We start from the raw sequence: 144,179 nt of genomic DNA on the forward strand, positions 1-144,179 counted from the left end.
AAACAAACTTAAGATGCATTTTTTTGTCGCACACACAAGGAAACAAAGAAATATAATAGAATCCATGTAAAAGAGCACGCACAACAAAGACAAACATCCAATGCACAGGCACCAGAGAAGTGCATCCAGTCACAAGATTCATTTATTAATTCTCTACAAATTACAGCAGATACAGCTTGTGACTAACTTTGCAGCATTTCCTATTAATAAGAGGATACTTTCTCTATCAAAATACAGTGAATAGAGAGTTACATAATCAAATGATGAGCCATAACCACTGAGGAAACTAACCAGCCATTTCCATTTTAACTGGGAATAATCATCAGCCTTTTTAGGCATCTGAGAGCAATGTAAATAACACTGTCCTTTCAATTTAATGGAAAAGTGCATTTGGGTTCTGGACAGGGGTTCTGTTTCACTAAACCTCTGATAACTGTGGGGGCCCATGGATTTCAGGACCACAAGAAACATACATAAGAACACCAATGCACCAAACTAATTCTGTATTATATTACATCTATACAAAATCTTCACCCATACTTTTGCTATTATTCTTTGATTAGTGTGATATGGACTTGCAGTTCCTTAACCCCACTTTAAATCTCTAATCAGCCCATTTTGACAGGTTTTCTTTTCACCATTAGCATTGATAGTAAATACTCACCCAGCTGCTGTCACTGTTCTGATTGTATATGCAAAAGAACAGTATTGTATTGAAACTTCCTCAACATTTAATATAGACAAAGGGTCCCATTACTTCTTGTCTCCAAGCAATCACTCAATTTGCTAATCCTCATAAAGTTCACTGAATTCAATAGGTCCATGCAAGTACAAGGCTTTGTGATATGAATGTACAGATGTCAAATACTTCATATGTTCCTCATTAGTGGTCTTGACAAAAGCCTCAGTAAGCAATAGATAAGTCTCAGAAATGTTTGGCAATGTTTGTTCCAATATATGGGGATTCAAATCCTGAAATAACCGCTAGAAAGTGACAAATAGATATTCTATTTAGGAGTGCAAGTTACATCAGTTTTGACTTTTAGTAACGCCTCTAGAATTATAAAATAATTTAAAAATGTACCTCGTAATTTAATTCATATTCTGTGCTCAGATTGAACAGAATGCAAAAAGCTTACTGCTTTGATGTTCTGGAATAGTTTGATATGATTACCTTGAAAAATAATCTTCTAGATCTAAATTAGTAATTTAATTACCTAATTTTATAATCCGTACAATGAACTGTTTTATACATAATTCTTTTGTGTCCAGTTACAAACTGATACTACATTAAGGGTAATATAGTTACTCTATTATATGGAGGACAATAAACAAATAATATTTAATCAGAAAATGTATCAGAAAAAAAAGTAACTTTTCCAGGTGGTAAATGGGTGTGGCACTTCAACATTGTTGAAATGCCATCCTTGTGTTTCAGATTTTCTTAGTTCCTCTTTGTTAAAGAATAATATTTGTTCAGTGTACTTGTCCTTAATGAAAAAAATAGGAGTGTATGTTTAACTGATTTATTGGCCAATAATGCAACAGAGCTCAAAGTCTACTTATTGTTGATTTATTACTGAAACAAGCTTAAGATTTAATGCCACAACAAACCTTTTTGTTCTAATAAAGCTCAGGGGCATGGTATTTCTATTCACTTGAAAGTGAGGATTTGCTGCTTACTGTTTCTGTTTCCTGGAGCAAACACCTCACAAATTGATGGATCTGTCCTCTGAGGTTTTCACAGAGGCATTACTGCTTTTTAAAATATTAATATGTGAGCCCATTTAGCAGAAAGTAGCTAGTCTGGAAGTCTCCTGCGGCTGCTATACAGGACACCAGAGACCTTCTGCTGCTCAGAGCAAAAGATTTGGTCTAAGTACGGTATTAAAGCCATGCTTTTGGATTTTACAAAATGACCTTTGCAATCACATTTCTGCAGAAACTGTTGAAGCATTTTTCATACTTTTTCCCCTTGTTTTGGAATGGGGTTTGTGCTCTCAGAATGAAGATGGTGCAGACTGCACAAGAGCCTCAGATCTCAGCTAAACACTGATTAGGTAGGACTGGATGTCACATCTTGTTATTGTGCTGTATAGCCGCAGGATCCCCTCTGTGATTCAGAATAGGATGTGCACTGATTTCATGGAGAGAGAAAAAGCTTCAACAGAAGTGCATCGCCGGCAGTAAATTTTAATCAAGGTCCAGATTATTATCAATATTTTTAATGCAAGTGCAGACAAGGTTTCAGATTCCAGTGGAGTTAAACTTTGTAATACAGTACATTTATTATACATGCAGAGACATCTGCTGAATACAGTAACAAATATTAAAGTCAGTAAGATAGTAAAAATAACATTGAAGAATTTAAGAGTACATATTGGTTGCAATGTGCAAATCACCTTCACAACGCCAACCTGAAGGCACCATTTATAGAAGCTTTATATGACTAATCAAAGTTTGAAATTCAGGTTGTTATTCAATGGCTTGTAAAAGCGCTTAGCAGACAAATATATTTATCTGTGTGCAAGTATATTTGAATGGCTGTTGAGAAAAAAAAGAACTGCATTTACAGTGGTGCTAGAAAGTTTGTGAACCCTGTAGGATTTTCTGTATTTCTGCATAAATAAGACCTAAAATGTCATCACACGTTTACATAAGTCCTAAAACTAGATGAAGAAACCACAGTTAAGTAAATAACACAGAAATATTATACGTTCATTCATTTATCAAGAAAAATGATCCAACGTTACATGAGTTTTTGGAAAAAGTATGTGAACCTCTGGGGTAATGCCTTGTACAAAAGCAATTTGAAATCAAGTGTTCTAATCTATGAAATGAGATTGGAGGTGTGGATTGTAGATATGCCCTGCTCTATAAAAAAGACACACAAAGTCAGGTAACTGACAGAGCCTGCTCTTCTCAAGAAAGATCTATTTATGTGCCCCATGCCTCAATCATTACAACTTTCAGAGGACTTTAGAAGAAGAATTGCAGAGATGCATGAAGTGGGAAAATGCAACAAAAGCATTTCTAAAGACCTAAATGTTCATCAGTCCACAGTAAGAGAAATTGTCTACAAATGGAGGAAACTCAGTACTGTTGCTATCTTCCCTAGGAATGGGGATTCTACAAAGATCACACAATGTGCAGTGCTGAAGGAGGTGAAAAAGAACCAAAGGATAACAGCAAAGGAGAAGGGAGTCGAGGATCAGAACGGGAGTGCGGCGGGAGCCATCTTGAATTTTTCTTATTCTCATCGGAGTTAAGAGAGGCAGTACTGAGCAGGCGTGTGACAGTGGGCAGTGAAGCGGGGAAGATTTAAGAAGGACACATCCTTATACAGCAGGGCAGTGTCGTTTGCGGGCAGTCGAATGAGCCGGGAGCAGAGTGTGGGCTTAAGGGCTTGGGCTCAATGGGCTTAGGCAGAAGCGGGCAAGGCAAGGTAGGGTTAGGTTTCAGTTTTTCCTGTTATTTGAGGAAAGGGGAAGTATGAGTGTGAGGGCAGCTTGTTGTTCTTGGTGTCAGATGTGGGAGATCCTGGAGTCTCCTAGCCTCTCAGAAGTCCACATCTGCACCAGGTGCACCGAGCTACAGCTCCTGAGGGACCGTGTTAGGGAACTGGAGATGCAGCTCGATGACCTTTGTCTGGTCAGAGAGAGTGAGGAGTTGATAGAGAGGGGTTACAGGCAGGTGGTCACACTGGGGCCACGGGAGGTAGACAGGTGGGTCATGGTTAGGAGATGGAAGGGGAAGTGTCAGGTACTAGAGAGTACCCCAGTGGCTGTACCCCTTGACAATAAGGGGGGGGGACAGCCTACCTGGGGGAAGCAACAGTGGCCGTGCCTCCGGCACAGAGTCCGGCTCTGTAGCTCAGAAGGGTAGGGAAAGGAAGAGGAAGGCAGTAGTAATAGGGGATGCGATAGTTAGGGGGTCAGATAGGCCATTCTGTGGATGCAATCAGGAGACCGGGATGGTAGTTTGCCTCCCTGGTGCCAGGGTTTGGGATGATCCTGATTGCATCCAAGATATCCTGAAGTGGGAGGGTGAGAAGCCAGAGGTCGTGGCACATTTAGGTACCAATGACATAGGTAGGAAAAGGGAAGAGGTCCTGAAAGGAGAGTATAGGGAGTTAGGAAGGCAGTTGAGAAGGAGGACCACAAAGGTAGTAATCACAGGATTACTGCCTGTGCCACACGACAGTGAGAGTAGGAATGAAATGAGATGGAGGGTAAATGCGAGGCTGAGGGATTGGAGCAGGGGGCAGGGATTCAAGTTTCTGAATCATTGGAACCTCTTTTGGGGCAGGTGTGACCTGTACAAAAAGGATGGGTTACACTTGAATCCTAGGGGGACCAATATCCTGGTGGGGAGATTTGCGAAGGCTACTGGGGAGACTTTAAACTAGAATGGTTGGGGGGTGGGAATCAATTTGAAGAGACTAGGGAAGAGGAGGTTAGTTCACAAATAGAGAAAGCTAGTAGACAGTGTGTGAGAGAGAATAGGCAGGTGACAGAGAAGGGGAGCGCTCAGACTGAAGATGTAGGGGAGAAGGAAGAAAAAGATAATAAAGTTGATCGCATCGTTAGGGATAAACAGGAAGGAAGAGGAGTAGAGTTTCTTAAATGCATCTACTTTAATGCTAGGAGCATTGTAAGAAAGGTGGATGAGCTTAGAGCATGGATTGATACCTGGAAATATGATGTTATAACTATTAGTGAAACATGGTTTCAGGAGGGGTGTGATTGGCAACTAAATACTCCTGGATTTCGTTGCTTCAGGTGTGATAGAATCAGAGGGGCAAGAGGAGGAGGTGTTGCATTGCTTGTCAGAGAAAATATTACAGTGGTGCTTTTGCAGGATAAATGAGAGGGCTCATCTAGGGAGACTATTTGGGTGGAATTGAGGAATGGGAAAGGTGAAGTAACACTTATAGGAGTGTATTATAGACCACCTAATGGGGAGCGAGAATCGGAGGAGCAAATTTGTAAGGAGATAGCAGATATTTGTAGTAAGCACAAGGTTGTGATTGTGGGAGATTTTAAGATTTTAATAGACTGGGAAGCCCATTCTATAAAAGGGCTGGATGGTTTGGAGTTTGTAAAATTTGTGCAGGATAGTTTTTTGCAACAATTCATAGAGGTACCGACTAGAGACGGGGCAGTGTTGGATCTCCTGTTAGGGAATGAGATAGGTCAGGTGATGGACGTATGTGTTGGGGAGCACTTCAAGTCCAGTGATCACAATACCATTAGTTTCAATATAATTATGGAGAAGGATAGGACTGGACCCAGGGTTGAGATATTTGATTGGAGAAAGGCTAACTTTGAAGAGATGCGAAAGGACTTAGAAGGAGTGGATTGGGACAATTTATTTTAAGGGAAGGATGTAATAGAGAAATGGAGGTCATTTAAAGGTGAAATTTTGAGGGTACAGAATCTTTATGTTCCTGTTAGGTTGAAAGGAAAGGTTAAAAGTTTGAGAGAGCCATGGTTTTCAAGGGAAATTGGAAACTTGGTATGGAAAAAGAGGGAGATCTACAATAAATATAGGCAGCATGGAGTAAATGAGATGCTCAAGGAATATAAAGAATGTAAAAAAAATCTTAAGAAAGAAATTAGAAAAGCTGAAAGAAGATACGAGTTTGCTTTGGCAAGTAAGGTGAAAATAAATCATAAGAGTTTCTACAGTTATATTAATAGCAAAAGGATAGTGAGGGATAAAATTAGTCCCTTAGAGAATCAGAGTGGACAGCTATGTGTGGAGCTGAAAGAGATGGGGGAGATTTTGAACAATTTCTTTTCTTCGGTAAACCTAGCAATTATAGGCCTGTCAATTTGATGTCAGTTGTGGGTAAATTAATGGAAAGTATTCTTAGAGATGGTATATATAATTATCTGGATAGACAGGGTCTGATTAGGAATAGTCAGCATGGATTTGTGCATGGAAGGTCATGTTTGACAAATCTTATTGAATTTTTTGAAGAGGTTACAAGGAAGGTTGACGAGAGTAAAGCAGTGGATCTTGTCTATATGGACTTCAGTAAGGCCTTTGACAAGGTTCTGCATGGAAGGTTAGTTAGGAAGGTTCAATTGTTAGGTATTAATATTGAAGTAGTAAAATGGATTCAACAGTGGCTGGATGGGAGATGCCAGAGAGTAGCAGTGGATAACTGTTTGTCAGGTTGGAGGCCGGCGACTAGTGGTGTGCCTCAGAGATCTGTATTGGGTCCAATGTTGTTTGTCATATACATTAATGATCTGGATGATGGGATGGTAAATTGGATTAGTAAGTATGCAGATGATACTAAAATAGGTGGCGTTGTGGATAATGTAGGTTTTCAAAGCTTGCAGAGAGATTTAGGCCAGTTAGGAGAGTGGGCTGAACATGGCAGATGGAGTTTAATGCTGATAACTGTGAGGTGCTACATTTTGGTAGGAATAATCAAAATAGGACATACATGGTAAATGGTAGGGCATTGATGAATGCAATAGAACAGAGTGATCTAGGAATAATGGTACATAGTACCCTGAAGGTGGAATCTCATGTGGATAGGGTGGTGAAGAAAGCTTTTGGTATGCTGGTGTTTATAAATCAGAGCATTGAGTATAGGAGTTGGGATGTAATGTTAAAATTGTACAAGGCACTGGTAAGGCCGAATTTGGAGTATTGTGTACAGTTCTGGTCACCGAATTATAGGAAAGATATCAACAAAATAGGGAGAGAACAGAAAAGATTTACTAGAATATTATCTGGGTTTCAGCACCTAAGTTACAGGGAAAGGTTGAACAAGTTAGGTCTGAGCGTAGAAGGTTGAGGGTGAACTTGATAGAGGTATTTAAAATAATGAGGGGGATAGATCAAGTTGACGTGGATAGGCTTTTTCCGTTGAGAGTAGGGCTGATTCACACAAAAGGACATGATTTGAGAGTTAGGGGGCAAAAGTTTAAGGGTAACACGAGGGGGAATTTCTTTACTCAGAGAGTGGTAGCTGTGTGGAATAAGCTTCCAGTAGAAGTGGTAGAGGCAGGTTCAGTATTGTCATTTAAAGTAAAATTGGATAGGTATTTGGATAGGAATGGAATGGAAGGTTATGGGCTGAGTGCGGGCCAGTGGGACTAGGTGAGTGTAAGTGTCGGCACGGACTAGAAGGGCCGAGATGTCCTGTTTACGTGCTGTAATTGTTATATGGTTATATGGACCTGCAGAAATCTCTAGAACTTGCGAAAGTCCCGGTTCATGTGTTCACTATAGAGAAAAAACACTGATCAAGAATGGTGTTCATGGAAGGACACCACGGAGGAAAACATTGCTCTCCAAAAAAAAATTGCTGTTCATCTCAGGTTTGCAAAAGACCACCTGTTCTACAATGCTTCGGTGACAATCTTCTGAAAACTCCATCCTTAAGTTTGAAGTTGATATCACAGTGGCAAGATGTATCTCAAATAACAGTGAGTCAGACTAAAGGATAGAGAAAGAGAGACTGGTGACATGGTGTCAGGACAACAATAATTCCTTTAATGTCAGGGAAGTGCTGATTATTGACTTCATCAAGAAGCGTATGCTCCTGGTTACATCAAATATGCTGAGGTCAAGAGGATTGAGAGTTTCAAATTCCTATGAGTGAATATTTATTTATTTATTTAGCTATACAGCACAGAGTAAGCCATTCCAGTCTTCCAAAGCACACTGCCCCAGCAACCCCAACAGACCCGATTAACCCTAACCTAATCAGGGGACAATTTACAATGACCAGTAAACTTACCCAGTACATCTTTGGACAGTGGGAGGAAACTGGAGGAACAGAGAAAACAAACACATTCCACAGGGAGGACGTACAGAGATTTCTTACAGAATGGCCCCGGTATTGAACTTTGAACCCTGGAATGCCCTGAACCATGATAGCATCACACTAACCCCTACACTACTGTGGTGCCCAACATTGCTAATTGTCCATCCTAGTCAAAGAATGAAGATGCCACAGCCCAGAAGGCTTACTCTTTGTGAGCCGGTTTTTATCAATGCACAATAGAAATGATCTTATCCAGATGCATCATATCTCGGTGTGGCAATTGCTCTGCTCACGGGCACCAGAAAGCGCAGAGAGTTTTGGACACAGCTCAAAGTAAATTTATTATCAATGTCACCATATACAATCCTGAGATTCATTTTCTTGCAGGGATACTCAATAAGAACAAAATAAAATAATAGTTAATAGAATCAATGAACCCCCCCCCCCCACCTCAACTGGGTGCTCAACCAATGTGCAAAAAGACTCAAACTGTGCAAATACAAAATTAAAATAATAATAATTAAGCAATAAATATTGAGGACATGAGATGAAGAGTCCTTGAAAGTAAGTCCAAAGTTTGTGCGAACATTTCAGTGATGGAGCAAGTGAACTTGAGTGAAGTTATCCCCTTTTGGTTCAAGAGTCTGATAGGTGAGGGACAGCAACTGTTCCTGAACCTGGTGGTTTGTGTCCTGAGGCTCTTGTACCTTTTCCCTGATGGCAGCAGTGAGAAGAGAGCATGACCTGGGTGTTGGGGTGCCTGATGACGGATCTAGCTTTCCTGCAACAATGCTCCATGTGGATGTATTCAATGGTGGGGAGGGCTTTGTCGATGATGGACAGGCCTGTATCCGCTACATTTTGTAGCAAATTATTTTCAGGGGGATTGGTGGTTCCATACCAGAACATGATATAGCCAGTCAATGTTCTCCACCACACATCTATAGAAGTTTGACATTGAGTACATTAGAATACTAGAACATTACAAAGTTCTGACAAGAACAACCTATTCGGCCCAACAAAGCTTGCCAAATTGCTATTCACAGTGTTTTGAAATAACTATCAAGTATAGATTTGAAAGACTACACAACTAGATAGTTTGTTCCATGTGTCCACAACTCACTTTGTAATGAAATGCTTTCTGATGTTCCAATCTCTGCCTGTGGCAGCGTGTCCTTGTTGATGGATTAATTTTGAAGTTACAGCTGGCATCCACTTTACTTATACCCTTAATGATTTTAAACACTTCTATCATGCCTCCTCTCATTCTACATCTACTTAAAAAGATTTCATTCTTTCAATCTTTCTTCATAACTCATACCCTGCAGATCTGGAATGAGTCTAGTTACCCTTCTCTGGACTCTCTCCAGTGCCTTTATATCCCTCACACAATATGGAGACCAAAATTATACAGTTTTCAAGGTGTGACTTCACAAGGGCTGAATGAAGAGCCAATGAGGTGGCATTTACCATGGTCTTGTCATGCCAGGAAACGAATCGGAGCAGATCCAAATACCACCAGGCTCAGAGATAGTTTCTATCCTGCTATAATAAAACTACTGAACAGTTTTCTACTACAATAAAGACTGACTCTTGACCACACAATCTACCTCATTATGATCCTGCATCATATTCTGCATACTGTTATTATTTTATCTTGTGGTATCTTAATACATTGTTATAAAGAATTGATCTGTATGAATGGGAAGCAAGAACAGGTTTTCACTATACTTCAGTACATATAATAATATTTAACAAATTTACATACTTACCAAATGTTGAAAATATTTATACAGTAATCAATTTATCTTCTCTATGGTGTAGGTTACAAGGAAAAGAAGGAGAAAATGGTTGAGATGGAAAGTAAATCAGTAGAACAGTCTTGATAGGCTGCATGGACTGATTCTGCTCCAATGTCTTATAATCTTGTAGAACCTGAGGTAAATATTCCACATTTTAACCAGAGGAGAATATGCTCTTAGGTTACTTCTTCTTTCATCTATCATCCTCCTCACCTGCTTAACCCCATGTTCCCAACAGCATGGCAACTGGAACTGCACAGAATATTCAAGATGAGACACCACGAATCACTTGTATATTTGTAATATCACATTAATATCACATCTCAACTCTTGTACTCAATGCCGCATTCAATGAAGTCAAGTGCGCCATACGCTTTCTCCACCTGTGTTGCCACTTTCAACAAACTGAGTAGTTTTTCGTATCTCTGTCTCTCTGATCTTTAACACTCCGAGGCTTTATTGCTTTTTATACAAATCATGCCATCATTTAACTTCCTCCAATGCATTAGTTTGCACATGTCTAAGTTAACTTCCCTCCCACTTTTGCAGATGATCAATATCTTTTTATAACCATTGGCAGTCTTCTTCACTGTCCATGACACCATCAACTTTAATGTTATCTGAAAACTTAATATTCATGACATCTGCATTCTCATCTAACTTTCTAATATATACAGTATTTCAAACAACAGTGGACTCATTACCGATTTCTCCAGTACATCACTAGTCACAAGCCTCCAATCTGGAAAAAACAGTTCCCTACCAGCACTGTCTGATATCTTCCACCAAATCAATTTTGTATCCAGTTGGTTAGCTCACCCAAGATCCCATATGATCTCATTTTCTAGATCAGCACACAACTCCAGACCTTGTCAAAAGCTTTACTTAAGTCTGTGTATGCAGTGTCTACTGCCCAGCCCTTGTTAATTTTCCTGGATACCTTTTCAAATCTTCAATCAAACTTGTGAAATACAACTACCCATGCACAAAGCCATGCTGAGTATGTCTTATCATATTTGCCTTTCCAAACACATCCTGGATCCTGTCTCTCACAATCTTCTCCAGTCACTTTCCCTTCACAGAGTTAGACTCAGCAATCTTGTCCTTGCATCCCTTCTTAAATAAAGTCACAATATTTGCCACCCTTCAGTCTTCCCGTACCTCAACCATGGCTAAGAAAAGTACAAAAATGCTTGAGCCAAAGCCACATCAATCCCTTCCCTTCCTTTTCACAATGTCCTTAGATCCATTTGGTCGGGCCCTGTATTAGCACTTTTGGGTGTTGCTTGTGTACATTGAGCTCCATTGCAATCAATGCATTTGAATGTCAGAAGGTGTGTAAAATCAATGGTTGCTGCTTTCAGGACATTTTAACCTGAGCAAAGCAAGGATTAAATCCTTTCTGAAGACACTGTTTTTATCAGTTACTTCTTCCCTTGTCTTCTTTAACTTATTTACTGTTGGATCTTACATCATTTTCAAACAAAACAAATATAGCTGGAGTTAGGTCAGATAATGCAATATGCTATTTCTAAATAAATAAATGTCATAATCAATCATTCAGTGTTGCTAAATTAACGTTTGCATGATGTTAATTGCTTTAAGGCTTCCCTGTTCGTTCCCTTAGAAGGGCATGTGCCAATTAACAAAAGAGAAGTGCTGATCTTTGTCTGGTGAGCACTAATCATTAAAGGATCATGGTTATAGGTTACTGGTGCTTTCAAACCCACTCATTGTCAATGAAAATACGGACAGGTATTTATAATACAGATAGGGGAAGCAAGCACAAAAGAAAGCCCAGTGGGAAAAGAGAGAATAACTTCAATCTGCTCATTCAAAGCATCAGATGAGCATAAAATGGAAACCGACGCAAATACTTACATATAACACTGGAATTTAAAGAAAGTGAGTATAAAATGAAAAGAAAATAGAAAGTAGAGTACAACGATTACAAGCAGCAACTCCAGGGGTGCAATTCCTGAATTACTCCTATAGGTACATTCCACCAGTTCGGCACAGGCAAATTAGAACATCATTGTAAGGCAAATGTAGGGGTTTGGCAACTGTAGAGCATCAGGTTACTACGGTACCAGAATCCTAGTGCAGGAAAAAGCTCAACAGGACAGATGGGATATCCAAACTGAGGCAGAATCAGTGTCATTGTAGAGAGAACAGCATCTATCTTCAATCATCCTCTTCAAGAACCACGGAATCTTGATTCTTGATTAATCTAAGCCCATTGATTTGAACACAAGTTGTGCTCCATCAGTACCCTTCCTGCTTCTTAGAATGATTCCACTTTCCAGCCGGATTAGCAATGGAGCTTATTGGCTGATATATCAGCTGTTAGACATCCTCATGAAAAGAAGCTCTGGTTAAAGCCAGCTTGCACCTCATTGAAAGAAGATGCCTTGTGGCTAAAGCAGATGAGGTCAGCCATGAAGAAAGTAAATGGGAAGTGCAAAGTGTTGACGCACAAAGAGCAGACTTAAAAATCACCAGCTACCAGGCTGGTGGCTGCTGTGCAGATGTTGCAAGGAAGAATTGGTGTGTATTTTCAATAGACATTCCAGACACACTTTTGGAAGGGAAAGGGAGTAGCAATTCACAATGTTGTTTCTAAGATTCAGTACCCTCTTGCCATCACATTTAACTATTTATGTTGACTTCATGCAAACTTTTATACATTACATGCTTTTTCCACTTGCCATTAATCAAGGCTGTAAAAAGCTGAAGGCTTACATACTAATCTATGTGGTACCCATTAATAATAGCCTCCCAGACTAGGGAAAAAATCTTCCAAGTTTCAGTTACCTTTCTTCTTAAGGAGTCCCTTAGGGTAGAAGATGAGACCTAGTGTCAGGACCAGAGGACCTACCAAGGACAAGCTCCAGAAGTGGAACCTGCAGATTTTCAGAGCCACTGTTTCTACCTCATTGGAAACTTCAATTAATTAAATTTCTGTTTTTAATGTTATTTAGTTTAATATTTAGCAATACCAATTACGTTAAGTGTTTTGTGAGTCATGATTGCTGAATTATGAAAAAATTGTAACTGTTTTCCAAAAGGGCTAGTTAGCTAAGTGCTTACATATCCTTATTTGAAAGAAAAGCTTGATTTGCATAAAAAGCATGTTTTCCATTTCTTGTGATGTGTGGACTACATTGCATCGTGGCTCAGTGCCCATAAAAACAGGGCAAGTCTGGCCTGATGGGTTTTTTTTCAGGGCCAGCCCTACCTTCAAATCCACAACTAGTTCTGCATCACTTAGGCACTGAGGTAAGTTATATTAAACACCAGCAATTCCTAAAGCTTGGTCATTGGCAAAACTCAACAGATACAAAAATAAAGACAGAAACAAAAGTACATCAAAGGCAATATTTCCAATGCCAGAATTGTGTACCATCTAATACCACACTTGGAATATAGGACATATTTAGAATATTGCATTCAGTTTTGGCCGTCTCATTAGAGGAAGAATGTGCAAGTTTTGGAGAGGATGCAAAGGAGATTTACCTGAATGCTACTTGAACTAGAGGACACGTCACATGAAGAAAGTTCGAGCAAAACAGGCTTTTCTCTTTGGAGCAAAGGAGGATGAGAGGGGACTTGATAGAAGTGTACATGATGCTAAGAGGCATGGTCAGAGTGGATAGCCAGAGACATTTTTCCAAAGTGGAAATAGTTATTACAAGGGAGCATAATTTTAAGGGGATTGGAGAAAAGTATGGGCGTATCTAAGAGTTATGTTTTTTTACACGGTGAATAATGGGTGCCAGGGATGGAAGTGAAGGCAAATACATTAGGACATTTAAAGTATTATTTGATATGAGGATGATAGAAAATAGGGTGCTATGCAGGAGGGAAGAGTTATATTTATCATAGAGTGTTCTAAAAGGTCAGCGCAACATTGTGGTCTGAAGGGCTGTAATGTTCTATGTTCTAAATCTTTTGAGGCTGGTGAGTTAAGGTTGCATGAGTGTGTGAGAAACAGGATGCTCTGTTTGATTTGCTAGTACTCTTCCCTTGTCACAGTATAGTATGCATGGTAGGAATAGGCACGCTGGAAAATAGTATATTCATGATTCAATTCATTGGGAAATGGACTAACCAAAGATCTTGTCTCCATGCTGGCTAATAACGCAGTTTAATCTATACAATTTATATATTGTATCCAGTCTTCGGAATAATTCCAATTTTATTTTAGATGAAAAGCTTCAGTTATCTAGTAAAATGTCCAACTAAAAAGAAGCCACGGTAAAAAGGTTGAGGGTAGTGATGGTCTTGATGCCACCTTATTGAGTCTTCTAGGAAATGTTAAAAGCCAACTCTGCGTCTTTCTCTACCCAAGCTATTGATGTCTCTGAAAACTTCCTGCATTTTTAATAGATTTCCAGTGATTACAGCACTTTTTGTTTTATTTATTATTTATTATTTTGCCAATATTGCAGGTTGGTTGCTGGCTTTCTTGTAGTAGAGCTAACTGGACTTTGCAGCAGGATTCAGAGCTTTGTAGGTATGACACAACATTGACATGATGGTAATGCAGACAGTCTGGCTCTAGTGAATGTTGATCTTATTGGTTTCATTCTTTTATCTTAGACTGCTTCATCTGTAAAATACCATATTTAATGTACATTAAAAGCAATCCAATAACTCATTTTATGTTAACCTGCCAAACAGTATGGGATCTTGCAGTTTTCCAATAAGTGCCTTGGCTTTCCCTCAGCTATATTCCAAGAGAGTTTGCATTGTTTCATATTCATTGTTTTTTTATTACTTTCCTGATCTGCTGCTTCTTGTAAATCATTCAACTAAACTTGAGCATTCCCGTGGTCCAGCAGACAATATTCAGCTGTTACTTTTCAATTCAAATAAAAATTCCCTTCCTTTACTTTTCCAAAACAATTGGAAAATGCAATAAAAGCCTACTGAATAGAATTAAGATTTTAGAAATCCTCCTTTAAAACTTCATTACCTCTTTTGTGTATGTTCACAGGAAAATTTTAAGTTCACTAAATGAATAAGCAAAATGCACAATGTAGCACCATGCTAAATATATAAAAACATGTAAAAAACTTCATGTTAATGTTACTTTGATTTATGAATTTTGGCTGAAAGATCATATGTCATGTGTGTTATTTTTTGTAACATCAAAACAGAAAACTATTTGAAAGAGAGCCAGGAATAACTGCGTACATTAGTTTTACACTTATGACATGGTGGTGTAATGATAGATGCCATTCATGTATTTCTTACATATTACCCATAACAGATTATGTAAACAAAAAAAGAATGCTTAATCAAACTATATATTTACAATATTACTGTAATTAAATATAGTACTCTCCTCCCTGCTTAGCTATAAACTCCAACTCAATATAGAATGCATCTCAACTTGTATAAATATATTCATAAACATATATGCAATTAGACAATAGACAATAGGTACAGGAGTAGGCCATTTGGCCCTTTGAGCCAGCACCACCATTCACTGTGATCATGGCTGATCATTCACAATCAGCACCCCTTTCCTGCCTTCTCCTCATATCCCTTGACTCCACTATCTTTAAGAGCTCTATCTAACTCTTTCTTAAAAGCATCCAGAGAATTGGCCTCCACTGCCTTCTGAGGCAGAACATTCCACAGATCCACAACTTTCTGCGTGAAAAAGCTTTTCTTCAACTCCATTCTAAATGGCCTACCTCTTATTCTTAAATTGTGGCCTCTGGTTCTGGACTCCCCCAACATCGGGAACATGTTTCCTGCTTCTAGCATGTCCAATCCCTTAATAATCTTATATGTTTCAATCAGATCCTGTCTCATCCTTCTAAATTCCAGTGTATACAAGCCCACATCCACATTAAACTGCATCTGCCATGCATCTGTCCACTCAGCCAACCCGTCCAAGTCACCCTGCATTCTCCTAACATCCTCCTCATATTTCACACTGCCACCCAGCTTTGAGTCATCTGCAAATTTGCTAATGTTACTTTTAATTCCTTCATCTAAATCATTAATGTATACTGTAAATAGCTGCGGTCCCAGCACCGAGCCTTGCGGTACCCCAATAGTCACTGCCTACCATTCAGAAAAGGACACGTTAATCCCTACTCTTTGTTTCCTGTCTGCCAACCAATTTTCTATCCATGTCAGTACCCTACCCCCAATACCATGTACTCTAATTTTGCCCACTTATCTCCTATGTAGGACATTAGTTTGTATAACATTGTGGTGATCACTGAGTTGTGGCTGAAAGAAGACCATGATTGGGAGGTTAACATCAAAGAATATACTTTGTATCAAAAGGACAGGCAGGAGGGCATAGGCGGTGTTGTGGCTCTTTTGGTAAGAGATGGGATTACATCTTTAGAAAGGGGTTACATAGGGTCAGAGAATTTTGAATCTTTTTGGGTGGAATTAAGAGAATGAAAGGATGAAAAGAAACATCATAGGAATCACATATAGGCATCCAAATAGTAATCAAGATGTGGGATTGAGAATGCAAAGAGAGCTGGAAAAGGATAATGACTTAATTGTAATGGGGGACTTCAATATGTAAGGGGATTGGGAAAATCAGGCTGGTGTCAGATTGCAAGAGAGGGAATTTGTTGAATGTCTACAAGATGGCACAAGATGGCTTGTGCTTGAGCCTACTTGGGAAAAATATATCTTAGATTGGGTGTTGTGTAATAACCCAAATCTTATTAGTGAATTTAATGCAAAGCAACCCTTAGGAGGCAGTGATCGTAATACGATTGGATTTATAATGCAACTTGGGAAGGAGGAGCATAAATCAGATGTATCAGTATCCCAATGGAATAAAGGGAATTACAGAGGCATGAGAGTGGAGTTTGCCCTGGTGGATTGGAAGAGGATACTAGCAGGGATGACGACAGAGCAGAGATGGCCTAAGTTTCTGGGAATAGTTCACAAGGCGCAGGATAGCTATGTCCCACAGAGAATGAAGTTCTCAAATGGCAGGGTAGACAACCGTGGCTGACAAAGGAAGTTAAGGATGGCACAAAAGCCAAGGAAAGGGTATATAGAGTAGAAAAAGTAAGCGTTACATTGAATAAGTTGGATGATTGAGAAGCTTTTAAAATTCAATAAAAAGTCACTAAAAAAGCTATAAGAAAGGAAAAGATTAAATGTGAGGGCAGAGGAGCCACAAATATAAATATAAAGGGCAAATATAAAGCAGGATTCCAAAAGTAGCTTTTAGTCATATCAAGTGTAAAAGGGAGGTGAGTGTTGATATTGGTGAACTAGTAATGGGGGCAAATAAATGGCAAATGAACTTACTAGGTACTTTGCATCTGTCTTCACTGTGGATAACATGAGCAAAGTGTCAAAGGATTGTGAGTGACAAGGAGCAGGAGTGAGTTACAAAGGAATTGTAACTATTACAAAGGAAACGTACGAGGCAAACTCAAAGATCTTAAGATGGAGAAGTCACCTGGACCAGATGGACTACGTCCTAGAGATCTGTCAAAGGTAGCTGAAGAAATAACAAATGCATCGGTTATGATCTTATGGTTTTATATATACTGTATATATATTTGCAGTATACTATATAATACAACTACTACAATTACTATATAGACATCCAGAGCATAGTAAATTTTAAATTGTCTCATTCAGGCTTAAAGATTTAAGTACTGTGGAAGATTTCTTACTCTTGTGTGAAAATGTCTTTCCTGATGGGAGTGAGGGGTGGTTACTCTGCTTGGCAAGTGAGACTTGTGGCTGTGAAACATGGTGATTATAGAAGTTGACTCTGTGGTGGTTTTGACAACTCCGACACCTTTCTTCTCTAACAAATTACTCCGCTGACCGATGTGTTGTCCCTAGATGATATAGATGCACTGTGCAGGAGAATGGTTCAGTTCTGTCCCTAATCTTTCCACATACCAATTTTTGATCATCACTGTTCCTCACCAGGATTCTTTGTCCAGGAATGAAACACTGACACTTCTTGTTCAAAGACCTCTCAATTTGTCCTGCATACTCCTTCAGAGATTGGATTTGAGGTGATCCAAGAGTGAGCATAAGGGATAAACAGGAACAGCATAGATGGTGAGTGATTGGTTGTGGACTGTAATGCATTGTGATACGCAAGGAGAAAATTGGTGAGCCTCTCATTCAGTGTTAGTGAAGTGTGTTCTGCTGACATTGCTCACAATGTGTTCTTTAGACTCTGGACAATCTTTTCCACCAGGGCATTTGTGCAGTGCAGATGTAAGGTGGTGCAAGGTGATTTGGTGCAGATATAAGGTACGATGCAGATCTAAAGTGTCTTATTCCATTCATTTTCACAAACGGCTGAAACTGTTATGCAACAACCTTTGATCCATTGTCTCTGACATGGTGTTCTGGAACACCAGCTGCTGAGAAGAGGCTTCACAACACATCAACAGTGTGTAAAGCTGCAGTGGAAGCTATTGGGAACACTGTCATTTTGTAGGTGCGTGTAGCATGTAGCACCTCCAACACTTTGGCTGTCAGCTTGGATGGTACAACAACTCCTAGTCCCCACATAAGGCAAACCCTGTCAAGAGCAGATTCACCGTGGAACTTCTGTTGCACATTCCAGCCATTTTGGGTGGACATGTAGATCTAAGACAGTGTGCAGTCTTTTCTGTGTTCCCTTTGGATCATCTCTGCCATAATAGGGAGATTTTTCAATTTGCATTAGAGGGACTAAGTCAAGTGGAGTGTCCTTTTTGGTAAATTTTTTAGTTATTTCCTTTTCCAAGGGTAAATGGGACAATCCATCAGCATGTCCATGATTAGTTATCCTCTTGAATTCAATCTTGAAATTGTGTCCTCCCGGAAACAGAGCCCATCTCTGCATTTGTGCTGTTGCTGGTAGTGGAACACTTTTCTATGGATGAAAATGGGCACTTGTGATTGATGATCAGTAATGAGGGCAAGCTCTCTCGCATACAAATATTGGCTGAAACATTTTACACCCCAAACCAGTGTCAAGGCCTCTCGGTCAATTTGTGTGCAATTTTTCTCTGCAGTGGCAAGGGAACATGATTCAAAGGCTATGGGACATTCACTTCCATCATTCATTACATGTGACATGACTGCATCTATCCCATAAGCTGAAGCATCACAGGTAATCTTCACTGGACAATGTGGATCATAATGTGTGAATACAGTGTCTGATATCATGATTTCCTTTACCTTTGTCCAATGCCATTCCTTCTCAATCTGTAGTAATGAGTTCAGCAGGTGGAGCTCAAGTAGCCAAGTTTATCAAGTACCTGTTATAGTAACTGACGAATCTTAAAAAGTTCCACAACTGTGACACATACTTTGACCTTGAGACTTCCATCACTGCTTGAATTTTATCATCACATTTATGCATTACCTCTGCATCAATGGTATGACTACTGTCGGTGATGCTTGGTTTAAAGTATTCACACATGTCATGTCTTGTTCTGAGCCCACGATCTTCTAATCTTCCTAACACTGCCTTGAGATTTTGGAGAATGCTCCTTGTTATCCTTACCAGTAACAATCCAGGTAACAGTGAGTGGCTAGGCAGCCTTCCAACACCTGTCTATAGCTTTCTGGCAGAGTGCAAGTGCAGATGCCACTCCAAAAATAATCCTATTGTAGCAATAAAGCCCTTCGTGGGTGTTCATGGTGAGAAATACATTGGACTCTTCTTCCATTTCCATCTGTAGGTAGGCTGCAGTTAAGTCTACTTCACTGAAGTGCTTCCCTACAGAAAGGTTTACGAGGATTTCCTCTAACCTGGGCAAAGGGTATTGATCTACTTTCAGTACTGAGTTGATGGTGATCTTAAAATCACCACAGATCTTGACAGACCCCTTCCTCGGTGTTGCCAATGAGTGTCCCTCAAACTTGGAAAGATTTCCTTCAAGCTTCATGTCATCTAGTCCACTGGTTACTTAATCACTATAAGGAACCGGATGGGCTTTTAAAAACTTAGCTGGGGCATTTTCACTTAACACTATTTTATCCTTGTAATGTCTGTGTTTTCCAGTGCCACCCTTGAACACTGCTGCAGCATCATCCAGTAAATTTTTAATTCACTTTCAGTTGACACTGTTGCAGGGGATGAATGTATCTCCAATAAAGTTGTGGTTGCCTCAGCCACTCCTGGCCTCACAATGCTGGCCCTTTTCTAACTGCATACTAGGCTAATGTTGCTTGTTTGTTGCTGTATTCCACTGTTACAAATGCCATTCCCACAGGAGTTATCATTTCTCCAGTCTTTCTTAGATAGATACCTGCAGGCTTCAGTCCAGTGTCTTTGAAATGCCGTTCAAACTCATTTTGTGGAATGACTGAAACAGCCGTGCCAACGTCCAGTTCTATTTTAATCAATTTGCCATTCACTTCTAGCGTAAGCCATATTGCTTGTCTCTTGATAGTTCCCATGTAGTAAATCTTAAGGCTACTCAGTCCTATTTCACTTTCATCATCGTCACATTTTTCATTAATGGCATGCAGATTCGTGCTCTTTCTGAAACTGCAATTTGAATTTTTATCTTATTCTCTACCTGAGTAGTCCTTTCATTTTTGTCTGCCCAACATGCTGTCTGTATAAGTCCTACTTTGTTGCATTTTCTGCAAGTTTTGCTTTTAAATCTGTGTTGGTCTGGTGTATGTGAACCCCTGCCACAATGGTAACACAATTTGTTCGGCCAGGCCAGTTTTTGTTTTGACATTTCAATTTTGTTCATGCTCACTTTCATTCCAGCTGCAACTCAGATGTACTTCTGGCTGCGATCTCCATTGATACAGCAATTTCAACTGCTCTTTGAAATGTAAGTTGGGCTTCAATTAGGAGCCCTTTATGAATGTTTCCTTGTAAGATTCCACAAACTAAGTTATCTCCCAGTGCATCACTGAGCCCATCACTGATCTGACAATGCTCAGACAATCTTTTCAATTCAGCCACGTAAGCTGAAATAGACTCCCCTTCCTTTTGATACTGCTTATGAAACCTAAAGTATTCTGAAATCAACAAAGGCTTTGGTTCTAAATAACCATATAACCATATAACAATCACAGCATGGAAACAGGCCATCTCGGCCCTCCTAGTCCGTGCCGAACTCTAAATCTCACCTAGTCCCACCTACCCGCACTCAGCCCATAACCCTCCACTCCTTTCCAGTCCATATACCTATCCAATTTTACCTTAAATGACACAACTGAACTGGCCTCTACTACTTCTACAGGAAGCTTATTCCACACAGCTATCACTCTCTGAGTAAAGAAATACCCCCTCGTGTTTCCCTTAAACTTCTGCCCCCTAACTCTCAAATCATGTCCTCTCATTTGAATCTACCCTACTTTCAATGGAAACAGCCTATTCACGTCAACTCTATCTATCCCTCTCAAAATTTTAAATACCTCGATCAAATCCCCCCTCAACCTTCTACGCTCCAATGAATAGAGACCTAACTTGTTCAACCTTTCTCTGGAACTTAAGTGCTGAAACCCAGGTAACATCCTAGTAAATCGTCTCTGCACTCTCTCTAATTTATTGATATCTTTCCTATAATTCGGTGACCAGAACTGCACACAATATTCTAAATTTGGCCTTACCAATGCCTTGTACAATTTTAACATTACATACCAACTTCTGTACTCAATGCTTTGATTTATAAAGACCAGCGTTCCAAAAGCCTTCTTCACCACCCTATCTAAATGAGACTCCACCTTCAGGGAACTATGCACTGTTATTCCTAGATCTCTCTGTTCCTCTGCATTCCTCAATGCCCTACCATTTACCCTGTATGTTCTATTTGGATTATTCCTGCCAAAATGTAGAACCTCACACTTCTCAGCATTAAGCTCCATCTGCCAACGTTCAGCCCATTCTTCTAACTGGCATAAATCTCCCTGTAAGCTTTGAAAACCCACCTCATTATCCACAACACCTCCTACCTTAGTATCATCGGCATACTTACTAATCCAATTTACCACCCCATCATCCAGATCATTTATGAATATTACAAACAACATTGGGCCCAAAACAGATCCCTGGGGCACCCCGCTAGTCACCGGCCTCCATCCTGATAAACAATTATCCCCCACTACTCTCTGGCATCTCCCATCTAGCCACTGTTGAATCCATTTTATTACTCCAGCATTAATACCTAACGACTGAACCTTCTTAACTAACCTTCCATGTGGAACTTTGTCAAAGGCTTTGCTGAAGTCCATATAGACTACATCCACTGCCTTACCCTCAACAACATTCCTCGTAACTTCTTCAAAAAATTCAATAAGGTTTGTCAAACATGACCTTCCACACACAAATCCATGCTGGCTACTCCTAATCAGATCCCGTCTATCCAGATAATTATTAATACTATCTCTAAGAATACTTTCCATTAACTTACCCAGCACTGATGTCAAACTGACAGGGCTATAATTGCTAGGTTTACTTCTAGAACCCTTTTTAAACAATGGAACCACATGAGCAATACGCCAATCCTCCGGCACAATCCCTGTTTCTAATGACATCTTAAAGATCTCCGTCAGAGCTCCTGCTATTTCTACACAAACTTCCCTCAAGGTCCTGGGCAATATCCTGTCAGGTTCTGGAGATTTATCCACTTTTAAATTTCTTAAAAACACCAGTACTTCCACCTCTTTAATTGTCATAGGTTCCATAACTTCCTTACTTGTTTCCCACACCTTACACAATTCAATATCCTTTTCCTTAGTGAATACCGAAGAGAAGAAATCGTTCAAAATCTCTCCCATCTCCCTCAGCTCCACACATAGCTGACCACTCTGATTCTCTAAGGGGCCAATTTTATCCCTCACTATCCTCTTGCTTTTAATATAACTATAGAATCCTTTCGGATTTACTTTCACCTTATTTGCCAAACCAACCTCATATCTTCTTTTAGCTTTTCTAATCTCTTTCTTAAGATTCCTTTTACATTCTTTATATTCCTCGAGCAATTCCTTTACTCCATGCTGCCTATATCTATTGTAGACATCCCTCTTTTTCTGAACCAAATTTCTAATATCCCTTGAAGACCATGGTTCTTTCAAACCTTTAACCTTTCCTTTCAACCTAACAGGAACATAAAGATTCTGTACCCTCATAATTTCACCCTTAAATGACCTCCATTTCTCTATTACATCCTTCCCATAAAACAACTTGACCCAATCCACTCTCTCTAAATCCCTTCGCATCTCCTCAAAGTTAGCCTTTCTCCAATCAAAAATCTCAACTCTAGGTCCTGTCCTGTCCTTCTCCATAATTATATTGAAGCTAATGCTATTGTGATCACTGGACCCAAAGTGCTCCCCAACACATACATCTGTCAGCTGACCTATCGCATTCCCTAACAGGAGATCCAAAACTGCCCCATCTCTAGTCGGTACTTCTATGTATTGTTGCAAAAAACTATCCTGCACACATTTCACAAACTCTAAACCATCCAGCCCTTTTACAGAATGAGCTTCCCAGTCTACGTGTGGAAAATTAAAATCTCCCACAATCACCACCTTGTGTTTACTACAAATATCTGCTATCTCCTTACACATTTGCTCTTCCAACTCACGCTCCCCATTAGGTGGCCTATAATACACTCCTATCAGTGTTACTACACCCTTCCCATTCCTCAATTCAACCCAAATAGCCTCCCTAGAGGAGCTCTCTAATCTATCCTTCCAAAGCACTGCCATAAGTTTTTCTCGGACAAGCAATGCAACACCTCCTCCTCTGGCCCCTCCTACTCTATCACACCTGAAGCAACTAAATCCAGGAATATTTAGTTGCCAATCACACCCTTCCTGCAACCATGTTTCACTAACAGCTACAACATCATAATTCCAGGTATCAATCCACGCTTTAAGCGTAAATATTCCTGCTTTATTTTCACAATATCAGCAAAGCACATTTCAGCTGGTTTGTTTGGAGCAGTGAAATTTCTAAGCAAACTGTATGGTCTTCCACCAATTACACTCAGCTAAACTGGCACTTATTTCTCATCAGCTTTTCTGTTTGCTTTAAAATACTGCTCAGTTCACTCAGTGTACATGAGCCAGTTATCCCTTATGCAATCGAACTTGTCAATTTTTCTGATGGAGCCATCCATTTCTGCTTTTTATTTATGATTATTATCACCCAGACTCTCTGTTTATGAAGCCTTGAATTTTGTCCATTTTCTTCCTTTATTTTAACCTGACCGTATTTCTCCCTCTTGCCAAGAACGTACTGCTCACTTTTTTTAAAAAACTCAAACGTCTCACTGCACTTCAACAGTTAGGTAATCATCTAGGGTTCATTCTAAAACTTCCTCATCACCACTGTTGTGCTTTGTAACTCCAAAAAAAAGCTAACTGAAAGAAAAAACACAGAGCCAGGGATTATTGCGTAATTTTAATTTTACTTTAGTGAGTAAAGTAAAATCACTCACATGATATGGCAGCATGATGGCATATGCCATTCATGTACTCCATACATATACCTAATAATGAATTATGCAAACAATTAAGAACGTTTAATCGAACAACATTTTTACGATATTACTTAATTATTACTGAACTATTAAATATGCAATAATGTCAAATGAACAAGGATGAAGATTAAAAACCTAGCTTTCCAGCAGTCACCTGTTTGTTTTATGTTCATAATCACAATCCAACAGGATGTGAACTCTACCCTGCAGTATATTATACTATTCCCAAAAATAAATCAGTTCTGAAAGAACATTTGCTACATGGGAAATAGAATAAACCTAAGGTCATAGCATAGCAAGATCATACCAGATACAGTATGTTTCCATTGCCATTAATTGAGAGATGTGAAGGTATAAGAATACAATAAGATTCTAAGGCTTCTTTGGATGAGAACCAGAATCTTAGCATTGCTTGCAGTATTGGAACAGCTGGGAATTGACCTCAGTTTAATTTTTCACCTGAAATATGGCACTTCCTGAACACAGCACTTTATCTGTTTTCTCAGACATGTCAATTTAGATTACAAATTGGGACATCTTACATGCACCCAAAACACTGGATGGAGAAATGGACTACTTATTCCCAGGTATAAAGAGAACACAGGGACAAGATTTACACTTTGCTTTATGCTTATGTCAACCATTACACACAAGCTGTTTTATTTGTTTATACTGCCAGGTTTAATAGAACTGATAAAAAAGCTGCAGCAATATTTCTTGCCTGACATACACTGCTGCTTGTATTGTTGTGTAATGCTGGTAATCTCTGTGAGAATCCTGAAATGTTACAGGAAAAATAATTTCATTTACACAGTATATTAACAGAATCCACAGATGGCAGTGGAGCTTGGGATGACATTTATTTCACCTCAGGTAAGGCATATATCAGATTATATGATAGTATGATGTTGTAATTTAGTGCAGGAAAGCACCCAGAGGGGGCAACAGGCACATTTTTCTTATTCGCTCCTTCATAAATAATGGTGTATTTTTCTGAACACCACATCCACCTTAAAAAGTTTGTATTAATTTGATATCTATTTTCAAGAAACCACAGCAAGCACTTATTACCAATAATGGCAAAAGTAAGCACTTGTGTAATAAAAAAAGACAGACCGGTTAGAAGGAGGGGCAAGGAGCCAGTTAGAAAATCAATGGAAAAATTACTGAAATAAGCAAGGGACATGGTGCAGGATATCAATATTTATTCTGGTACTGAAAGGATATTTGTATCGCATTATGTGAATAACAAATGAATTTTTGAACCAAATCTTGAAATGCAATCTTTGTACTTTTTAAAGAAATGTCAATAATGATTCTGCTGCAGCAAATTATTTATTGTTATATTAATGAGAACTTAAAACAAATATTGTTCTTAAAATACTGTATTTGGTAACCTCTGGAAGGTAGGCACTAAGATTCATATTTAAATTAACATTAGTAAGCATTATAAAATTTTCCTTAAATACAGTTGTGATAATCACAAAATCAAACTATAATATCATTGGTAAAATGTTGTAGATGCAAGAACCCTTATCAATAACTAGAATTTACAATGCAGAGGTGCAAAGGGACTTAGAAGTCCTTGTGCAAGATACCCTAAAGTTAACCGCCAGGTTGAGTCAGTTGTGAATAAGGTGAATGCAATGTTGGCATCTGTTTCTAGAGGTATAGAATATAAGAGCAGGGATGTGATGTTGAGGCTCTATAAGACACTCGCGAGACCACACCTGGAGTATTGTGTTCAGTTTTGTGCTCCTTATTTTAGAAAGAATATACTGATATTGGAGAGGGTTCAGATAAGGTTTACAAGAATGAAAGGGTTACCGCATGAGGAACGTTTGGCAGCTATTGGGCTGTATTCCTTGGAATTCAGGAGAATGAGGGAGGATCTCATAGAAACATTCAGAGTGTTAAAAGTCCTGAACAGATTAGATATGGCAGTCATTTCCCATGTTAGGCAATTCTAGGACAAGAGGTCTTCAAGATTGAAGGATGTCCACTTAGAACTGAAATGGTGAGAAATTACTTTATTCAGAGGGTGGTAAATTTGCGGAATTTTGTTGCCATGAGTAGTTGTGGAGGCTGAGTCACTGGGTGCATTTAAGACAGAGATAGATAGGTTCTTGATCAGCTAGGATATCAACGGGTATGGCGTGAAGGCAAGGGATTGGGGATGACTGGAAGAATTGGATCAGCCCATGATTGAAAGGAGGAGCAGACAGAATGGGCAGAATGCCCTACTTCTACTCCTATATCTTATGGTCTTAAATGTGCTGCTCTTTAAAGTTGGTTAAGCCTGCATATTATTTAAGCTCTTATGAAATGTTATGGATCTGCAAAGGTAATTATACTTTTATACTGTACTAAAATCCATAATATATTTCTACAAAATATAAAACCACATTAGCTTAACTATTTAAAACTATTAAATTATTTAACTATTTATAAAGGTTCCATGCTTTCCCCAATTCATCATCTAACCGCTTCTGAAATTGGTCAATGATTCTTTCTTATGCTGTTTATTTCAAGTACTGGCTAACATGTGAGAAGAAAAGGCCAGTAGACAAGAAAGTGAGATGCCATGTATTTATATTGTAGAACAGGTATTGGATTCATCAGCACTTACTCATGTAAATTCAGATGCTAATTGCACAAAGAAGTGACTTAGCACAAGGTTGATCATTTTCGTGTGCTGGTGAAATTGCAACAATTAGGGAACTAGTCCAGGCTCCTTCATGTCTAATTCTCTTCAAAATGTGACTAAATTGAAACACATCCAAAAATGTGCATGCACATACACACAACCCTAAGGCATAGGACATAAACCCAGGATATTCTGCAGAAGCTGAAAAAAATCTGAAGAAACGCACACAAAATGCTGGAGGAATTCAATAGAGTCCTGATGAAGGGTCTTGGCCTAAAGTGTCAGCTCTTATTCCTCTAGAAAAGATACTGCCTGACCTGCTGTGTTCCTCCAGTATTTTGTATAACATAGGAGCAGAATTTGGCCACTCAGCCCATTGAGTCTTCTCCACCATTCTGTCTTGGCTAATTTTTTTCTCAACCCCATTTTTTGTCTTCTCCCCATAACCATTAACTTTCTTGCCAATCAATAACTTGTTAATCTCCACCAGTGAGTACCTCACTGGCTAATATTCTTCACAGTAGTCAATGTGCCTGATAGATTGCGTTTTAGTGCATAAAAATGGTGAATACCATAAGAATGATATTTCCAACATGAGTTTGACCAATTTCCCAAATTTTTGAGGAGATCTAAGTGGGTGCTTCGCATATCAAAAAAAAAGAGTACAATCCAGTGTGTTGGAAAGTGCATTTCACAGCCTCAGCTACTCACAAGCACATTGCAAGAACTGAACTGGTTTGAATATAAAAGCCAAAGAGAAGGCATATAATAGAGCAAAAATTAGAGGGAAGTTAGAGGATTGGGAAGATTTTAAAAACCAACAGAAGGCAACAATAAAAGTCATTAAGAAGGAAAAGATGGAATGCAAAGGAAGCTAAATAATGATATTGAAGAGGATACCAAACATTTCTTCAGATACATAAAGTGTAAAAGAAAGGCGAGAGTGGATATTGAGCTGCTGGAAAATGACGCTGGAGAGGTAGTAATGCGGGGCAATGAAATGGTGGATGAACTGAATAAGTACTTTGCATCAGTCTCAACTGAGGAAGGCACTAGCCGTACAATGGAAGTTCCAGATGATAGAGGGCAAGAAGTCTGTGCATTTGCCAGAATTAGAGAGAAGGTTCTTGGGAAACTGAAAGTCTGAAGGTAGATAAGTCATCTGGACCAGATGGTGTACACTTGAGGTTTCTGAAAATGTAGCTGAAGAGATTGTGGAGGCATCAGTAATGATCTTTCAAGAATCACTAGGTTCTGGAATGCCTCCAGAAGACTGGAAAATTGCAAATGACATTCCACTCTTCAAGAAGGGAGAGAGGCAGAAGAAAGGAAACTATAGGCCAGTTAGTCTGACCTCAGTGGTTGGGAAGATGTTGGAGTCGGTTGTTAAGGATGTGGTTTTGGGGTACTTGGAGGCACATGATCAAATAGGCTGTAGTCAGCATGGTTTCCTCAAGGGAAAACTTCCCTGACAAATCTGCTGGAATTCATTGAAGAATTACCAATCAGGATAGACAAAGGAGAATTGGTGGATGTTGTGGACTTGGTTTTTCAGAAGGCATTTGAAAAGATGCCACACATGAAGCTGCTTAACTAGTTAAGAGCACATGGTCTTACAAAAAAGATATTAGTATGGATAAAGTAGTGACTGATTGGTAAGAGGTAAAGAGCGGGAATAAAGGGAGCCTTTTCTCTTTGGCTACTGGTAGCTAGTGGTGTTCCATGGTGCCCTGTGTTGGAACTGCTTCTTTTTACATTATATGTCAATGTCCTGGATATTGGAATTGATGGCTTTGTGGCAAAGTTTGCAGATGATATGAAGATAGGTGGAGGGACAGGCAGTTTTCAGGAAGTAGAGCGGCTGCAGAAGAACTTACACAGCTTAAGAAAATGGGAAAAGAGTTGGCAGATGGAATACAGTATCAGGAGGTGCATCTTGATAGAAGAAATAAAAAGTAGACTATTTCATAAATGGAGAGAAAATTTAAAAATCTGAGATGCTTAAGGGACTTGAGATCCTTGTGCTAGATTCCATAAAGGTTAAGTTGTAGGTTGAGTCAGTGGTGAGGAAGGCAAATGTGATTTTAGCATCCAATTCGAGAGGACTAGAATATAAAAGCAAGAATGTTATATTGTGACTTTAAAAAGCACTGGTGAGGCCTCACTTGTAGCATTGTGAGTAGGTTAGGGCTCCTTATTTTAGAAAGGATATGCAGAAACTGGAGAGGATTCAAAGGAGGTTCACAAAAATGGTTCCAGAATTGAATGGCTGGTCACATGAAGAGCATTTGATGGTTCTGAGCCTGTATTCACTGAAATTCAGAAGAATGAAGGTGACTTAGTTGAAACCTATCCAATGCTGAAAGGCTTCAATAGAGTAGATGTGGAGAGAATGTTTCCTATGCTGGCAGAGTCTAAGTCCAGAGGACACAGCCTCAGAATAGAAGGGCAACCTTTTGGAATGGAGATAAAGAGGAACTTCTTTAGCCAGAGGGTGGTGAAGCTTTGGAATTTGTTGCCATGGGTGGCTGTGGAGGCCAAGTCATTTGGTATTTTTACACGGATGTTGCTGGGCCTAGAGGACCTGAGTTATAAGGAAAGATTGAGTAGGTTAGGACTGTATTCTTTAGATTGTAGAAGATTGAGAGGATATTTGACAGAGGTATACAAAATTAAGAGGGTTATAGATAGGTGAACTGCAAGCAGGCTTTTTCCTTTGAGATTGGGTGGGACTACAACCAGAGGTCATGTCTTAAGGGTGAAAGATGAGAAGTTTAAGGGCAACACAAAGGGAAACTTCTTCAATCAGAGGATCGTGAGAGTATGGAATGAGCTGCCATAACAAGTGGTCCATGTGAGCTTGATTTCAATGTAAAAAAGAAGTTTAGACAGGTACATGGATAGTAGGGATATGGAGGGCTGTGGCTCCGGTGTAGGTCATTGGAAGTAGACAGTTTAAATTACTTTTGGTATAGACTAAATGGGCCAAAATCCTTGTTTCTGTGCTGTACTTCTCTATGACTCTATTTAAGGCAGACATTGATCGATTCTTGACCGGTCAGGGCATGAAGAGATGCAGGGAGAAGGCAGGAGATTGGGGGGGGGGGGTGGGGAGAGGGAAAATGGATCAGCTGTAATGAAATGATGAAGCAGACTTATTGGGACAAATAGCCTAATTCTGCTCCTATATTTTATGGTCTTTCAACCTAAAATGCTGGAAACATGTCAACAGGTCAGGGAACATGTGAAGGAAGAGAAACAAATTTTTAAGCGTAGTATCATCATGTAAAACACAGTCCAGGCATCTTTTAATGTACACAGTCAATATAATTGTTAATATGGTCATGTGATTGTGAGCACGTTTTGTCACAAACACAAGAGATTCTGCAGATGCTAGAAATCCAGACGCACACAAAATGCTGGAGGAATTCAGCATGTCAGGCAACATCAATGAAAAAGAATAAAGAGTCGGGACCTGATGAAGGGTCTCAGCCTGAAATATCAACTTTTTATCCCTCTCCATAGATGCTACCTGACCTGCTGAGTTCCTCCAGTGTTTTGAGTGTGTTACTCTGTATCACAGTTCATTTCCCATCAGTCACATTCCGGCCAGAGCAATAAAGTATATTTAGCTAAATCATTGCACATCTGCTTGATACTTGGAGCTGTCTGTTGCAAAGGGATATCGATTAGATTAGAGGGAACAGGAGATAAAGCCAGCATAGATCAGCCATGTAACATACTAAGTAGCAGGGCAGGCTTGAGTGCCCAGTGGCCTACCCTTCTTCTTGTGTGTTTGTGTTCTAACAAGACACCAGTGGCAACAAGGACCTACTGCAGCTTTACCTGCGTGACCTAGCCTGACATGGTGCACAATCACCAGTATTAAATAATCAATCAGGAGACAACCATGAACATATGGCAATATTTTGAAAATTCAATGCGTTTTAAATTCACTGCCAAATTGAATTAAACACTGGAAAACAACAAAAACAAATGAAAAATGACAAAACATTCAACCAGATGGCTGTGAAAGCAGCTATTGAAATCAAAGGTCTTGCTTAGAAAGGAGGAGTGTGCTAATTTTGGGGGGTGAAGGTTGAGAAGGGGGGGAGTTTCTTTAAGGCACCATCAACACCACCAGATACCAAATATTGCACATTGATGAGGCTCATGTCATTGGAGTCCTTGACGAAAGGGCAGCCTACTGAACTCCCATGCTGTAAGGAAAGCTTTTCTCTGATATGAAATTCCGATTTTGTCCAGTGGTGTTTATGAGAAGTTTTAGAATTGTGCATACAGATTCCTTGTTCTATCAATGCAATCCACATTGACAAAATAATAAAAGAATGCAGGTTTCGGCTGTTCTCCTGCTTCTTCTGTTTTTCTATGCATATCCACCCAAGACTAAATCTGCCACTTTTACCCTGCCTGTGCTTTACATCTACCAATATATTTGAATCAGTGCATTCATAAAAATAGCTTTTGAAAAGGTTAAGCATTATTATTAATGAGTCAAAATTTAGTTTAAAATAACTAATTTTCAAATACATGGGGGAAAAAAAATAAGAGTGCGGGATCACAGCTCTATAAATCAGAACAGACATGGTAGGCTAAGTGGATTATTTTTACCCTGTCTGAGGATTTGATGTTCCTCAATTTTAAGAAAGTTGTTAGCTACTGCCTGTTACATCACTGGCATTTAGAGCAGAAATTTTAAGAGAGTTTCTAGACAAAAATCATCAATTTGAAGAACTTCAGTTCCATTTTACAATGTGAAATAGAGCTGCAGTACTTCCTGAAGACAAAAGAATGGAAGACTCTGATCCTCTTATTTTTACATTTGTTGTAAATGTAGTAGCTACTTTCCCAGAATAAATGCAAAGTTCTAAAATCAACAGTTTGATAATGCAGTTATCTATTCATTTGTTTTTCAAAAGGAGGATAATCTCCCCTAAATTTAATGACCAATTGCTTGGAGTACAAAAGGGAACTGCATGCAAAAGTCAGTGTGCCCCAAATAGACTTCCATCTCAAACAATAGCCTTATCTCAAACAATAACAAGGTGGTCTACAGGGAAGAAGTCATTTCTCTGTCACAGTGGTGTCAAGGAAACAACCTCTCTTTCAATGTTGCAGGATCAAAGGAGCTGGTTGTGAATTACAGGAGGAATGGAGATGGGCTAACCCCTATTGACATCAATGGATCTGGGGTTGAGAGGGTAAACAGCTTCAAGTTCCTTGGCATCCACATCATCAAGGACCTCACGTGGTCTATACACACCAGCTATATGATGAAAAAGGCACAATAGCGCCTCTTTCAGCTCAGACTGTTGAGGAAGTTTGGTAAGGGCCCCCAAATCCTAAGAACTTTCTACAGGGCACAATTGAGAGCATCCTGATTGGCTGCATCACTGCCTGATATGGGAACTTTACCACCCTTAATTGAAGGACTCTGCAGAGAGTGGTGCAGACAGCCCAGCACACCTGTAGTTGTGAACTTCCCATGATTCAGGACATTTACAAGGACAGATATGTAAAAAGGGCCTGTAGGATCATTTCAGACTCAAGTCACCCCAACCACAATCTATTCCAGCTGCTACCATCTGGGAAGCAGTACCGCAGCATAAATGCCAGGACCAACAGGCCCTGGACAGCTTCTTCCATGAAGCTAACAGACTGATGACCTCACATTGATTTGACTGTGCTCTATATTACATTGACTGTTCTATTTATTATAAATTACTATGATTGCACATGGCACATTTAGATGGAGACGTAACATAAAGATTTTTACTCCTCATGTATGTGAAGTATGAAAGAAATCAAGTCAATTCAGTTCAGTTAAGAACATAAGACCATAAAGCATAGGAGCAGAATTAGGCCATTCAGCCCACTGAGTCTGCTCCACCCCATTCCATCATTCTCCCCCTTTGTTAAATGAATGACTAGAAAATTCTTTTCTATGCGTTTCTGATGAGTGAAAGTCTTACTAAGGTTTATAGTCCTCAAAAATAATAAATGCTTTGGAATCATTAGAGTTTCATGACCTGACATCATGAGCCCCTGTCTGACGATTAGTCTCAGCTGGAGCGTTGAGGGCACAATAATAAGTTTACCGTGACAAAGAAGCAAACCTGAATTCAGTGAAATATAACATGACACACATTCACATTTTTCCCATCAGACAGTGAGGACATGCCAGATACAGCTTCCTGCAGTTTATTTTGTTTCCCACCATACCTTTTTAAAGGAATGGGATAAAAGAAGTGATAAAACAGTGGTCTGTACTTCATCATTTTGGAGTTGTCTGACATCAGCTTTTGCTTTTCAAATTCGCAGTGAGTTTACACTTGATCATAACACATTGTTTAACACCTCTCCAAGGTAATAAATACATCATTCTTTAAATCACATGTTCCACTTAATTTTAAAAAATTTTGAGTGATATTATGTCACAATTTGAATGCTCAGACTTTCCTACATTTGAAAGTTTTGTGAATATCAGTAGAATTTGTAGATTCTGAAACAATTGTTGAAGCTTGAGCTAAATTGGTGTATTTTGTGCCTCTGGCTGCCAATCAAAATCACATTAGTAAAATTTTCTTTTGATCGAAAGACATATACAATTGAGACTACAGATTTTATACTTCTGAAATACCAGTACACATAGATTTATTTTATAAAAGAGAAAATGATGCAAATACTCAGCATGTAAAGCACCATCTGTGAAGAATCGAGTTGATGGCCTTCCATCAGATTCTGAAATGTATATTGTATTCAGATTTTAAGCATCTGCAGTATTCTATTTTTGCAGATTCACGTTTCTTCTAGATTCTGTACTTAACGATCTCTAACGCACTTAGATAGTGCCACAGGATTTTTCAATACTCAGCTGGGATGCACATTTAATGAAAGTTAATGCAAGAAACTGGTCCGAGAAGCCTAGAATCTGTGTATCAGTATTAGAGCACATCAGCAAAGTAGTGACTGTCCAATGTATGGGAGGAGTGAAGAACAATATACCAGGGTGGTTCTGAAGAACACGTATTCACTAATATAGGAAAACAGGTAAGAGGAGAAAATCTGCAGATGCTGGAAATCCAAGCCATACACATATAAAGTGCTGAAGGAACTCAGCAGACCAGGGAGCATATATGGAAAAGAGCAGTCAAATGGTAAAAGAGGGTGCAATTACAAGAAATTTGAGAAATTGATGTTCATGCCATCAGGTTGGAGGTTACTCAGACAGAATATAAGGAGTTGCTCCTCCAACCAGAGTGTGGCCTCATTGTGGCAATAGAGGAGGCCATGGACTGACATGTTGGAAAGGGAAAGGGAAGTAGAACTGAAGTGGGTGGCCACCGGGAGATCCTGCTTTTTCTGGCAGACAAAGGAAGCACTCTCCTAACCTACTTCAGGTTTCACTGATGTACAGGAAGCCACACTGGGAGCACTGGACGCAGTAAATGACTCGACCAGACTCGACCAGAGCACTGGACGCAGTAAATGACTCGACCAGACTCGACCAGACTCACCAGTGTCACCTCACCTGGAAGGCCTGTTTGGGGCTCTGAATGGTAGTGAGGGATAAGGTATAGGGGCAGTTATTGTGTTTGTTCCACTTGCAAGGAAAGGTACCAAGAGGGAGATCAGTGGGGAGGGATGAATGGACAAGGGAGTCACATGGGGAGCGATCCGTGTGGGAAGTGGGAAGTGGGGGGGGGGGGGACTGAAAAATGAGCTTGGAGGTGGGATCCTGTTGGAGATGGGTAGCCTCCAATCTGACGCACGAACATTGATATATAACTTCCGGTAATTGCCCCCCCCCCCTCACCATTCCCCCATTCCAGTTTCCCTCTCTCACCTCATTTCCTTACCTGCCCATCATCTCCCTCTGGTGCTCCTCCCCTTCCTTTCTTCCATGGTTTTCTACCCTCTCCTATCAGATTCCCTCTTTTCCAGTCCTCTATCTCTTTCACCTATTAGCTTCCCAGCTCTTTCTTCACCCCTCTCCCAGTTTCACCTATCATCTTCCACCTTGTACTTCCTTCTCCCCTCCCTCAGCTTCTTGCTCAAACTTCTCATTTTTTTTCCAGTCCTGGTGAAGGGTCTGAGCCTGAAACTTTGACTGATTACTGTTTTCCACAGATGCTGCCTGGCCTGCTGAGTTCCACCAGTATTTTGTGTGTGTTACTAGGAAACATTCCTTTTAGCTAGACAAGAGGTTCTTAGCTTTTATGCTATGGATCCCTTTGGCTGTCCAGTGAAGCCTATGGGCCCCTTCTAAGAATGATGTATTGAAATATAGAAAATAAAATACATTGGATTACAAAAGAGGCCTATTATATTGATGTACTTATGAGCATTTTAAAAATAAAACATTTGTGAAATATTAATACATATACTTCATTATGACCTTATTAAATAACCAAATTATACTTTTAAAATATAGGCAAGTTAAAATTAATTTTATTTTAAAAGACGTATCAGTGTGAAGGCTGTTGTTACTTGGTGTGAATAAGAACATTAAACTGTGGGGTGAACTTTGACATAGCAACATGCAAGCCATGTTGGACATCCAATTACAGAGCTGCCCTATTGTTGGCCAGCTACATCGCATGAAAACTGTGATCATGTTTGATCTAGCAGTGGGTCGAATAACTACTGAGATCTCAAAGTGGTGATGAGCATGCCATATATGATATTTTGAGATATTTGTAACAACTGTAATGTGTTTTGAGAATATGTGTGATTTATATTGATGATACTACTGTGGTTTATTCCCTACTTTCATCATTGAAGGAAATGCTATATTTCAGTTAGAGGTTTGTGAAAATAATGATGTACAGGAATTTTTTTTCCAACCAAGTTCATGGACCCCCTGGAATCTATCTTCAGATCCCTGAGAACCCTAGGTTAAGAACCCCAGATCTAGACAAACAAGACAAAACAAGACTTTTTTTATTGGCAATCTTCATTTTGTGTACTGACATATTTGCAGGGATCATCAATGTTAAACTCTGAAAGCCAATGTCATGTTTGTTGTAAAAATAATTTTAAACTAACAAAATCACGAGTTAGTGCATGTAAGGAGTCAAGATCAATGTGGCCTTTGAATGCAAGAGATTGCAAAAGCAACACCAAGGCTTAATCCATGTATTCTTTTAACCTGCTGACCAGTTGAGCTCTTCCAGCACTTTGGATGTGTTTCTCTTTTAACTGCCTGTAGTTTCATTTAATATTTAAAGAGCAAATCATGCTAAAATTAGGTAAGTAGAGTTGGTTTGAATGGCATTTTTCAGTGCAATTGTAAATTGAGGAGTTGGGGCACTCAAAATTGAGATCTAGCAACACCACCAGTCACATTTGGAACAAGATAAATGATGAGATAGTAAAACATTGATACAATAACAACACAACAGCTTGTATCTTTAACAAAGAAATTTGTTCCCAGGTACTCCTAAACTGTTGAACTGCAGCAGAATACAAACACAAATACATTGGGAGCTTAACTTGAAGAAATTGTCACATGTGGACATTTTCAGGAATCAGTACTGCATCAAAGATAAATACAGAAATTATAGGTTTAGAGGTATATGGGCTCACCACAGGCAAATAGGACTTGCTTAAATCATCTGCTTTGTCATCATAGACAAGTTGGGCCAATGGGCCTGTGCTCTAAATCTCCATAACTTATGTTGCCAGGACTTAAGGCCTGTTACAGGAAAGATTGAATAGTCTTGGACTGTAATCCCTGAAGCATGGGATTATTAGGGGCGATTTGATAGAGGAATATAAAATTATGCATGATATAGACAGCATAAATGCAAGCAGACTTTTTCCACTGAGGTTGGGTGAAACCAGAACTACAGGTTATAGGTTAAGGGTGAAAGATGAAATACTTAAAGGGAATATGAGGGAGAACAGAGGGTGGTGAGAGTGTGGAATGAGTTGCCAGGGAAGTGGTGAATAGGGGTTTGATTTCAATATTTAAGAGATGTTTGGATAAGAACATGGATGGACCAGATGGGCCGAAGGGCTTGTTTTAGTGCTGTAATGCTCTATGACTCTAACTGTAAAATGGACTTTCGTGGAGTAGGAGTTGATAGATTGGCATAGAATGAAGAATGACTGGTTAACAAGGAAATAGAAGAGACATACTGTAAGTGATTCTTTTTCAGTTTGGCATAGCTGAACTGGCATTCCACAGGAACTAGCACTTTTATAAAATACAGTTTGTAAATTACTTGAATGAAGTACTAAAAGCACAATTGCAAACGTTGCTGATGACACAAAGACATGTAGGAGAGTGAGCTGTGAGGAGAACTCAAGGGAGCTAGAAAGACTTATAGGCCAGAGGACAAAGATTTGTCAAATAGAGTATAATGGAGGAAAATGTGTAATTGTCCATTTTTGACTGGAAAAATTAGAAGAAACATTTTGAGCTTGCAAATCTCTGAAATGCCAAGGGGCCTAGGTGTCTTAATGTATAATTTGAATAAGGCTAATAGAAAATATAGACACTAAATAGTAAAGCTTTCAGAAAGTTATTAATTAATTTATTATGAATTATTAATTATCAGAAGAATATAATCACAAGTTAAACATCAGCTACATAGAGCATTGGTGGGGCTCTATCTAGAGTACAGTACCATTTCTGTATTTAATGATTGATGCAACATGCAAGACAGATACTTGGAATCGGGCAGTTTACTTAATCGGGAAAACTTGGACAGACTAGGATTGTATCTACTGAAGTTTGGAAGAGTAAGAAAAGACTTATAATATCATAATTGAACTCTGATTCTCAAAGACTGGGAAAGTGACTATGAATGCTTATTAAAGCAAAGATTGATGAACACATGAAAAGTATGGAAATTGGAGATAACCACAGAAAGATGGGAACAGAGAGTTGAGGTTACAGTCAGATCATCCACAATTTTATTAAATGACGAAGAATACTTGAGACTTCTAATTTGTAAGTCGGTGGACTCTGAGATAATGTTACGCTGCTTAGTGCCAGATGGGATACATGTAACTAAACATTGGATGATCTGAAATATGTGGGTGATGGAAGATGAGAGCCTGTCCAGATGAATATTAGAACTCTTGGGTGTGAAGATGACCAAGATATTAAGGACAAATTTGGTAAAGGTAGACCAAGGGAGGGACAGGAATGTAGGATGTTACAAACAAGGAGTGTATTAATACTGCACTCCTGTTCATGATGAACAGAATCTTCAGTTAAATGTTAAGCTAAATTCCAAAACAGTCTGTGATGTGGACAAGGAATGGAAATCTGTATCAGATGAAAGACTGTTGATAGATTTTCAAACACAGCTGTAGAACTGGATCAGTTAACAACAACTTCTACTGGCCTTTTGCACCCATCAGAATCAGAGTCAGGTTTATTATCACCAGCTTGAATTGTGAAGGTTGTTCACTTAACAGTAGAAAAACATAATATAGAAGAAAAAAGGTATAAATAAATTATAATATACATATATTGAATAGATTAAAAATCATGCAAAAACAGAAATAACATATATTTAAAAAGTGAGGTAATGTTCATGGGTTCAAAGTCCATTTAGGAATCGGATGGCAGAAGGGAAGAAGCTGTTCCTGAATCACTGAGTGTGTGCCTTCAGGCTTCTGTACCTTCAACCTGATGGTAACAGTGAGAAAAGGGCATGCCCTGGGTGATGCAGGTCATTAATAATGGACGCTGCCTTTCTGAGGCACCACTCCTTGAAGATATCCTGGGTACTTGGTAGGCTAGTTCCTAAGATGGAGTCAACTAAATTTACAACCCTCTGCAGCTTCTTTCAGTCATGTGCATCCCATCCCCTCCATACCAGACAGCGATGCAGCCTGTCAGAATTCTCTCCACTGTACATCTATAGAAGCTTTTGAGTTTTTGTAGATGGATTACATACTTCCTTGTCTGTCGTTTGTGTAGTACTAGATATGCAACTCATGATATAATGCACCCAATGCCTATTTACCCCTTACCAACATAAACTGGAACTTAAAGGTGCAACCAGCTAGCATCATAGTACACATAGGAGCACATTGTATTGTTTTATTGTATTTATCCTTCTGTAAATGGACACTTTGCTGTTTCTAGACAGTTGAAGAAATCAGTACAGGCTATTCAACTATCTTCCTAATATGCTAAATGTAAGCTGCTCAGATACTCCTTCAATATATCATCAGATGTGACTTCATTGCTAGCACTCCATTAGTGGAAGCATCATTTCTGTAGTATATGTAATATTACTTGTGAACAACAGTTATTACTTCAAGGACAGCATCATGCTGTGATTTACGCTTAAGCAGCAATACTGTATTAATTTTGGAGACAGTCTGCAAAGAGCCCTTGAGTAAACAGATCTCATTTTGTTTGAGTTATTTTTCCAGAAGTATATGTTTATTCATAATACAGCATATACAGAAGTACAATTGGTGTATGTCATTAACTTCATTTGCTCTTCTAAGGAATTTAATACATTCATATGTCAATATGTTTCCCTCTTATACAGTAAGTTGCTTCAGGGAAATCTTTGAGAGATTGTCACACAGGTTCCACGTGCTTATTGGCAGTGTAGTCAACATCCTATTCTGTGACCTGATGAACAACTCAACAAAGTAATAAAAAAGTTACAAGATCATTTCAACTTAGCATCATTAGAAATTATGAAAAAATATAAGTAACCAAAGGTTAGCAGAGAATTAATGGCTATATAGTTGCTCTGAATGATCTGTCACAGCTTTCTAACTTTGGTATGTTTCTGAATTGGATGCTGAGAACCTAGTTGTATGTAGACAAAGGAATTTTATAAGTTGATGTTACTTAATATAAGAGTTAATTTCAAAAGGCAATGCAAGATAACTATATTTATGGGATAACGTACAATGTGCTGCTTTGCCTCCTTCTTTCTTCTATGGAGAAATCCATTAGATTTCTCATTTTTTCCCTACTCCCTAACCTCCCCTTCAACTATCCTGTCTCCTTTCTGCTTTGCTCCATCCACCCACTTCACACACAGGGTCCCCCACCAACCCCAAACCCCATCTGGTTCCAACCTGTCCCTTCTCCTCTAGTTACTCCCATTCTCACTTCCTTTACCATCCAAATCTAATTTTGGGAGCACTTTGTGTTCTTGCTTATATCCCTCCAGCAGCTGACTCCCATCTTCATTCTCCACTTCGCCAACCTTGCTCCTTCTGCTGTATTTTCTTTCTGTCTCTCCTGGTCTGCATCTATTTCAAATTCACCTGCAGCTGTAGCTCTGCTGGCACCGCCTGCTTGTCATCTTACACCCCTCCTCAGTCCACCAGTCGCCTCACAATCTCTTCCACACTCCTTCTCCTCTCCATGCTGGCCATCCCATCTCCCCTTCTCAGTATTGATACAAAACATCAACAATTTCTTCCGCCCCCTCCCACCCCATCAATGCTGCTCAGACTGCTGAGTTCGTCAAGCAGATTGTGTGCTGCTCCAGATTCCAGTGTCAGCAGTCTTACAAGTCTCAACAGCATTTTGGAGAATAACTTCTGAAAATATGAAATGAATTTTGGCTGGAGAGAAAAAAAAGCACAGTATCCAGACTAATGGCAGGAACAATGGAGGGAGCTCTGACATCAAGGGCAGCTCGTGTAAGTATGAGTAGCATGACAGCCAGTCTGGCCAGTAACCCTGCCACTGTTGCTATGGAAATCATTCAGCATATGCATTAGTTAATGGTAGTGGAGTATTTCAATTTTAAGAAAAACAAGTGTAGAGCAAGCTAGTACATGCAAAGCTGAAGGGACATATTCAATGGCATTCAAACAGTGTCCCAAAGAAGGAAAGTAATTACAGACGAAGAATCGCACAAGTTCACACCATAAAATGGATCACACACACATCATTTTATGCGGTATGTATGCTAAAAATAACAGAGAGTGTTTCCTTCTGTATTTGGCTGCTGGGGCAGAGTCCTGCACATCACCAGTGCAGTGAATGCATATTGGTAAACAAACACAGAATTTAAATTCATTTAATAATTATCAAAATAATGAACAACTAGTTATGTCAATGACAACCATGGTGAGTATCAGCCCATATTTTTCCACTGTACTGTATTTAGAAATCCATGACTAATTAGGGTCAGAGAGCATAGTTTTGTGTGGGGCAACTCATGTCTTACTAACTTGATTTATATTTTTCGAGGACGTGATGAAATGAAGATGATCAATTAAGGTAGAGCTGTGGAAGTTGTGTGCATGGACTTTAGTAAAATGCTTGACAAGGTCACTCATTATAGATTCATACAGAAGATTATGATTCATAGGATCCATGGTGAATTGGCCATTTGGATCAGAATCAGCTTGTCCGTAGTAGATAGAGGGTAGTGGTTGATGGGTCTTAATATAGATGGAAGTTTATGATCAGCATAGTTTCACAGGGATCTCCGCTGTTTGTTACATACATATTTGTAGTTTTAATCTGTAAATTCATAGCCTTATAAACCCCTATAATATCAATTGAAACTTGGATCAAGAGCCAAGAAGTTATGATAGCTTTATAAAGCTCTATTTATGCTGCATCTGATGTATTGCATTCAATTCTAGTGAACACTTTATAGGAAGGATGTGGAGAATTTGGAGAGGGTGTATGAGAAGTTTACCAAGATGCTGCTTGGATTAGAGGATATGTACTATGAGGAGAGACTGAACAAACTTGGGTTATTTTCTCTGGAGCAGCGTAGGTAGAGGAGAGATCTTATAGAGGTTTTTTACAAGGTTATGAGAGACATGAGCTGCAATGAGAAAAAAAAAGAAGCATGTCATAAGGGCAATGTTATGATAGCCAGAAGAGATTTTGATATACAGATAAAATGGGAAAATCAGATTAGTGCTGGATCTGAAGTGAGGGAATTTGTAGAATGCTACAGGATGGCTTAGCAGAGCAGTTTGCGGTTGAATCCATCAGGAGAAGGCAATTTTGGATTGGGTGCTGTGTAACGAACCAGATTTGATTAGTGAGCTGAAGGTAAACAAACATTTAGGAGGCAGTGATCATAATATGATAGAATTCATCTGAAATTGAGCGTGAGAAGATAAAATCAGATTTATCAGTCTTGCACTGAGTAAAGAGAATTAGAGAGGCATGAGAGAGGAACTGGCTATAGTTGGTTGAAAGGGGACACTAGCAGGAATGATGGAAGAACAGCAATGCCTGGAGTATCTGGGTACAAGTTGAAAGGCTCAGGAAAGATACACTCCAAAGATGAAGAAGTATTTTAAAGGGAGGATGAGGCAACCATAATGTCAAGGGAAGTCAAAGACAGCATAAAAGCAAAAGAGAGCAAAAGTTAACGGAAAGTTAGAGGATTGGAAAGCCATTAACAACCAACAGAAGGCAACAAAAAGCCATAAGGAGAGAAAAGATTAAAGATGAAAGCAAACTAACCAATTATATGAAAGAAGATAGCAATTCTTTTTTTTTAATATACAAAGAGTAAATGAAAGGGAAGAGTTGATATCAGACTGCTGGAAAATGCCACTGGAGAGGTCGTAATGGGGGACAAAGAAATAGTGGATGAACTTAAGTATCTTGCATCAGTCTTCACTGAGGAAGACACTAACAGTATGCTAGAAATTCAAGAGTGTCAGGGGGCAGAAGCGGCTGTTGTGGCTCTTACTGAGGAGATGATGCTTGGGAAGCTGAAAGGTCTGAAAGTATGAAGTTAAGTCACCTGGACTAGATGGACTGCACCCCAGGGTTTGAAAAAGGAAGCTGAAGAGATTGAGGTGGCATTAGTAAGGATCTTTCAAGAATCAGTTCATTCTGACATAGTTCTGGAGAATGGAAAACTGCAAATGTCACTCCAAGAAGGAAGGGAGGTAGAAGAAAGGTAATTATAGGCCAGATAGCCTGATTTCAATGGTTTGGGAATGTGTTGGAGTCCAGTATTAAGGATGAGGTTTCAGAGTACTGGAGGCCCGTGCTAAAGTAGGTCAAAGTCAGCATGGTTTGTCAGTGAAATTTTGTCTGACAAATCTGTTGGAATTCTTTGAGGAAATAATGGGCTGGATAGACAAAGGAGAGTCAGTGGATGTTACTTACTTGGATTTCCAGAAGGCCTTTGACAAGATGTTGCTCATGAGGCTGCTTAACAAGATAAGATCCCATAGTATTACAAGAAAGGTACTAGCATGAATAGAAGATTGGCTGACTAGCAGGAGCCAAACAGTGTGAATAAAGGGGACCTATTCTCATTGGCTGTCAGTGATCAGTAGTATTCTGCAGGGCCTGATATTGGGATGACTTCATTTCGCGTTATGTGTCACTGATTTAGATGATGGAATTGATGTATTTGTGTCCAAGTTTGTGGATGATACAAATACAGGTGGAGGAGCAGGTACTGTTGGGAAGAAGGGAGTTTTAGACAGATTAAGATAATCTGCCAAGAAGTGCCTGGTGGAATATAATGTAGGGAAGTGTATGGTGAAAGGAATGAAGACACAGACTACTTTCTAAATGGGGAGAAACATAAGGGGACTTGGGAGACCTTGTGCAGGATTTCTTAAAGGTTAACTTTCATGTTGAGTTGGTGGTAAGAAAGGCAAATGCATTGTTAGCATTCATTTCAAGAGGACCAAAATGTAAGAACAAGGATGTGAGCAGAGGCTTTATAAGGCATTGGTCAGACTGCACTTGGAATACAGTGAGCCAATTTGGGCCCCTGATCTAAGAAAAGACGTGCTGGCTCTGGAGTGGCTGCGGCTTTAGAAGAATTAGAGGGAGATTTCATTGAAACCTATCTAATATTAAAAAGCCTAGAAAGAGTGGATTTGGAGAGCACGTTTCTTGCAGTGGGTGATTCCAGGACCAGATTATACAGCCTCAAAATAGAGGGATGCTTATTTAGAATAGCGATGCAGAGGGGTTTATTTAGCCAGATAGTGACGGATTTATGAAATTCATTGCCACGGATGGCTGGGGAGGCCAAGTCATTGCGTATTCTTAAAACAGATGTTGATAGGTTCTTGATAAGTCAGGCTGTCGAAGGTTACATGGAGAAAACAGAAGAATGGGACTGAGAAGGAAAATAAATCAGCCATGATGGAATGATGGAGCAGACTCAATGGACCGAGTGGCCTAATTCTGCTCCTATGTCTTAAGGTGATAGAAAGAGTCTACAGCTCATATATTCTTGTCAGAGTTGAAATGTCTATTTACAGAGTGTATGCATTGAAACTGCGTGTGGGTAAGTTCAAAGGATATATCTGGGTCAAATACTTTACACAGAGCAGTGGGAGTCTGGAATACGCTGACTCAGGTGTTCAAGAGGCTCAGAGATATGGAAGGATATTGAAATTGCGCAGACAGAAATTATTAGCTTAAATGGGTATTTGATCACTGTTAATTATTTTGGCACAACGTTGTGGGCCAAAGGGCTTGTTCTACCTACTTCACTGATGTCTTTCAGCAGTGCAAATCTGCCACCTTTATGAACCAGATCCACAGCAGTTTAGCTGATTCTTACCAATGTCCTTTGAAATGGACCAAGTAGGTACACAGATCATGGACATTATGGAATTGGCACTATTTGCTGACCTTTCCAGCACTCTCCACATTCTAAAATTTTTGTTTTAAATTACACCAATTGTGATAAAAAGAATTGTGATAATTTAAGGTAAAAATTAATACTGTAATTAAGGTAAGCGTAAATATGGAAACAGACACAAGTAGTTACATCATGGGGATGTGCACAAACAACCAGAAATGTAGAAAGGTGAACTTAACCAGATATGTCGTAAAATTGAGAAACACACTCTAGCAAAATTCTGGAACATGCTCACACTCGTTCTGTGCAAAATTAACAATAGAGTACTAAATCCAGTGATTGGTGCAAAGGGATTGGTTGAAAGAGTTAAGAATGGATTAGAAAAATATATTTAACTTGACTACATCACAATTACATTTAAGCAAACTACTGGAGCAATATAAAGTTGTGTCTAAGGATTCATACACAGGATTCAAGTCTCATACATATATAAACCCCAGGACAAAATAAAGTTAAGCCAGTACTGAAAATTTGAGCAGAGAAGGTGCTAAACCGGATTGAGGGGGCTGAATTATTACACTGGATGACCCAGTGGTCCAGCTGTAGAAGAGCTTCTTTACCAATCTAGTCCCGACCTCTACTCCTGGTGGCGTGCATGTTCCCAAGTACACCTCAAAGACGTGAACACGTGTGAGTTTGTAAGCTGGTTAAACACTGAAAATTGTGCGTAGTCTACAGATGCCAAAGTCTTGGTGGGGGTGGGGGGGGCTGCTGGAAGTGGTGCTTATAAATTGCGGGGAAATAAATGTTGAAACGGGATTGCTTTGTGAACTAACGTAGATTTGATGGACAAAAAAGTTTACACGCAAATGAAACCCTTGTCCTCTTTGTGGTTGACATAGGTTTATGAAGTGCGGACAGAGAGGCAGCAAGACTGCTTTTTAAATGTCTCATGGGAGGGGGAGGGGCACTTTGCAGTTCTAACATTTACCTATCATTCATTCTTTGGTGTTTTTCCTTTGTTTTGTGGAGAGAGAATTTCAGGTTGCATACTGTTTGCATTCTCTGATATTAAATGGAATAATTAAGCCATTGTACTCTTCCTGGTACTAATCAGGAGTGGAGAGTATTCAATCTCGCTCATGACTTGTGCCTTGAAGGTAATGGCAAAACAGGAGTGGTGTGCAGAGGTATTTAGCCACTCTGGACTAAACTCATGGCCACAATAATTTCATCCTGCTTCAAGCTGATGTTTCTGTCAGCTTTATGAAGGCCACTAACATCATAATACCAAAGAAAAACAAGGTAACATGCCCTAATGACTTCCATCCTGACTTTTACCCTGACATCACCATCATAAATGCTTTGAGAGATGAGCTACAGCACACGTTGACTCCAGCCTCCCAGTCAGCTTCAGTCCACTGCAATTCACCTACCGTTGAAACAGGTAGATACCAGCTCCCTAGCCCTACACCGATCTCTTCATCATGTGGGCAGCAAAGACACCCTCATTAGATTATTGTTTCTTGATACAGCTCCCCTTTCAATAATATAATTCCAAGCAAACTCATCTCTAAACTCCTGGATGTTGGAAACAACACTTCCCTCTGTGGCTGGATCCTTCACTTCCTGACCAACAGATGGCAATCAGTAAAGACAGGCAGCAACGCTCGTGCCTCACAGAGCCATGTTCTCAGCTCGCTGTACTCTCACAACCACGGACTCTATCTATACTTCCTGCTGACTCAGTAAAGCAGCCAGAATAATCAGAAATCCCATCCAACCAGACACTCTCCCATCAGTCAGAAAATACAAAATCCTGAACACAGGTATGATCAGCATCAATGGCAGCTTCTTCTTCTTCAGCAAGCTAAAGAAGTTTGGTGTGCCTGCTTTGAACCTCGGTGTTATTGAAACAGCAGAAAAAGCATCATGATTTGATACAGTAACTGCTCTGTCCATGACTGCAAGAAACCATAGAAATTTTCGGGGCGTACTCAGTACATGGGAAACAGCTTCCACTCCATGGACTTTGTGAAAACTTCTCACTTTCTCAATAAAACAGCCAGTATAATTAAAGACCCCACCCACCCAAGACATTCTTTTTTCTCCACTCTCCCACCAGGATAAAAAAGTAAAAAAGTACCACCAGAATCAAGGATAGCTTCTATCGTGTTGTTATGAGACTACTGAATGGTTCCCTAGTACAACAAGACGGACTCAGCCTTGCCATTGACCTTGTTATGATGTTGCACCTTATTATCTACCTGTACCAGACTTCCTCTGTAACTATTAACACTTAATTCTGAATTGTTATTGTTTTACTTTTTTTCTATGTCGAAACACTTTGAGATGAATTTATCTGAATGAACAGTCTGCAAGATAAGCTTTCCATTGTGTCTCAGTCTATGTGACAATAATAATCTAACTTCAATTCCATTTACAACTTTATAGATGATAGCACTATAGTGGGCTGTATCTCAAAAAACAATGAGTTAAACAACAGAAGAAGATAAAAAAAAACCCAGTGACATGGAATCAGGACAACAACGTTTCCCTCAATGTCAATAAAGTAAAAGAGCTATTAACTTTGGAAGTGGTGAGGTGTGGCCATTTCACATGTACTGTTCACCTCAAGGGTGCTGAGTTTGAAAGGGTAGAGTGCTTCCAGTTCCTGGAGTGAACATCGCCATTGCCCTGACCTGAAGGCATGACCAAGAAACTTCATCAGCAACTCTACTTCCTCAGGTGGCTAAAGAATTTTGGAATGCCTCTGTGATCCTCACCAGCTTTTATTGATGCGCCATTGAAAGCATCCCGATGGATGCATCAGGTCCTGATATGCAACTGCTCTGCCTGTGACCGCAAGAAACTGCAAAGTGTAGTGGACACAGCACAGCACACCATGGAACGAGCCTCCCCTTGATGGACTCTTCAGCAACTCTTACTGCCTCAGTAAAGCAGCCAGCATAAAGCTAAAGTAAGATGGAGAAATATTATTCTTGCCTATGAATTTGAAGATGGTGCACCACAGTTCCTTCTGATTTCTGGAGGTAAAGGCTTTAAAGAGTTGACAAAGGTCATGGATAGATGTGGGCTCTGGTCCCTGTTATGTAGTTCTGCATCAGTTCACCTGAAGCAAATATAACACTTGAATGAATGTCTGTTCCAATTACTTAAACAATCAACATCATCACCATTTCTATACATTCTGTGGCCACTTTATTAGGTGTACCTGCTCATTAATGCAAATATCTAATCAGCCAATCATGTGGCAGCAGTTAGTGCAAAAAACCATGCAGAGATGGTCAGACAAAACATTGGAATAATGAAGAAATGTGATATAAGTAACTTTGACCGTGGCAAGATTGTTGGTGCCAGACAGGGTAGCTTCTGTATCTCAGATACTGCTGATCTCCTGGAATTTTCATACTCAATAGTCACAAGAGTTTATAGAGAATGATACAAAAAACAAATAAACATCAAGTGAATGGCGATTCTGTTGGCAAAAATGCCTTGTTAATACAAGAGGTCAGAAGAGAATGGCTAGACAAGTTCAAGCTGGCAGGAAGAAACATAGAAACATAGAAAATAGGTGCAGGTGTAGGCCATTTGGCCCTTCAAGCCTGCACCGCCATTCAGTATGATCATGGCTGATCATCCAACTCAGAACCCTGTACCTGCTTTCTCTCCATACCCCCTGATCCCTTTAGCCACAATGGTCATATCTAACTTCCTCTTAAATAACGAGGAACTGAATTGACCTCAACTGACCTCAACTGTTTCCTGTGGCAGAGAATTTCACAGATTCACCACCCTCTGTGTGAAGAAGTTTTTCCTCATCTCAGTCCTAAAAGGCTTCCCCTTTATCCTTAAACTGTGACCCCTCCTTCTGGACTTCCCCAACATCAGAAACAATCTTCCTGCATCTAGCCTGTCCAATCCCTTTAGGATTTTATATGTTTCAATAAGGTCCCCCCTCAATCTTCTAAATTCCAGCGAGTATAAGCCTAGTCGATCCAGTCTTTCTTCATATTAAAGTCCTGCCATCCCAGGAATCAATCTGGTGAACCTTCTTTGTACTACCTCTATGGCAAGAATGTCTTTCCTCAGATTAGGGGACCAAAACTGCACACAATATTCTAGGTGTGGTCTCGCCAAGGCCTTGTACAACTGCAGCAGAACCTCCCTGCTCTTGTACTTGAATCCTCTTGCTATGAATGCCAACATGAAGGCACCAGTATATAATGGCACGTTACAACAGTGGTGTGAAGAAGAGCACCTCTGAATGTACAACATGTTGAACTTCGGTGCGGATGGGCTACAGCAGCAGGACAGCACGAACGCACAGTCGGTGGACACTTTAATAGGGAGAGGAGGTACCTAATAAATAGACCGCTGAGTGTATTTCTTGATGAGTGGCTCTGTGTTTGAAAAGCTGAGACTTCTGCATTTAAAAAAAAATTTCCTTGAGGATCTTCTCTTTGTAGGTGTAAACAGTGGAGTGCAGAGTGTTGTGATATATCTTGAGAGATTATGAAATTTAATTACCTTTTCTTGAGGGAAACAGCTGAGGACAGGAGAGGAAGGAATGGAATATTGTGGAGACTGGAAATATAAATGTCTAGAAATAGTGAAACTTTTTGGATTGTAGGGACTACTGAAAATTGGACTGAAGACTTTCTATCACCATTGGTCTGAATGTAGGTTTGAATTCACCCTCTTTTTTTTCCACATTACAATTGTCTCACAATGTTTCTGGGACCTGATGAATATTATGGTTCTTGTCAAATTGCATCTTCTCCCTAACACATCCCTCAATGACTTGGACTTACATATCTCTTTGCTATGAAGGCTGCCCCTCCACACCAGCATCTGATCAGATTTGCATCTGATTGCAAACCATCCATAATTTTGACTCACTTCATAATGTACATTGCCAATAAATAGAAACTATTTTGTGCAGTCATCACACAATCTGAAATTAGAATGCTCACAAGAATTGACAGCAAATTAGAGAAGAAATAACTGGAAATACTCAACCGGTTAGATAGCTTCTGTGGGTGAAACACATTTAATGATTCAGGCCAGCAACCTTTTGTTACAACTAGTAAAAGATCATCAGCATGAAAATGTAATCCAAGCAACACACACAAAATGCTGGAGGAACTCAGCAGGCCAGGCAGCATCTATGGAAAAGGAACAGTCGAGTGCCTCATCTTTTTCCATAGATGCTGCCTGGCCTGCTGAGTTTACTATTTTATTATTCCTGTATCTCCTAAATTGTGTTACTTAAAGGGCCAATACACACATTATCTGATTGAAATCTAAGACTTCTGAAACATCAAATACAGACTCTGGTGTACACACAGCGTCCACTTTATTAAGTACCTCCTGCACATAATTTATTTTAAGGTGTAGAGAACCTTTATAACTGGCCTGCAACTGACCTATAATTTTTTGCCTATCTGCACAAACAATGGAAATTCTGCATTCTAAATGCACTCCAGTGGACAGCCTGACTGTGTTATTCACTGAACTAAAGGGTAGCAATTGCAGTAGTGGCTGGGGAGAATATATAAATATTGATTTCACAACTTAGAAGATACAGTAAAATTCTGACCCTCCCTCACCCTTTTAGTGAGACAATGCCATAAATAAATTTTATCTCCGCTTCTTTAGTAGTTCGATTGCTGTTTAATTCATCCAGTAAAGTATCTTCATTATCACTGTGCCTTTTGGATAGGATGATATGACAAGTATAATCCAGGAGATGGACTTTTTTGTGCAATTCACGGCACAGGATCTTATGCAATGTCAACTAAATTCTTTATTTATGATCCACTCCAAAAGGCCATTTGTAATGAGCAAACATTATTCTGGAGCTAAAGGCCACATCTGACAAATGTTGTTTATATAAATTCCAGCCCGCAATGAAAACAAAATCAATAAATGCAATTCTGGACTGAAGGAAAAATGTCTTTCTGCCATTTTGGGTCAAGGTCCACTCATTCATTTGCTTCTTTTTCTAAGGAGAAAGACTTTGTTACCAACAGTATTAACATGATTTTGCTTTATAAATTAAGTTCATAGCAGAAGCAAATCTCTTTCTTTCAGGAGAAGTTGGTTAGGATGAAATGGGTCATCTATTACAAGCATCTATTTTGGCTCATGGTGTGGTATCAATCTTTTGACTGTCTTTCAGAGAGAATTTGCTTGATAATTTAACAAGTACAGATTTGAAGTTGGATGCCTTTGAAGTTAGATGTTTCCAGACAATGAACTGAATGCTTTTTACCCCAGAACAAATTAATCTAAGGTGTCAAGCCTGGCTAGTGAAACATGATTAAACGCAGTTGCTTGGCTTTCCTGTGATACTAAGAATAATCATGAACTTGAATGCATTGGTCTAACAACATAAAAATATGGCAGGCTGAAGGTGAGGATATCTTAAGACATTTTAGAGCATCATTATTGTTGTCTATAGAATATTTCTTATAAATTTTAGAAGTGACAATATGGGGGCAAAATAAGTAGAGAACACAAATCTGTTTAAATTTTCTCAATATTTAAAAAAAATCTTGAACCTGCCTCAATGCAAACCGTCAGTGCCAGGGAAGAATTTGAAGAGATAACTTTGCATCCAGAAAAACACCTTTAATACATACTTAAAATGTCCCAAAATTCTTACAGTCAATAGCTTACTTTTGAGAACAGTCACAACTGTTAATAAGGAACTGCTAATTTTGGCATAGCAGGGACTCACAAGTGAATGGTCACATTACGTGTTTTTGGATATATGTTAGTTAAGAAAACCACTACTTGGGAAGACAAATAGAGAGCTCTGATTTTCTCAAAGAGATACTAATTTTTTTTTTCTTCCTTGGTGGTCTCATGGGATCATGGATCAACCTTCTCCCCAGTTTTGTGGGTCCTAAAGTGGCTGATAATGTCAATGTGGGAATGTCCAGTGGGCAGCTGGGTGGCAGTTTATAAGATGACCTGCTCCTTTGCTCTCTTGTGTTCCCAACCACATGTGCTTGTATAAATGTGTGCACACACGCACACGCACAATTCACAATATACCCTGACTATACACAATGCCCTACAAGACATCTTTAAATGTGAAATACCCTTAGAAAGTAAGACCATATATTTTGGGTATATATCTCAAGAATGGTTGAAATGAGATAAATATTTAATGAATATACTGCCGGTGGCTGGTAAAAAGACTCTTACTGGGAAATGGTTATCACAGGAGAGCCCAACCTTAAGTGCATGGATGGAAATTACAATGGACATTTACAAAATGGAGAAGATAACAGCATCTGTTAATCATAAGTTGGAACAATTTGATTCATACTGGGAAAAATGGGTTAACTACATAACACCTCATAGGCCTGATTTTATCCTCACAAATCAATGAATGAGTTGTAAAAAAAAATCACTCCCTACTTGTACATAGTTTTTTCCTTTTGCTTGTTCTTTCTTTCCTCTCTTTTCTGTAAGTATATACCTCAGATAAATATTATTTGGAGATTTACAGCATATATGATATATATGTACAATATCTGAAATACATCTTGTAGAAATGTTTGTTTGATAATGAACTTCAATAAAAAATAAATTACAAAAAAAACAATATACCCTGACTGCTCCTCCACTTTTAAGTGATCATAGAGCATAATCTCATCTGCTGGAGAAACTTGGCAGCTTGAGCAGCATCTATGGGAGGAAAGGTATTGTTATTCTTTTTATTTTAACAAAAATAAACTTTATTCACAGTAATAATTTATTTACAAGAATAAACTGTCCCATGCTTCCCATTCTTTATATACATGGTCATTGCTTTCCACACTGCTCTAGCACAGCTGCCGCTCATGACACTCTGGGGTTTTATATAAAACACAATAATTGAGGGGCTTCCTCCCCTCACCCGGCCCTCCCCTCTCCAGTAGGAGAAGAACCCCACACAGTGGTCCTTCCAATGGTCAGTGTTTAGGGTCAAAACCTTGCATCAGGACTTCCGTGCTTGTGGCTTCAGATTTCAGCATCTTCATGTCTTATGTCACCATGGGCCAGAGATACTCACAAGTCAGTGGGGATCTTTCATTTCTTCATTTAGTCTCAGAACACACACTTGATCCTTTTCCCTCTGTTCATATGGTAATCTCTTTCAGAGACTGGAATCAATTATCTACTCTAGGAGTTAACTGTTGGGAATAAAAGTGACATGATCTGCCCAATGTAACCCACTGATTGCAGCTAAGGCCTCATTACTGAGGATGGTGGCTTGGGAGACAATACTGATGTTGGTTCAAGATTAAATTTACCAAGTTCACTGACAAATAACACTGGACAACAAAGATTTTGCTTCCTGAATATCTTTAGGTGTACCTTATGAATTTTGGGCTACTTATCATGAAAATCACCATGAAATTTCCCTATCATGCACAATTTTTAAAATACACTTATGTTTATTATTTCAATTGATAATTCAAGTCAATTGAAATGTTGCCTGCAATGTAAGCTGGGAAGTTTCCTATCTTGTCCAGGCATGTTTGGGCATGCTTAGGCGGTGCGGCTGCTGCATGACTGGACAGGTTTTAGTAATAATTATTGGGTTCAGGACCATAAGGGTGGAATTTGCTATCACCAGGCACAAAAATTTCTATGAAGGATTTTGATATTTGAGACAGATGCTTCCCAGAATAACTGAAGCAAAGATTAAGGAAAGCATTTTTGTTGGTCCACAAATCAAACAGGCCATCAATGTCAGACAATTTGAAGAATTTCTAGTGTGATCGGAGAAAATCACATGGAAGGCATTCAAGGAAGTTGTTGAAATCTACAGAGCACCAAACTACATGCAGCTGGTTGAAATAATGCTTCAAGCATATAAAACCATGAAATGCAACATGTCACTAAAGATTCATTTTCTGCATTCCCATTTAGGCTTCTTCCCTGCAAATCTTGGTGCTGTTAGTGACGAGCACGGTGAAAGGTTTCACCAGCACATTGCGGTCATGGAGAAAAGATATCAGGGCAACTGGAATCCATCAATGCTGGCAAATTATTGTTGGACACATAAGCGAGAAGTCTCAGGCATTGAGTACAAATGAAAATCATTAACAACATATTTTTAACTTAGTTGAACTATTGCAAAGCATCAGCACCTTTATGAAATAAAACACATTATATTCAATAAAAGTTAATTTGTTGTTTCTCCAAATTCCTACGTAATACAAGTAGTCTGAAATTATATTTGTGTTCATCTTCAAGCAGTCTATCATAAAAAAAATTCTGAGGAAGTAACACTTCTGAAAAAATTTGTTGTCCAGTGAAATAATTCACATTTGGTACAAGGTTTTGCTTTTGGCATCTACTTTGGTAATCTGAGAAAAGGAATTGATAGGAATCAAGATCAGAATGATTGGTTATAACAGTTTTCTAAGCTTCCTCATATATTTAGGGGAAGCTTATTATATATTATAATATGCCTTACAAAATGTTTTGAAGTAAAGACATATTCCTTCAATTTATATCATATCATTCTAAATTCTGAGCTGATAGATAGCAGATTGATTTTTGTTGCATACAGAACACTTGTAGCACAAATCCAGACACCTGAAGGAGAAATTTGTGGATCTGAAGAAATCAGTCTTCTGAAGAACACTAGCCAGCTTATCTTTCTACTGTGACTTCTTTTGATCATCTTCTCTGTGAAATTCAGGGGCTTCAAATTCAAATTCAAAAGCAAATCTTATAAGGAATTAAGCTAAATTTTCCTAAAATTAATTCATTCTCATGTGACAAAAATATAAAACATATAAGGTATCTACTCCGAGGTTTATTTGATACTCCTGAGCCAATTGTGCTTCTAATGTGCCCATTTCAAGTGACTGCCTGTCTACTCTTGATGATCATATATTATAAATTCTGTAGATAACTACCAAAGTTGATTATGTCAGTTTGTTTTTACTTTAAACAATCCACTTAAAAGTTCTGTTATGTACAGTTCTGGTCCATTGATATATATTTTCTTAATTAACTCTTAATGTACATTGAACTGAGAATGGCAGAATTTTAAAAAAAACTACAGATGATGCAAGCCTAAGACAAAAATAGAACATCCTGGAAATACTCAGGTTGTGTCCATAGGAAGAGAAATGTCTAATATATAATCTAGAATGATGGGATATATGTCTGTTTTTCCTGTTGACTACATGTAGTTGTATGATGTACATTTGAGCAGCGTAACTGCAGTTTTTGGCCTATTAAAGCCATCTTTAATTTGATACAAATTAGCAATAATTAGATGAATCATTCATGTCTCAGATGTGGAAAAAATTACAGAGATGAAATGGGATTTTGCAGTGAAGACAAATTACCTCAAATTTTAGATTTGTCTGTGTTTTGTTTCATTTTGACACCACATGGCAAAACAACTAAAAGCTTTCTGGCTTACAAATTAAAATTCTTCAGACTGAGAACCATTTATTCAAAACTGTAAAACAAAGAATGTAAATAGAGAAATGTGTCAAGTATCAGGTTAAGCATTGATACTTACCCACAACATTACCTTCACCTTCACATTTGTCTTATGCTTTGCCACTTAACTTTACAATGAAATATCATTGAGCATAAAACAATAGTTAAAACAATCAATTAGTCTCTTTGCTGTTTCTGTCTCTCCAATTTCTTTCATTGTTTTCTGAATTCAGGGTTAAAATTTCACATATCACAAGCAGCAAGCTAATTTGCAAATTGTCATTTAAAATGCAAAAGGCATAGAGCACGATAGCAGGATGCAGTGATTGCATATTAATCAAATTAACACAATACTTCAAAGGTTTCAGTCCACCACTTTACCAGCTTCCTTTCATATCAACATTCATAATGGAAAGAGGTTACATAATGAATGACTTAGCAAGGGAATTGTTTACCAGTTCTCACCGGAACTGAACACTGGCTCATTTTAAGAGAACGTTGAAGAAATGTGTTCCAACCTTAAAATATCATGTTTTTTTTTCAAATCTCTTTCCTGACCTATAGAAACCAAAGGTGCTCATGCTTACTTTTCTCATTTCACATTTATTATTACAATCTACATTAATTTAATGTACAGATAATATATATACCTGCAGTTACATTTGATAAGGGTTGATAGGTGTGCATAAAACAAAATAGAATCTGACATATACACACAGCACATCTATGTATTTTAGTTCAATTAAAATGTTGGTGCAAAAGCAGATGTATTCATATACATTGTGTATGTATTCATACACAAATCTCAAATGATGGTTAAGCAGCTTGAGGAATCATGTTATTCATAAAGAGAGCCATGATATACAGAAGGGATTATATTGATCTTTTACAGAAGGATGCCTCAGCTACAAGCAGAGCATCTCTGATCACTGCACTGTAGGAAGGATGATCAAGTCACTATGAAGGAGATGAAAGACTTACTAGAATGGTTCCTAAGATTATAAGTTTCAGTTATGAGGATAGAACAGACTATTTTTAATTATTTTCCTTGAGACTGAGTAGGGATTGAAAGGAATTTTTAGTTACCTACAAGATCATGACAGATTTAGACAGGGTAAACTGACCAAAACTGTTGTATTGATAAAGTGATCAGAGGCCCGAGGTCACAGGTATGTGATACTGGCAGAATATATGTTATTTAGAATGTTCTGCATGTCAAAGTAGTAGGTCCCAACTGAGTTGTGACTTGCAAAGGGAATTGATATTTGAATGGCAGTGGTAGAGGTTAAGGACTAGGCCTGACTGGGTGGCACAGTAGTATAACTAATAATTTTATTGTCATCATTGAGAAGGTCATCAAAGGAAGTTTCAAGTTCCTGGGCATCAAGATCTCAGATGATCTATTATACTGGGCTTAACACACTGATGCACTCATGAGGAAAACACAGCAGCAGCTCTACTTTGTTATGATGTTTGAGGAGACTCAATAAGACACAAAAGCCTCTTACAGATCTCTATAGATGTACAGTGGAGAGCATTCTGACTGGTTGTAACACAGCTTCATATGGAGGTTCCAATGAACAGGATTGCAAGAGGCTGCAGAGGGTTGTAGACTCAGGCATCTCCATCACAGGCACAATCCTCTCCACCATTGAGGACATCTTCAAGCGGCTGTGCCCTAAGAAGGTGACATCCATCACTGAGGACCAACAACTTCCAGGGCGTGTCCTCTTCTTGTCACTACCATCAGAGAGGAGGTACAGGAGCCTGAAAACCAATAACCCATGATTCATAAACAACTTCTTTCATTCAGCTGAGGAAAAGCAATAAAATATGAAGGAAAGAAAGGGAAATAGAATTGCAGTTGCTGTATTCTAAGTGATAGAAGCAATTCTCTTCTTTAAGTCAAGGCATACATCATAAAAACAGTTCATTTACTTTTAAACATTTTGGGATAACCTGATCTAGTGTAAAGTTGAGTGAGAATGAAACTATGAGGAGGACAAAGCTTTGGGGATTCAGACTCAGTTTCAAGGGAATGTCAAGGTACTACATTCATGGGTTATGATGTGGAATACAGAATGGAATGTGGAAAAGTGATGGGACAAAAGTAAAGTTTGAAATGGTATCTACGCCCACGGGCAGGAGTGTTTAGGACCAAGGGTCAGACCTGAAAAATACAGAACTCAGTTATAAAGAAATATCAGAGGCTAGTGAATCTTTAGAATTCTCCTCCTATGAGGGCTGTGAAGACAAAGACCAATAAATGTTTGGATGTTTGCTCCAGTCTTTACTATGGAAGATACTAGATGTTGAAGGGTGCAAGGGAGAACAGGTGAGAGTCGTTACTATTATAAGGGAGAAGGTGCTCAAAAAGCTGAAAGGCTACATAAGTCTCCTGGACCAGATGAACTGCACCCTAGGGGTCTGAAAGATATAGTGGTAGAAATTGTGGAGGTATTAGTAATGATCTTTCAAAAATTATTGGACTCTGGCATGGTGCCAGAGGACTGGAAAATTGCAAATGTCACTCTCATCTTTATTTCTATTATTATTTTTTATTAATATTGTTCTGTACTTTATTATTATGTCTGCACACTACTAAGTGTGTTTTTTTTAAATTTTGCTGCTGTAACAAAAGAATTTCCCACTCCAGATCAATAAAGTATTTATTAACATTATCATTATTTGGAAAGGAGGAAGGCAGCAGAAAGGAAATTTTAGACCAATTAGAATGACCTCAGTGGCTGGGAAGATGTTGGAGTCCATTGTTGAGGATGAGATTATGGAGTACTTAGTGACAGAGGACAAGATAGAACAAAGTCCAAAATGGTTTCTTTAAGGGAAAATTTTGCCTGATGAACCTGTTGGAATTCTTTGAGGAGATTACATGTTGTATAGATAAAGGGGATTAGTGGATGTTGTATATTTGGACTTCCAGAAGGCCTTTGACAAGGTGCCACACATGAGGCTGCTTACCAAGTTAAGAGCCCATGATATTACAAGAAAGTTACTGGCATTGTTGGAGCATTGGCTAATTGGGAGTAAAAGGTTCCTTTTCTGTTTGGCTCCCAGTGACTAGTGGTGTTTTGTTGGGGTCAGTGTTGTGATCGATTCTTCTTTTATATTGCATGTCATGATTTAGATGATGGAATAGGTAGCTTTGTTGTTAGTTTGCAGATGATATGAAGATTGGTGGAGGGGCAGCTAGTGTTGTGAAAACAGGTAGGCTGAAGAAAGACTTAGACAGATTAGGAGAATGGAAAAGAAAGTGGCAAGTAAAATACAATGTAGAAAAATTCATGGTCATGCACTTTGGTAGTAAAAATAAATGTGCAGACTATTTTCTAAACAAGGAGAAAATCCAAAAATCTGAAATGCAAAAGGACTTGGAAGAACACCTTAAAGGTTAACTGCAGGCAGAGTCAGTGGTGAGGAAGGCAAATGCCATGTTAGCATTCATCTCAAGAGGTCTAGAATGCAAGAGCAAGGATGTGATGCTGAGGCTTTATGAGGCACTGATGAGACATCACCTTGAATACTGTGAACAGTTTTGGGTTCCTCATCTAAGAAAAGATGTACTGGCATTGTAGAGGGTCCAGAGGAGGTTCACAAGGATGATTCTGGGAAATGAGAAGATTATCATACGAGGAACGTTTGATGGTTCTGGGTCTGTACTCGCTGAAACTTAGCAGAGTGAGCGAGGTGGGGTGGTAGGCTGATTGAAACCATTTGAATGTTGAAAGGCCTAGACAGAGTAGATGTGGTAAGGATATTTCCCATGGTGGGAGAGTCTAGGAGAAGAGGGCACAGTCTCAGGATAGAGGGTCGTCTGTTCAAATCAGAAATGCGGAGAAATTTATTTAGCCAAAGTGTGTTGAATTTGTAGAATTTGTTGCCATGTGCAGCTGTGGCGGCCAGGTCATTAGGTATATATAAGGCAGAGCTTGTTTGTTTCTTGATTAGCCATGGCATCAAAGGTTACAGGGAGAAGGCTGGGAAATGGGGTTGAGGAGGGGAAAAAATGATCAGCCATGATTGTATGGTGAAGCAGATTCAATGGGCCAGATGATCTAATTCTGCTCATATGTCTTATGGTGTTACGGTCTCATGGATGTTAAGGGAATCACAGGGAGTAGAGTTATTATATATAATTGGCACTGAATAAATGATCACCCATGACATTACCGAATAGCATGAACAAGTACCAGGGGCCAAATGGCCTTATTCCTTCTATTTTATATGAATTAAACAAAATCTTTTTATTATGGAATGAATTCATAATTTGCAATCTTATTTCAAAAAGGCTTCAAAATATAATTGCTAACATATTTATACCAAGTTCTGTATTAGCACCCTTACAATTGTATATAAATTGACTGTATCAAAAGTGAAGCATTATTATGTAAGTCATGAATATACTTCCACAAAATCTAATGGGACATTTTACTGCCATTGCTCATCACATTGTGTACTTCCCAGTCAAAAGGAATCAACAAGATCCATGGTGATGTTACTGAATGAAGAAAGTCTATGGCAAATCTTAAACAATATATTCTAGACTGTGGTAACACAGGAACAAACAAAAATATTCCCAGTGAACAGATGACAAGGGATTTTCCAATTTCATACAATTTTGTTTGATTTACAGAACAGCAAATGGCATCGGTTCAACATTCTTTTGGAGAATGTGTCTTTTTTTGCCTCTTTGCTTTTAGAAACAGTAGTCATTTGTCAGCATTCAATCATAGGTTCCTTTCACCTTACAGATTTCCAGGTATAAACAATTCTGTATATAGCAGGTTGCGATACCAATCACATGACGCACCAACTTTCCTGATACTTTTATTGGGATTTACCAATGTGGGTAGCCAAGAGAAAGTAAAGCATATAATTACTTGGGCAATACTAAGAAGGGGCTAGTAGTTGGAAAGAATTGAATTGTCAATGGTAACAATTTTAAAAAAAAGATTGCATTCAGTTCTCTCCACTGCCTGGGCTTGTCAAGCATACTAAGCTTGAAATTTTATTCAAAGGAATGTACACAATTACAAAGGTGAGAAATTCTATTCATCCAAATTGTTAATTCTCCTATTTAGATTTGAAATTCCTCTTTCATAATGTCTAATAACTTCTGAAATGATTCAGTGTCTATGCTCTTCAATTCCAAAACTGGAAGACCATGCTTAACTAATAAAATTCATTGACATATGATACTTATCAGACATTATTCAGAATTAAAATAAACCTTTGGCCATCTCACCCCTGTGCATAAATTATTGAGATGTCAAGGCAAAAATGTCATTTCTTAAGCCAGTTCAGTTTCTCAGTCAAAAATATGTAAACTTGAGAATCAATGGAAATCATAGCAGATTATCTGTGATGTTTTGTTGGAGATTCAAGGGACTATGACATTGCTCGCTTTTAGCTAAGTTGTTAGCTTAGCCTTTGCCTGTTCAAATCATTCACTGAAGCATATGACAAGATGGGCTTTACACTTAACATCTACAAGACAAGGGTCCTCTAACAACCTGCCCCGGCTACATCACACATTTACCTGATAATACAGACTCATATTGACGGCCTGAAAAACAGTAACAACTTCCCAGATCTCGGGAGCCACCTCTTGACAAAGGCAAAATCAGAACCAGAATCAGTTTTATTATCATTGACATATGTTGTGAAGTTTGGCCAGTTGCAACAGCAGCACAGTACAAGATTTTTTAAATTATTATAGATTACAGTAAGAAATATAAAACTAAATACTTGTAAATAAATAGTGCAGAAAGGGAGCAAAATAGTGAGGTACTGTTCACTGCTTCATGGGCTATTCATAAATCTGATGGTTGAGTATTTTAAAGCTGACATTTACCACCTCCTTGAATGCTCTAGCAAGGCTGTTGGTTGATCAAAGAGAAGGGCATTTGTTTTATTTGCAATTTATGCGAGAATTGGTGGTGCTTCTTGCATTTTGGAAATCTTTAAGAACACTGCCTTTGTAAAGCATAATATTGGGAGCTTGCTTCATAGATGAATGTACTTCATACTAATTTATCTCTTAGGTGTCTTGAAAATGACCTGATTTAAAAGTCATTGCTATGGCAAATGTGGATCCAGTTTCCACCATAACACAACCAGCATCAAATGTTCAAATGGGACTTTCAATATTCAGCAGAGCAAATGGCTTGATAGTGTCCTCACTGTCCAAGCTGGCTGAGTTCTGAAAGACATAACTACGAGATTGTGCCCACACCATATATTTCAAGGAACCAACATGAAGGATAAAGCTTTTTGACTTCAACTTCACTCGTCTACCAATGGCAGATGTATCTGTTCAAAAAGACTTTGAACAAAGTGATCATTACATAGTCCTTTTGGAACCAAAGCTCAAAATTCATCCAGTGGATCATCTTCAAATATGTCATGAGGTGCTACAGCTCTACTAAATGGGCTGTACCAACATCTCTAAACTAGGCATCCATGAGGTATTATGGACGAAGACAATGTCAGAAGCGTATACTGCTTCAATGGTAACCTCAGTGACTGACCCATTTCTCATTATATCATTACTCTGAAGTCAGGGGATAAACCTGGGTTCAATGAACAGAGTTAAAAGCTCATGCCTGGGACTGTTAGGAGGTGTAATTTGCTAATGCTATAACACAGGTGTATGCTTATGCTAAAAGGCAGAAGTGACCCATAGCTCTGAAATCCTGTCACATCTAGTTGTAAACGATGATTAAACAGATAATAGGAAAAGGAACGTCCAAGGCCATCCCTTTTCTTAATTTTAAAGGATCAAAGCAAGTTAGTTCTTAAGACGTTTGAAGTGCAGATTAGGTGATCCATCGCAGCTTTTTCCTGGGGTTCCCAGAATCATAAACCACAGTCTTCAGCTAGTTGATTCAATTCATGGAATATCAAGGAATAGCTGAGAGCACTGAAAATAGAGCAAAAACTATGAAACCATAGAAACTCCAGTTGTACTACTAAAGACATAAATAACAATATTTGCTTCTTCTCTATTCCAGGTATTACAGTGCAGCTATAACACCAACACCTAATCAACCATTTGGAAAAGAGCGCAGATATGTACTATTCAAAAACAAAATCATGATAAATCTAGTCTAGGCAATCACTGGCCAGTCAGTCTATTTTCACTCATTATGAAACTGTGAGAAACATTCCATATTTCAAAATAATGCCTTTTTTCAAAAATTTCAAGAATTTCAGTTATACTAAAGACATTTCTTTTAGCTAACATTAAAAGTTTCACTTCTCCACCGTAACAAAACAGCCACAGAGGAAATGAAAGGGAGTGCTTCTCTGTTTTGTGTGCTAAAACTCTAGTTTTTGCAATTGCACTGCTTTGCAGGTTTGGTTTTTATAGGTGTTATGATATTCATAAATCTTGGTCGGGTGACTGGAGAGTAACGCAGCACCATATAAGACTCAAGACGGTAGAAGATACCATTTTTTATGTTATTGGCTTACTTTCCTGTATTTATCATTGATTTTGCTCTTCTATTTATTCTTATGTTGAGGTTAGGGTTAAGGTTACAGCTTTGAAACTTTCACATATCAGTATAATTGTTTGTCTCTTTCTTTGCTATATGCATTGTCAGATTGTATACACAGGCTGGCTTTCCATGACATTTTCAATTGATTTGTTAACTTGACAATTTTATTTCTCATCATGTTGTTTAGCAACAAAAAGCCTTCCCTTCCAACATAGATTGAAAATTAATCTATTTGAGTAGCAGTTAAACTCAACTTAATTAAAATACTAGAACATGGATGAAGTGAAGCACAGATGGAATTTGTAAAGACTGCAGTATCTACAGTATATCAAGGCCTTTCATTATTCTTGCTGGCAAAGAATAAAATGTAACAAGATATAGCCACCAAAATTTCCAAATAGAAATTTAAAACACTTTATGAATCCATGGACACATTTCACTCTCCACAAAGAACAGTTCATTATCCACTAAACATACATGAGACAGAGACAGGTGGAGTAGAGGTTTCTGGTATTCTGCCAAGTTAAATCATCTAATTATTTCTCTTTTAAAACAGGCATGGATTTAAAACTTCTTTATTTTCTTCACATTTGTGTAAATACTGCACCACCTCCATCCATGAAGTTTATCCATTGATATTTGGCAGCCAAGCTTGTGCACTTTACACTTTGAATAAGAAAACTAAATAAAAAGGACTATTAGAGACGAGAGTGTGCCAGCTAATGTTAGATATAAAGATTCAAAGTAAGTTATTTATTAAAGTACGTATTATTCACCATATGCTACCTAGCGATTCATTTTCTTGCAGGCATTTACAGCAAGGTGAAGAACTATCCATAACAAAGATTGACAAACATATAACAAAGACTTTCTGTTATATTGAGCAGGTAGTATTTAACAAACATTGGGCAAAATATGGAGATGGCCGAAAGTTAGGAACCTTGTTTGTTCAGAATTACCATAGTCTCTTTTTACAAACAAGAGAAAATCTGCGGAAATCCAAGCAACACACACAAAATGTTGGAAGAATTCAGCAGGCCAGGCAGCATCTATGGAAAAGAGTACATTCAACATTTCGGGCCGAGACTTCAACAGTCTTTTCCATAGATGCCGCCAGGCCTGCTGAGTTCCTCCAACACTTTGTCTGTGTTGTACTGTCACATATGTTCTTTCTAATTCACATGTATTTCCATTGATATCTTATCATAACGAATCATGATTCAAACTACCATTTTTCGACTGCTTTACATTCTTCACATCATCTTTACACAACATTTTGAAGAAAATTCATATTATCAGGGAGGAAGAACTTGCAGTCTTACAGCACGTTAAGGCATCTGACCAAGTGCATCTTCAGACTTTCTGAGGGAAGAAATTGCGGAAACCCTTACAAAGATAATTGCTTCATTGCTAGCCACTGTAGAAGCACCTAAAGACTGCAAAATGGTTAATATCATGGATATTATTGTGGCTAATATCGTGGAAATGGGTGAAATTGAAATGGAATATTGTTTAAGAAGGATAGCAAGAACAATCTAGAAAACTACAAGGCACTCAGCCTGATATCAATGGTGGGTAGGTCAGACTGACTGGCCTCCTTGACTTCTCCTTGCTCTCTTTCTTATGCAATAACAGTGAAGCAAATATCTCCAGAAGGGTCTCCACAATTTCCTCTCAAGCTTCCCACAAAGTCTGAGAATGTAATCTGGCGGACTCTGGGGATTCACCTCCCTTAATATGTTGTAGGTTTGCTAACACTTCCTCCCTTGTAATATGAGTATTTTCCAAAACATCTCCATATGTTTATCTCTTGAGCAACCATGCTTTCTTCCTCAGTAAACACCAAGGAGAAATAATCATCAAAAATCCCACCCATCTGCTGAGGCTCAAGACATAGGCGGCTTTGCTGATCTCTAAGGGAACAACTCTGTCTAATACTATTCCTTTACTCTTAATACTGTATCTCTATACTACCTCAGGATTTTCCCTAACCTCACTCACCAGATCCATCTCAAACCCTCTCCTTGCCCTCCTGCCTTCCTTTTTAAGAATATTCTATTTTTTTTTTACAGTCATTAAGAAATCCACTCATTCCAGCCTCCTAAACCCAATTTTCTTTGAACACACCCTCAAGATCTTGCATTAGCTAAGTTTCCCTAAGCTTATCAGATTTACCCTTCACCCTAACAGGAGCATACTGCTCCTGCACTCTTGATATCTCACACTTAAAAGCCTCTGTCACACCATTTGACCCTTTCTCTTTGAACAATCATTCTCAATTGGCCTCTGTTATACCCTCAAAATCAGCCATGCTCCAGTTTAGGATGCTGATTTGTGGACCTGCCTTATTTTTGCATCACTGTCTTATAACTAATAGAATTATGGTCACTAGAGCCAAATAAATCCCTGATTTCCACCTTGGTTACTAGCCCTGATTTGCCACAAGAGAAGGTACACTGTTACAACCTCCTGAGTAAATCCTTCTACAAGTTGACTCAGAAAACTTTCCTGGACTCATTTCACAAATTCCACCCCTCCAGGCTCAATACTTCCTGGGGAAATTAAAGTCTCCCACTTATACAACCCTGTTATATTTATACCTATGAGCAAATTCTCTATGCACCAGTTCTTCAAGTTTCCGTTTTGAGGGGGTTCTACAGTACTGCCCCACTAGAATAACTCTCCCCTACCTACGTTATACCGATATGGCCTCACTAGACGATCCTTCAAGAACATCATCTCTAAGCACTGCTGTTACATGCCTCCTCCATCACTTAACCTGGATTTAACCTGGCATCGATCATGTGGATAGTCAGAGGCTTTTTCCTGGGGCTGAAATGGCGAGCACAAGAGGGCACAGTTTTAAGGTGCTTGGAAGTAGGTACAGAAGAGATGTCGGGGTATGTTTTTTATGCAGAGAGTGGTGAGTGTGTGGAATGGGCTGCTGGCAATAGTGGTGGAGGTGGTTATGATAGGGTCTTTTAGGAGAATTCCTGGATGGGTAGACAGAGTTCAGTAAAAATAGAGGGCAATGGTAACCCTAAGTAATTTCTAAAGTAAGGACATATTTGGCACAGCTTTGTGGGCTGAAGGGCCTGTATTGTGCTGTAGGTTTTCTATGTTTCTATTTAATAATGAAGAGTCTTGGCCCAAATCAGTGACCATTTATTCATTTCCATAGATGCTGCTAATCTGCTGAGTTCCTCCAGCAGTTTGTGTGAGTTGATTGGAGCATCAGGTTCTAAGACTGCTGCAAATGAGGCCTGATGACAGAGAAGTTGTTTTTTCTAATCAATTCTCAATGTCATGAACAATTGCATTGTCATTCTGTAGGACTGGATAGTCCTTATAGACAACATGGCCTGCTGCTCGGAAATAAGCTGTCATGCAGTTTACGGAAATACCAAGTGTAAAATATCCAGGTTCGCTTATGACACAAAGCTGGCTTGGCTTTGTGAGCATGGAGAGCATTCTGTGAAGATAGATAACTTACACGAATGCCTGAGGACGTGGCAGATGAAATATGCTAAGGAAAAAACATGTGAAGCAATCCAGTCCAGTAGAAAAAATAGGAAATCTGAGTTTATTTTAAGCAGTGAGAGATTCAAGAAGGCTGGGGTTCAGAGGGACCTGGATATGCTTGTAAATGAATCACTGAAAATTAGCATGCAGATACAGCGTGGAAAATGGAGAGTCAGTCTTCATCGTAAGAGAGTTTGAGTACAAGAGTAATGATGTTTTTCTGTTATTATATTGGACCCTGGTGAGACTGCATCTGGAAAAGAATTTAAAGGTCTGGCCTCCTACAAAAGGAAGGATATACTTGTGATCTAGGAAGTTCAGCAAAGGTTCACCAGATTGATTACCAATCTGGGATGGGAGGGATTGACATTCTGAGCAGAGATGAAGCAGGCTGAGTATAAACTCGCTACAGTTTAGAAAACAGAGTTGTGATCTCATTGAAATATACACAATGCACACAAGGTGTGACAGAACTGTTACAAGGATGATGCTTTCCTTTGCTGATCTAAAACCAGGGGTCACTATCTCAGAATAAGGCAGCTGCCATTCAGGAATAAGGTAAAAAGAAATTTCTTTTCTCAGAATGAATCTTTGATCTTCTTGACTTAAGAAGAGGGTATAGCCCTAGTCATTTCGTATATTCAAAACAGAGATAAATTGATTCTTTGGATTTTAAAATAAGTAGCACTGAAAGAAACAAAATTGGCCATGAATTTATTGAATGGCAGTGCAGGTGCAAGGATCCAAATTGACTTTTCTACTCCTGCTTCTGTTGTACAGATCATATGCTTCTCATTGCATATGCAGAGCATTTGGACAAAATGCTTATTTATGTAAACATGCATGTCTTAGCACATGCAATAGTTGTTCAATTGGTATCTACCCTGCTTGACTGTTGCCCACCATCTTGATAAATTATAAGCTGATAAGACCATAAAACAAAGGAGTAGAATTAATCCATTCAGCCCATCAATGAGCAGGAGTCAAAGAGTGAGAATAAAGGTGGCCTTTTCTCTAGCGGTGGACCGCTTGGGTCAGTATTGGGTGCACTGCTTTTCATGGTTTATGTTAATGATTTGGATGAAGGAATAGATGGCTCTGTGGCCAAGTTTGCAGATGATTCAAAGATAGATGGAGGAGCAGGTAATGTTGAGGAAGCAGGGTGTCTGTGGAAGGACTTGGCAGATTGGGGGAATGGGCAAAGAGATGGCAAGTGGAATATAGTGCAGGGAAATGTATGGCCATGCACTTTGGCAGAAGAAATAAAGGCATAGACTATCTTATAAATGAAGAGAACTTTCAAAACTTAGAGGTTCAAGGGTACTTGTGGGGAGAAGGCAGAAGAATGGGGTTGTATGGATAATAAATCAGCCTTCAGTGGTGGGGAGGGCTTTACCCGTGATGGACTGGGTAGCATCCACTACTTTTTAGAGGCTTTTCCACTTGAGGGCATTAGTGTTTCTGCACCAGGCTGTGATGCAAACTCCGCACCGTACATCTATAGAAGTTTTTCGAAGTTTTAGATGACATGCTTAATCTTCAAAAAACCTCTCCACCTCTGAGCCTCCAATGAAGACTGGGTCATGGATCTCTGGTTTCCTCCTTCATAATCAATAATCAGCTCCTTGGTCTCTGAAACCTTTCCAGAGCCTTGTGATTCTTGAAAAATCTTCAACTACCTCTTTCAGAACTTTGGGGTGTGGTCCATATGGTCCAGTTGACTTATCTATCTTGAATTCATTCACTTTCCCAAACACTTTCTCCTTATTAATAGCAATTACACTCACTTCTACTCCCTTTCAATCTCGAATTTCTGGCATACTGCTGATGCCTTCCATAGTAAAGACTGATACAAAATACTTATTAAGCTCATCTGCTATTTTTTTGTCCCCCATTACTACCTCTCCAGCTTCACTTTCCAGTGGTCCAATATCCAATTTTGGTACCCTCTTTGATATCACTGGCTAGCTTACCTTCATACTTTATCTCTTTTCTCCTTATGGCTTTTTAGTTGCTTTCTGTTGATTTTTAAAAGCTTCCCAATCCTCTAACGTCACATTAATTTTTGCTATATTATATGCCCTCTGACTTCCACGCTGACTTTGATTTCCTGTGTCAGCCACAGTTATCATCTTCCCTTTAGAATACTTCTTCATCTTTGGGATATATCTATCCTGCGCCTCTTGCACTTTTGCCTCTCAAGCTTCCTCCAATTATCTCAATTAGAAAGGTTGTTTCTAGGAAAAAGTGACTAAGAAAAGATATCATGGAAAATAGTAAATCTGAGCTCAGAGCATTTAAAATAGCAATGGCTGGTAGTAGACAATCAATCTTGGAATTTGAGGCTTTTAGTAGTGAGAGACTTGAATAAGTAGGAAGACGTTTTTATTATGGTAGAAAACTGGAAAGTTGGTGAAAGCAGGGCAGTAAACATTGTCCACATGGAATTCAGTAAGGCATTTATCCAGGTCCCTCTTGGTAGGCTGGTCTGGAAAGAGAAGGTACATGAGATCTAAGGCCAGCTGGCTATTTGGATCCAAAATTGGTTTGGTGATAGGAAGCAGGGCGGAGTGATGGAAAAAATCTTCCCTGATTGAAAATTGTTGGGAATTGGTGTACTTTAAGGATCCAGCGCTGGGACATTTATTATTTGTGATTTATATTAATGACTTGGATGTAAACACAGGAGGTCTGATTAATAAGTTTGGAAATGACATGAAAGCAGGTGGTGTTGGGGAGAGCAAGGAGGGTTGTCTGAGGCTACAGCAGAATATATATCATATGGAAAATAAGGCAAAATGTTGGCAAATGGAACTTGATCCCAATAAATGTAAGGTGGAAACTGGGAGTTTAAATATGGGTAGGACATACCGAGTAAATGGAGGGACACAGAGCCATGCAGTTAGATAGGGCAGTGAAGAAGAAAGGCATATGGCATGTTATATTGCAACTTTACAAAGCATTGTTTAGACCGCATTTGGAGTATTGTGCGTGATTCTGATCATCACACCATCAGAAGGATATAGTTGAGAATGTATAGAGGAGATTCCCCAGGATACTGTTGGATTGGAGAGCATTAGTAAAGGAGAGAGAGTGAAAAGGCTGGGTTTGACAGCTATAGACTGCTGTGCTTAACTTCAGTGGAGAAGTTGTCAGAAAAGATTCTGAGGGACAGGATTCATGTTCACTTGCAAAAGGAGGGACTGATTAGTAGGAGAAAGCATTGTTTTGTGTACGGGAGACCATGTCTCACAAATGTGATTGAATGTTCCCAACCATCACTTTATTCTTTTGTTTGATAGCACAGGCCAGTTTTGTTTTCAGACCTATGAGCGTTCTCAATGAGTTAGCCATATGAAGTAAGTACAACATCCCCCATACTATTCCCATGGAAAGAGATTGCTAAAATTAGCAAATGAACATAAGAAAGTAGACACAGGAGTAAGACACTAGGCCCCTCTAGAGAAATGGAGCAGGCCCATAGGGCTGAATAGCCTAATTCTGCTCCTGAGTCTAATGGTCTACAATTCATGGTTCCTCTTCTGCACCAGTTCTCCATAGTCCTCAATTCATTCACCTTTCAAAAATCTATCTACTTCCTCTTTCAATATCTCCATTGATCTAGGCTCCATGAGCTTCGAGGGTAGAGTATTCCAGATACTCATCATCCTCCATGTGAAGAAGTTTATGGTCCTCTGATTTTATTAACTGTTCTCTAATCTTGTAACAATGTTTCCTTATTCAAGATTCTCTCTCTAGTGGAAACATCTTAGCATCTGTCCTCTCATTCATGCTGAGGATATGATTCCTTAAGATCCCTCATTCTTCTAAACTCTGAAGAATATAGATCTAATTTCCTTTGCCACTCTTGATAGGAAACCATTCTTATCTCAACATTTAGTATAATGAATTTCTTTTGGACTGCCTTTTGTCTTTTGCACACTGATAGAATGCCCAAGTTGGTGTGGTCTTTCATTGGTTCTAGAATGTTTGTTATTCTATCATAGATTTATTGAGAATGCTCACAACAAAGAACACATTCTGTTGTTGCTTCTGTACCTCTTTCATCTTCAAGTACAGAAGATGAATGTACCTTGTTTCTCCAGTTCAGTAACAATTTGCCTTTGGACACAATGGTTCTGTCCTTAACAGTGTCCAAGGCACCATTGGAGTATGTTGTGAATAGCATCACATATGGTTCATATATGAGTGTAATTAAGTATGTTGATATAGAAACATAGAAACATAGAAAATAGGTGCAGAAGTAGGCCATTCAGCCCTTCAAGCCTGCACTGCCATTCAGTATGATCATGGCTGATCATCCAACTCAGAACCCCATACCAGCTTTCTCTCCATACCCACTGATCCCTTTAGCCACAAGGGCCATACCTAACTCCTCTTAAATATAGCCAATGAACCGGCCTCAACTGTTTCCTGTGGCAGAGAATTCCACAGATTCACCACCCTCTGTGTGAAGAAGATTTTCCTCATCTAAAGGGCTTCCCCTTTATCCTTAAACTGTGACCCCTCATTCTGGACTTCCCCAACATTGGGAACAATCTTCCTGCATCTAGCCTGTCCAATCCCTTTAGAATTTTATATGTTTCAATAAGATCCCTCCTCAATCTTCTAAATTCCAGCCAGTATAAGCCTAGTCGATCCAGTCTTCCTTCATATGAAAGTCCTGCCATCCCAGGAATCAATCTAGTGAACCTTCTTTGTACTCCCTCTATGGCAAGAATGTCTTTCCTCAGATTAGGGGACCAAAACTGCACACAATACTCCAGGTGTGGTCTCACCAAGACCTTGTACAATTGCAGCAGAACCTCCCTGTTCCTGTAATTGAATCCTCTTGCTATAAATGCCAACATACCATTCGTCTTTTTCACCGGTTGCTGTACCTGCATGCCCACATTCAATGACTAGTGTACAATGACACCCAGGTCTCGTTGCATCTCCCCTTTTCCTAATTGGCCACTGTTCAGATAATAATCTGTTTTCCTGTTCTTGCCACCAAAGTGGATAACCTCACATTTATCCACATTAAATTGCATCTGCCATGAATTTGCCCACTCACCTAACCTATCCAAGTCACCCTGCATCTTCTTAGAATCCTCCTCACAACTAACACTGCCACCCAGCTTCGTGTCATCTGCAAACTTGGAGATGCCGCATTTAATTCCCTCGTCTAAATCAGTAATATATATTGTAAACAACTGAGGTCCCAGCACTGAGCCTTGCGGTACCCCACTAGTCACAGCCTGCCATTCTGAAAAGGTCCCGTTTATTCCCACTCTTTGCTTCCTGTCTGCCAACCAATTCTCTATCCACATCAATACTATACCTCCAATACCATGTACTTTAAGTTTGCACACTAATCTCCTGTATGAGACCTTGTCAAAAGCATTTTGAAAATCCAAATATACCACATCCACTGGTTCTCCCCTATCCACTCTACTAGTTACATCCTCAAAAAATTCTATAAGATTCGTCAGACATGATTTTCCTTTCACAAATCCATGCTGACTTTGTCCAATGATTTCATCGCTTTCCAAATGTGTTGTTATTATATCTTTGATAACTGACTCTAGCATTTTCCCCACCACCAATGTCAGACTAACCAGTCTATAAATCCCCGGTTTCTCTCTCCCTCCTTTTTAAAAAAGTGGGGTTACGTTAGCCACCCTCCAATCCTCAGGAACTAATCCAGAATCTAAGGAGTTTTGAACAATTATCACGAATGCATCCACTATTTCTTGGGCTACTTCCTTAAGCACTCTGGGATGCAGACCATCTGGCCCTGGGGATTTATCTGCCTTTTATCCCTTCAATTTACCTAACACCACTTCCCTACTAACATGTATTTCCCTCAGTTCCTCCATCTCACTAGACCCTCGGCCCCCTACTATTTCCGGAAGATTATTTATGTCCTCGTTAGTGAAGACAGAGCCAAAGTAGTTATTCAATTGGTCTGCCATGTCCTTGTTCCCCATGATCAATTCACCTGTTTCTGAATGTAAGGGACCTACATTTGTCTTAACGAATCTTTTTCTTTTCACATATCTATAAAAGCTTTTACAGTCAGTTTTTATGTTCCCTGCCAGCTTTTTCTCATAATCTTGTTTCCCTTTCCTAATTAAGCCCTTTGTCCTCCTCTGCTGGACTCTGAATTTCTCCCAGTCCTCAGGTGTGCCGCTTTTTCTGGCTAATTTGTATGTTTCTTCTTTGGACTTGATACTATCCCTAATTTCCCTTGTCAGCCACGGGTGCACTACCTTCCCTGGTTTATTCTTTTGCCAAACTGGGATGAACAATTGTTGTAGTTCATTCATGCGATCTTTAAATGCTTGCCATTACATCTCCACCGTCAATCCTTTAAGTATCATTTGCCAGTCTATCTTAGCTAATTTATGTCTCATACCTTCAAAGTTACCCTTCTTTAAGTTCAGAACCTTTGTTTCTGAATTAACTATGTCACTCTCCATCTTAATGAAGAATTCCACCATATTATGGTCACTCTTACCCAAGGGGCCTTGCACGACAAGACTGCTAACTAACCCTTCCTCATTGCTCAATACCCAGTCTAGAATGGCCTGCTCTCTAGTTGGTTCCTCGACATGTTGGTTCAGAAAACCATCCCGCATACATTCCAATAAATCCTCTTCCTCAGCACCCTTACCAATTTGGTTCACCCAATCTATATGTAGATTGAATTCACCCATTATAACTACTGTTCCTTTATTGCACACATTTCTAATTTCCTGTTTAATGCCATCCCCAACCTCACTACTACTGTTAGGTGGCCTGCACACAACTCTCACCAGCGTTTTCTGCCCCTTAGTGATATGCGGCTCTATATCGATTCCACATTCTCCAGGCTAAAGTCCTTCCTTTCTATTGCGTTAATCTCCTCTCTAACCAGCAATGCTACCCCACCTCCTTTTCTTTCCCGTCTATCCCTCCTGAATATTGAATATCCCTGGATGTTGAGCTCCCATCCTTGTTCACCCTGGAGCCATGTCTCTGTGATCCCAACTATATCATATTCATTAATAACTATCTGCACATTCAATTCATCCACCTTGTTATGAATGCTCCTTGCATTGACACACAAAGCCTTCAGGCTTGTTTTTACAACACTCTTAGCCCTTATACAATTATGTTGAAAAGTGGCCCTTTTTGATTTTTGCGCTGGATTTGCTTGCCTGCCACTTTCACTTTTCACCTTACTACTTTTTGGTTCTACCCTCATTTTACACCCCTCTGTCTCTCTGCACTTGTTCCCATCCCCCTGCCACATTAGTTTAAATCCTCCTAAATATGTAGGCATGATCAAACATATGGTAGAATCTAAGGAAATTCTACCGTTCAATCTATAAAAATCTTAGGGATTATTTTCTGCAATTCATGAGAAATGCAAAATAATTTCTTGATTCTGCAAGTAAGTATTAATTATCTGGAATTATGAATCAACACAGACCGAATTTCTGATGTTTCTGCTAACAAATGGAAAAGCTAAATGCAGCAGTGACCTTCACAGTTAACGAGATTGCTGTACTAACCATGATGGGTTCCAAGAGGTCACCACAAAGAATATAGTGCAATGCCTCAATTGCATCTCAGTGAATTTGGATAGATTCCAGCTCAAGTGAAATGTGTCACAACTGACAGACAAACAAAACAGGGGTTTTTCTTAGATTGTGCAACTTCTTTCCGAAGAGTTCATTTAACATCAAAGATTCAAAGTAAATTTATTGTCAATGTACATATGCAGTACAGAACCCTCAGGTTCATCTTCCCACAGACAGCCACGAAACAAAGAAACCCCATGGAACCCATTCAAAGAAGGCATCAAACAAACACCCAATGCACCAAAAAGGACAAATCATGCAAACAGCAAAAAATGAGTGAAAAACACTGAATATAAAACATCATAGAATCATTGGTATAGTCAAGCAATACTCATTTCAGTTTAGTGTTGCGTCATTTTTTGACTGTAGGCCACAGAGCGAGTCTGTCCACATGAAAATTGCACAAAATAGCAATAAAAATGGGAGTAATCTGGAACCAGAAACATCATTACCTGAACTACAGAAACCAATCCACAAACTGTGTCAATTAACCCTTCCCCAAGACCCAAGGCTCTGGCAGTTTCGAGCGAGAAAGTGAGAGAACAGTCAGAAAGTTAATGGAATTTTATGTACAAATTAAATTCAGTACAACCACAAAATTTTGGAGCAGCATGAAAAAAAATATATTTGAAAGGAAACAGCCCTAGGCCGACTACTGGGAAACCACACATCAGACTAAGTCACTCAATTGACCTGTTCCCTAAATCTTGGAGGTGGGTCTAAACATTATAATACCATAAGACCATAAGCTATAGGAGCAAAATGAGGCCACTTGGCCCATTGATTGTGTTCCATGATTTCATCATGGCTGATCCAATTTGCCACTCAGCCATAATCTCCTACCTTCTCCCCATATCCCTTCGTGCCCTAACCAAGCAAGAATCTATCAATCACTGTCTTAGCCTCCACAGCTGCCTGTGGCAAGATTTACCACCCCCTGGCTAAAGAAATTCCTCCTCTAAAAGGGCGCCCCTTGATTCTGAGGCTGTGTCAGACTCTCACATCATAGGAAACATCCTCTCCACATCCACTCTATCAAGGCCTTTCACCATTCAATAGGTTTCAATTAGTCTCACCCCTCATTCTTCAAATTTCTAGTAAATACAGCCCCAGAGTCATCAAACACTCTTCTTATGACAGTTTAATCCTGGAATCCTTTTCGTGAACCTCCTTTGAACCCTCTCCAATTTCAGCACTTCCTCTTTTAGATAAGGGGCCCAAACTGTTCATAATACTCCAAGTGAGGCTTCACCAGTAGTTTATGAATTCTCAACAATACATCTTTGCTTTTATATTTTTGCCCTCTTGAGATGAATGCTAACATTGTATTTGCTTTCCTCACCACAGACTCAACCTGCAAATTAATCTCCCAAGTCCCTTTGTGCCTCAGTTTTATGTATTTTCTCTCAATCTAGAAAATAGTTAATTCTTTCATTTCTTCTACCAGAATGCATGACCATACATGTCCCAACACTGCATTCCACTTGCCACTTCTTTGACCATTCTCCCAATCTGTAGCCTCTCTACATCCTCAAAACTACCTGCCCCTCCACCTATCTTCATATCATCTGCAAACTTTTCAACAAAACCACCAATTCCATCATCCAAATTATCGACATATAACGTAAAAAGAGTTGGTCCCAACACATTCCCCTGTGAAACACCACTAGACACCAACAGCCAGCCAGAAAAGGCTTCCCCTATTCCCACTCTTTGCATGTCAATCAGCCACTGCTTTATTCATGCTAGGATCTTTCCTGTAATGCCATGGACTTGTAGTTTGTTAAGCAGTCTCATGTGTGGCACCTTGTCAAAGGTCTTCTGAAAATCCAAATATGCAACATCAACTGATTCTCTTTTGTCTATCCTGTTTGCTATTTCTTCAAAGAATTCCAACAGATTTGTCAGGCAAGATTTTCCCTTGAGGAACCATTCCAGAATCTAGTGATTCTTGAAAGATCATTACTAATGCCTCCATAATCTCTTCAGCCACCTCCTTCAGAACTCTAGGGTGAACACCATCTGGTCCAGGTAACTTATATACCTTCAGACCTTTCCCAAGAACCTTCTCTCTAGTTATTGCAACTTCACAAACTTCATGTCTCCTGACACCAGGAACTTCCAAACATACTGCAAGTGTCTTTCACAGTGAAGGCTGATGCAAAATATTTATTCAGATCATTCTACATTTCATTGTCCCCCATTACTACCTTTCTAGCACCGTTTTCCAGTGGTCCAATATCCATTCTGCCTTTCTTTTATGATTTTATGCATTCTGCCTCTGCTTCCCAATCTTCTAACTTCCCACTAATCCTTGCTCTATTATATGCCCTCTCTTTGGCTTTTATGTTAGCTTTGAATTCCCTTGTTAGCCATGGTTGTGTCATTTTTTTCTTTAGAATATTTCTTCTTCTTTGGGATGTATATATCCTATGCCTTTCAAATTGCTTCCAGAAATTTCAGCCATTGCTGCTCTGCGGTCATCCCTGCCAGTGTTACTTTCCAATCAACTCTAGCCAACCTCTCTCATGGCTCTGCAATTCCCTTTACTCACTGTAATATTGATGCATCTGATGTTAGCTTCTCCTTCTCAGGTTTCAGTGTGAATTTTATTATATTGTGATCATGTTCCCCAAAGGGATCCTTTACCTTAAGCTCTCTAATCAATTCTGGTTCATTGCACAACACCCAATTCAGAATAGCTGATTCCCTAGTGGGCTCAACCATGAGCTGCTCTAAAAAGGGATCTCGTCGGCACTCTGGAAATTCCCCCTCCTGTCATCTAGCACCAACCTGAGTTTCCTAATCTACCTGAACATTGAAGACTATTATAGCAATGTTCTGTTGGCATGTATTTTCTACCTCCCTCCCATTGTAATTTGTAGGCCAAATGGGAGTCTGTATACAACTCCCATCAGGGTCTTTTTACCCTTGTAGTTCCTTAGCTCTATCCATAATAATTCAACACCTTCTGACCCTATGCCACCACCACCTCTTTCTAATTATTTGATTTCATTTTTTGCCAATAGATCAATGCCGCCCCTTTGCCTTCCTGTCTATCCTTTTGATACAATGTATATCCTTGGTGATTAAGCTCCCATCTATAATCTTTCAGCCATGGCTCAGTGATGCCTAAAACATCATACCTGTCAAGCTGCAACTGTGCTGCAAGTTCATCTACCTTAATCAGTATACTACGTGCATTCAGATAGACCTTCAGCCCTGTATTTACCCTTTTTGATTTTGTCTGCCTTTTACATTGCAACTCAACCTGTTGACTGCAATTTTGTTCTGTCATCAGCCTCTACTCACTACACATTGCCTCTTTTTGTAAACCAGTTACCTCATCTTCAGCACTATTATCCACCTTTCCTACAATACTTCTTGCATTGAAATATAGGCAGCTCAGGACACAACTCGCACCATGCTCAATCTTTTGATTCCTAACTTTGTCTGAGATCTTACCAACATCTGCCTCCACAACCTTTCCAATAACTGTTCCAGCACTTTGGTTCCCCTCCCCTGCAACTCTAGTTTAAATCCCACTGTGCAACATTAACAAACCTTTCCGCTAGAATATTAGACACCCTCCAGTTCAGGTGCAAACCACATCTTCTGTACAGGTCCCACCTTCCCTGGAAGAGAGTTCAATGATCCAAAAATCTAATACCCTCCCTCCTACACCAACTCCTTAGCTATGCATTAAATTGTATAATCTTCTTAGTTCGTGGCACGGGTAGCAATCCTGAGATCACCACCCTGGAGGTCTGTCCTTTAACTTAGCACCTATCTCCCTATGTAGAACCTCATTACTCGTTCTAACCATGTCATTGGTATCTACATGGACCATGACTTCCGGCTGTTCACCCTCCCACTTAAGAATGCTGAGGAGTCAATCTGAGATATCCCAGACCCTGGTACCCAGGAGGCAACACACCTTCTGGGAACCTTGTTCTTGCCCGCAGAACCTCTGTTCCCCTAACTAACAGCTTCCCTATTACCACAGATTCACTTTCTCCATTCCTCCCTTCCAAGTCACAGAGGCAGAGTCAGAGAGGCACGACCACTGTAACTCTCCTCTGTAGGTCATCCACCACCCCCCTCCCCAAAGGTTTCTGAAGTGATATAGCTGTTGCTCTGGAGGATGGTCACAGGGGTACTCTGCACAAGCTTCTTAACCACTTTCCCCTTCCTGACTGTCACTCAGTTTCTTGTGTCCTGCACCTTGGGTGTAACTGCCTCTCTATATGTCCTGTCTATCACCCATTCTGTCTCCTGAGTGATCCAAAGTTATCCAGTTCCAGCTCCAACTCCTTGACGCAGGTTGTTAGAAGCCGCAGCTGGATGAACTTCTTGCAGTTGTAGTCATCGGGGAGACTAGAAGTCTCCCTGCCTTCCCACATCCCAGAAGAAGAACATTTCACTATCCAATCTTTTCTGGCATCTTTACTGTCCTAGCTGTGCAAATATAAAGAAGGAAACAACTTGAGCTCTTCTTTCCTTTGCTTTCTCTGACTGAAGCCTCTCCTCCCTGAATCCTTGAAGAGCTAAAGCCTCAAAATCACCACTCTGACTATATCCACTCAGACGACGGCTGCTGCATTTGCCCCTACCTTCTTTTGATTTGTTCTTACAAATCAATCACAGATGTTGATTGCTCACTGGACAAAGCCCTATTATGCTGCCATGACCTACTGCTGCTTTTATCCTCAGGCAATGGACCTGATTGAGTCCCCTCCTCTCCAAACTTCCAATGACTGGATTGGCTACTGGTCAATGTCTATTACACTGCCGTGACCTGCTGCTGCCTCTTACCCTTGGGCAGTAGACCTGATTGAGTCCCCTCCTCTCCAAACTTCTGAAATCCAGACTGGCTGATGGTCAAAGCTCTTTGCATTTTCTAGCTGGAAGTTAAAAAGAACACCTGTAGTTTTGTTCCACCTTCTAAACCCATTTCTATCCCGACCTTCATTATGAGAGCCATAGAGTCATTGAGTTATTAAGTTCAGGAACAGGACTTTTGGACTAACTCAATCATGCTGATCAAGCTGAGCTGCTCACATTTGTCTGCACTTGGCTCATATCCCAGTCTAAACTTTTCTAATCCATGCATCTGTCCAAATGCATTTTTAAATGGTGTAATTGCACCTGCCTTTTCTACTATTTCTGGCAGTTGCCTATTCTTGCCCAGTTGTTTCCCTACTTTTAGCTCCTTATTTTCCTTCAACACTCAGTAATGAACTGTACGTTGTATATTTAGAATAGGAATCTATATATATTACAGCAACTCTATTCTCTTGAACCTTTACCAACTTATTCAATTTAATTTCTACTGGGGTTGATGTAAATTGCCAGGTAATATTCAATCATTTTGCAACATAGCACTAATTTGAATGCCTATTTCTGTGTACCCAAAACAGCAGCCATGGACGAATGAACAGGTTTGCAGTCCACAGAAAGATAGATCAGTAGCATTTAAATTCAGTGATTCAAAACTCTACAAGAAATCTAGGTGCAAACTACAAAAGACCATTTTGAGAGCCAAAAGGCAGAGACACATTTGGATGCACTTCAGCTGGGCAGGGTCTGCATGCCATTTCTTCCTAGAGGGCAAAACTTTAACAGCATAACTGCAGTGATGCTTCACTCCCTGATGAACTCAACACCTTTTATGCTTACTTTGAAATGGAGAATAAAATTATACCTGCACAAATCCCCACTATATCTGGTGACCCTGTGATGTCTGTCTCATAAGCCAACATCAGAACATTCTTCAAGAGGATAAATCTTTGCCAAGGCCCCAATGCTATACATGACAGGGTATTAGAAACCTATACCATCCAACCGGCTGGAGTGTTCAAGGATATCTTCAACCTTTCACTGCTGCAATCGGAGGTTCTCAAGTGCTTTAAAAGAGCATCAATCACACCACTGCACAAGAGCAGGGTGAGCTGCCTCAAAGACTATCACCCAGTTGCACTCACATCGACTATGAGGAAATGCTTCGAGGTGTTGGTAAAAGCTAGAATTAACTCTTGCCTGAGCAAGGACCTGTACCTGCTACTATTTGCCTACTGCCACATTAGGTCTACAGCTGATGCATTCTCACTGGCTCTCCACTTGGCCTTGGACTACATGGACAACAGCAATACCTATGTCAGGTTGCTATTTATCGATTATAGCTCTATGTGCAGCACCATTATCTCCTCAGTAAGAATCATAACCTTAAAGACCTGGGTCTCTGTACCTTCTACTGCAACTGGATCTGAGCCTTCTCATTGGGATACCACAGTCAGTACAGATTGTAACAACATCTCTTCCTCACTGACAATCAGCACTGGCACACCCCAAGGAGAGTGCTTAGCCCACTACTTTACTCTTTCTACACTCATGACTGCATGGCTAGACACAATTCAAACATTATCTATAAATTCACCAATAACACTTCTGTTGATGGCAGAATCTTAGATGGTAACAAGGAGGTGAATAGGGGTGAGATAGATTGGCTGGTTGAGTGGTGTTGCAATCACAAGCTTGTAGTCAACATTGGTTATGCTTCAGTCTGATCACTAGGGGACTCCAGTGTCCTCTAAGTTGTGACTCTCCTCCTCCACTGATTATTAGTTGATTATTTTCATCAATATCTCATTTTAATTATCAGTGAATCTGTGCCTTGAGTGTTTCTCCATTTAAGTTCCCTCTATGTTGCTTGCCTTTTCTCAGTCTTACCAATGTGTAGAGTGATTCTCAAGTCCTAGCTGTGTTGACTACAAACCAATCCTGGAGTAAAGATTCTTTGTTCAACTCCATCATCCTTGTGTCTGGTCTCCTCTACACTTGGGTATACGTCTCTCCTGGTAGTCCATGGGATAAAGGTATCGAAATTTGCCATTATTACCCCAGTTCAACCTCACCTGGCAATCAATTCCAATACAGTAATTTGGTCCACAATATGGACCCAGTGGAGGATGAGCATCTTCGATCAGTACTGGCCAGAATGGAAGTCACAATGAGTGGACATGAGCATGTGCTCAGCAGATCTCCATCATCCTGTTGATACTCACTGTGATCATCTGGCTGAGCCAGCAAACCCTACTGCCATACCAAAACCCTAGTCATGAAACTGCCGGCACCTAAGCATTTTGATGGCAACCCAGGGACCTGTAGAGGGTTTCTTACTCAGTGTTCTCTGGCTATCAAGCTGCAACCCACCAAGCTCCCCTCCAACTACAGCAAAGTGACCTATATCATCTCATTCCTCTTTGACAAAGCTCTCAGCTGGGCTACAACACTTTAGGAAACAAACTCTCTAAGTTCATCAGGGAGATGAAGAAGGTGTTTGACCAACCAGTCAGTGGGTGAGAAGCAGTCAACTGACTCCTCCATCTTTGTTAAGATACCTGTATCATAGCTGACTACGCAATTGAGCTATGTACCCTGGCAGTATAAAATGGCTGGAATACTGAAACCTTTATAGCAAGGTTTTACCATGGGCTATCAGGTGAAATTAAAGATGTATTGGCAGCCAGAAGTCCGGTTGAAGATCTAAAGTCTCTCATTGATACCTTCATCCAGGTTTACAATTGCCTCTAGGAAAGGAGAGTGCCCCAGTGAGTCCTCTAGGGTTGTCAGTGTTCAAGCTTCTCCAGCCTCATCGCCCTCTGTGCAGTAGTGTACGCCTTCCAGCCCCCCTCAACTTCTTCCAGAGGAATTGATGCATCTGGGCAGAACTCAACTTTCTCCAGCTGAGCGGAGCTGGACAATGAAGGGAAAATTCTATCTCCACCATGGTAAGCTGGGCCATTTCTGCTTTGCCTGTCAGGAAGACTTCCAGACCCATCCAGGGTATCGAGGTCTGTGATGGCTTCCACCATTTCTCTCAGGTCTGATACATCTGGGTTCACGCTGTCTACCTTCATCTCCTAGTGTGAACAACAACATATCCTTGGCAGATTCATGGATACTAGGACAGCAGGCAACTTCATGGACCTTGGGTTAGCCAAACATCTCCGAGTTCCCCTGACCCATCTTGATCAACAAGTCATGGCCACAGCTCTGGACAGAAGACTTCTGGGCAGTAGAGGGGTCATTCATCTCTCTGCTCTTATACAGTATTGCAAGATGATCCAGTTTCACTTTATTCATTCCTCTTAGTTCTTGTTGATCTCAGAACATTTCTGGTTAGACCTCCACTATCCACAAACTGACTGGTCCACTGGGGCACTCCTTGGATGGTCTTCTCTCTCTTGGGCTGCCTACCCACCTCTCCTGGGCTGCCTCCTGCCTCTCCCAAGCTGCCCCAAGTTCCTCCTGAGTATGCAGACCTTCTAGAGGTTTTTTGTAAGAAAAGAACTACAACATTTCCATTTCATCAGACCTATGACTGCTCAATTAATTTGCTGCCTGAAACCTATCCGCCCAAAGAAGACTCTACTTCAGAAAGAGTGGCCATGGATGAGCACACCTGAGGTGCCCTGGCGCCCAGCTTTATCTGTCCCTCCACATCCCTTGCTAGTGCAGAATTCTCGGTGGCAAAGAAGGATGGTGGACTCTGACCAGATTATCAAGCCCTCAATAAGACCACAGTGTAGAACCTTGCCACTGATGATCATGGCCTTCAAGTTTCTGCAAGGGGCAACCATCTTTACTAAACTGCACCTCCAATAAAGTATGCAACCTCATCCACGTTAGGGAGATGACAAATGGAATGGCCACTATAAATACCTCATGATGCCGTCCAGGTTAATCAGGGCCCAGGCTGTCTTCAGGCCTTTATCAATGACATTCTCTGTGAACTGCCAACCACTTAGTCTTCATGCACCTGGATGATATACTAATCTTGTCCAAGGCCTACCATGAATATGGCCAACATGTTCAATGGGTCCTTCAACATTTTCTCCAGATCCAGCTATTCGTTAAACTGACGAAGAGTGAGTTCCATGTTCCCATAGTCTTTTTCCTTGGGTTTATTGTCTCCAAGGGAATCTGTAGAAGGACCCAGCAAGACCCAAGCCATCAGCGTTTGGCTGCGACTTCCACATTCAAGTAGCTTCAGCAGTTTCTGAGGTCAGCTAAATTTTACTATGGATTCATCTGTAGCTTCAGTTCCATCAGAGCACCACTTACTGCTCTGACTAGGGTAATCTCCAGCCCTTTTTGCTGGGCTCCAGAAACTGAGGTAGCTTTCTAGGAATTAAAATATTGAGTCATAATGGCTTCTGTCCTTGTTCTCCCTGACCCTGAGCAACCATTCAATGTTGAGGAAGTGAACTTAGAAATTTGGGTTCGGGCAGTTCTCTTGCAACAAACCATCTGTCCAGAAACTCCTTCCCTGTGCTTTTGTCTCCTGGTATTTCTCTCCTGCAGAGAAGTATTATGACCTAGGGAATAAAGAGCTGTTGGTCATTAAAGTAGCCCGGAAGAGGTGGAGACATTGTCTGGAGTGGGCTCTGCACAGACCACAAAAACCTAGCCTATCTTCAAGAGGAGATGGGTTAAATTCCTGCCAGGCTCAGTAGTCTAACTTTTTTAACTGTTTTGATGATGTCATTACCTACCAGCCAGCTATGAAAAATCAGAAACCAGATGTTATTCCAGGCAGTGTGAACAGCCAGACCTCATCGCTGTCCCAGAACCCATCCTCCCAAGGTCCAGGCTGGTAGCACTGGTTCAATGGAAGATTGAGACCATTACCAGGAGAACACAGCAGAAGGAGGAAGACCCAGGGAACAGCCCACCAGGTTGCTCTTTCATCCTTAACTGTGTCCATTCAGATGTGTAATCATTGGGACACACATCAGGTATCATGTCTGGGATCTGCACAAGCAGTGGCGTTCACCAAGAGGTGGTTCTGGTGGCTGGGCATGGATGGAGATGTTAAATAATACATGGTGGCTTGTCACATCTGTGCACAGAACAAGAAAAATAGATTACATCCACAGGGGCTGCTACACCCACTGCCCATTCCTTCCCATCCATGGATTTTATGACTGATCTAACACCTTCCTGAGGTAACACCACAATTGTGATGGTGGTGGTGGCCCAGTTCTCCAAGGCATGCAACTTTGTGCTCTTACCAGGCTTTCAGTTTGGTAGACAACCTACCCTATGCTGCAATGCATGTTTAGATAGCACAGATTTCCATGGGAATGTTGTTTCCAACCAATGACCTCAGTTTACCTTCCGCCTCCAGAAGGCATTGGATTATGGTCATTCTCTCATTAGGATTTCACCTCCAGTCCAGTGGGAAGACAGGGACAACCAATCTGGACATGGCAAAAACCCTCAGGTGCCTTGTGTCAGGCTACCCATTCACTGGGAGTGATCTTCTGCTCTGGGCAGAGTTTGCTCATAATGCCCAGTCTCCCTTTGAGTGTCAGTTTGGTTATCCATGCCTTCTGTTTCCAGAGCAGGAGTCAAAGGTGGAAATCCCTTCAGCTGAACAGCTGGTCTGTCGTTGCCAGCAGAAGTGGAAAAAAGCTAAGAACACTTGGGTAGCCATGCTGAAAGCCTCTACAACAACAGTGGTATGCCACCATCAAAGGTGCTGGGGCCTTTCTACTGTCCTTATCAAAGGGTCCGGCTCTCCACCAATAACCTCCCTCTGCAGATTGAGTCTCCAAAACTGGTGTTATGCTACATTGGAATGTTCCAAGTTCTCCATCAGGTCAACAAGTCACTTACCATCTCCAGTTGCCACATACCATGCACATAAATCCCACTTTCCGTGTCTCCTATTTAAAGCCCCTTCTGTGCAGTCCACTGGTGCCAGTCCCAAGGCTGCCCCTGGCTGCTCACGTCATCAACGGTCAGGCGGCATACACTGTCCATCAGCTTCTGGACTCCCACCAGGTTCGTGGCCATCTCCAGTACCTGGTGGATTGGCAGGGTTACAGCCCAGAGGAAAGGGCGAATGTTCCCTCCCGTGATACCCTGGACCTGGACCTGATCAGAGACTTCCAGTAACACCACCCAAATCACACTGGGCCATCAGCTGCCAACTGTAGGTGTGGAAGATCCTGTTATGGTTTAGTCTCATCACTAAGATGCCCCTCCTGCCCTGATTATTAGCTAATCATTTGTTTTAGTTGTTACTAGCCCTCTGCCTTGTTTTGTTTCTCTGTTTAATTTCCAGCAGTTTTGATTGTCTTTGCTTACTCCTGAGTTTACCTACCCTATATGTGGTGATTCTTGAGTTTTAGCCAGTGCTCTCTACAGACAAATCCTCAAGTAAAGGTTTATCGTTCAACTCCGTCCTTATTTCCTGTCTCCTCCACACTTTGGTCCACCTGATATGCATCTCTCCTGCTTGCCCATGGAGTAAAGATATGGAACATCCCCAGGCAGTTCAATCTAGCCTAGCAATGTCAGTAAGACAAAGGAATTGACTGTAAACTTCAGGAAGGGGAAGGCAGGAGAATACGTGGTAGTCCTTATTGAGGGATCAGTGGTGGAAAGGGTGAGCAGTTCAAGTACCTCATTGCCAACATCTCAGAGGATCTAACCTGAGCTTGATATGTTGATCCAATTATGGCAAAGGCATGCCAGGATTATACTTCATGAAGATTCTGTGGAGACTTGCTATGTCACCAAAGACTACCAGTTTTTTATGGATGTACCATGAAGAGGATTCTGATTGCTTGCATCACCATCTGGTATGGAGGTACAAATTACACAGAATGGTGAGAGGCTTCAGAAGGCAGTAGATTCAACTAGTTCCATCATGGGCACAAGCCACCCACCACTGAGGACATCTTCCTAAGGCAGATACCTCAAGAACACAGCATACATCATTAATGATCTCCACCATCTGGGACATGCCCTGTACTGATTACAACCATCAGGGAAGGAGTACAGGATCCTGAAGACACTTTAGGAACAGCTTGCTTCCCTCTGCCGTCAGATTTCGGAACAGTCCATGCTATTCCTCTTCTGCACAACTTATTCATTTATTTATTTATTTATATCTTATAGTAATTTGTTTTGCCTGTACTGTTGCCATGAGACAACAAATTTCATGACTTATGTCAATGACAATAAATCTGATTCTGATTTTAAGGTGGTCTGTGGGTTACATTTGTTATTGTGTTTGATCCTTCATTATATTTTATTTCTATTCATATGTAGTCTATCCTTATTTTCTGATAGCAAGAAACATCTTTACATTCATTGTCATCCTAATGCCTCAATTCCACTTCTTCTTTCTGTTTCTGTGTTTTTGAAATATTTTATACCTTCTCTTTTTGACTTTTCTCAGTAATCTCTATATTATATGGCTTCCTCCCAATTCATGATTGCTTCCAGACTCCAGATTTACTGTATAATGGATACTGTGTGGATAGCTGTACAGAAGGTTAACTCACTTTAGTTGAGTTGCCTCTCACTTTATGATTAATCATTTCTTTCGACTCTTGTTCAATGAGTTTTTTTCTCTGTTGCTATCAATGTCCTCCTTTTTTAAATTCTTTGCTCTTTTTTTCCCTGCTTTCTTTGTATATAGGCTTTTGGAGCTTTGAATTAATCTCTCCCCCTTTTTACTAGTGGAAAGTATTTGCCACATCCCTATTTATCCTTTCCATTAGCAACCTATCCCATTTCATAAGGAATATTCTTATCGGTATCTGGGGATTGGAAGTTGATTAACTGGTGCGAGTCTGGAGATGGGCTGATGGAAGAAAGGGTGGTGGATAATTCAGTTTGTCCTTGGATATGGGTTCCTAAGGAGAAAATGAAATTAAATCAATTTAAATTCAACTGGATTTCTCTTCCTCCCTCCAGTAGGAGACCCACTTTAGATTGCACCATTGAAGGGCAACTCACACTGTCTCAATGTGCCCATCAAGAGTTGTGCCTCTGAATCACATTAAAGTAATTAGTCAAATACCATTCCAAAGGAAGTGGAAATCATGTCAGCAGATATAAAAACAGAAAATGCTGGAAACGCGCACAGGTCAGGTATATGTTGATGAGAAGCAGGTTTAATGTTTCAGTTCATCAGATCTGGGAAAGGAAGAAGTTAGTCATAAGTTACAGAGAACATGAGAGAGGATGATAGGATAAAAGGAATACCTCTCAGAGGGTGAGACCAAAGTCACTGAGATTGTCCAACCAATGGGCTAAAGGCAGCTGGGTAACAAGAGAGAAATAGAAAAGAACAATTAGACAATTAGAGTGAAAGTACAAACAAAGCAATGTTAAAATGATTAGGACATGCTCAACAAGTCCTACAAATTTTATAAACTAGAACAACTAAGTGGTAATGTGAGGGTCATGTCTTCATTTGGTAATAATTCATCTGAAAAAAATTGCACAATGTAATCCTAAACTTAAAAAGTGCAGAGCATTGCCACAGTAACCTAACAAGAAATAGGCTGATCCCAGTGAGACATCATGAGTTCAGGCCTCGATCTTTCAAAGAGGAATCCCTTTACTGTCACTCCTAAGCTCTTTACCATTCCTCATATTATTTTTCTTTAATATTTTTATCCAATTCCCCCTTGAAGATAATGCTGAAATTGTGTACAATTATCTCCTTCAACTTGTTTCCATTCCTTCTATCAAACCCAATAAACCAATACTCAATGGCCATTGATACTTCAGACATAAAAATAACAGATTATTCCAGGTTTTTTTGTTTCAATCATTCTGATCAAATATAGCCTTTTTCTGCTCTCAGAAAAAGTCGCTACTCAACTTATCGCCAGGTGCTCCAATCGCTGAAACCACTTGTCTTATGTCTTCACTCTTTTTGTAAAGTGTGATGTCCAAAACTGAGCATCTCATTGATTAGGGTAAAAACTATAATTTATTTATCAATAGTGTTAATCAGTCCATACCATTTGTAGCTTAAAATGGGCATCATAATAAGTTCCATAATACTCTGATATCTGCTGAAAAAAGCTTCAAAATCTAAACTTTCCATCAATGCAAATGTTAGGAAATAAATCTTCTTGTAAATTTACTTCAACTACCTTTAAAGGGTCTTACTCACAATATTTCCTCCAAGCAGGTGATTTGTTAGTTGAAGCAATGTGGGGCAGGGCAATAATTAGCAAGGGAAATTAGGAATCCAAAATATTTATAGCCATGCTGATTTGTCCATCACGGAGAGGCAAGACTTTTTCTGCCTGTTACTTTGTAAATTTTATGTTGCCTTTATAGGGATGTATTTCTATACTGACAACTGGAGAAATAGAATAGTGATGCAAGAATATGGGACATTTGACACTAAGAATACAATTATATAATATGGGTGTTTAACTCCTACATATAACAGCGCTCCCTGCTTAGGTATTGATTTAGAAGTATTAGTTTAGCAGTACCTTGGAACCTGGCTCACCAGGAAAGCTACTATTGTGAAGACTATAAGACTATTAAGCAGACATATTTTATCATACGATGGAAACTTGACCTCCTATCCTACCTCATTATAACCTTGCATCTTATGTCTGCATGCACTGCATTTTCTCTATACCTGTAACAGTTTGTTGTTTTTCCCTTGTACTACCTCAATGTATTGATGTGGTGATATGGTCTGTATGAATAGCATGCAAGAGAAAGTTCCTTCACTATATCTTGGTGCAGGTAACAATAATAAACTAATTTACCAATTTAAACCAGTCAGGTTGGAACTGTCTTAGCCTGATACAGTGTTTGGAACATAGCTGATAGGTTGTGATATTGGTTACTTCGGCTCAGTGGGATTCATCTGATGCTTGATCAATTTCATACAGTATGCATTTCACACGCTAAGAGACAATCAAAAATTCTGTTCATTGAATAATATGTCAACCAGAAGTCAATAGGTTTCTTAATGGGTATGAAAGAAGCAGGTGGATTTTTTGCGATCTTCAGACTGCCAGCATTATCATCTTTACCGTTCCAGCCCATAAGTTACCACATTTACTATGTTTAATTTCACTATATTTTCCAGAGTTAGCATGGATCCTATATCAAAGTTAAAGTTGACACACAGGCAAACCACTGTGGAAATCCGGATTCCACTTCAGGTATTCATTGAATTAAACATCCGATTAAGTAAGCAATTTTATTCTTGTCATCTTGCTTGCTCCTTCCTTGGGGGAGAGTCTGCTATTTTCTCAGAGAGTATTCCTCTCTTTATTGATCCTTCCTGTTAGATAGAATACAGAACAGGAAAGCACAAGAAAAGAACACATGGTCCACCATATCTGCACTGAACATAATGCTATATTTAAATAACTCTCTTCTGCCAGCACATGATCTATATTATGCATCTGTCTGAAAAAACTTAAACAAATCTTTGGTATCTGCTTCCAGCAATATTTTTAGCAGCCTTTACCACTCTCTTGCCCTGCATGTCTCCTTTAAATGTTGCCCCACACACTTTAAATGTCTATCATCTAGTACTTGGCATTTCTATTCTGGAAAAATGATTCTGACTCTCTACCCTGTCTATGCCTTTCTTAAGAGAAAGGGGAAAAAAAGAACAAAAATCAAAAAAAGGAGGGCATTGATAGCAACAGAGAAAATAAATGTATTGAATAAGAGTCTAAATAAATTATTAACCAAGTGAGAGGAAACCCTATTAAAATGAGTTAAAATTTCTTTACAGCTATCCACGCAGTATTCATACTAATTCTGGGGTCTGGAGGCATCATTAATTGAGAAGAAAGCATATAATATAGAGATTACTGAAATAAAGTTTGGGGCTGAGAGCCATAATGAAATGGCACAGCAGACTCCATGGGCCCAATGGCCTAGCTCTGCTCCTACATCTTATGGCCTAAGACAAAAGAGGGAAAAAATAACCAGGAGCTGCAAGGTATAAAGTATTTAGAAACCAAAAAACACAGAAAGGGGAAGTGGAATGGAGGCATTAGAGATGACAATGCGTGTAAAAATGAATTGTGCTATCAGAAAACAAGAATAATAAATGAATAGAAATTAAAAATAATAAAGGATCAATCACAAAACAGATGTGACCTACAGATCACCTTAGAATCTCAGGTTTGTTGTTATTGACATGTCATGAAAATAGTTGTTTTGTGGCAGTAGTACAGTAAAGCTTAACAAGTTCAAGTTTAATTATCATTCAACCATACATAAATACCCATGAATAGTCAAATGAACAATGTTACTCCAGAACCAAAGTGTAAAGCATAACACCAACAATCATACACAGAACAAGGTAGGTATAGCACATATAAGATGGCAGCAGAATACAGTCACACAAAACATAGCCAACGTCCCTGGCTCTATGAATGTTGCAGCCGTCCGCAGTCGAACACAATAATGTTTGTCTTCAGCTGAGTGAACACTGAGGACAGCACTAACTCCAGTAGGGATGCCCAGCAACACCATCTCCAGCACTTCAGTGGAGCATCTGACTCTGATGGCTCCCCGTGGGTGGCTTCAAACAAGCGCCACCATGGCTTGACACTGTGCTACGACTGAGGCCACGCAGCTCCCCCATCATTTGTCAATAAACCAATGAACTGAATGCAGCATTCTGCCACAATGTCCAACAGGGTCTTGCAAGGCTGACACCTCCTTCAGGCACTGGTGCCTCTCTGCAGCAGGCAGCAGCACCGTCCGCACTAAGTCCAATTCTTTCACTTTCTCTGCCAACGAGCAACCGGGGTAGACCCACAGTATAAGTTCTCAATGTCCAGCAAGGTATTGCTATCATAAAAAGTACATTTAAAAAAGACAGTAACAGCTTTGGTTGATCCCACAGAAGCCACTGTGTCCGAGCATGCCTCCATCTTACTGGAAGTTGAACGAATTACTTTAAGTTACAATAAAAACAAATAAATGAATAAATTGTGCAAAAGAGGAATAGCAAGGTAGTGTTCAAGGACTGTTCACAAATCTGATGGTAGAAGAGAACAAGCTGTTCCTAAAGGGTTTGCAGGGTCCCGTATTGCCTCCTTGATGGTAATAATTAGAAGAGGTATTTCCTGGATGGTGACGGTCATAATGATGGATGCTGTCTTCTTAATGCACCTGCCTTTGGAAGATGCCCTTGGTGGTGGGAGGCATGTGCCCATGATGGAACTGGCTGAGTCTACTATCCTCTGCAGTCTCTGACGTTCATGTACATTTGTACCTCCATACCAGGCGGTGATGCAACCACAGTACATCTGTAGAAATTTGATAGAGTCCTTGGTGATATACCAAATCTCCTCAAACTCTTAATGAAGTATAGTCCTGACATGCCCTGGTCATGATTGCATCAACATATTGAGATCAGGGTAGATCCTCTGAGACGTTGACACCCCAGAACTTGAAACTGCTCACCTTTTCCACCGCTGACCCCACATGAGGACTAGTTTGTGTTCCCCCATCTTCCCCTTCATGGTCGACAATCAATTCTTTTGTCTTGCTACCATTATAATGGAAGTGACTGCCAGACTGGCTTGAACCAGGGTTGTTACAGTATCACAGCAGTTTGCGTAACAATATTATAGTTAAGGGGGCATCAGAGTTCGGAGTTCAATCCCAGCATCCTCTACAAGGTCTGAATGTCCTCCCCATGGACTGTGTGGTTTTTCTCTCGGTGCTCCGGTATCGTCCCTGAGACCCACTGTTCAGTAGGTTAACTGATCATAGTAAATTGTCCCATGATTAGGTTAGGTTAGCGTTAAGTTGAAGGAGTGCGGGGATGGGGGTGACATGAATGGCCAGAAGGGATAATGCTATGCTGTATCTCTAAATATTAAAAACTTTTATCAGATCTCCCCCAAGCCTTCAGTGTTCTAGACCAAGCTACCCAAGTTTGTCCAACTCAGCTTACAGCTCATATCCTCTAATCCAGGAACTACCCTGGTAAGCCTCTTCTGCACACTTTCCAAAGCTTTGACATTTTTCTTTTAATGGGCTATGGACCTGGACCCCAAGCTTGCTCTAACTGTTCAGCATCCTGCCATTTTCTGTATACTTCCCCTTAACATTTGAACTCTCAAGTACAATACCTCATACTTCCTCAGACATTTACATAAATATCAATTTTTTTCCAAGCATTAAAGTTCTCTTTTACTCACACTGCTACCCATGGCGATGGTGTGTAGTATTTTCCAATACGTTCTGTAGCATATTAAAACAAACTAAATAGAGCGGGCTGAACGTACACAAAGAACTAAAGGGAAGTTTTGATGTTTTTGATGTTGCTTGTTCAGAATCAAAATCAGGTTTATTATCACAGACATATGTTAAGCAATTTTTTTTTGTTTTCTGACTCCACTAGAGTGCAAGACAAAAAAATTAGTATAAGTTCTCAAAAAATAAGGAAGTACAGGAGCCTGGAGACTGACACTTTAATGCTTTAAGAAAGCACCTTCCCCTCTTCCGTTAGATTGCCGAATGGTCCATGAATAATCCTGTGCATTGGAGGCTCCGTAGCGGGCTGCAGTTCATCCAGTCAGAAAGCTCTGCATCACACATCCATAGGAAACTGTAAGCTGGTAGATAAATAAATGCCTTTACAGGACAATAAAACAGAGCAAAAAGGAAAACTACAAAGTTCAAATGTTAATGCCTATCAAGGCTATTTAATAATGTGCCAAAACATGATACATACACCAGGAAAATTAATAAATATCAGTTAAAGGATATTAAATGAAGTTGTGCTATATTTTATTGTACATGTGAAATGGGTAGTCAGGGTATTTCTTACTGATATTGATTTCCATTTGAAATACAAGGAGATCATTTCCATCTGTCAAGCCTCCGCTGGCTCAGAAAACAATCCATAAGACCATAAGACATAGAAGCAGAATTAGGCCATTCAAATCATCAAGTGTATTCCACCATTCCATATTGGCTGATCGGGGATCCCACTCAAACCCATACACCTGCCTTCTTGCCATATCCTTTTATGTCCTGCCCAATCAGGAAATTATCAACTTCTCCCTTAAATATACCCAAGGAATTGGCCTCCACTGCAATCAGTGGCAAAGCATTCCACAGGTTTACTATTCTCTGGTTAAAAAAAAATTACTCCTTATCTCTGTTCTAAAGGGTCACCCCTCAATTTTGAGGCTGCGCCGTCTAGTTCTGGATACCCCCAGTAGAGGAAACATCCTCTCCACATCCACCCTTTCTAGTCCTTTCAACATTCAGTAAGTTTCAATGAGATCCCCCACACATTTTTCTAAATTCCAGAGAGTGCAGGCTCAAAGCCACCAAATGATTCTGATATGTTAACCCCTTCATTCCCAAAATCATCCTCATGAACATCCTCCGGACTCTCTCCAATGACAACACATCCTTTCTGAGATTTGGGGTCCAAAACTTCTGACAATATTCCACCTGTGGCCTGACGAGTGTCTTATAAAGGCTCAACATTATCTCCTTGCTTTTATATTCTATTCCCCTTGAAATAAATGCCAACATTGTATTTGCCTTCTTTACCACAGACTCAAACTGTAAATTAACCTTCTGGGAGTCTTGCACAAGGATTCCCAAGTCTCTCTGCACCTCTGACGTTTGAACTTTTTCCCCATTTAGATAGTACTCCGCACTATTGTTCCTTTTACCAAAATGCATTATTATACATTTCCCATCACTGTATTCCATCTGCCATTTTTTTTTACTCATTCTGTTTCTTCACTAAATATTCCTGCAAATTATTTTCTCCAGATTGCCAACATCTCTACTATCAACTTCCACATCTGTGGAATGTGGGAAAAACTAGGACAATCCAGGGAAAATCTATGTAGTCAGAGGGTGAATGCACAGACTGAACTAAAGGGCAGGGCTGAACCCCAGTTGCAGGAGATGCGAAGGCAGGACCTGCACCAGCTGCATAACTGTGCCACCCATTGTCCTTCTCATGGATAAGTCTGTCCTGTTATCACACTGAACTACCTAGCTTTGACTCCTGAACATGCTCCAAATGCCTTCCATCTCTAGTGCACCCCATTCTCTTTCTCACCAGAAGAAATAATTTATCCCTGTCTAATCGACTGAATCCTGTTTTCTAAACAATGTGACTCAATTAAAAGAAATCTTGAACATTAAGAATGAATAACTTTTGCTACAATTGTAGAATCCATGTGAAGATATTCAAGGTGTAAACTACAGATTTTGTCATCTGAAGGAATAAAGCAGCTCCAAACAATTAAGCTAACACCAACTATATATCACCACCTCTGCTTGCAACACTTATCCATCCTTAATGAATTGCAATTGAAAGCAATTTCATTTACACTCATGGAATACAGAAACTGATCTTTCAAAAAAGGTGCATATAAAAAATCATGTGCAGATCTTCCACCAATGTCCTTCAGTTGGACCATTACAAGGGTATTTTATTCAAATTGAGAATACACTTCATTTTGCGTTACAGAATTGTCGATGGAAGCTGTGAGGTGAACATGTATTTCTTGCAAACATGCCACCCTTATTAAGGATTTTAAGTTAATGCAAAGAAATTTAAACATGCAGAACAAAAACAGATTATATTCAATACACTTTAAGTATTGTTTTCTCTGTAACATTTGAGAATTATGTGATGGATTTTCTGCATATGACATTATCAATTGTTTAAAAATAGTTCTGACCTCCTGATAAACCTCTGAAAGTAATCTACCGCTGCTCTATACAACACATGTGTGGTATAAACACAGCTGGTTCTTGTTCAACACACGTGTGCTCACTCAGATAATTGCTGTAATTCCCCTCCCTGAAGATTTTACAATTGTCACCATGGTTTAAATATCTGAGTGAGAGGTGTTAAATGACAAACAGTTGTATCCGATTAACCATGTCTCATTGAGGAAATTCATATTAATATTAACGTATTTCAAACCCGTCATGGGTTTGGAGACTAGTTGTATGTTTGTTCACAAATTTTATTATTTTCATTTCGATATGTCAATGTTGTTATCCATTCTGATGACAATGCAAATTAAATATTTATATAGGATTGATATCACAAATGAGAAATTATATCAGCTGAATTTGATGCATGTGTCTCAAGAATCTAAATTTAGTACAATTAACATGTTTTTTTCTGGTTAAGCAGAGATGAGTCATTGCTGGTGGTGCATACATGTCCGTCATTGCTCTTTCCACCATTAGCAGTAGTCTATAGATTAGAATACTCTGACAATGAGCTGCTAGTTGTCTGCCACAGTTTTAGTTTGAATGAATTTCTTTGTGATGGCTAGAAACAGATAGCAATTCAAAACAATGAACACCAATTTCTAGTTATTTTGGATCTTGTTCTGTCCCTTCACTAATCTCGAACCAGACTTGGATCTCTCATGCCAAAACTTCCTGTTAACTAGTTCAATTCATATTGAGTGCATCAGTGAAGGTTTTTTTTACACTCAGCCACCTATGTCCAGATGGAGAGATACTGATCTAATTACTGACTGGCAGCTGAAAATGTCACTGAGATGCACAGCAGAGAGCAGAGAGCAAGTTGTATCACTGCATGGTATGGAAACTGCACTGTGGCAGACAGGAAAGTTCTTCAATGGATAGTCAAAATGGGTCAAACACATGTCTGGCACCAGTCTACCTGCCTTCAAGGACATATATACAGCAAGGTTCCAGAAGAGGGCCAATAACATCATAAATGTTGCACCCACCCTACCCTGCTCATAATATGCTTGTCCCACTCCCATCAGGGGGAAGCCTACATGGCATCCACACCAGGACCACCAGACTGTAAAACAATTACAGGTACTTTCACAAAGCAGTCAGGCTGATCAACATTTCCACCCATTAACCTATCCCTCCCCAACACCAACCACTACTACTTTATCATTTACCATCAGTTATTTTATGTTCAGACACTCTTGTCCCTACAGTGACTTTATAGACATACAATCAATCTATTTATATAAGCGATTCTATTTTATTTTATTGTTTTTTATTCATGCATTCTTTACCTTATTTGTGTTTTTTGAGCTGCATCAGAGCTGAAGTAACAGATGCTTCATTCTCCTTTACACTTGTGTACTGGAAGTGACATTAAATAATCTTGAAACCTAAAGGCTATGACTGAAGACACAAGACCATAAGACATGGGAGTAGAATTAGACCATTCAGCCCATCAAGTCTGCTTCACCATTCCATCTTGGCTGATCCCAGATCCCATTCAACCCCATACACTTGCCGTGTTATCATATCCCTAGATGCCCTGACCTATCTACTTTGAATAGACCCATGGATTTGGCCTCCACCGCAGAGCGTGGCAGAGCATTCCACAGATTCACCACTCCTTGCTAAAAAGAAAATTCATCCTTACTTCTGTTCTAACAGGCTGCCTCTCAGTTTTGAGCCTCTGCCCTCTAGTTCTGATACCCCCATTAGAGGAGACATCCTCTCCACATCCACCTTATCTAGCACTTTCAACATTTGGTAGGTTTCAATGAGATCCCACACAGTCTTCTAAATTCCAGTGAGTACAGGCCTAAAGCTGCCAAACACTCCTCGTTTGTTAACCCCTTCATTTCCAGAATCATCCTAGTGAACCTCCTCTGGACTCTCTCCAATGAGAATACATATTTTCTGAGATAAGGGGCAACACTGCAAGAGCAGCCTGACTGGCGTCTTATAAAGTTTCAGCACTACCTCCTTGTTTTTATATTATATTCCCCGAGGGATGGTACTTCGGATTATGGCTCCTAAAGGCGACTCCTTTGCTGCATCTTCAGAAACAGCTCTATTTCTATCTTTGATATCTCATTTTTTCCCCTTCAAGGTTCTTTTGAAGACCCTGACCTGGAGTTACACACTGACTTTGGTTCTTTGAGGAAATGGGACCCTCCCTCAGGGCTTCACGACTGGCCACACTTCAATATGCCAAGGACATGGCCTGGGAGACTAGAGCACCTTCAAGGTGCTGGATTTTCGTGGCTCTGGAGGTGGGCTGATCCAAGGCTGCCACCTGATGTGTCGTGGGCTGACTTCTGGTTGTGTGCCCAGAGACCCGAGTTCTTTGGGCAAGAGCTCTGAAAAAGCGATGGAACAGACTTTCAACACCATAAACCAGCAAGTTGTTTTGTTATGTCTCCTCTCTTGCTGTGAAACATGGACACTTCTTTTGAGAGGGAGAGAGAGAGAGGGTGAGAGAGACAGAGGGAGAGAGAGAGAGAGAGAGAGAGAGACTGTGGTATGTTGAATTACTGGGTGAACGAGTAGCCTTTGGGGTACTGTAAGTCTGAGTCTTTATTGATGCTTTGCTGCACGCTTGTGTGCTCGGTGTGGAGTAACAATGCTTTCTTTGCTGGGGGGGGGCTCATTGCTTTGCTGCTGCTTATGCATGGGTGGGGGGGCTTTGGGGCTATGACATTTTATTGTACTTCATTCTTTGGGGCACTCCTCGGTTTTGTGGATGCTTGTGAAGAAAAAGAATATTGTATATTGTATACATTTCTCTGACATTAAATATACCTATTGAAATAAATACCAATGATGCATTTGCTTTCTTTACCACAGAATCAACCTGTGAATTAATCTTCTGAGAGTCTTACACAGGGACTCCTAAGTCTCTTTGTACCTCCAATGTTTGAATTTTAGATAATAATCTGCACTATTGTTCCTTTTACCAAAATGAATTATCATACACTTTCCAACACTGTATTCCATCTGCCACTTCTTTTGCCCATTCTCCCAATCTGTCTAAGTGCTGCTGCAATCACATTGTTTCCTCAGCACTACTTACCCTTCCACCTCTCCTTGTATCATCTACAAACTTTGCCTCAAAGCCATTAATTCCATTATCTAAATCATTGACAAACAATGTGAAAAGCAGTGGTCCCAATACTGAACCCTGAGGAACACCATCAGTCACTGGCAGCCAACTAGAAAAGGCTCCTTTATTCCCAGTCACTTATTCCTATCTGTCAATCATTCCTCTATCCATGCCAATATCCTTCCTGAAACATCTTATGATCTTATCTTGTTAAGCAACCTCATGTGGGGCTCCTTATCAAAAGCCTTCTGAAAATCTAGGTAAGTAATACCCACTGCCTCCCCTTTCTCAACCCTGCTTGCTACTTCCTCGAAGAATTCTAGTGGATTTGTCAGGCAAGATATCCCATTACAGAAACCATGCTGACTTATCTTACCATTAGTCTCCAAGTACCTCAAAACCACATCCTTAATAATGAACTTTCCCAGCCATTGAGATTAGGCTAACTAGCCTATAATTTCCTCGCTTTTGTATTCCTCCCTTCTTAAAGAGTGGAGTGACATTTACAATTCTCCAGTCCTCCAGCTGCAAATCAAGTGATTTTTGGAAGAACATGACCAATTAATCCATTATCACTTTAACAACCTTTCAGGACTCTGGGATGTAGTTCACCCTGTTCAGGTGACTTATCCACCTCAAAACCTTTCAGTTTGCCTAGCACCTTTTACTTTGCAATAGCAATGGCACTCAGTCCTGCTCCCCGACACTCACAGACCTCTGGCATACAGCTGGTGACTTCCACAGTAAAGAATGAAGCAAAGTACTTATTAAGTTTATCTGCCATTTCTTTGTCCCCCATTACTACCTCACCAGCATCATTTTCCAGTGGTCCAATGTGAACTCTGTTCTCCCTTTTATTCTTTATATAGCTGAAAGAAAACTTTTGGTATCCAGCTTTATATTATTGGCTAGTTTGTCCTCATATTTCATCCTTTCCCTTCTTTTGGCTTTTTTTTAGTTGCCTTTTGTTGGATTTTAAAAATTCCTGATCATCCAACTTCCCACTCACTTTTGCTACCTTATATACCCTTTCCATGGCTTTTATGCAGTCCTTAACTACCCATGTCATCCGCAATTGCCTAGCCCTGCCATTTGGGCACTTCTTCTTCTATGGGACATATCTATCCTGCACCTTGTGAACTATTCCCAGAAACTTCAGCCACCTCTGTTCTACCATCGTCCCCACCAATCTTCCCTCTCCAATCCACTTGTTCAAGAAAGAGACCAAATGTCCTCTGGTTATTATTGACACCAGGGAGGAAGTTATTTTTTAAATCTAGAATGAGATATAAAGAAAGACAGAACAATTTATAATGGGGTAGAAAGAAATGGGAGGAGAATTAAATACTTACTTTGAATTTGTCTTCAAGGAAGAACAGACAATAAATCTACTAGAAATACCAGAGAACCCAAGGTCTTTCAACAATGAAAAATTGAAAGAAATCAGTAGTGGATAACAAATAAAGTACTTATGACTGATAATTACCTGATGATTTATTCTAATATGTTGGCATCAAAGGCTGAAGAACATAATTCCTTGTATGTGCTCAGGACGTCGAGTTGAGTAAAAGAGATATAAATGTCAGGTTAGTTTTTTTTTCAGAATTACATCTAAGCTGGTACTTCGAATTGACTTGGCTCCTGCTCTGTTGAGAAGGGAGTTACATAGCTTCCCAATTTTCACACCAACATTCAGGATCAGCATCACTGAGATATGAGATGAGATTAGTTGTTTTGCAGCTACAGCACAGTGCAAGGATATAAAAAGCAATTAGTTACCAAAATAAATAAACTGTGCAAAGAAAAGAATGACAAGATAATGTCCATGAGTTTATGGACTGTTCAGAAATCTGGTTGTGGAGGGGAAGAAACTGTTCCTAAATCATTGAGATTGAGCCTTCATGCTCCAATGAGATAAAGAGCATTATAGATTGTTCTGTCCATCTCTAAGAGACCCAAGTTTGCCCTCTATTCTTACAGTCCACTTTCATTTCTTGCCTATTTATTCCCATATTTTTTCTCAAATTTCTTTCTCATTTTCTTGGTTCTCCTTTCCTGAGTTCTAAAATGCTCCCAATCCGCATGGCTATTATTATTTCTATAAACTTTATAAACCTCTTCCTTGGATTTAATAATACCTTCATTTTTTCCTACCATTCATAATTGGACTAGTTTTGTTGTGTTGTCTTTTCCTTAAAGGAATTTCTTTCTGTAAAATCATTTAAATCCTATTTGCATTCTACTATCATATTGATCAATATATACACAGTGCCACTTCATTAGGTACCTCCTGTACCTAACAAAATGGTCACCGAGTGTTCGTTTGTGGTCTTCTGCTGCTGAAGTCTATCCACTTCAAGGTTCGGCATGCTGTGCATTCAGCGTTGCTCTCCTGTACACAAATTTGTAATGCATGGTTACTTGAGTTATTGTTGCTTTCCTATCAGCCTGAACCAGTCTGACCATTCTCCTCTGATCTCTCCAAGTAGCAAGGCATTTTTGCACATTTACTCGATGTTTTGTTTGCTTCTTGCACCACTCTCTGCAAACTCTAGACACTGTTTTGTGTGAAAATCCCAGGCAATCAGCAGTTTCTGTGATATACAAACCATTCCCATCTGACACCAACACTCACCCTACAGTCAAAGACACTTATATCACTTTCCTTCCCCTTTCTGATGTTTGGTCTGAGCAATACGTGAACCTTTTGATCAGGTCTGCACGCCTTTGTGCATCGAGTTGCTGTCACATGATAGGTTGATTAGATATATACACATTAAGAAGCAGATGTACCTAATAAAGTGGCCATTGGGCACACTTTCCCTTCATACCAGATCTGCATGGTTGGCATAGAGCACACTTTCACTGTAGCTCAGTACATTTAAGAATTTATCAATTACCAATGGTTGCCTTTGCTTAAATTTTAAACCCTACTTTCTGACAGAATTACATCATTTTCAAAGTCAATGTAAAATTCTTCATTCTTCATCAGAGGCCTCTCTACAAGATTATCAATCTAACTGTCTGCTTTGCACAAAATAAGAGTTAAGAAACCTTTACCCTTGTTAGTTATTCAAGATATTGATCTAGAGGTGATGCAGGCATTGCTTCACACAGCTAGCTAGCTTCAGCGAGCTGCTAACATCACCCTAGACTCAGGTAATACAATAGGCGGCGTAGCTGTGTGAAATGTCGGCTCATTTTTCAAGTTCATATCTTCAGACTCTGCACACTAATGGGCAGTACATGCAAAACTTGATCATTACATATCAGCAGTGACTATGCAGCTGCCGACACATACACGTATTCTTATACCCATGTGCACATGTCACAATGTGCGCTGGCAACATCAGAACCCAAGTACGGAGCAAAGACTGAATCCAATGTAGAGATGACGAGCAGAGTTTGTTCATAAAAATTCCAACAGAGCATCAGTGGCTCGGCTGAGCGATCCCACGAGATGTAACATTCTCAAAACTAGGACCCTGCAATTGGGCATCTGCTTTAACAATCAAGGAACACCAACTCTCCAAGCCTATCAAAATAAACTTGACAAGTTTAAGCAGAAAGCACCGGGAGACCACATTACAAACAGCGAGTCAGTCAAGAAAAAACCCATGGAAATCTAAATGATTACCAACTCTCGTTAAACAACAATTAACCATTTCAGGTGCTCTAAAACCCTCAGAGCCCAACAACCTCCAGCTCCCCGCACAGGCTCGAAGAGCTCATTACACCTTGTCTTCAAAATGACAATATTTTGATTCTACGTCAGTTTCCTTATTAATTTGATTATTCTGCATTACAACATTTTGAGATTACCTCATAAAATGAACCTAAGCCACGCATACAACACTGTTATCATTACAGAAATAGGAAACTCATTTATGTGGGTGACTAGGAAGTTCTAGGTACTCACCCTAATATCAGCAAAACAGATATAAAAACTCCAAAATTATAAGGAGAGTATCGTATACAGTACACAAGTTTCTTTTATGAGCTTTCTGAGGCTCTCGCTCTGAAGTTACGGCAAGCAGAACTCTCTTGGAAATTGACCCTTGTTCCACCTTATTTTCTGAACAGTAGTATTCACAGAGCTAGATTAGGTTAGATTAAGATACAATTCAGGATGTGATCACAATAAAATAACAGATGGTAAAGATCGCTTTCTTACTAAGAACATTCTGTTCTATCCATGTTGTGATAGCTATATTAGTCTGTCTCTTTTTTGCCATTGTTTTTTGCTTTTCAATTGAATCAGTCAAAAATTTAGTTATTAAACTCTCTCTCTCTATTATTGTTCTAATCGACATTTATAAGCTATCTTGAGACACTGCAGATAAATACAGTATATGGTGTGAAAAGAGAAAGTGTGTATCTGTAACATATCCAGAAGTAACCATTCTAAAATATGTTTGTATAATAATGGTTGTGCTTATGTCTGTGGTTGAGGGCAAATGAGCAAAGATGCTGGGGCAAATAAAGGTGGTATTGACGTTAAACAACAGCTGCCCAATGGACATTGGATGGGTACCATGACAGCAGGTGACATATTTTTGATACTTGATATTGGAATGGGAATAAACAGGCTATTGTTATACTTCTTAGTACTGAGGGAAATTTTAATTGAGATATATAATGTAATGTGTGCCCCCGATAGGGTCAACGAGAGGGCATTTTTGTTCCCTTAGCAGAGAGGTGAATAACTAGGAATATTTATATAAATTCACTAGTGAAGGGAGTTGAGCAAAAACTTTTCTAAAAGAATGGTAGTGCCTGGAAATCATTTCCTGAAAGGAGTTTGAAGGGAAAGAGGCATTGGCACATTTAAAAACAACAATGGTGTTCTTGAAAAGTCATAGATATAAGTCTACAGACTAACAGTTGAGAAGTGAGATCCCTCACAAAGGCTTGCACACAGAGTCAGCTGTGATAGGTCAGATTGAAAAATGTCTGGAATGAACTATAGTCCAGCCTAGAAACTGCAATAGGCCTTACTTTTATCCAAATCACAACAAAGGAACTAAGTTCTACCTGCCCTTGGATGGCTGTGGAGACTAATTCATTAGTTATATTTAGACAATAGACAATAGGTGCAGAAGTAGACCATTCAGCCCTTCGAGCCTGCACCGCCATTTTGAGATCATGGCTGATCAACTACTATCAATACCCAGTTCCTGCCTTGTCCCCATATCCCTTGATTCCCCTATCCATAAGATACCTATCTAGCTCCTTCTTGAAAGCATCCAGAGAATTGGCTTCCACTACCTTCCGAGGCAGTGCATTCCAGACCCCCACAACTCTCTGGGAGAAGAAGTTTTTCCTTAAATCTGTCCTAATGACCTACCCCTTATTCTCAAACCATGCCCTCTGGTACTGGACTCTCCCAGCATCTGGAACATATTTCCTGCCTCTATCTTGTCCAATCCCTTAATAATCTTATATGTTTCAATCAGATCCCCTCTCAATCTCCTTAATTCCAGCATGTATACGCCCAGTCTCTCTAACCTCTCTGCGTAAGACAGTCCAGACATCCCAGGAATTAACCTCGTGAATCTATGCTGCACTTCCTCTACAGCCAGAATGTCCTTCCTTAACCCTGGAGACCAAAACTGTACACAATACTCCAGGTGTGGTCTCACCAGGGCTCTGTACAAATGCAAGAGGATTTCCTTGCTCTTGTACTCAATTCCCTTTGTAATAAAGGCCAACATTCCGTTAGCCTTCTTCACTGCCTGCTGCACTTGCTCATTCACCTTCAGTGACTGATGAACAAGGACTCCGAGATCTCTTTGTATTTCTCCCTTACCTAACTCTACGCCGTTCAGATAATAATCTGCCTTCCTGTTCTTACTCCCAAAGTGGATAACCTCACATTTATTCACATTAAACTGGAGGTTGATAAGTTTTTGATTATAAGAGTGTCAACGGTTATGGGGACAAGGTAGAAGAACAGGACTGAGAGGAACTTTATTCCTTAGAACATAGAAGACTGAGAGGAGATCTGATAGAGATATACACAATTCTGAAGGATACAGATAGGGTAAATGCAAGCAGGTTTATCCCACTGAGGTTGGGTGGGACAGAGGTCATGAGTTAGGGGTGAAAGGTGAAAAGTTTAAGAGGAACATGAGGGGAAACATCTTCACTCAGAGGCTCGTGAGAGTGTGGAATGAGCTGCCAGTACAAGTGGTGCATGTGAGCTTGATTTCAACATTTAAGAGAAGTTTGGATAGGTACTTGGATAGTTGGGATATGGAGAGCTATGGTCCTGGTGCAGGTTGATGGGAGTAGGCATGGACTAGATGGGCTGAAGGGCCTGGTTCAGTGCTGTACTACTTTATAACTTTAAATCAGCCATGGCGGCAAACCCACTGGATCAAATGGCCTAATTCTGCTCCAATGGCTTATGGTCTCTGTCTGTAATTCACCACGACATTCTCCGAGTAATTAAGAACGGACAATAAATGTCAGTCTTGCCAATGAAACCCACATAACAAGAGCTAATATATCAAAAGGCAGGAGGTTCTGATCGAAGGTACTTCACCTTAACTCTCATGGGCATGATAGCTTAGTGGTCTGCACAATGCTTTAAAGCACCTGCGACCTAGGTTCAATTCTCACCACTGTCTGTAAGGAGTTTATACGTTCCCCTGTGTGTATCTTCCAGATGCTTTGGTTTCCTCAGATGTTCCAAAGTTGGTAGTTTAATTGGTCATTCTACATTGTCCGGTGATTAGGGTACGGTTAAATCTGGGGTTGCTGGGTGGCATGGCTCGAAGCACTGAAAGAGCCCATTCCACATTGTATCTCAATAAGAAAGAATGTAAGAACATGTGCTAAATCATCAGATGAAACTAACTTCTCATTTCTCTTTCTGTGCCTCCTTCTATATTTCCACAATTTTTGCTACCCTCCCACCTGATTGGCTTCAATATTGCTCCCCCAGGTCACAAAAAAATTCAGTACGCTGTGTCAAGGGTGCATTTTGTCCATCAGACTTCTGAGCCACACCTGCACCTGTTTGGCTCAAATTTCATATTCATAAAATACTTCTAAATTACAACTGAACAGGAAGGAAATGTACAGAACAGCAAGTAACAATCAGGATAGAAACTCTAATCAATGCCAGGGAAAATATATGAGTAATAAATTTTAAATGGTGCATCAGCATATGGGCAATTTGTCACGGATGCAAAATGTATCTGATCTGCCCTTTAAACCATCAACCTGATAGCTGTTCACATTGAGATCTGCAAGGTTGCTGACCAGATAGCGAAGTAAACAGTGCACAGATTTAGTTATATTTATTGAACAATAACTAGACATTACGATCTTAAAAAACACAATGGTATTTGAATTAAAAATAAATTAGTCAGCAATAAAGACTGGGTAGCTTCATTTCAGCATGTACCACCATACTGAGTCAAGTACATATTATGATTTTTTTAGCAATTCTTAAGAGCTTTATGGTGCAAAGTACTTAGCTTTACTCAGACCAGTAATCAACAAAGATTTTAGGATTCTGACATTCCATCCCAATGTAAATGCAAGACAGTAAGAATGCAAGAAATACTGATGTTGGAAATTTAAAATAAAAACAGAATATTCTGCCAAACATCATCTGTGGAGATTAAAACCGTATTCATGTTTCAGGGCAATGACCTTCCACCAAAACCTCCCCCCTTCCTGGGACTTAACAAGTATTCTCACTTTTCGAACCCTGATGACGGGCCATCAACCTGAGATGCTATCTGTGTTTCCACTAAACCTACAGAGTACCTCCAACACTTCCTGATTTTAGCCAAGTGCTGAATGGAGGGACTCGGAGAGCAGGTAGCAGAGTCAGTGACTGACCACCCAGAGTCAGAGAAGTACCTCATAATGACATAATCCCAGCAAGTGCCTGCATTACTAGCATTCTGCCATCAATATCTGCGGCAAATGAGTGAGAGGGTGCAAAGTTCATCAAAGGTGACGAGGCCTTTGCAGATAATGACAATGTGGGATGTGAGGGGCGGAGAAAAGGAGCTTTAATTTTGAACATAGCTCCACAGGTAGTGTCACATATGATCTGGAGCTAAGGTGACAGTGTAATTCCAGGCCACTTAGCTGCACACTTGAGCTTCAATAGAAGAGTCAAAATTAATGCTACTCACTCATGTTATGTAGATGATGCAGACATTTATTATCCATCCCTAAATACCACTTGTACTGAATGACTTGTTAGGTCATCACAGAGGACAGCTAAAAGTCAACTGCATTATCCACCCTTCAGTCTTTCATGTTAAATAGCAATGTTGCAACGATATGATACAAAGCTAATCCATCCTGACGTCAGAGGCTCAAGTCACTAACTGGCAAATAATGAAGTCATTTTTAAAATATCTGATAAAGTGTAGGCTGGCAGCTGGCAATTTCCATCAAAAAGATACTATTTTTTGTGTAAACTCAACTTGTTCATTAAAGTTCCCCAGTGAAAGCAGCCAATCACCTTTCTCCATAGTAGCTACTAATCACACAGTTTAATGGCAGAATCTTATTAACACCTAAAGGAGCTCAGACGGTCACTCAGCTTACCCTTGCCCTACTGTCCTGTTCATTATTTATTGTAATGCCTGTGCTGTTTTTGTGCACTTTATGCAGTCCAGTGTAGGTCTGTAGTCCAGTGTAGCTTTCTCTTTGTTTTTTTTAAATTACGTAGTTCAGTCTAATTTTTTGTGCTGTGTCATGTAACAACATGGTCCAGAAAAACGTTGTCTCAGTTTTACTATGCACTGTTCCAGCAGTTATGGTCGAAATGAAAAATAAAAGTTGACTTGACTTGAGAAGTACATAGTTGCTATGTAATTTAGTGACAATTAGAAAATTGGACAAAATTTTCAATATAAATACAGGACAAAATTCATGCAACTCCAGACCAAATGAGACTGTAAAATGTTCTTCATTGATATCTGGGAAGTGCTGTCTGAATTGTCCAGCAAGAGCCAGACATCAGACTTCCCAGCAATTACATCACCACCCTTCGAGACTGCTGTGTTCCTATTTTTGGCTGCATCCTGTCCCGTTGGCACTAAGCCACAATCAAAAGGAAAAAATGTAAACATTTGGAAGGGAGTCAGCAGTTATGTTTAAATGCTGCATAGCAAAACAAAAGGACATATTCAGAGATTTTAGCCTCACAATACAGAAGACACACTCTACAGAAGTTAATTGACTACAAACATTCCGAGGTCTGCTTCCTGGAGTGTGCAATAGAGCTACAAGTCCATTGGCCTGGATTTACCTGTATTTAGATAGACTGAGAAATATTCACCTGGAAAATTAAATTCAAATTCAAATTTACTTCACATTTAGCCAAATGAAACTGTGTTCCTCTGTTCCAAGGTACAAAACACAGTACCAATGATCACACACAGCACATAAAATTATGATAGCAGAAAAACACGCAATTACAAAAGTATAAAAATTATAATAATATAGTCAAAGTCCCTGAGTGTCATGGCTTTTTGATTGATGGTACTTGGACAATTATACAAATACCCAAACAAGAAGGTAAATTCAGAGTAAGGGTAAGTTCAACATTGCTATTTTCATCAAATATCAATGGTGTTAGTTAGCAACACTTATGTTAACTTGCAGACACCTAATTGTTAATAGGAAATGTAGCCAACAAGCAATGAATAATATTCCATAGAATGCCAAACCTTTCAAATAATTCTAGCTAGAACTGCATACATGGTTTTACCATAACATGGCACATTTTAATTTTGAAATTTAGGGCACACTTATAATATACTATTTCTTGAATTTTACTTTGACTTAAAAGCGAGTTACTCTTCTATTTGTTGGAAAATCCAAGTTGAATCCTCTGGGTGTTCTTCTTATTGTCCCAATTCCTGCTCCTACTAGTCTGATGTATTCCAGGTTTATTAGTGGAAGTGGAAATATGAGATTATTGCTTCTTGTAACAAATATAAATGGGTTTTAGATGATACACAAGCTAACAATTAAGTTAACCATGTAGCAGCAATGTGCCAACACTTTCAGAAAAGGCAAAAAGAATATTTTTGAAAATAAAAATGAAACAATTTGCAGTGTGTCCCTCTGAAAGTAACATTGATGTCATCTGGCAAAATTTAAGCCCCATCCAGTATTAATAACAAAGATCTTTAAAAGCACATTTTAATAAGTTCCAGCTAACCAATAAGTAATGTTCCTGCTGCCATATTAATAGAATTTTGTTAGGTATCAAATGATATAGAAATAGCAAAGTAAACCAAATCAATGTAATTGAACTGCAATAAAAACAGAAAGTGTTTATGGAAAACATTGAACGGGACAGGCAGAATCTGTGGAGAAAGAAAGAGCCAGCATTTCAGGTCATGACCTTTCAGTATCTGCATCTTTTAAAAAATTCTAATCAATCATATTTTAATCTAATTGCAGAAAAATTCAGAATTATAAATAGTTTGCTTTTGGTTCCAAGTTTCCTCAAGACCCTTTCATGTGAAAGGGTGGATGAGTTTATGTTGTTCTATTTTAATACTAAGCCATCTAAATGATATCATGATTGCTCATTTTGCTTTATTATTGGAAGCAGTCTCCCCTATCAGAGTCAGCTGCTATCGGAATGGCCATTGATTTGAGTTGCTGCCATCGGAGTGACTGATGTTTGAGATGTTATCAAAATTCCAAGATTTTTGGATTGGACTGTAGTTCATATTGGCCTCTTTCAGTTCTATGTTTTTTCATGTTCTCACCCATTCTTTCTGGTTGTGGATGGCGGGATGAGGGTTTGGGTGATCTGTTAGTTTTTGTGTAAAAGAGGAGCTGGGGGTGTTTGGGGTTTGCTAGTTTTTCTTTTCATGTGGGAGGGGGGATTGATGTATTTCTTTCATCTATCTACATGGTTTTCTGTATTCTATGGCTATCTGAAAAAGAAACAAATTTCAGAGTTGTATTCTGCATACATACTTTGATAATAAAATGAACCTTTGAACTTTTAAATCAGGTTAAATATCACTGGCATATGGCATGAAACTCCTTGTCTTTGCAGCAGCTGTACAGTGCAAAACATAATAATACAGAAATAAAACCTATGACTTACAGTAAGTATATATATATATATTAGATAAATTAAATCATTACTGCAAAAGCAAATACAAAAAAGTAGTGAGGTAGTGTTCATGGGTTTAATGTCCATTCAGAAATTGGATGATAGAGGAGAGGGAGCTGTTCCTGAATCATTGAGTGTGTGCCATCAGCATTTATACATGCTTCCTGTTGGTAGCATTGAGAACAGAATTACGTCCTGTGTGATGGGGGTCCTGAATGATGGATGCTGTCTTTTTGAGGCTTTGTTCCTTGAAGATGTCCTGGATAAAATGGAGGCTGGTACCATGATGGAGCTGACTAGTTTTACAACTCATGGCAGCTTATTTCAATCCTGTACAGTAGCCCCCACACCACCCCCCACCTCCCACCATACCGGATGGTGATGCAGCCAGTTAGAATGATCTCCAAAGTATATCTGTAGAAATTTGTGAGTGTCTTTGGGAACATACCAAACTCCTCAAACTCCTAATGTTGGTATTATTAAAAATATCTGCCAGGACACTCTACATTTGTTTGCCATCAGCTATGACCCAATACTTCCCAAAAATATAATATAAAGTTTTCCAGTTTACTCATCATCGGTTAAATTTTTCACACTTGTAGTTCCTTATCAACTCATAGGAGATAGAGAAGAAAAGGTTTGGGATGATGAGGAAAATTACTATTTGTCAAACAAGGAAATACAGTAAACTTGCGGATAGCAATTTGTTATTAGTCACCAGTGTTAAACTTACAGTATACAAACTGCTGCTCCAATGGAACTAAATTAATATATCTCATGTTTAATACATGCAACTGAATATAAATTTCCAGTTTTCACTCCGCGATGTCTTACTGGTTGGTTCACCAAAAGGATTAGCAGAAGAATGAGAATAGCACTGTACATCCCGTAGGACAGATGATAATATATGCAATGATAACAGGCATCTGAAAAAGAGAAAAGGAACATGGCAGAACAAAGACGACAAAAAAGGAGCAATCATACAAAGTGGTCATATATTATTTGCAATATTACAACATTTACATATGAAGAAATAATGAAGTTTTATTTAAGACCAAAATGCTGAGATTGTTTTCCTCATACTTTGTATCATCCATCTCTTCTAAAGATGAAAATTTCAAATATATAAATATGTGCATGTGTCTGAACATCAGACACAATTTTAGTAAATAGTTTCTTGTATTTCCCATATAATAAGAAAACAAAACCCATTTCACTTGCAATATTTATATGTATCAGTGGGAAGGATTTATTTGCAATGTCTGTAATCTGAAGTCTGTTTACTTCTGAATATTTCTGGAAAATCTTACAGGAATGTATCTACATATTTGTGGACCATCTAGAAAAGATAGGAAAGAAAATAGAATATTTCTTTCTTTAAATAGGATTTATCAAATATGTAGAGAAAAATATCCACTATTAGTTATTCAACTTCAAAGAACTTTTCTACAATGGAGCCAACCAACTTTCATGATCAAACACAGAAGCTGAAAATCATGCATTCCTATTCCACTTTGTAAATACAGAATTTATTTATTAATTTTAAATGGATTATGAAAAAGGGGGGGGGGGGAGGTTATATCAATGGTTCCTCTTATAGAGAGACAGTGAAAAGATGTCAGGAGGAAAGGCTGGGAATCAAATAACCTTCAGTTCTTGGGATGTCATGTAGTATTTATCTAACCTTCTGGCCCACTGCTGGTGCGCCTGAGCTAGTGTGAATTTATCAGCTAGTGTCTGGCAGGTGCAGGTGAAACTCACAGTGTCCAGAAACTAGCAGTTAGTCACAGATTAACCCTTTACTGACATGTTACTATTTCTTCATATCAGCTTTTAAAAATAATGTATAACTTAATATAGAATGCAATGAATCTATTAGAAATAACTATTGGGATTTTTCTTATACACTAAAGATGTTAATGCTGATGTATTATTTTAAAAAGATAAATCCTAATGCTTTGTCATATTGAACTACTTGATACCATTTTGCTAGCTTTGTAAGTAGATGGTTAAACCTTTGGTTGCTATGGTAATTATCTGTTGAGTGATTTCAAAGCTGTCATCATTGTGTTTAATTTATAAACCTAACCCAATCCAATGCTACAAGACTATGGAAACATCCCAAATATTTTCTTCACAACTTTCCTTGATTTATTTTTTTAATGTCAGAAAGATAGAACATTTATCACACCGATGTCTCCTCACTTTAAGATGATGACATTTAGTTTTTCTTCCACTTATGAGATATTTCTGAAAATAGGATCAACTTTACACTGCTCTGCAGGATGCAGTGTTATAAATGATGGGTCTGCTTTGTTTCAGTTACTCAAAAGGCTGCCTGTTTTTGTTCTAAACTCAAACTTAAAGAAATTATTGTGAGGCATTAAGGTATCACGGATTGAAATAAATGGCACAAAAGTAGAACCGGTGATATAAAAGCATAAATGCATGGCAGACTTGCTTTGCAGTGCTATTTTGCTATTGTTATTATAAAATGATTAACCTCAATCAAGGAACTAAAATGAATGAACTTGATTCTGATAAAGCTCATCTTTCAGGAAGGCAATCTGCCTGTATGGCCTATTCTGTCACTTATGCATTCTGAGATCCAGGTGAGAAGTTACGATATCAGAGCAGAGCATGCTCTGCTATTCAGTAAGATCATTGCTGCTCTGATTTGGCCTCAACACTTTTAAGTCTGTTACCCAGAAACCTATCTTTTTATATTGTTGGAATCTATCCCTGACTGCTTTCATCACCACCTTATGTGGAGGGTTAATTGCACAGGATCAAATGAGGATGCAGATGGTTGAAGACACAGCCAGCTCCACCGCAGGCACAAACCTCCTCACTGTCAAGGACATCTTTAAAAGGTGGTCCTCCTAGGAGGTGGCATCCATCATTAAAGACCCTCACCATCTGGACATGCCGTTTTTTCATTAGTACTATCATGGAGAAGGTACAGCAGCCTAAAGATCCACACTCAATGTTTTACAAACAGCTTCATCCCCTTTGCCATCAGATTTCTGAATGGTCAATGAATCCATGAACACTACCTCTGCCTGCCTCTTTCACACTAATTATTTTTTTTATTGTAACTTGTAATAATTCTTTCTATCTGGCACTGTACTGCTGCCAGAAAACAACACATTTCACAAAATATGTCAGTGATAATAAACCAGATTCTGATTCAAAGATTGCTTACTGGATTAGAGAAGTCCTAAGATTAACAATTCAGGAGATTCCTCTTCAGCTTCATTTTAAATTGACAAACTCCTATTCTGAGCCTAGTTTCAGATTCCCCAGTGAGGAACACCCTCTCTGGATCTACCCTACCAAGTCCACTCAGAACCTTGTATGCTTCAACAAGATCACCTCTCATTTATGTGCCAGCCTCCTTTGTTTCACATAAAACAAACCCTACATCCCAGGAATCATCTATTTTTTTTTTTTCTGAGCTGCTTCCAAAGCAAGTGTACCTTATCCTAGATAAGCTGTGCACAAACTGGGAAGCACCCTTAGCCTATATATTTATAACAAGACACCGCAATAAAGCCAGCATTTTCTTTTCATTCTTGATTGATTGCTGTACCTGCTAGGCTGACTTTCTCGGTTTCATATATGCTAGGAAACAGAGATTGATCAGTATAGGAATATTCTGAAGTCTCTCTCCATTTGAAAATAAAACAATCTACCTTTCTGCTCTGCCCTACTAACAGAACAACACGATATTTCTCCACATTATCTGCCAATTTTTGTTTAGTTCTTTTGATTTTTTTCTCTGCATATTCTGTGTCCTCCTCACTACTTGCTTTCCCACTTCTCTATATTAGAAAATTTGTACATCAAACATTCGAAGTCACTAATACACTTGACATAGAGTAATTGGGTCTGCAGATCTAATCCTAGGGCACCCTATTAGTCACAACTTGCCACTATATAATAACCTACTTATAACCCAATTCTCTAGTCTCTGTTAGTTGGATAATCCCTTTAGTCCTGCGCATATGATAACAATTTTGAATATTTTTAAGTCTAAGGGAATAGATTCTTAAAAGAGGTGAAAGCTTACTGCAGGTAGATGGGAAAATGAGATGCAGTCACAAACAGATCAATCATGATCTTATTAAATTGCAGAACAAGTTCTAGTTGTGTGATAGCCCAGTAATGTATCTTCATATGTTTGCATGGTATCGCCAATGTTATAATCTCTTATCTTGGGAAGTAATGTGCTTGTTTCTTACCAAATCACTACAGGTATGTTAAAAGTCATCTGATCCACCACTTGCAATGCAATTAGGCATCGAATTTGGACCATACGAAAAATAATTAGTCCAGCTGACCTATAAAGATCCCTCATTATACTTCAGGAAGTAGCCAAGTTGCAAGAGTTACCCTGGAGACTGGTCTAGCAACAACGTCTTATTGTTATAATAAAGGGAACATACCTTTCTGTCAATATCCTCAGATTCTCTCATCTCCATCCTTATCCCATCGAGAAGGCAAATCATGGCAGAGGGGAAAATGCAATTGTGAATGAATGCTCCTGGAAGTTCTCACCGTGATAACTTATGGTACATGGTGCCAAGTTGAATAAGGCAAGGAGATCTATGTTGATTATCATCCATTCCACTGCCACCTTCCAGTAGATGAATTATAATGAGCACAAAAGCCACAGTGAGGGCAGGAGGAGCAGACCATATGGAACAGTGGAGACGCAAACCTCTTTAGGGTAGGCATATACTGGATTAATGAAAGCCCAACATTAAACGTTCAGAATTGAAATTATTTTTTAACCAACAGTGTGCGTGGATTAGAAACCAAGTAAGGAAATCTTGTTGCACTTGTGCATTGCTTTGTTGTGACGCCAGCCAGAGGACTGACCCTGTATCTTGGAAAGGGTATATTTGCCCTGGAGGTACTGCAGCATAATTGATTCCTGGAATGAGAGGATCATCTTTAAAACAGGTTGATTGAGATTAGATATTCACTGGAATTTAGAACACTGAAAGGTAATCTCAATAAGACACGTCCAATATTGAAATAGATTGAGGTGAAGATGTTTTGTTCAGCTGTATAATCTAATACGAGTGAATGTGGCCACTGGAATTCTGACCAGAGTCTGTGCACAGAAAAGAGAAGAAATTATATTACACAGAAATATATAAACCTTAGGAAGTCTGTACTCTGGAAAACTGTCAATCCACAGTCATTCAGTATGGGCTGTGACTGATATATCACTGGGCACTAAAGCAATCTTGAGACATGGGAATGAGGCAAGAAAGTGCACGATACCCAGTCAGACACCATTCTTACTGAGTGATCGTGCCGGCCTTAAGGATCATGTAGTTTACTCCTGCATCTTCTTCTTTTGATTTCACAAAAGAAGAGTTGAAGCACTGTTATTGACCTATGTGGCACTGTTCTGAAAGACGTAACTGCCATGTTGGGTCTCTGCTATACAGGGGCAAATAATACGTGCATGGCAATGAAGATCTCTAAAAAAGGAGCAATTAATGCTAATGTCATAATAATGATAGAATAGCCTCCACTTACCTGGATGAATGCAAACCCAGCACTTGCTAGCATCAAGAACAAAAATGCTTAGATAATTGGCACCCTATCCATTCCTTTCAAGGTCAGCGCATCTTGATTGCAATGCTACCTATGGAATCCACAATCAGCATCTTATCCAGGCTTCTTTAACCCCACCCCACCCCCCACTGAACCCGAAACATCCACCATCCATAAGACAAAGGAAACAGGATTATAGGAACACCAACACAAGCAACAGATGATCCTGACCTGGAACTATATCCCTATCCCTACTTTGATGCCAGTGCATCATCCTGGAACTTTGTTCTCAGCAATTCTGTTCTTCACCACACATACTACACTAGTTACCAAGGAAGCCTTATCTTCTTCTCTGTTTGGGATATATAATGACATCTTTGACAGTAATCCCACACCCTGTGACTGAACAGAAAAGATTCTCTGCCCAGACGTTGGTCTTTAATTTAACAACGCTGCCGTAGATTTAATTTTGCTACTGTGCAAAATCTTCTTCCTACCGTTAATTAACAGAGCAGATTTAATTCATAAAAATAATCTGAGAAGCCTAATCTGATGTAAATTTGTCCAGTTTTATTTGATTTGACTTCACCCCTATTAACTAGTGCTAAAGGAAGTCCACAAAAATCCCTACTTAAGACTTCACTTTGATCACTATTTATGAAGTTAGAGACATTTTTTATTTGATTATTCTCTCATGCCAGTAACCACTGGTATGACAACGATGTGAAGCTCTTTTTATAACTTGGGCCTATGAATGGTATTCATAACAAAAATGCATTCAGGCTAATATTTTAAGCACAATAAAGCAAAAGAACACAAATATGAACTTATGTACTGTACGCTACTCTTGAATGAAGTGCCAAAGTACAGCAGACCAACAACTAATATGATTAACAACCATCTGCCTAGCTTACATTTTGGGTAAAGTGTTTTTTTTTTGCATAAAGCTTTTCCACTAGCACATACCCTACTTTATGGAACTCCAAGGCAGGAGCTTAAAAGCTAACAACTCTCCTTCTCCATTGTACCAATGTGATGTCTCTCTCACCACCCTCCCACAACATCAATGTATCATCAGGCTGTGCCCTTGACCCAGTATAAAATCCCCTGATGTTCCTGCCACCCTCACCTTCCAGTATATAATTTTCCATCCCTATGCCACTCTAGGTCTACCATTCCCAAGGATGGAGTATTGCTCCATTGAGAAACATGGCACTTCCATGGGCCCTGAATCCTCACTCCATGAATCACCAGCCCACACACCTACTGCATATGCATCATCATTCTACTATAGACAACAGACAGTAGGTGCAGGAGTAGGCCATTCGGCCCTTCTAGCCAGCACCACCATTCACTGTGATCATGGCTGATCATACACAATTAGTACCCCCTTCCTGCCCTCTCCCCATATCCCTTGACCCCGCTATCTATAAGAGCTCTATCTAACTCTCTCTTGAATGCATCCAGAGACTTGTCCTCCACTGCCTTCTGGGGCAGAGCATTCCACATATCCACCACTCTCTGGGTGAAAGAGTTCTTCCGCATCTCTGTTCTAAATGGCCTACCTTTTATTCTTAAACTGTGGCCTCTAGTTCTGGACTCACCCATCAGTGGGAACATGCTTCCTGCCTCCAGCATGTCCAATCCCTTAATAATCTTATATGTTTCAATCAGATCCCCTCTCATCCTTCTAAATTCCAGTGTATACAAGCCTAGTTGCTCCAATCTTTCAACATATGTCAGTCCCGCCATTCCGGGAATTAACCTTGTGAATCTATGCTGCACTCCTTCAATAGCAAGAATGTCCTTCCTCAAATTTGGAGAGCAAAACTGCACACAATACTCCAGGTGGGGTCTCACCTGCACAGCTGCAGAAGGACCTCTTTATTCCTACACTCAATTTCTCTTGTTATAAAGGCCAGCATGCCATTAGCTTTCTTCACTGCTTGCTGTACCTGCATGCTTGCTTTCATTGACTGATGCACAAGAACACCTAGATCTTGTTGTACTTCCCCTTTTCCTAACTTGACTCCATTTAGATAGTAATCTGCCTTCCTGTTCTTGCCACCAAAGTGGATAATCTCACATTTATCCACATTAAACTGCATCTGCCATACATTTGCCCACTCACCCAACCTGTGTAAGTCACCCTGCATTCTCATAACATCCTCCTGACATTTCACACTGCCACCCAGCTTTGTGTCATCGGCAAATTTGCTAATGTTACTTTTAATCCCTTCATCTAAATTATTAATGTATATTGTAAACCGCTGCGGTCCCAGAACCGAACCTTGCGGTACCCAACTGGTCACAGCCTGCCATTCTGAAAGGGACCTGTTAATCGCTACTCTTTGTTTCCTGTCAGCCAGCCAATTTTCAGTCCATGTCAGTACTTTGCCCCCAATACCATGTGCCCTAATTTTGCCCACTAATCTCCTATGTGGGACTTCATCAAAAGCTTTCTGGAAGTCCAGGTACACTATATCCATTGGCTCTCCCTTGTCCATTTTTATAGTTACATCCTCAAAAAACTCCAGAAGAATAATCAAGCATGATTTTTCCTTCATAAATCCATGCTGACTTGTACTGATCCTTCTACTGCTATCCAAATGTGTCGTAATTTCCTCTTTTATAATTGACTCCAGCATCTTTCCCACCACTGACGTCAGGCTAACCGGTCTATAATTCCCTGTTTTCTCTCTCCCTCCTTTCTTGAGAAGTGGGACAACATTAGCCACCCTCAAATCAGCAAGAACTGTTCCTGAATCCATAGAACATTGGAAAATGATTACCAATGCATCCACGATTTCTAAAGCCACCTCCTTAAGTACCCTGGGATGCAGACCATCAGGTCCCGGGGACTTATCAGCCTTCACACTCAACAGTCTATCCAACATCGTTTCTTGCCTAATATAAATTTCCTTCAGTTCATCCTTTAATCTAGTTCCTTTGACCACTATTATATCTGGGAGATTGTTTGTATCTTCCCTAGTGAAGACAGATCCAAAGTACCTGTTCAACTCGTCTGCCATTTCCTTGTTCCCCATAATAAACTCACCTGTTCTGTCTTCAATGGCCCAATTTTGGTCTTAACTATTATTTTGCTATTCACATACCTAAAGAAGTTTTTACTATCCTCCTTTATATTCTTGACTAGTTTACCTTCGTACCTCATTTTTTCTTGGCGTATTGCCTTTTTTGTTATCTTCTGTTGCTCTTTAAAAGCTTCCCAGTCCTCCAGTTTCCTGCTCATCTTTGCTATGTTATACTTCTTCTCTTTTATTTTTATACTGCCCTTTATTTCCCTTGTCAGCCACGGCCGCCCCTTACTGCCCTTAGGATCTTTCTTCCTCTTTGGAATGAATCGATCCTGCACCTTCTGCATTATTCCCAGAAATACCTGCCATTGTTGTTCCACTGTCTTCCCTGCTAGGGTATTGTTCCATTGAACTTTGGCCAGCTCCTCCCTCATAGCTCCATAGTTCCCTTTGTTCAACTGTAATACTGACACATCCGATTTTCCCTTCTCCTTCTCAAGTTGTAGGCTAAAACATATCATATTATGGTCACTACCTCCTAATGGTTCCTTTACCTTGAGGTCCCTGATCAAATCCGGTTCATTGCACAACACTAAATCTAGAATTGCCTTCTCCCTGGTAGGCTCCAGTACAAGCTGTTCTAAGAATCCATCTCAGAGGCCCTCCACAAACTCCCTTTCTTGGGGTCCAGTACCATTCTGATTCTCCCAGTCTACCTGCATGTTGAAATCCCCCATGACAACTGTATCATTACCTTTGCGACATGCCAATTTTAACTCTTCAGTCAACTTACACCCTGCATCTAGACTGCTGTTTGGGGGCCTGTAGATAACTCCCATTAGGGTCTTTCTACCCTTAGAATTTCTCAGTTCTATCCATACTGACTCTACATCCCCTGATTCTATGTCCCCCCTCGCAAGAGACTGAATATCATTCCTCACCAGCAGAGCCACCTCACCCCCTCTGCCAGTCAGTCTGTCCTTTTGATAAGATGTATATCCTTGAATATTCATTTCCCAGGTCCTGTCCACTTGAAGCCATGTCTCTGTTATTCCCACAATATCGTACTTGCCAATTTCCAACTGAGCCTCAAGCTCATCTACTTTATTCCTTATACTTCGTGCATTCATATATAATACTTTTAATTCGTTACTCCCCTCTCCTTTCATATCAATTCCTATTTCATTTGGCCATACTGTATGATCTCTTCTTTAGCTTTCTACTCCATTGATTCTGTTGCCCTTTTTAAATTTTCTTATTTTCACTTTCCCTTTAACTCCATCCTTATATTTCCAGTTCACCCCCCCCCCCCCACTACTTAGTTTAAACACATCCATGTTGCAGTGGCAAACCTGTCTGCCAGAATGCTGGTCCCCCGTCTATTAAGGTGCAACCCGTCCCTTTTGTACAATTCATCCCTACCCCAAAACAGATCCCAGTGGTCCAAGAATGTAAATCCTTGCTTCCTGCACCAGTTCCTCAGCCACACATTCAGATCCATTATCTCCCTGTTCCTGCCCTCTCCAGCACGAGGAACTGGAAGCAAACCAGAGATAACCACCCTGGAAGTCCTGCTTTTCAGCCTTCTTCTGTGTTCTCTGAAGTCCCGCTGCAGAATGTCCTTCCTCTTCTTCCCGATGTCATTTGTGCCAACATGCACTACCACTTCCGGCTGTTCACCTTCACCCTTGAGGATTCCCTGCAATTGGTCCGTGATGTCCTGGATCCTTGCATCAGGGAGGCAACACACCATCCTTAAATCTCGCCTGTTGCCGCAGAAACCCCTTTCCGTACCTCTTACCATGGGATCCCCTACTACCACGGCTCTTCCTGATGTCTGACTCCTCGGCTCTGCTTCTGCATCGATTTTCAGCTCACAGACCTGTCCGCCTCTTAGACTGGCAGTATCTTCTGTCCTGACAGCTTCCAAGAGGGTGAACCTGTTTACGAGAGGTACATCCCCTGGGGTCTCCCGTACTTCAAGCATCCTTTCCTTCCTCATCGTCGCCCCCTTTCCCTCTTCCGGTATCCTCGGTGTAACGACCTCACTGTAGATCCTGTCCAGAAAACTCTTGTATTCGTGGATAAACCTGAGGTCATCCAGTTCTTTCTTCAGTGCTGCAACATGCTCCTTCAGAAGCTGAATCTGGACACACTTTCCACAGCTGTAGCAGCCGGGGGCACCGTCAGTGTCCCTGACCTCCCACATCATGCACGTAGCACACTGAATCGGCTTAGCGGTCATGTCTTCACCCTCTCCAATTGTGCCTGGCGTAGTCTCCTCCCTCAGCCTCCTCGCCGAAGACTCTCGAGCCAAAGACTAGCACCTTTCGCACCAGGCACTTCCCTTGACCAGGCTGCTTCCCGACAGGCTATTCCCCACCCTACCTCCTGCAACAAGCCTCCAGAACTCCACCCCTAGAACAGCATAATCTCTCCACATCAAAAGCATTTCACACACTCCAACACCAAGACATAATTTCTCTATCCATCATGTGACATGGAGGCTCTTCACAATTTTACCCGTGTAATATTTCTCCACAAGAAGAAAGGGAGTCTTACAGCATGAAAACAGATCCTTCAGCCTAAATTGTCCATACTAACTAGGATTCTCATCTAAACTAGTTCCATTTCCCCCCCCCCCCCCCCCATTTGGCCCCTATGCCTCTAAACCTTTCCTATTCATGTTCCATCCAAGTATCTTTTAAATATTGTTAATGTATATGCCTCAGCATCTGGCAGCTCATTCCATTCAATGACTACCCTCTGGGTGAAAAAGTTTCCCCTCAGGGTCCAACGAAATCTCTGCCCTCTCACACTAACCCTATGCCCTCTAGTTTTCATTTCCCCAATCCTTCAAAAAGAGGCTTCCATTGCTCACAATCAACCATGGATGTTACGTTCTAGTTGTTTACATCATACACAAGCCAGGGTAGTACAATATGGGGAATAAGTTGTGGTCCATGTAGCAGGCTTCTCCTCTCCATGCAGCTGATGAATGCAAAGGAATGGCAGAGGCCATTTTGGCACCAGCAGCATCTCAGAAGTGGCCAGTCAGCATTTGACTTAACTTAAGAGTATCCAGTTCCTGATTTTTCCAGAGATCTTCCATGTGAGTGGATACAACCACAAGGCACCAGAGTTCTGAAATCAAAGTTTTCCTTCTACAAGAGGAGCTGCGAACCATGGCTAAAAAGCCCCATCTGTCCAATAAAGACTGTCTGCATTAAACCCCATCAACACCCCTATTGATTTTATACACTTGTCATTTTTCTACATTCTAATGAAAGATGTCCTAACTCTCTCCACAATTCGGTCCCTTGAGTCCCAGCAACATTCTTGTCAATCTCCTCTGCATTCTTTCCGGCTTTGTGGCAAAGTTCCTCTAGCAGGGTGACCAAAACTGAATACAACTTTTCAAATCTTGCATTATTAGTGTCTTGTGCAATTGCAACATTACATTCTAACTTTTATACTCAATGTCCGGATTAAGGAAGGCCAGTGTGTCAAAAGCCTCCTTCACAACAGTGTTCTACTTGTGCCACCACTTTTAGGAGTACTGTACTCTTACGTCCCTCTGCTCATCCACACTTCCCAGGGTCCTGACGTTCACTGTGGAAGTCCTATCCTCAATTGACTTTCAAAATTAGGTGGTATACTATCTCTCTGCACTTGCTCCAATATAACATCCCTCTACAGCTGCACAAGTACAGCAACTCTCCAAAACACTAGTCCCAGTGCAGCATCTCCTTCCCAGAACCAACCCACACATCATCATGGTCACCTCACACCTGCAAATCAGCACTCTACACCCACATCTTTCTCCACACTTACATAAAATCACCCCAGTGCAAGATTTTCATTTAGACTTTCCCACCAACACCACATCCCCACCTCCAGTTTGGCACCATCATTGCACCCCCACCTCCAGTGCAGCAGTATCAATATACCACACTCCCAATACAGGACCATCATGCCACCTCACCTCCAATGCAGGACCATCATGCCACCTCATCTCCAATGCAGGACCATCATGCCAACTCACCTCCAATGCAGGACCATCATGCCACCTCATCTCCAATGCAGGACCATCATGCCAACTCACCTCCAATGCAGGACCATCATGCCACCTCATCTCCAATGCAGGACCATCATGCCAACTCACCTCCAATGCAGGACCATCATGCCACCTCATCTCCAATGCAGGACCATCATGCCACCTCACCTCCAATGCAGGACCATCATGCCACCTCACCGCACTCTACCTCCAATGCAGGACCATCATGCCACCTCACTGCACTCTACCTCCAATGCAGCACCATCACTGACGCCCCTCCACACACTCTCTCCACAATACAACTACAACTCTCCTTTCTCCTCTCTCTGACCTTCACTGCATAGCATATCCAGTTTCTACTGTATTTTTGCATATCCCAGTTTCTTTGCAGCAGCCCTCGAACACTCCAGCATGGGGTACAATTTCTAAATCCTCTTTTGCCCATTTTACCATCTCTCTTTGCCCCATCTACATCTTCACCCATAGCCTTAACCCAGGACATCATCTTTCCACCTTTCACCCCAGTATCAGTCCAATGGAGAAACATCTCTCTCAGGAACCTCAACATTTCTTATTCCAACTCTACCTCACAATCAGTTTCTGTATATTCACCCAGTGCTGCACAATCACATAGCTAGTAGAGCCATTGCCTCATACCACCAGATACTCTGCTTCAGTTCCGACAGTTGCAGTCCTGAGGTTGGATTCTATTTGTTTGGAGTTTGCATATTCTCCCCGTGACCATATGGGTATCACCTTGCTGTCCAAAGTCACGTGAACAAGTAGGTTGATTGGTCAAGCTAGGTCGAGTTTATTGTCATATGCACGAATATGGTGAGGCACAATGAAAAACTAACTTGCAGCATAGGTTCAGACAACAGCACACTACATAACATATGCAGAAATTATGCCAGTTAAGAAAAACAAGACTGATCAAAAAGTGCACAAAAAACACAATTATAAACATGTCCATTGTAGAGGAAAATATGGTCCATGTTGTCTCATTGCTGAGGGATGATTGGGGTTGATTCAAAAACCTGAAGGCTGTGGGAAAGTAGCTGTCACCAAATCTGATATTGTGGGACTTTAGGCTTTGGTACCTCCTGTTGAATGATAACCACAACAAGAGTGTACAACCCAGATGGCAAGGACCGTTCTTGGGGCAGCATCTCATAAAGTTTCTTACAGTGAGAGGGGCTGTGCTGTGGTGGGCATGGATGGGACCACCCAGTCAGGCTATGATTCATCCAATCAGGATACTTTCAACTGCAGAAGTTTGTTCAAGTATTTGATGACATGTCAAATCTGCTTTAGCTTCTAAAGATTGTAATTCTAAATTTCAGCTAATGTGTAGATGAGTGGTATAACATTGGGAGAAAAATATAATGAGAACAATTGAATGGATGTTGTTGGTCAGTGCCTGCTTGGGAGGCCCAAGGGCTGATTTTTCTAGTGCATCTTCCTATACCCCATGACCCCTGTGGAAGGCAGCATCTCTTCTAATCCTACTCACTGTGCATCTACCCGCTATCCCTAAATACCACACTGAAGAACCTCTCCAACCTCAATTCATCATGGGCTCAACCTCACCCACTTCTCCATATCTCGTCCCCACGCTGGATACACCTCCCGCCATCTGTGGGTAAACCGTCTCCCCACGTTACCAGCACCAGTGCCGCATCTCTCATCCGCCTCCCTCTTACCCGGCTCTTTTTCAAACTCGACACGCTGCAGCAGCAGAATCCGTCAAGCACTTAATGCATTCCCATTTAGGGGAATGGTCTGGTAGACGCAAAATATTTCGTATGCAAATATGGTTTTAACAAATCCACCGGTCGAACGGCGACATTTTCTGGGGCGCAAAAGTAGGTCGCTGGAATTCTGCAGAACAGCAAAGCGACTCCTAAAGTGGAAGCCTGTATAAATGAAAGAAACTAGTTTTGAGGTCGGAGAAAGGCCATGGGGTGATCTTTGGACCATTATTTTATTCCCATACATCAGGGAGCTCATGAAAGGTTAGACGTGTGTGTGTGTGTGTGTGTGTGTGTGTGTGTGTTTGTTTTATAAGAGAGAAATCAGAGCTGCGAAGGCGCAACAAGCTATGCCCACAATGATGTGAGGTCCCAATAGGATATCCTGTTGGAGGGCGGTGATGGAGACTCCGCATTTCAGACCTCAGAGGTCATTCTTCCAGTAAATCGGGCACAAATATCTCTTAAAGCAAGGCTGTGTTACAGAAGATTTCCAGACTTAACCCCATGCCGCCGTGCAAGCTACAAAATTCTCCGGGACAATTTTATTTTTTTCTGATAAATTCAAGTTTACTTTTCTTTCCCCTCCACAGGATACTTAATTCATTATAAAACATGCTGTTACAGTAGCAATGAAGAACTGGATTATGGGACAATCACTCGCATTTTCTTGGAGAAATGTGTAAATTCAGATTAGTACCAGACAGCCAGAGATCAGTTATTAATTACAATATCATTTCAATATATCGTGATTATGTAAACGCACTGTCCGAAGTAACACTGCGAATGAAGTCATTATCAATCTGCGCCCAAGTTAAACTACCATGGATAAAAACTCGCTTTAAAATGTTCTTACCCACCCTATGGGACACGGGAAGTAATTGCGATAAAAAGGGCAGCAGAATACGTGTGCCCGTGAAATGCAAAGAACATGTCGACTTCGATCTGAAAGTCGTTCACATAACTGGATTCCCCCGCCTTCCAGTCCCACCTCAAACTTAACGGAAGGGTCCCGCTTGGTCCTAAAGCACGAAGAAAATGGGTAAGCTTTGAAGATCAGAAGCCTTCCAAACTTTGCATTAAAGACAATTAGGTTCAGTCTTAAACACAATTTGGTGGAGGAACTCAGCGGACCAGACAGACATCGTCTGTGGAGAGAAGTGGATAGTGGTCGTTTCGGGTCGTGACCCTTGACCAGTTCCCTCCCCAAAAGCTGTCTAAACTCCCGATTCCCTCCTGCAGCTTGTTTCCTTTTTCTTTGCTCCAGATCTTGCTTTTCTGTCCTCAATCTTTTTGTGCATATAACGTGGGTACGAAGTAGAACAAAATAGTTAATTTTAGGTTCGTATCATTTTCCGAAACTGACAACGAGGGTAACAAACTTGTACAAAAATGCTTCAAATATGAAGAATCGTGCCTACTCCTTCCCCTCCACCAAAGTTCCATGGCACGAATTCGAAGATAAACTGGAGGGTGATTCACGGATTTTTGGCTAATATTCATCTCTCATAAGCAATACTGAAAAACACATTCTCTGGGCGCTGCAACTTAGTGGGTCTTACTATGCACGAGTCTTCCACCTGTTTTCTCTATAAAATAACACTAATCGTGTTGGGACTTTCCAGAAGGGACGTGAAAGTCGTTATATAATTGAAGTGTGTTTTGGGTCGTGTTTTTCGTTCTGCGACTAGAATAGAGTCCGCCTATTTCTTTGCAGCAATAGATCGATTGGAACAGGTTAATAACTGTTTCAAGGAAAATAGTTGGATTGAAACATTGCGCTCGCTTCCCTGATGAGGAAGGAATACGCCGAAAGCCTCCGCTCTAGTTTTTAACCACATGTGACTCCAGCAGCGACTACTGTGCGTTGCTCGTAGCAATCGGTCGAATTCGGAAACAATTGCGCACGGGTTAGGTTGGAGCAGGCTGCTCACTTAATTGTAGAGACTGAAATTGCGATTGATCCTGTACAATCTGGCATCAGTCTTTTACACGGTTCCTTCTTTTACTGAGCACGAAGGGAAGCGGAAGGGAAACTGATTTGGCCGACAGAAGAAGGACCAACATAATCCCGTTGACCCTACTACTGAATTGATGAGAATAGAGGCTGGGCCGTTCTGAATTAATCTACCTGTTTGCACGCTGACATGTTTACACAGGAAGTCCGACTGCAGCAGTTTACCTGAAATGTTATTGATCTAAGTGCACGTGGACTCGAACCAGAGTAGCTTGCTTGGTTTTACTTTAATCGGATTACACCGGGAGTGGAGACTGTCTGCCATTCTGCTATGCCGAATGTATGAGTTTGAGTTGCTATCCTCTGATCCGATTGTGATTTTTTAAAAATCTCACCGTGATCTGTTGTGCTCGCTTCTCAGCTCCAATAACACTAATGCATCACTCTTATTGGCTGCATTAGACAGATGTCTCCTCTTCAATCGGATTGCAAGTAATACTTTCACTCGTATTAATTGCAAACAACTCATTTTGCTTTTTACCCCCTCAATAGCATTCACAACGTGGATGTTCGTTTTTTAAAAAAAACTCGGCCATCTCCACACACGGCACCGTTTCACAGAGCATTTACAGACTGAGATATCTCAGAATGCAGTGATTAATCGAAGCATAATCGTTCAATTTTTCAGCCGTCTTATTTTCCTCCGCGCTCTGTAAATTATACAGCGTCGCAAGCAGTAATCCTGCATTAAGTGCCTAATGTAAATTTTGTCATCTAAACGCGGTTATTTGTTAAAATTGTTACATTCAACCACATTTAACCTAAAGTTATGTAAATATCGATCGTGCTTACATAAAGCAAAGATTTTAGATATTATGTTCAAACCGTAACATTACAAATAACCAGAGAGCCGACTAAAAGGCCGGACAAGGGATCAGTTCGATTTTATTCAGCTAATGCTGAACGGATTTACTTAGTTTTAGCAAATGAGATGCTAGATGCTTTCTTTATCTAATCGTCTTTTCTACTGTTACTTTGCTCCTAGTTCGGATTATATAAAGATGAGGATGATGCAAATGATGACAGCCGGCTCAGTACGGTTCCACGGTGTACGGTGGTTCTTTGTGGACCGTCCCCTCTCAAACCGCACACGTTAGTTGTTCTGGACTGTCCTCATTAGCATGGAGAGCAAATACTGTACGAGCATTTCGTCTTTTTAACACACTGTACACAGGACGAGAAAAGCCCTTTTCCACTAGTGCTGCCAAGATGCTCGATTAAAATGGGCTAACAATAAACTCAAAACACAACACCGTATTTGTTTTATTTCCTCTCTTTTCACCTTAATCGACTATATTTCAGAAGCAATGAGCTATTTAGCATGTATTGCATTAAAAATTCAGACAAATAACTGATACAGGGGATGGTAGACCCGGTAAACCAGCGGGGATTGTGTTTCTTTACATCTTTTTTTCTAACCAGAAGTTATTAAGGTTTCATCTGTCATTTCCATGTGAATAGTTAACGCGGCGAAATCAATATCAAACGAATCCATAAATCCTCCATTATGTCAGCACAGATCAAAATATCCCGTCTGCTATTACAATCAATAAACTATTTTCAAACAACAGAAAATATGACAAACACATTGTAACCGATTGGGATTTTTACAGATTCATTCCCGTCCTCTAATTGTGAACTATAACAAATTCCACGCAATGACCTGTTAGAATTATAAATAACAGCATCTCATATAAACTAACAAACATTGTAATAGTCTACTGTCAATCATTTGTATTATTAGTATTATTCCGTTTCCGTTCTGTTCGGGTTGCCACATAAAATACGCCCACAATTATAACTGAAATGTTTATTCCATAGCGATGTGTTTATTTCTCGTTGTACTGTATAACCGTGTAAGCAATCTATCAGATGCCACAACTAATCTGCAGCAAGTTACGTCCACATTACAGGAGTAGAGGTATTAAAGGTACAATTTAATCTTCATAGATACAAAGACGAATCATCATGGATCTGGCGTATTTGTTGGAGAGCAGTGGCAGATGTTAGCAAAGGAAAAGGTCAACACAGAATACAGCCCGCGTTCGCAAATGTATTTTCTAACGATTTTTAAAGAAATAAACTCACGGCTTGCTCAAGCGAGCTTGAACTGTGCGTGTCAGTGTATGAGAGCGTTTGTGTGTATGTATGAGTGTGTGTGAATGCATGTTTATGTGCTATGTGAATGTGTGAGAGACGGATATTTTTGCAGCAGGTTACTGCTAACAATCTGCACAACCATCTTCCCAACCTCCTATCACTGACACCAAATGTATTTGCATGACGAAATGCTTGTGCAAGGTATTTTCATACAACTATCATTTTAATTATAGTTAAGTTCATCTGTTAACAAAAACGTCATTGGATATAATGGTGTCCGTGCTTTAAGAATAAATAGCTCCACATAAAGCTTTGTGCATTTTCATTATTCTTTTGTTCTACCCAAACTAAATGCAGATAACATTATTACTGAGTTTCTCATAATTATTGCGCAATATTTAATACATAGAAAATCCCTAATTTATTTTTCAGGAAGTAGAACTGACTCCAACAAGTACGTTTTCTGCTTTATCCATGATGGGGAGGGGAGCCGATCAGAGCACCCAGCACCAAATGCCACAAGGTGCAGTTTTAAAGACACTGAAATACAAGTGCAGTGATAAATCTAATCCACTCTTATATTATTAGCTAATCAAAAATCCGATGTCCATTAATAATTGAGAAGGAACTCACAATAATGCAACTGACGGCTGCGGAGCAATATGGACAAAGCCCTGTTTCTCCCCATACAAATAAAATGAAATGCTGATACATTATCCCTTGTCATCCAGTTATAAATTGGAATTATTTAACATTGTTTTGTTGCCGTATTCTTAATAAACTTAATTAGTTTTGGCAAGATTAGCCCAGCCGTTCTCTGTGTGGCTGGGCGTTTCTACTTTAATAGAAAACTCGCCCAGTCGGAAACAACGGCATCGTTCGTCGGTTTACAAACAGAACTGGCACCTCGATTTATTTAAAGACTAGCGTCGCATTTAGTATTTTAACGTTGCTGCTTTAGTCACTACAATTTGCCATTTCCTCCTTGAGAATGGAGAAGAGGTGATACTTAGATGTCATAAACGCACCCAGTGTTGTTTTAACTCGCCACGTTATTCCGTTTAGAATTGAACAGCAGCAGTACGGCGGAGAACTCGTCGTAAAGAACCTGTTTCCTGACAAACAACGAATCCGCCCAATCATGCAGACTCTTATTTGAATTAAAAAGGAAATCAGAAAACCACGCGAATTTTCAAGTTCATAAAATCTGTTTATTGAGGAGGAGTTCGCCTAGCACTAGTTTGTAATCTTCTGAATGGCTTAAAGGAAATGCATTTTATAACTTCTTAAAGTGTCAATTTTCTTGAGTCACTGACTTCGTCTGTTTTTTTTAATTTATAAGAAAGTAAAACGCCTGGTCAGACGAGGTATTCCTCCACCCCCCCCCCCCCCCCCGTCTCCTCATTTTCATTTTGTATTAATAGTAGGCCGCCCCTTCCCTAACCCCTCCAGATTTAACGCTAACATTCTCCTTTACTCGTAGTTCCACTAAAACTCAATAGCTGCAGGCTTGAAAAATTGCTTTGAGATTAGCCAATTATGTGCCATTAATCACTAATATGTCCAGGAATAAATCACAGAAAATGTTGTAACTCGTATATCCTTCTATTCCATTTTACGTAATAACTATCTTAAATAGCGGTTATTACTGAATATCACTGTGTACGAGTCACCTGATCTTCAACTGAAGAATTTATGCTAACTGCACGAGATAACACCGGAGAGAAGTTAAAGGTAGACCAATAGATAAATTGATTGATTGATATCACAACAGATTCTCAAAATTGGAAAATCAGAAACGAATCAATTATTAAAATTAAATTCCAAATGATCGGTGTCAGTTTTAAAATCATCTTTTCTATTCACAATGGTACCCTTAAAAACGTTAGAAATTTGTCACCTGAGTGGCTTGGTAAAGTGTTGCCAAAGCGTTCGAAATTCCATCCCTTCCCTCCCTCGAAATTTACATTCGTTGCTCTTGTTTCCTATATGACTCGTTCGTTTAGCTCCTCGAATTCAGGATGACGCCTGTCAGTCATTTTTTTGTGAAAATGGAGAGAGAAGCAAGCCTTAGGTAATCACGAATTGAAGTTGCGTACCACGATTTAAATTTCATCAAGAAAAAAAATGCAACTAATTGTACGGCTTCTGCTCTTTCCGCCGAAACAGTCTCCTTTGTCGGTGATTTTCCCACTAACGGGCACTGAAAAAAACTTTCAGATAAAGACAACGGAAAACATGAACTGGCCCTGATATTCTACTAAAGTTAAGTCGACAACAGAATTAAACATTAAATCTGAAATGAAATAATTTCATAAATAAAATTTCAATCCAATGAAATAAATTCAAACACTGTTCTTACAGAATACAATGGAAACAAAGAATTGGAAAAAATAATTTTATGTATTCATTTATAAGTGATAAATAGCTGATCTGTATGGATTTTCAATTGTACTTCACTATTGAGATCACGAAAATTATGTCATAAAATAATACAACTCTACATTCCTGCCTTTCATCACATTATTGACATAAATAATAAAGCAAATATAGTGAAATTAAAGAGATTTTAAACACGCAATATATTTACATCTCTAATATTTGTACTCTATTCAAACTAGAAGTTTTATTTACATTATTTCCGTACGCTACTGTTCTTTGCGTTACAAGAATGTATAGGCTCATTGGTAAAGGTAACCTGTAGCAAAGCTATCAGTTACTAATTCATATATACAGCATACCTTTTCTGCAAAATAAACATTCCCTTCATAGTTCCAACCCGTCCTGCGGCCCAACATTTTGGGAGATGGGGGGAAAAGCTGGACCTTCCCTTGATTAAGAAATCTTCGGCAATTTATTCTGTTCTTTTCTCCCTAATACAGCCCAGTGCAGGTGGCCGGCGGAACCAACACTGAATCTTTTCAATAGCACGGCCTCCCTTCTAGTCAAGTACCATATAATTAATTTTAAGTTACTCTGCGCACCATATTATTAAGATCAAAATCAAAAAGCAGTGTCAGAAAGAATTGATTTGCATACAGTTTTTCGTCTTTTGTTGTCGGAGCGTTACAAGGGTTATAGCGTTTATCGCAAAATATAAATATTCAGGTTAATATGGATAAGCTAGCAAGACTATATTTAACATTAAAAAGTGTTTAAAATCTGCCAAGTATCAAAGGAAAACAGTCGCTTTCTCCACTAACCAGGCTGCAGAATCTTTAATGAAAACACAGACGAATCTGAGGATTATAATAGGAAAATTCGCTCATCTTTAGATCGACACCATTGTTGTTTGCAATTCCAATGGCTTAATATTAAAACACACTTAAGCTTGCCTTGTCTTTCCCCTCAGCCAGAGGGCGAGAGTTAGAACAGGCAATCGTCACAAAACATTGTTGCTTTTCAACTTTACCTCACAGCGTACGAACATCCGCGCAACGGGTCCCTCCTCCGGAGCAAACTCGCCATCTAGTGAACGGAATGAAACACTTACATTTGCTTTCATTTTATGGAGTCTTTCCGCGGTCTGATACCGCCCCCTAACGCGGCTCCGTTGATAATAAAAATAGGACTCTTTCCGTGAAAGCATTCTGAAAATATTAGTGACTCGGATCATTCTGTGATATATATTGTGATTCCTAACAACAATTATAAAGTACGATTTGCTAAAACCAAAATGATTTATTAAGAACTTCACTGAAGATATAAACATTTTACTTATGATTCGACTACATTCATCGAGTTCTGTTTTGTCTTCATTTTCCAAATGCTGTTCGGTATCACGTCAACTTTCTTCTGGAGTTATTCAGAGCAATTTGTAAATAAGTTTCCTTTTCCAGTTTAACTTAGAAAAAACATAGAAAACCTACAGCACACTACAGGCCCTTCCGCCCACAAAGTTGTGCCGAATATGTCTTTACCTTAGAAATTACTAGGCTTACCCATATTCTTCCATTTTTCTAAGCTCTGTACCTATCCAGAAGTCTCTAAAAAGACCCTATTGTATCCGCCTCCACCACCGTTGCTGGCAGCCCATTCCACGCGCTCACCACTCTCTTGTGTAAAAAACATACCCCTGACATCTCCTCTGTACCTACTCCCCAGCACCTTAAACCTGTGTCCTCTTGTGGCAACCATTTCAGCTCTGAGAAAAAGCCTCTAACTATCCACATGATCAATGCCTCTCATCATCTTATACACCTCTATCAGGTCACCTCTCATCCTCATCGCTCCAAGGAGAAAAGGCTGAGTTCACTCAACCTGTTTTCATAAGGCATGCTCCCTAATGCAGGCAACATCCTTCTAAATCTCCTCTGCACCCTTTCTATGGCTTCCACATCCTTCCTGTAGTGAGGCGACCAAAACTGAGCACGGTACTCCAAGTGGGGTCTGACCAGGGTCCTATATAGATGCAACATTACCTCTCGGCTCCTAAATTCAATTCCACGATTGATGAAGGCCAATACACTGTATGCTTCCTTAACCACAGAGTCAAACTGCGCAGCTGCTTTGAGCGTCCTATGGACTTGGACACCAAGATCCCTCTGATCCTCCACACTGCCAGGATTCTTACCATTAATACTGTATTCTGCCATCATACTTGGCCTACCAAAATGAACCACTTCACACTCATCTGGGATGAACTCCATCTGCTATTTCTCAGCCCAGTTTTGTATCCTATCAATGTCCTGCTGTAACCTTTGACAGCCCTCCCGACTATCCACAACATCTCCAACCTTTGTGCCATCAGCACATTTACTAACCCATCTCTCCACTTCCTCATTCAGGTCATTTATAAAAATCACGAAGAGTAAGGGTCCCAGAACAGATCCCCGAGGCAGACCACTGGTACCGTCCTCCATGCAGAATATGACCCATCTCCAACCACTCTTTGCCTTCTGTGGGCAAGCCAGTTCTGGATCCACAAAGCAATGTCTCCTTGGATCCCATGACTCCTCACTTTCTCAATAAGCCTTCGATGGGGTACCTTATCAAATGCCTTACTGAAATCCATAGACACTACATCTACTGCTCTTCCTTCATCAATGTGTTTAGTCACATCCTCAAAAAATTCAATCAGCGTCGTAAAGCACAACCTCCCCTTGACAAAGCCATGCTGACTATTCCTAATCATATTATACCTCTCCAAATATTCATAAATCCTGCCTCTCAGGAACTTCTCCATCAACTTACCAACCACTGAAATAAGACTCACTGGTTTATAATTTCCTGGGCTCTCTCTACTCCCTTTCTTGAATAAAGGAACAACATCCGCAACCCTCTAATAGTCCATAACCTCTCCCGTCCCCATTGATCATCAAAGGTCATCACCAGAGGCTCAGTAATCTTTTTCCTCAACTCCCACAGTAGCCTGGGGTACATCTCAACTGGTCCCGGTGACTTATCCAACTTGATGCTTTCCAAAAGCTCCAGCGCATCCTCTTTCTTAATATCTACATGCTCAAGCTTTTCAGTCTGCTGCAAGTCATTACTATAATCACCAAGATCCTTTTCCATAGTGAATACTGAAGTAAAGTATTCATTAAGTACCTCTGCTATTTCCTCCAGTTCCATACACACTTTCCCACTGTCACATTTGATAGGTCCTATTCTTTCACGTCTTATCCTCTTGCTCTTCACATACTTGTAAAATGCCGTGGGGGTTTTCTTAATCCTGCCTGCCAAGGCCTTCTTATGGCCCCTTCTGGCTCTCCTAATTTCCTTTTTAACCTCCTTCCTGTTAGCTTTATAATCTTCTAGATCTCTAACATTACCTAGCTCTCTGAACCTTTTGTAAGCTTTTCTTTTCTTCTTGACTAGATTTATTACAGCTTTGCACACCATGGTTCCTGTACCCTACCATAACTTCCCTGTCTCATTGGAATGTACCTGTGCAGAACTCCGCACAAATATCCCCTGAACATTTGCCACATTTCTTCCATACTTTTCCCTGAGAACATCTGTTCCCAATTTAAGCTTCCAATTTCCTGCCTGATAGCTTCATAATTCCCCTTACTCCAATTAAACACTTTTCTAACTTCTCTGTTCCTATCTCTCTCCAATGCTATTGTAAAGGAGATAGAATTATGATCACTATCTCCAAAATGCTCTCCCACTGAGAGATCAGTCACCTGACTGGGTTCACTTCCCAATACCAAATCAAGTGCAGATTCTCCTCTTGTAAGCTTATCTACATATTGTGTGAAGAAACCTTCCTGAACACACCTAATAAACTGCACCCCATCTAAACCCCTTGCTCTAAGGAGATGTCAATCTATATTTGGGAAAATAAAATCTCCCATCACAACAACTCTGTTATTGTTACACCTTTCCAGGATCAGTTTCCTTATCTGCTCCTCAATATCCCTGTTACATTTATCAGCCTCACATTTATCCTCCACCTCATTCTATTCCTGTACTCATTGTCGTGTGGCACAGGCAGCAATCCTGAGATTACTACCTTTGCGGTCCTGCTTCTCAACTTCCTTCCTAACTCTTTTTTCAAGATCTCTTCCCTTTTCCTAACTTGTGATTGGTATCACTGGATTGTTTCATCGTGTTAGTTCCTTCTAGTGGATAAATTCGGTATCACGGCTCTACAAAAACATCTTTACAGGGCAAGAAACTTTAGAGTCATAGTACAGAAACGGAACATTTGGCCCATCTATTCCATACCAAAATCTTTTAAACTGTTTACTCCCATCAAGCTCAACTGGGACCATACCACCCCCCCCCCCCCCATATCCCTACTATCCACATACCTATCCAAACTTCTCTTAAATATTGAAATCGAGCTCCTTGCACCACTTGTGCTGGCAGCTCATTCCACACTCTCATGACCTTCTGAGTGAAGAAGTTTCCCCTCATGTTCCCCTTAAACTTCTCACCTTTCACCCTTATCTGATTACCTCTGGTTGTAGTCCCACCCAACCTCAGTGGAAAAAGCCTGCTTGCATTTATCTTATCTACACCCCTCATAATTCTGTGTACCTCTATGAAATCTCTTCACATTCTTCTACATTCTAAAATATACAGAGCTAACCTATTTAGTCTTTCCCTGTTTCTGAGGTCCTTCAGTCCCAGCAACATCCTTCTAATTTTTTTTTTGCATTCTTTCAACTTTGTTTACATCCTTCCTGTAGGTAGGTGACCAAAACTGTGCACAATTCTCCAAATTCAGCCTCACCGACATCTTCTACAACTTCAACATAACATCCCATCTTCTGTACTCAATACATTGATTTTAAGGCAGGTGTGCCAAAAGCTTTCTTTGCAACCTTTCCTTCCAAAGTGATCTAACGTGACACCACCTTCAATGAATTATATGCCTGTAATCCCAGATCCCTTTGTTCTACCACAATCTTCAGTGCCCTACCATTCACTGTTTCAGACCTACCCTGGTTGGACCTACCAAAGTGCAAAACCTTAACCTTGGCTGCATTAAATTTCATCTGCTACTTTTCAGCCCATTTTCCCAGTTGATGCAGATCCTTCTGCATGTCATGATAGCCATCTTCTCTGTCCACTACACCCCCAATCTGGGTGTTATCCACAAATTTGCTGATCCAGTTAACCACATTATCTTCCAGATCATTGATATAGAGGACATACAACAAAGGACCCAATACTGAGGCCAACGGCACGTCACTATGCATAAGCTCCCAGTCAGAGGGGCAACACTCTACTACCACTCTCTGGCTTCTCCCACCAAGCCGTCCCAAATGCCAAGTGACTGAACTTCCTTGGCCAGCCTCCATTCTGGGACCTTGTCAAATGCTTTATTAAAGTCCATATAGACAACTTTCACTGCCCTGCCTTCATCTACCTTCTTGGTAAATTACTCAAAAAACTCCGTAACATTGGTTAGACATGACCTACCATGCACAAAGCCATGCTGATTATCCTTAATCAGTCCATGTCTACACAAATACTTACATATCCGGTCCCACAGAAAACCTTGCAATAACTTTCCCACAAATGTCATCAGACCCATAATTTCCCAGTATCTGGTTGAAGCCTTTTTTAAACAGCTGAACAACATTGGCTATCCTCCAGTCCTCTGATACCTCTTGTGTCACTAAGGATGTTTTAAATATGTCTGCTAGGGCCCAGCAATTTCTGCCTACTGTAGGGTCCAAGGGAACACCTTGTCTGGCCCTGAAGATTTATCCACCCAATTTGCCTCAGGGTATCAAACACCTCCTCCTCTGTAATCTGTAGAGGGTCCATGAAATTGATGCTGCTTTGCCTCACTTCTATAGACTCTGTATCCAGCTCCCAGGTAAATACAGATACAAAAAATGCACTTAAGACCTTACAGCAAAAAGTCTCATTAAATTTTTAATGTTGCAACAGCATATTTGTCATATAAACTAAATATTTAATTATTAAATTATATTTGAATTAAGAATTCATCCAGATATACAGCATTGAGTCTGCACAGATATTTGCACTCATGCCACAATTAATACATTTTATTCTCCCTACTTTCTTATATACTATCTCTGATTCTACCACTCACCTAGATGCTAGAACCAATTTGGAAGATGGGAGGAAACCAGAGTGCATGAGTGAAATTGGAAATAGAATTTTTGTCACATGAACTAGGACATGGAAAATATTGTCTTGCATATCTTACAGCATAGATTTGATCATTGAATGTTTTGATCTGTAGATCAAATTATTGCACAGTACACTGAGGAAGTACAAGATAAAACAAAAGCAGGATGCAGAATAAATTGTAACAACAGTAGGACAAGTGCAGTATAGGTGGACATAAGACTATATGATACAGGAGCAGAAGTAGGCCATTCAGCCCATTGAGTCTGCTCCACCACTCAGTCATGGGCTGATCCAACTTATGTACCCTTTGATGCCCTTGATAAGCAAGAACCTATCTACCTCTGCCTTAAAATATCTCTGGACAGTGTAAGTCAAGAGTACATCTTATCATACAAAAGGACTATTCAATAGCTTTATAACAGAGGGGTAGGAGCAGTCCAAGATTTAACCCTGGTCATTAGAGCTGTGGGGAAGCAGCTATCCTGGCTGCATCACAGTACTGCTTCTATGTCCTATCAAAAGAGGTAATATAACAGTGTAACAATTCCTTAAAGATGCTGAACAACATCAACCAAAATGCACAATCCACAAAATAGAACTATATTTAGTTAGTAGTCTTAGTTAACTGGGTAACAAAGGTGGCTAATGTGGAATATGGGCACAAGATTGTTGCCAAACTTGGGTTTAGAATAAGAAACTTTGAACACCATTAGAAACTTTGAACACAAATTACTCTCAACATTTGTGGTAATGTCTGATGTGAGGAAACGACATAAATGGGATGCATTAATTTCCCCAGGTGCACTAATGGTGTAAAGTTAAATAGGGCCTTAAAAAGTTTACAAAAGGACTAAGACGAGTTCAGTAACTGGGCAAAAATGTGACATAAAGGAGTGTTGATGATGTTAAGGATTATAAGGTAACTCACATTGGTAGAAAACACTATTTGTTTTCAGGAATGAGAGGTGAACGTATTGAAAAATGCAGTTTGTTAAAAGGAATTGTTTTATAGATTTGATGTCTTAGCTGGGGGTGTACAGATGTAGTCAAATTTAGGATTGACCTAATAAGCAATTTCTTTACTCAGGGTGCTGTAAATCATTGTGATTTCATGTCCAAGTTGTGAATGATGAGATATTTAATATATTTAAATGTGTGTGATTATATTTTCTCTATTTCAGAGAATAATGTATTTAGAGAACAAGTAGACAAGTGGAATTGATGTTGGCAATAACATTTTATCTTACCAAATAGTGAAGTGAGGCAGAGAAATTCCATGCCCATTTATGTTCTTAATTTTTTAAAAAAAATTCTTATAATTTTATGTATTTTTGATAGAGCATTTGTTAATAAATAGAAAACAATATGAAAGAAAATAAGAAAAGATTTACTCAAAATATATTTCACCTGAAATGTTTAACATATTTCAAGTTTATTGTTTTTTGTTGTAATTTTTATCATTAAAGTTCTTTTTCCAGTGCTTGCTTTTATTTCAGATTTCCAGCATCTGTTCAATCCCAGCATTGCTTTTTACTGTCTGCACTCTGTGACCACCTTATTAAGTATGCTTGTAGACATACATTAATGTAACGATCTAATCAGCCAATCGTGAGGCAGCAACTCAATACATAAAAGCTTGCAGAGATGGTCAAGAGGTTCAGTTGTTGTTCAGACATCAGAATGGAGAAAAAATGTGATCTAACTGACTTTGGCTGTGGAATGATTGATGATACCAGACAGGGCAATTCGAATATCTCAGAAATTACTGATTTCCTGCCATTTTCATGTGGAACAATCTCCAGAGGTTACAGAGTATGGTGCAAAAATCTAAAAAACTTCCAGTGAGTGGCAGTAAAAATGCCTTGTTGATGAGAGAAGGCACAGGAGAAAGGCTAGACTGGTTCAAGCTGACAGGAAGGTGACAGTAACTCAAATCACCACGTGTTACAGCAGTGGTGTGCAGAAGAGAATCTCTAAATGTAGAACACATTGAACCTTGATGTGGATGGGTTACAGCAGCAGAATACCAACCATGGTCCCACTCCTATACCTAATACACCTGTTTCCACTCCTATACCTAATAAAGTGGCCACTAATTGTATGTGTCCTCTAGACAAATCTGCCATGATGTATAAGCCTTCACCAACTTGTTTCATTTGACACTAGCCATGTCATCCAATCTTTCTTGGGCTCTACTCTTACAGAGACATTTATTCTGTCCTCTTTACCCCTCACATTCTCTGCAACTTGAAACACATCCATTCCGTCACTTTTCCAGTTTTGCTGATAGATTACCAAACTCAAAATATCTTTCCCTACAAAAGATATTTATTATAATACAGAATGCATGTTGACTGTTAGCAAATAGCATTTGAAACAATACCTGAGATTAGTCACTAATTCCTTTGTTTTCCTTCTCCCCTGAGTGATGCCCAGCCTTACAGCTCCACAAATGGGTCTGTTAACTACAATTTTAAACAGAATGTTGATGGAGTTTATAATGGTTTACCCTTAAAGATCTTCTGCTGTGAAGGTGAAGACATTGGGTATATTTAAAACTAATGTTGATAAGGTCTTGATTACTAAGGGTATCAAATGTTATGGGGAGCAGCACGAGAATGAGGTTGAGAGGGACAATAGATCAACCATGATAGAACAGCAGAACAGTCTCGATGGGCTGAATAGCCTAATTCTGCTCCTATAATTATGGTCTTATTACAGCTTACTGCTGACAATTTAGACCATAAGACACAGGAGCAGAATTAGGCCATTTAGTCCAGCAAGTCTGCTCTGCCATTCACTCATGGCTGATCCTTTCTTTCCTCTCCTCAACCCCATTCAGCAGCCTTCTCCCTGTAACCTTTGACACTGTGTCCAATAAGACCATAAGACAAAGGAGCAGAAGTCGGCCATTCGGCCCATCGAGTCTGCTCCACCATTTCATCATGAGCTGATCCAATCTCCCCTTTAGTCCCATTCCCCTGCCTTCTCACCATAACCTTTGATGCCCTGGCTACTCAGATACCTATCAATCTCTGCCTTAAATACACCCAAAGACTTGGCCTCCACTGCCGCCCGTGGTAACAAGTTCCATAGATTCACCAACCTCTGGCTAAAATTTTTTTTTGCGTCTCTGTTCTGAATGGGCGCCCTGCGATCCTCAAGTTATGCTATCTCATACTAGACTCCCCCACCATGGGAAACAACTTTGCCACATCCACTCTGTCCATGCCATTCAACATTCAAAATGTTTCTATGAGGTCCCCCCTCATTCTTGTAAACTCCAAGGAGTACAGTCCAAGAGCGGTCAAACATTCCTCATATGTTAACCCTCTCATTCCCAGAATCATGCCAGTGAATCTTCTCTCAACCTTCTCCAATGTCAGCACATCCTTTCTTAAATAAGGAGCCCAAAACTGCACACAGTACTCCAAGTGTGGTCTTACCAGTGCCTTATAGAGCCTCAACATCACATCCCTGCTCCTATACTCTATTCCTCTAGAAATGAATGCCAACATTGCATTCACCTTCTTCACCACCGACTCAACCTGGAGGTTAACCTTAAGGGTATCCTGCACGAGGACTCCCAAGTCCCGTTGCTTCTCAGAACTTCAAATTCTCTCCCCATTTAAATAATAGTCCGCCCGTTTATTTCTTCTACCAAAGTGCATTACCATACACTTTCCAACATTGTATTTCATTTGCCACTTCTTTGCCCATTTTCCCAATCTATCCAAATCTCTCTGCAGACCCTCCGTTTCCTCAGCACTACTGGCCCCTATCTTTGTATCATCACAAAGCCATCTATTTCATAACCCAAATCATTGATATACAAAGTAAAAAGAAGCGCCCCCAACACAGACCCCTGTGGAACACTACTGGTAACTGGCAGCCAACCAGAACGGGATCCTTTTATTCCCACTCTCTGTTTCCTGCCAATCAACCAATGCTCTATCCATGTATGTAACTTTCCCCTAATTCTACTGGCTCCTATCTTGTTTAGCAGCCTCATATGCAGCACCTTGTCAAAGGCCTTCTGAAAATCCCAATACACAACATCCACTGCATCTCCCTTGTCTAGCCTACTTGTAATTTCCTCAAAAAATTGCACTAGGTTTGTCAGGCAGGATTTTCCTTTAAGGAAACCATGCTGAGTTCTGCCTATCTTGTCATATGCCTCAAGGTACTCCGTAATCTCATCCTTGACAATCAACTCCAACAACTTCCCAACCACTGATGTCAAACTAACAGGTCTGTAATTTCCTTTTTGCTTCCTTGCCCCCTTCTTAAATAGCGGAGTGACATTTGCAATCTTCCAGTCCTCCGGAACCAGGCCAGAGTCTAGCGACTTTTAAAAGATCGTTGCTAATGCCTCCGCAATCTCCACAGCTACTTCCTTCAGAACACGAGGGTGCATTCCATCTGGTCCAGGAGATTTATCTACCCTTGGACTATTCAGCTTCCTGAGTACTTTCTCTGTCGTAATAGTGACTGCGCATATTTCTCTTCCCTGATACCCTTGAATGTCCGGTATATTGCTGATGACTTCCTCAGTGAAGACTGATGCAAAATACTTGTTCAGTTCCTCCGCCATCTCCTTATCTCCCATTACAATTTCTCCAGCATAATTTTCTATTGGTCCTATATCTACTCTCACCTGTCTTTTACTCATTATATACTTGAAAAAGCTTTTAGTATCCTCTTTGATATTATTTGCTAGCTTCCTTTCATCTTTTCCCTCTTAATGACCTTCTTAGTTTCCTATTGTAAGCTTTTAAAAACCTCCCAATCCTCTGTCATCCCACTAATTTTTGTTTCCTTGCTTTTACTTTTGCTTTGACTTCTCTTTTCAGCCACAGTTGAATCCTTTTTCCATTTGAAAATTTCTCCTTTTTTGGAATATATCTGTCTTGCACCTTCCTCACTTCTCACATAAACTCCAGCCACTGCTGCTCTGCCATCCTTCCCGCTAGTGTCCCTTTCCAGTCAACCTTGGCCAGTTCCTCTCTCATGCCACTGTAATTTCCTTTACTCCACTGAAATACCGACACATCCGATTTCGGCTTCTCTTTCTCAAATTTCACAGTGAACTCAATCATGTTGTGATCACTGCCTCCTAAGGGTTCCTTCACTTCCATCTCTCTAATCACCTCTGGTTCATTATACAATACCCAATCCAGTACAGCCGATCCCCCAATGGGCTCAACAACAAGCTGTTCTAAAAAGCCATCTCGTAGACATTCTACAGATTCTCTCTCTTGAGATCCAGTGCCGACCTGATTTTCACAATCCACTCGCATGTTAAAGTCCCCTACAATTATTGTAACACTGCCCTTCTGGCAAGCCTTTTCTATTTCCTGTTGTAATTTGTAGTCCACATCACTGCAGCTGTTTCAAAGCCTGTAGACAACTGCCATCAGGGTCCTTTTACCAATGCGATTTCTTAGCTCAACCCATAAAGATTCTGTACCTTCCGATCCTATTTCAACTCATTCTAATGATTTAATATCATTTCTTACCATCAAAGCCATGCCACCCCCTCTACCTACCTGCCTATCCTTCCCATACACCGTGTATAAAGAAACAATCAATTTCTGCCTTAAATTCACCGAACGACCTGCCCTCCACAGCTGCATGGGGTAACATGTTCCACAAATTCATCACGCTCTGCTAAAGAAATTTCTCTGCATCTGTGTTTTAAATGAATGCTCCTCTATCCCGAGGCTGTGCCTGAGGAGATATTAAACTATAGTGGAACTCATAGTGGTTGCTACCATTTTGATGGGCATCCTCGCAGATGGCATTGGTATTAAGGTTTCCCAATAAAAGCCATTGATATTCCACTCCTTCCATCAGCTCTTAAATCCTTATGGTGAAGAAATGGAGGAAGTTTGAGTGTGGAAATGTCTACTTTGAGAGATATTAGCTGCCAGTCAGACTGATTCTAGGTGTTGATACCTGCCACTGGGCATGGAGAGAAGCTTTGTTACTGTTGGGAAAGGGTTTCCTTTTGTTAACTAGCAGGAATGCTAATTTACTGATAACGAGAATGGTATTCCTTTGTAAACCAAATGGGGATTAATATTCTTTCTTCTGAGTCTGTAAGCTTTTATTGACGGGCTTTTGGGCAGATCGGCGCGAGGGGGTCGAGAGAGAGGACGCAATGCTCTAAGCTGGGCGAGGATCGGACCCCAAAGGGGGGTCCGAGGCCGGGAGATTCTCCGAGGGGAGGGGGGGATGAAGCTAGATGTGCTTGGTTGACCACTCGGAGGGTCCTGAGCTGTTTGGAGAGTCGAGGAGTTCGGAGGGTCCTGAGCTGCGAGTCGAGGAGTTCGGAGGGGATCGAATGGTGGCCAGAAGACTTCAGAAATTGAGCTCCAACGGCTGTGCACGAAGTGGTTTGGACTTTGATAAGTTTGGCGCCTTTTCTTTAATTTTCTCTTCATATATACTGTATCGTTATTAATCACCTAGTTATAGTAACCTTTATAAATTGTACTCATTTAATCGCATATGGTGTACTGTCTGTTTTTGGGCGAGGCGGGGACATTACACAGCATCCACACCAGCTGATTACCCAGTTTGGCGGGGCCGAAGGCAGCTCCCCCTAGACAAGAACGAGCTGAGCGAGCCTGAGGCGACCCAGGGGGTTACATTGTGGGGTGCTCGTCCGGGATTGATTTCTGTGGAAGCTGTGTGATCACCCTCTTTAAATTGTGTCTGCGGCGAAGAGCTGGTGTGCTTTTGTGGGTGTGTGATTGCTGGTTATCGCTACGTGTGTGTTGGGTGGGGTGGCTGCTATTGCTAGCCTGGAGGTCGTAGTTCGATTTCCGACTAGTGCTGACGAAATGGTGGTGGGACCATGGGCTGTCCGTACTGTTTGGAGAGTGAGGAGTGACAGGTTGGGATGTTTCAGCAGTGGTGAGCTCCGCCCGGTTGTTGGTATAATGTCCAGCCCTAAAGGGGCGGAGGCGTGGGCGGAGCGGACCCCTCAGTTGTTGGGTGAGTGGCAGTGCTTGGCTGAGGGAAAGCGACAGGGACGGGTTGAAAGTTTCAGTAGGCGGGCTGGTGACTTTGTTAGAACTGTCGGGCGCAATTACCTCGAAGTGACCGCTGCCAGTTCTGGGAAAGTGTGGGAAAATGTGTGTGGTTCGACTGGAAGTCAAATGCCGCAGCTGGGGGGCTTATCATATCCATGGGAGGAGATTGGTGGGAAGTTTTTAGGGTATCCCTTTTTGCCTAGGGGGGCAGATAAATTGCTTGTGGTGCCAAGGGGATCAGTTGTTCCGTTGATTCGAGAGGTGTCGGGAAACTTAGAGGAGGCCCAGTGGGGGAACGGCTTGGGGTCTCTGGGGGAGCACGTTCCCAGCAATGTACCAAGGAACTCCCGAAAGGAACAGACTCTATTCCTGAAGGCTTAGAGGGGCCACGCGCACAGGTGTTGTAATGGATGGATGGAAGTCAAGTTAAAGCCATCCTCGGCACCGGGGCGCCGGTTAAGTTGCTGTACAGTTTGTTTCATAACCGTTATTGGAAGCATTTACCCTTGACGACATTGAGGACACTGGAGATTCGGGGTACCAGTGCCGGTGATTATCCAGACGACGGTTGTTGGTCAGTGAAAATGGAGTTCTTGGAGGCAAATGTGGAGGAGACTGAGGTTCAGGAATCGTTAATGCTGATGTGTCCGGACCCTGTTGAGACGGGCAGTGTTTCTGTTCTAGAGAGAACCAATATCCTGCTGGTGTGCTTGGGGGCCTGCCCGGAGGAGGCAGGTGAGCGTTGTTTGGAGGCATTGTCGATGCACCCAGAGTTTCGAGCTGCTTGTGTGGACGTGTGTAGCAGCATTGGACTGATACCGAATTCAAACAAGAGCCATTGGCGGTACGGCCTGGGGGAAGTATCTGAGGGTGAGACCCTCCTAGTGGACGCTGCGAAATACCACGAGGGAGCGGAGTTGACTGCTGAAGACACCTCGGAGAGAGAGAGGTTGCGGCGACTGGCCCCTGAAGCCGTGGAAGACGTAGGCAGCGTGTGTATGGATTATATTGCGTTGAAGAGGCGCACTGTCAGTGACCAGAATATGGCCCTGAGGGCCGGAGAGGCGATGGCCTGTCTGAGTGGTGCGAAATGGTTTAAGGTGCTGGATCTGAGGAGTGGATGTTGCCAGATCCCGATGAGTGGGGCCGACAAGGAGAAGACGGCCGTTATAAATTCCCTAGGAGTCTTCGGGTCCAAAATGATGCCACAGGGCATATCTGGAGCCCTTGCAACCTTCCTGCTGGGCAGGTGGAAGACCATAGGGGATGTGGAGGCGTTTGGAGTTTTGGTGTATGTGGATGATCTCTTGGTGTTTGGATTTGCCTCAGGAGAATATGAAGTGAGGTCGTTGCAGAAGCAGCTGAGAACTACCGAGTTAAAGTGTTTTCGGGACACGTGCCAGGGCTGGCGAAGGTCGCAGCTCGTGAGTGACTGTCTCTACGGAATCAAGTTTGAAATGAAGACGGAGAGACTGGGGAAAGTTGATCTGGAAGAAGTCATGAGGAAGAAAAAGCTGGAGAGAAGTGCAGTGAATACTGAACAGGAGGCTGAAGAGACTCCGGGAGCAGTGCAGGCCATGTGTTTCCGTTTGGAGCAGATCAAACAGCAGCTACCGATCAAAGAAATGAGGAAGGATACAGATTCGATGGATGACATGCTGGATGTGTGGTACATGCTGCCTTTTGCTGACTTTCCCTCAATTGAGGAAGAGACCTTTGGCCCTTCTCCCATTGAGTCAGGTGTAGCGGGGAGGGTTAGCTGTGTGCAGTGTGGGGCATGAGTCAGAGGTTG

The sequence above is a fragment of the Hypanus sabinus genome, chromosome 14 (assembly GCF_030144855.1).
Source record: "Hypanus sabinus isolate sHypSab1 chromosome 14, sHypSab1.hap1, whole genome shotgun sequence".
Classification (NCBI taxonomy): Eukaryota; Metazoa; Chordata; class Chondrichthyes; order Myliobatiformes; family Dasyatidae; genus Hypanus; species Hypanus sabinus.